This window comes from Meles meles, chromosome 6, assembly GCF_922984935.1.
Source record: "Meles meles chromosome 6, mMelMel3.1 paternal haplotype, whole genome shotgun sequence".
Classification (NCBI taxonomy): Eukaryota; Metazoa; Chordata; class Mammalia; order Carnivora; family Mustelidae; genus Meles; species Meles meles.
In genome coordinates this window covers 135,783,072-135,925,181 of record NC_060071.1, presented here as the reverse complement: position 1 = coordinate 135,925,181, position 142,110 = coordinate 135,783,072, and the positions used below count along the sequence as shown (strand labels likewise).

Here is a 142,110-nt window from a genome sequence, read left to right as displayed (position 1 = left end):
CCTAGCCTATGCCCAGACCCTTCCTCTAGCTCACCATAACCCAGTGGAGACCAGGCTGCCCCACCCACAAGACCACATTGCAGGTCGAGGGAGAGGTACCTGCTTACAGGGAATCCTTTTAACAGGCTTCTCAAAGTGGCCTTTGAGAAGCCTGTGTGCTCCGCAGGGTTGACATCCCACCAAGCTTCCTGTGGACTATTCTCTTTGGATCAAGAGAAGAAAGGAATTCCCTCTCTTTCAGCCAAAGGGATCTTCCCAATTCCTGAGTAAGGATTCAAAAACTCCCATGGATAATGGATTCTAGAAATGTCAGCTTCCTTTGGGAAAAGACTGGTTTCTACCCATGAGATATGACCTCACACTGGTCTTAACAAAACAACTATCCCCAAAGATATAAAAGATACACATATAATAGAAAGGGTTGGGAAAAAGGATGGGAGGGGTCATATCCTTATGGGGGGGGAACAGGTCTACTTTAGCTCATCAATGGATCCCCAGACCTGTTGCCGTGTCTGATGCATAGTACAGGGTTAATAAATATTTGCCTGGTGGATGAAAGAAGACATCCTGTGCTATTTCCGTGAGCAGAAATAAATTCCACACATATTCTCCAAATTCTCCTATTCCTTTTTTTTTTAAGATTTTATTTATTTATTTGACAGACAGAGATCACAAGTAGGCAGAGAGGCAGGCAGAGGGAGAAGGAGAAGCAGGCTCCCTGCTGAGCAGAGATCCCCATGCGGGGCTCGATCCCAGGACCCTGGGATCATGACCTGAGCTGAAGGCAGAGGCTTAACTCACTGAGCCACCCAGGCACCCCCAAATTCTCCTATTTCAAGGGCACCCAGCCAGTTAAGTTGGTAGAGCATGTGACTCTTGATGACAGGGTTGTGAGTTTGAGCCCCACATTGGGCTTAAAAAAAAGAAAAAAAATCTCATATATCCAGACCCTTTTATGATATTAAGCAATGGGGATTTCATCTCTTTTATGTCTGGCTTCAAACACATGCTCCACTCTGTTCTTGGCTCCTGAAACTCATCTACTGCCTTTTCTGGATTACCTCTGCCCATTTAATTTCAAAGTAAATACCCTGCCATAGTGTTTCCAGCTCCAAATTGATTTTAGGTAGAAAAAAGGAAGAAGAAAAAAATACTTATCTATTTTAAAAATACTTATCTATATAAAGTATTTAAAAAAATATTTATCTAGGGGTGCCTGGCATGGCTCGGTGGGTGAAAACCTCTGCGTTCAGCTCAGGTCATGATCCCAGGGATCGAGCCCCGCATCAGGCTTTCTGCTCAGCAGGGAGCCTGCTTCCTTCTCTCTCTGCCTGCCTCTCTGCCTACTTGTGATCTCTGTCTGTCAAATAAATAAAATATTTTTTAAAAAAATGTTTAAAAAATACTTATCCATATAATAGTGGATTACAGATTCTATATCGTCTTTATACACCCCTGCATCCTGTGCGATTATTAAAATTAAAGGGTAGCATTCAGCAATTTGTTCTAATAACAGTAATTTTGTATCAACAACAACTTTCCATGTGTGAATGAAAGTAAATCAATTGCTATCTTTAAGTAAAGGACAAAGGCGAGACTGAGGCGAAGTAAAAGTTCTTCGTGATTGTTCTAAGGAGAGCACCTAAGTTTCAATGTTTTTCAAACCAAAAAAATCTAAAACAAACAAAAAATCAATCTTTAAACCGTGTGTGAGATTTCGTTTAAGCACAGAATAATCTGATAATCAGAAAATAGATGAGATGAGAGCACCATTTGGATGATGAACATCAGATGGCTCTAAGGGGTGCTGTTTTGCTCTTAACATTAAAGAGCTGACAGCTGACTCCTGACTCCACCCATCGCCTTCTAGTCCTTTTCCTCTACAGTCACCCTGCTCACCAGCCTTCCTTCCATTTTTTTTTTTTAATTTTATTTATTTATTTGAGAGAGAGAGAGCATGAGAGGGGAGAAAGTCAGAGGGAGAAGCAGACTCTCCAAGGAGCAGAGAGCCCGATGTGGGACTCAATCCCAGGACTCTGGGATCATGACCTGAGCTGAAGGCAGTCGCTTAACCAACTGAGCCACCCAGGCGCCCCCTTCCTTCCATTCTTGATGCAAAGCGTGCCTGTTCCTGCTGCAGGACCTTTGCACTTGCTGTCCCTCTGCCTACACCTCTTTTCCAAGGCTGGCTCCTTCCTGTCATTCAGGACTCAGTTCCAAGGACATCTCCTCCAGGAGGCCTTCCCATACCATTCTATCTGAAGTATTGTGCCCATTTCCTCCCCATCACTGTGTTTCACTATCCTGCTTTGTTTCCCACAGCACATGTCACTGTCTGCAACATATAATTTATGTGGTTTTTTTTTCTTTCCCTTTTTAACAAATTTCTGCCCTTCACCACTGCATTGTAAGTTCTGAATGCGCGGGGACCCTTTTCTGTCTTGATCACTTCTATACCCCCAGTATCTCTTAGGCACTCGGATGCTTGTTAAATGGATGAAGATGGATAAGTAAGTGAAGGCAGCTGAAAATTTAAAAAAAATATATATATATATATATATATATGTCTAAAGGGAGATAAATAGAATTTAAAAATAGAGAAAACTTGTGTATTTCACGGACTTCTTTCTGGGTAGAAGAGCATGTCCTTCGTTTAAAAAAAATTCCTCTCCAGGGTTCTACAATGTTAAGGTGAGAAAGTAACTAGCGTGGGAAGAAATTTTAAGAGGCACCCAAAATACAAGCATATAGCAGGTCAGGGACACTTCCAGACTAATTACAAATTGAGAAATTTGTTTCAACATCAAATAAAGAATGGATGTACAGGTGACTATAGGTGTAATCATCTTCAAAGAAACAAACAAACCTATGTTTTTCACTCTTGTACTCTTGTTCATCTGAAATTTTAGACCATCACACGTACCCACTTGAGTTCATTGGTACCTAGCAATTGGTAAGCTAAAGCATAAAGCCTGCAATTTAGTCTGCGTTAGCATAGAAGAATAAGGGTTAGCAGTTATCACTGCCATTGTCGATATCAATGTCATTATCATAATCATCATTTACCAAGAATAAGTCCAGACCTGAGGGAAAGCAGTTGGGAATAAAGTGTATTGAATTCTGACGAATGAGTTCAAAGTCCCCAAAGGGAGCTGGCTGGATAGATTTCCTCTTTCTTTGCATGCCAGAGAAAGCGACAGAAGTATGAACTGCTTTAGTTCAAAGCAATTCATTTCAGTGGCTTCACACTCACTCAAGGACTAAACTCCTTGTTGCTTTTCCTTTGCCCGAGGGCAGGAAGGGCTCTTGATCATTGTCCCAGGGAGGCTGCCAGACCTCATGGTCATCAGCTCCTCTTAATTAATAAGCCCTTTCTACATTCCTCACCCTGACAAGGCGCTTAGGTTTGGTTCAATCAGTTGAGGAGGGTAAGAACCCAGAGGGGTCTGATGGATAGTTCCATGAGGAGCCGGCCCCCAGGAAGGAGGACTTGTTAAAGGGTGAGGAGCAAGGGGCAGCCCCTTCAACATTCCCCCGAATGGCCTAGGCCCCAGTTGCTGTCATGTTTACTTCGGGGAACAATGTGTGGTCAGATTACAGAAACAGTGGATTGAATTTCAGGCTTTTTGATCAATTATGCGACTCTCATCACAGCTATAATGATCAAAACTATGATAAATTCATCTAGATTGGAGAAATCGGATTCAATGTAGTAGAGTGGTTCAGAGCATAGACTCAGCTTTGAGTCCTAGCTCCCTGACCTTGGGCAAGTTACTTCACCTCTCTGCACCTCAGTCTTCCCATCAGTAAAAGGGGAATAATTGTATCTACCTCTTGGGATTGCTGCAAGCATGAAAAAAAGTTATGTATTGAGTGCTCGTTACAGTGTAGATATGTTAGCTATTATTTATTATCTCTATAATTAAGGGAGATGGGGGTCAGGGGAGAAAATGTTTACCCTCTGGAGCAAGCATGGGCTTCATTTAATTCAATAAAAAAATTCTGGGTATCTATTATTTATCAGGTGCTGGTTTCAGATGTGATCAAGACACAGCCCTGTACTCACGGAGTTCTTGGCCTAGGAAGGGAGAAAGACATGTAAACACATACATCATAATACATTGTGACAGTGAAAACAGCAGTTGGGATGGTTGCACAGAAGAGGGGGTGATGACCTCTATCTAGGGGAGTCTCTGAGCCGGTGACCTCCAAGCTGGGCTTTGAAGATGGATGGAGTTTGCTAGGTGAGTGCGTGTCAGGTAGAAAAGATTCCCGGAGACAGAGGGCTAGCGCTGTAAAGGCACAAACTCATAAAACAACACACTTGCTTTTGCTGGACTATAAAATGTGGGTGGAGGGGGGAGGAAGAGAGGAAGAGGGATGTAAATTATAGAGCATCGTATAAGTAACTTGATTTCATTTACATTAATATTGCAGCATCAAAGTGGAAGGGGCAGGAGATAGGTCAAGAAGAGGTAACTGTGGCCAGATCACGAAGAGCCTGGTATTCACTTGCTTCAGTTGTGTGTAGGCTGAACGGAGGCAGGGGTGGTGGGAATGGAGAGGGAACAAGAGGTAATTAAGGGGTAGGAGTGCTGGGGCTTAGTGACTGAGTGGATGTGGGAAGTGAGGGAGGAAGAGGATCCAAGTCACTCTCAGGTTCACTGGGCTGACACACGAGGAAGCTGTATGACTGAAGACAGCAAGAAGAGCGATTTGGCGGAATGAGAAGGTAAGGTCTATGTTGTACATGTGGAGTTGGCCGTGCCTGTGAACATTCAGGGGGGATGTGGGCAGTTGGAATCACACGCTAGAGGTTCTACTTGTGAGTTTATAAAGTTTGTCTGGAGGCATGTGGCTGGGATAGAACCTGGAGCCCTAGGGTAGAATATTGATAATGGCTAACCTTTCACGCATGCTTGCTGTGTGCCAGGCTGTGCTGGGCATTTCCCAGGCAATGCCCAATCAGGGACTGTATCTGCTTCGCTCATCATTTTACTTCTCGTAACAGGCACATCCTGGGTACACCGTAATGATTTGGTTCAATGGGGGCTCCTGTTCTGTCCTCACAACAACCCTATGGGGCAGGTAGTATGAGGATCCTCGTTTTACAGGTGAGGAAAATGATCTAGAAAAATTACACTGACCAAGTTCACACACTTGTATGTAGCAGATCTGAGATTTGAAATCAGCTCTTTGTGACCATAAAGTCCGAAGTGTTCAGCCACTTTGTTGGAATGTTAAAATCTGCACCTAAAAATGTACTTACATGACCTACGGTAAGACTCAAACTCCGGGGCGCCTGGGTGGCTCAGTGGGTTAAGCCTCTGCCTTCAGCTCAGGTCATGATCCCAGGATCCTGGGATCAAGCCCCGCATTGGGCTGTCTGCTCAGCAGGGAGCCTGCTTCCTCCTCTCTCTGCCTGCCTTTCTGCCTAGTTGTGATCTCTGTCTGTCAAATAAATAAATAAAATCTTAAAAAAAAAAAAAAAGACTCAAACTCCTTTGAGACTACCACATCCCGAGTGGGTTTCAAAAATCTCAGACCTCCTTTTCTAGCTTCAAAACTCTGACGTCAGAGGACTCCTGTGGAGATCCGCGGGAGGGGCCCACAGCCCATCATTGAGTCTGGAAGGCCGAAGAGGATACAGTGCGACCCTGCCAACACATTATCACCCAGTTAGCAGCTTGAAACAACATGCATGTCTTCTCTCAGTTTCTGTGGACTCACTGCTTTAGCTCGGTCCTGTGTTCAAGGTCTCAAAAAGCCGCACTCCAGGTGTCAGCCGAACTGAGTTTTCAGCCAGATGCGTGAATGGAGAAGAGTCTGCTTCTGAGCCCATTCTTGTTGTCCCAGGCTTTATTTCCTCAGGATTGTATCCCTGAGGCCTGACTTTCTGCCGGCTGTTGGCCAGAGGCCACCGTCAGGTCGAGGAGGCGGCTTCCTCAACATGGCTGCGCACTTCGCCAAGCCTGCCAGGAGAACCTGCTAGTGTGTGCTGGTAAGATGGATATCTATCGCTATAGATCTCCCTTATAAAGCAGGAGACAGAGGTAGATACGTAAATATTGCATGTTATATATCATGGGAGTAACATCCCAACACCTTTGCCATATTCTATTGCTTAGAGGCGAATCTTAGGTCCCACCTGCACTCAAGGGGAGGGATTTACACAAGGGCGTGCACGCCAGGAGGTAGGAATTATTGGGGGTCCCCCCCAGGGTCCGTCATCCACAAAGGGTCACATTACCTGCTCAGAATTCACAAGTAATAATAAATCCAACTAAAGTTGGTCTGCTTTTTTTTTTTTTTTTTTTAAGATTTTATTTATTTGCCAGAGAGAGAAAGAGTACACACAAGCAGGCGGAGAGGCAGGCAGAGGCAGCGAGAGAGGCAGGCTCCCCTGCCGAGCAAGGAGCCCCATGTAGGACTCGATCCCAGGATGCTGGGATCATGACCTGAGCCGAAGGCAGCGGCTTAACCAACTAAGCCACCCAGGCGTCCCTGTCTGCTTTTTTATTAATGCCATGAACTGTCAATTTTAGATGTGGTAAAATACTCCTTCCTGAAAAAGTCTTCTGTTTTAAGGTCTAAACAGTTGCCCGGATTGCTGTTGATTTTTCACAGTGCATACATAAGCTTCATTTTTAAAATTACTTATCCTTTAATACATTGTAATCTACATGGAAGTAAACTCCAAGTTGTACTAACGGTTGGTCCCCAACACATGGAATTAGCCATATGCCTTCATTTAAGAAGAAGTCTGTAATGGTTCAGAGTCATTTGAAATTGTTTTCCATGCAGTGCACATCTCCAGCCCTCTGGTAGTACACTGAACTCTGTTTAAATAGATTTGAAATAAACGAGGACAACAGTGACTGTAGAGACTGAGAAACTGAACTTGAGGTACTTCAGTTCTGTTATTATATATGACTGCGTGGTGTTTTTGTGTTTAAAATTTAATGCTGTGAAGGAAACGATGCAAACGGAGACGTGCGATGTTTTTATTTGGTAAATACACATCGCAGCTAATACAGGAAATACTTAACTGAATATTAACTTTAGAGCGGAAAATTCCCTTACGATTATTTATTGTAAAACTGAAGAACGAATCAAGAAAACAAAACATTACAACATTATATTTTGGTAGTTGCCTAATACTTGGTGAGCTACTGTTTTGCTGCTTAGGAATAAAAATAGCCAGCCCCAGCTTGGCTCACCGTGTGCTGGACTCTTCCAAACACACTCACTCACGCTCACCCCGATCTGTATGAACTCGTTCAAACAATCCTAGCAGGTAAGACCAGCTATTAATCATATCGATAAAATACTCTGGGGGCACAGAAGGACGGTGATCTCCTCCAGATCATCCAACTAGAGCGGCAGAGCTGGAATTTGGACCCGGTCCTGTGGCTCCAATCCCTGAATTCTTAGCCGCTGGGAGAAAAGACAAAGCGAAAGCAACATCCCCAACAACCCTGCAGACCGATGGAAGCCCTTCAAAAAGGACAGGAGGGCTGCTTTCCACTCCAGACCTGGCCCTGCCGGATCCTGGGCGGAGGGAGAGCTGGCTTCCCGAGGGGCTGCTCTCTCGGCGTCCCCTCATCGTCTGCCAGGCCCAGGTTTGTCCTGGCCCTTTCCAGCTTCCGGCCGTTTGCGCCAGGCCAGGTCGCGGGGTCAAGAGCTCGCGAGCCCTCTATTTACTGTTTGGTTTCCATGGTGACACGTAGGCGCCGTCAGCGCCTCCCGTCACAGGCCCCGCAGCGCGGCCCCCACCCGGCGCCGTGACGTCTGCCCGCCGCTTCCGCTCTGCCCATATTTGGCGTAGCCCGCGAGCCGCGGGTGGGGGGGAGGCTGCGAGCCGGACTCCCGCCTCGCCCCGCCCCCTGTTCCCGGCCACGCCCCCGCGGGGTGCTGGCAGGAGCTGTGTGTCACGCGCCCCCCGCCCCCCGCCCCCGTCCCTTCCCGCAGATCCGAGGTGCGGCGAGGGACGGGGGCGTTAGGGACCCCTAGAGAGGGCGTGGGTGATCGGATGAGCGCTGAGGTCTCTAAACATTCCTTGACTCTTTGGGGCTGCAGGCAAGATTTACGGCTGTCTCATCCGTCCCGGCTGGGTGAGCTCGGCTCACGATTTTGTCACTCGGTGCCGGAAATCAGGGAAAACAGCCATCCCCAGCCGAACCCTATTTTATATTTTATAGGCTCGAACTTCAAATTCTCGCCCGTGGCGCGGTGGAAAGCTTTGAAGCCGGAGGTTCTGGGATCAGTGCTGCCCCTTGGGGGATAAGTGACCTTGGGAAGGTCACTTCCCTTTACCCGGCCGGCCGGCTAGAAAGAACTTGTGGGGGTGGGTGGCGTGATCGTGCTGTTGGCAGCAGTCTCAGGTCTGTGAGGGGGTTCGTCCGTCACCTTGGAACTGTCCCCTGTCCCTGTGGCGTCATGGAATGTCAGTGAAGCTCGCCGAGGACCCCTATAATTCCGATCTTGAGAGTAGCCGGAATTGTGTGGCTCTTGGAGCCTCGCTGGGCTGAGGCCCTTAATTAACTCAGTTAACTGATGACCGAATGGATCCCAGGCAAATTACCTTCGGATTTCACCTTCATAAATCCGGATCCCCGCAATTCCTCTTACAGGCGGAAGGAAGAATATTGCGATGATTAATAATCGCGCAGCGGGGTTGCTGAGGTAAAGCGATTTGCAGATGTAAAGGGCAATAAGCATTCCTGGGAGGAACCCAACGAGATTCCAGAAGCCTCGGCTGGAGCCGTGGGTGTCCGCCGCCAGGCCCGGAGGGCGGGGGTGAGGCAGGGTGGGGGTGAGGCGGGCAGTGCCGCAGAGGCCCCAGCTGGGGACTGACTGCGGGCGCGCGGCTGACGCTTCAGGGGTCTCAGCCGCGCGCCCCTCGTCGCGCCGATTCCCCAGTTTCTCTGGCCAGAGGACTGCGTGTTTCCCAGAACATCAGAGCTAGAATGCCCATCGGACATTTGCCCCTACTCCAGCGTTTCCGTTTCACAAATGGGGACACTAAGGCTCAGAGAAGTTGGTTCATCCATCCAACCTTGCACAGCTAGTTGGAGACAGATGAAGACGAGGATTTCTGGCTTCAAACTAGAGTCCTTTCCACCTCACCTCTAACCCCAGTGCTCTTGTGGCTTGGGGACCCTGCTGCTGGGCTCAGATGGTGGGGTGTGCAGTAGAGCTAAACACTGGCTTCGGGCCTCCTAATGGACGCCAGCAGGACACCCACTCCTCCGCACTGCTCACAGCCTGACCCCAGGACCTGCAGCGATGGCCAGGAGGTGTGAACTGCCAAAGCCACAAATATGCCTCCTTACAGGGGTTGGAACGGTTTCTCTTGTCCAGAGAACCCAAGTCGGCTGTCCTGAAACCAGTCCTAGACCAGCAATTGGTCATTCTTCATAGTTACCCAAGCCCTGCATGAAGCTTTTTGCAGCCAAGACAAGAGCAGAAGGCACGTAGCCCGAACCCGTGGGAACCCCTTTTTGCTCACTGGAAGTTCTTTTCACGGCACATAGCGGTTAGATTCTGTAGGGGAATGCCTCTCGAATGTCTCTCTCTTCCCTTTCCGTCCCAACCACTTCCTCTTACATCCCACATCCTATTTCTTCCCTAACTTCTAGACCGAGTACGAAGGCAGCTCAGACTGAGAGGACTGGTGCCCACCGCCGGCCTCAGGGATCCCCACCGGCTGGTGAGAGGTGTCTGGGATCCTTCCCCTCTGATTGTACTCGGAGCTAGAGCGGTAGAAGCAGCAGCTCTGCTCCCTGGTGGACATGGGAGGCACAGCGCCCTTCTCCAACTCCGAAGCCCCACCGTGGTCCTGCAGGAGAGGAAGGAAGCCCTTTTTGTTCCCTCTGATAGAGCAAAATTTGGCACAGGAAAAATAATCCCTTTCTGGTTTAATTCTGAGGGTCTTGTCAGTTTGGATGCAGAAGAGACTTGTTTCTCTTGCCTGGACTCTGCTTTTCCTTCGTGCTATACAAACCCTGCCCCTTTCCCAACCCGTTTCAAGTTCCCCCTGCTTCCTGACAGCTTTTCTGACTCTCCTCGCCTATAGGTCTTCTAAATACAGCGGTGCACAGACCCAGCACACTTACACATGTCTTCAGTGTTGTTTCCTTGAGGGGGGAACCAGGTTTTGTGTTTTCGTGCTCGTAGACTCCATGTTGCACAGCACAGGGCTGGGGACAGAAACTGTCCTCAGTAAGCTCTTGCTGATGAATTGATACATTAATTAATCTCTGAAAACACAAACTCTAAGCCTTTGCTTCGACAGACCTTCCAGAACTGTCAGATCTTTGGGGGACTCTAGATAGTGACCTCACCAAATATCGCCTTGCACAATGAGTAGTTCCACAAAACCAATTTCACAAGAGAACACCACCACCACCCAGAGAGGGATGAGGAAGTTCGAAGTGGACTCAGGGAGAGACTCGGAGGGAGGAAGGTGGTGGTGTGGAAAGGCGGAAAGACAGAATTCGGAGGGAAAGGCCTCTGCTCCTGGGCTCAGAGAGGCAGCCCAGGAGTAGATCAGCCCAGGCCACCTGCTGTGTGGCCTTAGGCAAGCTTACTCCCCTCTCTGGGTATCACTTTCTCTTCTGCAAAAATAAGTATCCATCTCCTAGCAAAAGGAGGAGGATAAATTGAGTTGCTATTTGCCAAGTGCTAGGCACGTAAGTGCTATATGACGGTTTGTAAATGAATTTTCCAGCTCAGGTGTCTTGAAAATGGGATGGGATACTATCTCTACGTTGGTTCCTTTTGCACCAGCCTTCCAGGACAGCACATGAACTTTGGGGACAGGCAGGCCTGAGTTGCCTCTTGTCTCTGTTAGCAGTTGTGTGACTTTGGGCAAATTGCTTTACTTCTTGGGAGCCTCAGTGTTCTCATCTGTGAAATGAGGATGATTGTGTCCACATCAAAAGACTGGTGTGTGCGCTGCACGCTTGGACAGTACGTGGCGTAGAGGAGCTTTATAAACAGAAGTGGTGGTTATTACGGACCCGAGGAGCCATACATGGAGGAGAAGAGGGTCTCCAAAATCCATGACGTTTCGAGAAAGAGTGAGCATGTAGAACAGGAAGGAGGCCAGCTCAGCCCCGGAGCCTGGGGTTTGCGGCGGGCGGGGGAGGCCCTGGGTCTGGGCCATGACTGGATATTACAGGCGCTGAAGAAACCCAGAACGGTTTGACTTGCACATCAGCTCTAGGAACATTTTCTGCCCGAGGCCTGTGCTGAGGGTGTGGACGCGGTGGGGCTAGGTGCCAGCTCTAGGCCCTTCTGCACTCCTTCCCAGGAGAGGGGACGGTAGTAAGACAGGGCGTGGGCAGGGTGGACCTCGGAAACCTGTCGTCGTGGAGCGTGCATGTATGGGAATGGCCCAGAGACATCCTGCCTGGCGACCCGGACTTCCAGGACCGGTGCGGCCCTCCCTCGCAGCAGAACCTGCCCACACAGCTCCTCGACGCTGCCATTCCCAAACCTGTCCCGGGACACCCGGACTGATTGCCAGCAATTCTCCAAGGGCCGTGGGAAGGAGGGTGATGGTAGTCCTGAAGCCAAATTAACCTTACTTCCCTTTAGCTGCAGGTGTGGAAAAGTACTAAATGGGATATGCAAATGCTGTTTGTATTCCTCTAAGTTCTTTTCTTCGAACCGGGGCTGTGGGTGGGGGTGGGGTGGGCTGGTGGGGGGGTGTTGGGTTGGTGGGGGGCAGAAGATGGTTGCAAAATCCCAACTATGGTGGGGTGTTGCAATCCCAGGCACCCTGGGAATCACTCCTATGGTCCTCACGCTGGTCGGGGCTTGTGCCCTGTGACTCCAAGGGACTGTGTGCTCCCCCATGGTGGGGTCTATACTGAGAGAGTCACTGTTCTGGGATCCCAGACACAGTCTGAGACCTGGACAGAGGCACCTTAGGGGCTGTATGGGGATCACATAGGAATCTGTAAGCCCCATTCCACACTCCTATTTCTCGTGCTAGGTTGGCTAGCATCTAGAGCAGAACTCAAAGAAGAAATTATCTGTAAAAAAACAAACAGGACCTATGAAGAGTCACGAAGGTGCCAGCATTGGTTGTCTGTGGGGGAAGAGGGGATGTGTTTTTCTTCTTTTTACTTGTTTGTACATTCTGATTTTTTTTTTTTTTTGGCAAGTACCTATTGCTTTTGTAAGAAGAAGAGATGTTTTTTAAAATGTTCCCAGCAGAGCAATTTTTTTTTTAATAGATAATAAATGGGAAGTTTCAAACACCCTTTGATTTTTTTGTTGTTGTTGCTGTTCCTCTCTTTCCAAAAGAAAGAGATGCTCCTGGTGTGAAACCTTTTGACAATTCAGACAATCAAAATAAAGAAAATTTAAAAAAATCACCTGTAGTCTCATCACAGAGATAATGACTGTCATTACTTTTGATTGTACCTTTCCTGTTCACTTTAGTTTTATAGTTTTAGTTTTTATGAAAATAGGACCATGCTGTAATAATGTGGTGTAATCTGCTTTTTCTACACCAGAGATCATGAACATATTTTTCTACGTGATCGGATTTAATCGCCAGTTACATAGAATTCTGGTTATAAACGTCCAACAATTTAACCAATTCTGCATTGTTGAAATAGAACCTCCGGGCGGTTTCTAAATTTTTTGCTGTTATAGACAAGGCTGCAAATATCTGTGCAGCTCATTTTTTGTGCGCATCCAAGATTATTTCTTTTGGGGATGGGTCGAGGGGGTGCTCCTTCTCAAGGCTTTTAAAATGCAGTTGAGGGGGCCTGGGTGGCTCAGTGGGTTAAAGCCTCTGCCTTCGGCTCAGGTCATGATCCTAGGGTCCTGGGATCGAGCCCGCATTGGGGCTCTCTGCTCAGCAGGGGGCCTGCTTCCTCCTCCCCCCCCCCCCCCCCCGTCTGCCTCTCTGCCTGCTTGTGATCTCTGTCAAATAAATAAATAAATAAATTTTTAAAAAGATTTTATTTATTTGACAGAGATCACAAGCAGGCAGAGAGGCAGGTAGAGAGAGAGGGGGAAGCAGGCTCCCTGCTGAGCAGAGAGCCCCGATGTGGGCTCCATCCCAGGACCCTGGGATCATGACCTGAGCCGAAGGCAGAGGCTTTAACCCACTGAGCCACCCAGGCACCCCATAAATAAATAATCTTAAAAAAAAATTGCAGTTGAGCCTCACATAGTAGACTGCGCAGGCCCCGTGACAAAGGGGAAGGTCATATCGGCTCACCCTGTCTTGATCTGTGTAATTGTAAAAATTCGGCCCTTCAATTTCCTCAGCTATGAAACTGGAACTATAGCAGCTAATTTAGTTAAGACGGTTGCCAGGACTGGTGCTAAAAAAGTGTCCCCACTAGGCTGAACGCTCCACGAGGGTAGAAACACGGTCTGTTTTTTCCTCACGATTGTGTCCCTGATGCCCAGGACATAGGTATTCAGTAAGTATTTACTGAAACAGAGGAAGAAACCAGTTGCTTTGTGACCTGTAAAATGCTTTTATATCCCTCCTGTGGTTTCGGTCTTATCGTGATTGATGCTGGCTGACTGGCTGAAGGAACAGGAGATTTGGGGGCTGGGAGGGATGCCTTAAGCCAGTTCCTCTTCCCTCCTCGTTTCCTTTGAGCAAGTGGGCTTCCCTTTCTCAGACTAGAAACTTGAAATCAGTGCTTCTTTTTTTTTTTTTTAAGATTTTATTTATTTATTTGACAGAAATCACAAGTAGGCAGAGAGGCAGACAGGGTCGGGGGGGGGGCGGGGAAGCAGGCTCCCCGCCGAGCAGAGAGCCCGATGTGGGGCTGGATTCCAGGACCCCGAGATCATGACCTGAGCTGAAGGCAGAGGCTTTAACCCACTGAGCCACCCAGGTGCCCTGAAATCAGTACTTCTTTAACCTGATGTTGTATACCAATCACCTGGGGATCTTCCTACCATGTGAATTGTGATCACGGGGGTCTAGGATCCTCCCTAGGGTTGGGTCCAAGATTCTGCATCTCTGGTAAGCTCCCAGGTCAGGCCCCTGTGGTTGAAGAGCGAGGTTTTCTATTCCGGGCGCCCCTGAGATGCTCACGCTTAAGGTTGAGTCGCTTCGCCCTCTGTCGGCCACTGTCGGGCATTGCAGTCCTTGACTAAGTAGATAAGGAGAGCCCCGCAGGGATTTTGTAAGTTGCACAAAATTCTTGGGGGACAAGATCTTCTGCTAAAAGCAGATGGCACACAGATTCTAAAAGCAGTAGGAAATGTACTCCTAAGAATGCACTCTGGAGGCTCCTGGGTGGCGTGAGCGACTCTTGGTTTCCGCTCAGGTCCTGATCTCACTACTGAGATCAAGCCCCAAGTGGGGCTTGGAGCTCAGCCCGGAGACAACAGAGCCTCTCTCTTCCTCTCCCTCTGTCCCTCCCGCTTGTGCGCGCGCGCTCTCTCTCGAATGAATAAATAAATCCTAGAAAGGAAAAAAAGAAAGCACTCTGTAAAGGATCCTGCGTGTTGAGGCAAAAGGAATGTGCTGAACCTGAAGGATGTTGGGGCCTGGAAGGACCCTGACACTCAGCTAGGGAGCACTTTCCTTTTTTTTTTTTTTTTTTAACCACTGTCCCCCCCCCTTTTTATTTTATTTTATTTTATTTTAATATTTTATTTATTTATTTAACAGAGAGAGAGAGACAGATAGAGAGATCACAAGTAGGCAGAGAGGCAAGCAGAGAGAAGGGGGGAAGCAGGCTCCCCGCTGAGCAGAGAGCCCGATGCGGGGCTCGATTCCAGGACCCTGAGACCATGACCTGAGCTGAAGGCAGAGGCTTTAACCCACTGAGCCACCCAGGCGCCCCCCCCCCTTTTTAAAACAACAGAGGACTTTCTTCATCAGGGCTGCATAATGACTCAGGAGCCTAGGCGCTTGGCCTGTGGGGCTCCTTCCTTTATAAAAATTAATTGAAAATTATATTTTATGATTGTACTGGTATGAAGACAAATATGTTAACACATAGAACGTGTTGTAATTTTTCGATGTAAAAGTTAATTTTTTTCTTCTGATTTTCAAAAGCAACCAAACCATTTCCATGGATTTGTGAAAATATAGTGGGCCTTAGGCACCAAGCCATTTGTGTCAGGTCTGTTCTCTGCGTGGTGCCCGGGTTCTGTGTCTCGACCCACGCGCCCGAGGCTGTAGGAGAGGTCTGGAGGGCCAGACTGCTTTTAACACCGGTGCCCAGACTGGACACGTTAAAGGATTTATACAAAATACCAAGTGTTTACTCTGTGCCAAGTGCTTGAAACATATTGTTCAAGTTTCAGAACAGCCTAGTAGTTGGCAGATCTGGGATTCAAACTCTTTTGATGAAGGAGTGGACCTCCTAGTCTACAAATCCTTCTAAAGCAGCAAGGAGTGGGGCGCCTGGGTGGCTCAGTGGGTTAAGCCTCTGCCTTCGGCTCAGGTCATGATCTCAGGGTCCTGGGATCCAGCCCCGCGTCGGGCTCTCTGCTCAGCATGGAGCCTGCTTCCTCCTCTCACTGCCTGCCTCTCTGCCTACTGTGATCTCTGTCTGTCAAATAAATAAATAAAATCTTAAAAAAAAAGAAAGAAAAGAAAGCAATTCCCTCTTTAAAGCAGCAAGGAGCAAGCAGCTGGCTGGAGAAAGAGCCCCTAGCCAGAAGAGGGCGCTGTTCAGGGGGAACAAGATTTGGTATAAGGAACTGCGGGGCTCTTTCTGCAGGATTTCGAATTGAGAATTTGCATCTTTGGACTTTGCTCTAAACTCTGGGATTTAGATGATCAAATAATTTTAAATTCTTATATTAACTCTTGTATTCTAACTAGGAAAAGTGGGTAAAATGTAGTTTAGTTCCTCTATTTCATGTTCTCTTAATGTTTTAGGCACCTAATACAGATATAATTAATTTTTGGGAGAGCAGAGCTTAAAACAGCAACCAGTTTATTATATCTCATGATTTTTGTGAATTAGGACTTAAGACAGGCGTTGGCCAGGAACTTCTTCTGCTCAATAAGGCAAAGACTGATGTCCTCTGTGTTTTCAGCTGGGAGATGGGCTGGTCTGGAGGGTCGAAAACAGCTTTACTCAAAGGACATAGGTGCAGTTTTCCATTTTGTGTATTTATTTTGTGTCTGTCATCCTCCCTGGTCCAGAAGCTATCAAGGAGCTGGAACTGTGTCTGTTTCTATCACTTCATCGCTAGCGGCCAACACGGTGCCTGGCCAACCGAGGCTTAGTAAATATTTGTTAAATATTTGCTCAATCAATGATGTAATTTTCATAAAGAGTGTCAGGATCCTCAGAAAACAGGCATTGGTAGGAGTCGATGATCGTAGTAGCTCGCTAAATGCCAAGACTAAGCTAAGTACTCTACACCCAGGCTGGTTGTCATAATTCACCCCATTTTATAGAAGAGAGGCTAAGGCTCCTGACTCAGCTTCAAAGGGTAACATCCAAGAAGCCCCTTGTAGATCACGCATCAGAGAATCAGGTAAACGCAAGAGCTCCGGAGGCCAAGCAAATTACCAAAATGGGTTATTTGGGAGAGAAAAACCTGATGAAATGACAAAAGACAAGACAGTCTGTTTTCAGATTGGTCACAAACGATGTTCCAGATTCCTGCTTCTACAGTTATCCAAATAATAAAAGCAAAACCATCCCAAATGTTGAGGTGAAAATTCGCTTGGACGTCTATTGCCACATTCCCCTAAACTGTTCCTCCAAAATCCACATGTTCCTCCTTCTTCCTGGTTTTTAAAATTAATTCATTGCTTTAAAAGATTTTACTTATTTACTTGAGAGAGAGAGAGAAAGAGAGTGAGCGAGCAGGAGACAGCAAGCAGGGGAGCAGCAGGCAGAGGGAGAAGGAGAAACTGACCCCCTGGGCCCAGCAGGGAGCCCCTGCGGCTGGATCCCAGGACCCTGGGATCATGACCTGAGCAGAAGGCAGCCGCTTAATGGACTGAGCCCCCCAGGCGCCCCTGGTATTATTTACTTTCGATGTTAATGCCCAGCTGGGCTGTTCTGTCAACGTGGTGTATCCCCGCTTCTGTTCTATCAAACAACAAGCGGGTCTTCAGTCAGGAGGGTGGCGTCACAGACCCAAGGTGTGTTAGTAAGAGTGTCAGAGGGATCAGAACACTAATGGATTATCTGATGCCTTGGCTTCCAACCGGCTCTGCCTCGCCCGAAAGACACTTCTAGCTCTCGGTACTGCGATGGGGAAATACCCCAGGGCGCCAGGAAATTCCTGTCCGGGCAGGGAGCTGACATCCCTGTCGGTATCCTGGGGAGTCTAAGCCCAGCCCCCGGCAGCCAATCAGCGGCGGAGCTGCCTCAAACGGACTAGCAAAACCAAGCCCAGCAAAAGCAGCTGGAACTTGAACAAACAGATTTGGGTGAGGCTGGGAGGGGAGTCAGGCCTGGCGTCATCCAGGCTCTAGGCCAGGCCGTTGTCATGGTGACAGCCAGCCCGTTTACCAGCGGGCCGCAGAGCCAGTTTTCTGAGGGGGAAGCCGAAAGAGGGGGGCTGGGGTGCCCGAGGGGGCCTGTGCTTCTGCAAGTAATAGAAACCAGGGAGAAGGCGCTCCCAGGGAGTAGTGCCTTCTCACAGGAGCCCCGTGGGGGACTGGGGTGTGGGGGGGTGGGTGTGGGGTGGCGGCAGTGGGCTGGGAGAGGCTGGCCAGCCTGGGAGGGAGGGAAGTGGCCACCGAACGAGCAGAGAGGCCTCTGGAAAGACTGGAAGGCATTCCGGGCAGAAAGGATTTGCAGCTGTGTTAGCTTTCTTGGCAAAACATGAATTGAAGTAGATCACAGAGTTCTTTAAAACACAAACAAAACAAAACAAAACAACAACAACAACAACACACAGGCCAGTGGATGAGAGGGAGTCTTTGGGACTGTCAGGGGTGGACCGTAAAAATGCCTTAGGTCCCTCTCTAGAAGCTTTTTTCCCTTTTCCTTCCCTTCCCTTCCCCTGTCTTCCCTTCCCTTCCTTTCCCTTCCCTCTTCTCCTTTCTTCTCTCCCCTCCCTTCCCCCCCCCTCCTCTTCTCTCTTTTCTTTGCTGATGTCCACAAGTCAAATAATTACTTGGAGAAGAGGAACAAACAGCGTTCAGCGTAAAACAAAACGTTAGAAAACATCTGCTTTGCAGGGCAGGGCCTGCGAAGTGCTGGTGTCCACGAGGGTAGGTTACTTCAGGATACAGAACAGACACCTTCCTGCCCTCAGAGGCTCTCCGATGCGGCTGCTGTGTACAAGTTGTGTCATTAGGTGGCAGAAAGAGAGGCTCCTCTAGGCTCAGCGTTCTGGCCTGTGAACATCTGGATAATTATTAGTCTGACCCTTGACCCCCCCACCCCCACCCCCAAATAGGCATTCTTTCTGACTAATGTGCCATATTAGCAAAATAAATGCAGTGGAGGAAAGAATTGTGGTGCAGCCTCCGGAAAGCTCGCTGCCAAAGAGGCTGCCTCGCCCGTGGATAAACACAGTACGAGTCCTCCTGTGTGAGGTCCCCAGAGCAGTCACATTTGTCGGGACAGAAAGTGGAAAGATGGTTCCCAGGGGCTGGGGAAGGGAAGGAGGGAATTAGTGTCTAATGGGTCCAGAGCTTCAGTTTGGGAAGATGAAAAGGGTTCCTGGAGACGGATGGTGGTGAGAGGACATGAATGTGCTTAACCCCACTCAGCAGTATACTTGACAGTGATTAAAATGGTAAATTCTGGGGCGCCTGGGTGGCTCAGAGGGTTAAAGCCTCTGCTTTCGACTCAGGTCATGATGCCAGAGTCCTGGGATCGAGCCCCGCGTTGGGCTCTCTGCTTAGCGGGGCCCCTGCTTCCACCTCTCTCTCTGCCTGCCTCTCTGCCTACTTGGGATCTCTGTCTGTCAAATGAATAAATAAAATCTTTAAAATAAATAAATAAATAAAATGGTAAATTCTGTGTTATGTAGATTTTACCACAATTTATTTTTATTATTTTTAAAGATTTTTATTTATTTACTTGACAGAGAGTAAAAGCAGGAGCGAGCATAAATACGGGGAGAAGCAGAGAGAGAGGGAGAAGCAGACTCCCCGCCGAGCAGGGAGCCCAATGCGGGGCTGGATCCCAGGATACTGGGATCGTGACCTGAGCCGAAGGCAAACGCTTAGCTGACTGAGCCACCCAGGCGTCCCAGATTTTACCACAGTTTAACGTGTCTCAATTAAAGGCTGCCTTCTTGTTGTAGCAGGAGAAGGTGGCATTTGTTTGATGGCCAACGCCCAGGGCTTGCTAGTTCACCTCTGTGAGCCTGAACTGACGTCTTCCTTCGGCCAGTCATGGGGAATGGACGTGCAAGCACCAACTGAACAGAAAGGCACCGCAAGAACGTGAAATATGGTTAAGATCTTATTTCAAAACTCCTTGTTAAGGCACCCAAATACTGGGGGCAAGTTGAAAGGGGTGGGGTATGGAACGAAGGAAAGGATGATATTTCGCAGTCGCAGGAACTGGAGAAAGCCCAAATACTGTAGAAGAGGAGACGAGAACTTGGGGCTCCTTCTCCGGGACCAGAAGGTAGGACCGACATGGGCTATCACAGCGATTGAAAGTACTTCTCCCTTTTGCTTTGCCTAAATTGAGAAACAAGTTAAGCCCACCCATCAGGAGGAAATGAAACGAAATGAAACAGTGTCAAAACATCATCTCTCAAATTTCACTAAGGGAAATGGTACAGTTACAACATGACACTGGGTCAAAGTTCATGGGATCTGGAGCCCCAATGTGCTGGTGGAACTCAAGTCAGCATCGGTTTCATTAACGGTTAACAATGTAGCCAAAACAGCTTTTTTTTTTTTTTCTGACTTGAAGAAATACTCAAAGAAATTCATTACCACGACCACCACTTGCTCAACACTTCGTGTTAGCGTCTATCAGCAGGTGCCAAGTGCTCGTCTAGACGCGTATCCTCTTTTCATTTCTTATGATGACCATGCAAAGTAAATCTTTGTGGATAACCCCATGAAGGTCATGTTTAGCAGTTTGTTCTTTCTGGTTCTTTGTTTCCTCATCCATAAAATGAGAATAATGTTACAGCCAGAGCACTGTAACAGCTCTCCCCAGTCACACAGTTGGTAAGTAGTATAGTAATGGCAGGATTTGAACTCATGTCTGACTCCAGAGCTGTGCACCAGGACACCACACTACACTGGAGAAGACATTATTGCTGAGAAGCTTCTGAAACGCAATTGGCAATGATTGTTTTGCCCTGGGAGCAATTTGAATGAGCAGTGGGTAAATTGCTTTATAATGACATTGCATGACATCCCATCGACATACCGTGGGAAGAGCGATGAGTACCATGAATGTGTCCTAGCAGGGGTCTGGCTCTAAAGTTGGATGAAACCACCAAGTACAGAGTATGAAAGTGTTTGGCTGAGTTATGTGTGTGTGTGTGTGTGTGTGTGTTGTGTGTGTGTTGTGTGTCTTGTATGTTTTATTCTCTCTGTTGTATGTTGTATGCATTATGGATGTGTTATGTGTATATTACACGTATATGAATGGGTTGTGGAAGTGAAGGAGACTTGCCTGATGACTGATTTCTTCAACACTGAAGACCAGACATCCCAGCAGCCAACACTTGTTTGGTGCTCGCTCTGAGCCAAGCAGTCCTCTCAGTGCTTCCCTTGCAATAACTCATGCATCCTTGCAACAGTCCTGTGCAGTAACTGCTAACAGTATCCTCAGTTTATGAATAAGGAAGTGGAGGCAAAGTAGGATCAATCAACTTGCTCTAGACCACCCAGTAGTAAAAGGTAGAGCTGGGACTGGAATCCTGGGAGATCATCTTCAAATTCTGTGGTCTTTTTCCTTTTTTTTCCTTTCTTTCTTTGTTTTTTAAGATTTTATTTATTTGAGAGAGAGACAGAGACAGAGACAGAGACAGACAGAGATAGCAAGAGCTAGCAGGTGTAGGGAGGAGAAGGAGAAACAGGCTCCTTGCTGAGCAGAGAGCCCGATGCGGGGCTACATCCCAGGACCCTGAGATCATGACCTGAGCCAAAGGCAGAGGTTTAACCCACTGAACCCCCCGGGCACCCCTAACTGGTGCCCCCCCAGATCACCATGTGGAAGATGATAGAATTATCCTCCTTATTCTGTGGGTGAAGAGCCTGTGGACCATGTGAACACATATCGGCTGAGACAGTCAGCATCCTCCAATTAAACATTGGCCGTGGTGAGCCAGCCATTGCTGGCCTTGTAGTGCGTGTGTGATTTCTATCAATTTAATGATTACTAAGATTTGAAAGGGATTGTTATCAAAATCTTACATTTCACACCTGTGAAATCTGTACAGGCAAAATGGTTTCATTGATTTGTTTCCTCTAAAACTATGGACTACCTAGAGATGACCAGTATCTATGGATCAGACATTCTCTGGCGTACGAGGACAGACTGTGATTTATTTGAGATAGGATGGCTTTCTGTCTCTTGTCTTTCTTTAACTGCCTTCCTGGTGACTGTCACTTCGAAGTTGAGTATAACAGAAAAAGGTCTTTGGTAATGCCACTCAAGGTGATGGAGGAGAGCGAGCCTGTTACTATAGCAACACAAAGACAGTGGTTATCCATCCATCCATCCATCCATCCATCCATCCATCCAATGTTTACTGAGCACCGGTTTTAGGTGACAGAAACTCAGGGATGAATGAGATAAAGTAGTTTCTTTTGTGGCAAATCTATTTCAGTGGAGAAAAAAGACATCACACAACTGAATAAATACAAACACAATAGAAGTCTAGACAGAGATAAGGGCTATGAAGAAAATAGGGCATGGAAAGAGGAAAGAGAATGGCACATTTTACATAGTGTGGCCACAGGGGCTTATCTGAGGCTCTACAAAGTGGTTAATTTGTGTAAAGAATTGTCTTAAACATCCCAAGTCTAGACCTCACTCTCAGTGGACTGCTTTCTTCTTGTTCCCCTTCTCCCACAGGATCTGAGGGTAGCCCATGTCCCCAAACCCTCAGCTGCAGAATGGTGGTAGACAAGGGACATTTAGGCACGGGATGAGGGGAAGGTGAAGCTAGTCCCTGGGGAGGAGAGCAAAGAGTTTGAGGGCTTGGGGGTCCATGAGATGCAGGGTGAGTGGTTGTTCACGGATTATCTACTCAAAGTCATTCCTCTTTTCTCCACCTCCTACCAGCACTTATATTTGCCTTCTGAATTTGGGTGGGATGTTAAGGGTGTTCCTGACTGTCCTAACAACCGGCATCATCTCAATCCTTTTACCTCTGTGATCAGTTCAGAATGGGAAGTATGAAGTGTGACCCTTGAGTCTTCTGATGGATATGGAAGTGAAGTTCTCTCCCCTCCTGGTGTAGACACAGATACAGGTAGCCCTGGGTCCATCTTGTGACCTTCATGGAAGCCATCCTGAGGATGAAGCCAACACATGGAAGGGAACGGAGAGCAGAGAAGTGAAGCCAGCCTCCCAGTTGCTCTTGAAACACACAGCACTGGATTTTTCCCTTTGTGAACCTATTCATTCATTCAAAATATTTTGAGTGCTTATTATATGCTAGACATTGTTCTACATGTTTGGGGCAAAAAAAAAAAAAAATCCCTGTCCAGTTTTTGTTAGCTTTTCTTTTCTTAGCATGGGAGGAGTGGTGGGCAGATGATCATCAGAGTCAGTCTGCCTGGGTTTAAATCCTGACTCCACCACTTGGTGGCTGTGTGACACCAGGCACGTTATTAAACCTCTCTGGGCATCAGTTTCTGCACACAAAAAGGATATCATTCTAGTGCCTACCTCATAAGGTTGTTGTGAGGATTAAAGGAGAGAGCGTGAAGGGTGTGGGACAAGACTGGGCATGAGGTATGTGCTGGTGCAGGGCCTCTGATGGGCCACCCAGCCCGCACTTTGGGAATGGAGGACTTATTTCCCCCTGCCACGGGGAGTGCTTTACAAGTACTGCCCCAGGGGAAGATGACCATGTTGGCCTCCTCGTCCTCAGTTCTGGATTGGAAGGGGTGACTTGAACCTCAAGCAGAGCTCTGTGTATGAGCTTGACTGGCCCACACTAAGATTTTTATTTCTTAATGGACTGTACCACTCTCTCCCCTCCAATATTAAGGGTGTAGTACAGGGTTACACTTTTACCTTGTTATTCAATTTCCTGCCATGGCTATTCTGGGAATCTGGCAAGCACTTTTCACATATACAAGCTCGGCTTTTAGGGCTGCGATGGGTGGACCAGTTGGAAAGGGACAGAGGCTCCTGGTTTTATAGTCGCATGAGGCTGGGAGTTTGCTTTCTTGAATCTGGAGAGCAATCGGGACACTGGTATTCACAGGTTGACTCTGCCAAATGAAAACCAGGATTGAGCACATACCCTGCTCCTAGCTTTGCTGGAGGGGGAGCTTGTTTCTGTCCTCTGGCTTTTTAAGCCAAACTGATGGTGACATGGAAAGCAAACTGATTGCTAATGGATTCAGCTGAACCCCACAGCATCATTCAAGGGCCCACCACGGGCAGCAACGGGGTGTGTGTGTGTGTGTGTGTGTGTGTGTGTGTATGAGAGAGAGAGAGAGAGAGAGAGATAAGCCATGTTCCCAAACAACACATTACCTGACACAACGGATTTAGAACCAGACAGACCAATGCCCAAAACCTGAGTCAAGTTCTAGTCCTGTTCCCGAAGAATATGGCTTTATATTCGGGTGACACAAAGCTCTGGGGACCGGGGGTAGGAGACAGCAACTCAGGAAAAGGGAGCTGTCTCGTTTGCCGGGTCATTTATGAATATTCAGTTTTGCTCTGGAAAATGAGAGTAAGTATAGAAGCAAGTAGCTTACGAGATTTTTAAGACACAGAATAAATAGAACATATATGGGTTGAATATAGAGCAGATGAGAACGTGACTTATAGACGAGGAATGAGAAGACCAAGTAAACCTTTAATATTTATAAGGCATGGATCACGTCTTCTCTAGACAGAAGCGACATCACTCCTAAGTTGGCCACTCAGAGGTGACACCCCAAGAAACACAGATAAAAACCCAAGCTGCTCAGCAGATTCTTGGGGGGCTGCAGTGTGAACATGTGTACTGGGCCCCAGTTTTCCCAGCAGAGGCGGTTTGTACGTTTCCTTCAGTCGCTCCCTCCAGCCGCTCCCCTCGGCTTGCCCTCATCGCGGACCTCTGCAGCCACTCCAGTGGGGAGAGAACAAGACGGACAATGTGGTGTGACCTGGGATTCAGGAAGCAGGATCCTTCTACCTGCTGGCCCCGATCCCACGTGCGTTCACCCGTCCTGTCTCTTTGCCTTGCTTCTTTCCAGTGAGTGCTCTAACTGGATGAAATAAAGGCCGCGATTCAAGCGTCTTCGTTTGGCCTGTGAGCCCTTCTGTTCCGTGGCCTCTGATAGAGGCTGCCAGCGGGTAGAGCCAGAAGCTACCATTGCCTCCAGGTCATGGGAGTCGTGGCCCAGGCCTCCTGGAAGCAAAGCCCAAGACATAAATTCTTGTGCAAGTGGTTGATGAGGGGATTCTGCCTGGAGACAAAGTCTGTGAGGGGAGTGAGGAGAACAGGATGGGAGAAGGGAAGAGCTCAGACAAAGACGACGTTCATCTGAGGTATAACCCCAGGCCGGTCCCATGGACAGTATGCAGGTCTGACCTTCCTTGAGGCAGGAGGGCCAGGCTTTTGTACCCGGTGTCAGGGGATGGATGTGCCAGCCTGGCGAAGGAGGGCTGAGTGGGCACCAGCAGCCTCTGCTACAGGTGGTCGGTCTGAACCCCTCTCCCAGGTGGGTTTCAGTGGCAGGGGAGGGAAGAGAGAACTTAGTGGGTTGGGAAAGTCATGGGAGAAAGGACTGGAAAGACGTGGGGCTCGGAAGGGTCTGAAGCCAGAGCAAGAAGTTAACACCGGGTTCCACGGGCGGGCAGCCCTAGGTGTGTTCTTGAGGATATGTGTGATTTGGAGCAAAGTTGAGGAAGGGAGCAGTATGACGATGGCGTGCGTTGGGAGCAAGCTGCTGACAAGGAGGGCAGCTGGGCCTGGTCTGGGCACTACTACAGGGAGCTTCAAGCATCTCTCTCCTCGGCAGCCTTTGGGCAGCTCTGTGCACTCAGAAGCCTACTTAACCAGGGTCTAGTTTTGAAGCCCTCTTCCTGGTCTCAATATTACCTGATTCTCTTAAGAATCAGCCTCATCGGGGCGCCTGGGTGGCTCAGTGGGTTAAAGCCTCTGCCTTCGGCTCAGGTCACGATCTCAGGGGCCTGGGATTGAGCCCCGCATTGGGCTCCTGCTTGCCCCTTTCCCTCTGCCTGCCTCTCTGCCTACTTGTGATCTCTCTCTCTCTGTCAAATAAATAAATAAAATCTTTAAAAAAAAAAGTATGTTAAAAACAACAACAACAACAAAAAAGAATCAGCCTCATCCTGAAGGAAAAGGGACTGGTACCACATCCCCAGGAGGTAGGCCTTCCCAGGCCAGGCTGGGGTGGGCAGGGGTCTGGAGAGAGGCATTGCTGAAGCTTCTCCCTTGGAGAATTCCTCCTCATGGAAAGCTCAGCACCGACCGAGGCTGGCTGCAGAGGGCTGATTAATGCTGGAGCCATACACACTGAGAGGGCTCGAGTAGGGTTACCGGACCTCGAAGTAATACAGAGCTTTTAAGCCTCTGGCTTTTGTCTGAGGCACTGGGAGCACCTGCTCAGCAGTAGGCTGAAGGTTCTTGGCTTCAGACCAAGCCAGCCTCCAACCAGTGATCCTTCCTCCAGGCAGAGGTTTTGACTGTCTATCAAAACTTTAAGGGCAGGGTTTCCTAAACTCTAATGTGCAAAAACACGCCATGGAGTCCTTACTGAAAGCCCAGATTTCTGGGCCTCACAGGAAGAGATTCAGACTCAGCTGGTCTGGGGTGGGGGAGCGGAATTTGCATTCTGAATAAGTCCGCTGGTGCCAGGGACCAGGCTGTGAAAGGGTCCTAACCGGGGAGAGGGAAGACCCAGCGCTGATTTACTCAGGAAACACAGCAGCTCTGGGAAGTAGGTAATATTATTTTCATTATTCTCAGTTTATAGACGGATAAACTTAGGCTCAAAGGATTTAACTACACTTCCCAAACTCTCAGAACTAGTAAATGACAAAGCTAGGATTCTAATCCACTCACGTCCAGTCTATGCTGCTGTCTGAGAGATGGAGAAAGTGTAATAGGGGATCTAGCTGGCTGCATACGTGTGCAGGCTCATCTCCTGACACCCCTCCCAGTGTGAGCCCCTGGGAGCCAAAGCAATAGTACCAGTGAGGAACAAGGTGAGGTTGTGCCGCGGTAACAAATGAGCCATCCCGGGCATGGCCCGCTCACATGACATGGCCATTCAGACCAGCAGGGGGCTCTGTTCATTATAGCCACTCAGGGATCCGGGCTGGGAGAGGCTTTGGGTTGGACATGTGTTTCCATGATGGCAGGGGTAGAGAAAGAGAACACTGGCTCTTGGACCGTGCGTTTCTGTCTGCAAGTGAATGGGTATCACTTCTGCACCCATTTCAGTGTCCAAGAAAGTCCCATCACCTTGCCTGAGTTCATCGGGGTGTGGAAGTGTAAACGAGAACATAGTCCGCCGTACCAACATCCAAGAGCAGGAGACTGACCGCGCCTTCTTTACTCACGTCTTTGCACAGGCTCCTCCGTCTGTCTGTTCCATCGGTCCTGTCCCTGCTTCTCATCAACTCTGTGTCTAATGCTAGACCCTCTGCCACCAGCTCTGGGCAGCCTTTTCTCGTCTGTCCCAGTCTCCAGCCACCCCTCTCCCAACCAGGGCCCTGGGCTGATCTCTATCAGGACACATGCCCCGTTGTACGGCTACAGTCAGTGTGTCTGTCCTCCACCCTCGGGACTCCGGGCTCCTGGGAGATGGGCACGTGCTGTGGTGACAGGCTTTGCAGCTCTAGCCCCTGGGAGGCAGGGGGTGTGCAGGGGCTCGGGGGCGGCAGAGGAGCTCGATGAAGAGCCGGATTCTGGAGCTCGTAGGAGCAGCCCTTCTCCTTTTCCCACAGGAACAGAGAATGTATGGGCTTCAGAAAATGGAGAAGAGGAAGGTAAGGCTTCTGTGACTTCGGGATGAGCCAACTGCGCCCAGGAGAAGGAAAACCCCTGCAGCAGGGGGCTTTTTCCAAAGCCTCATTGCCCCATCATGGAAAGGCTCACCTCAAACCGGGTTAGTCACCGCCCAGAGCTGGCTGTGTCACCATAGGGTGAATTTCAAGACACCCAGAAAAGGACATTCTGCAGCTGGGGGAAAATTCTTTCTGTCCCCGATCTGGGGCCCCTGGGGACCATTAGAGGTCATTGCTAGCCAAGGGGCCAGTGTTAGTGGCCTCCTCAGAGGAGCTTTGCCTGGTCCTATCCCTCTGGGGGCTGGGGAAGGCTATCTGGGTTCAAGAGCAGGGGATCAAGGCCTGCTCAGCAAGGGGTCTGAGCCCGACTCTGATGTGGGGCTCCACAAGGTCTGGGTCACCTGCTGGGCGCCCACACCCGGACTGACCACAGAATCGAATCCCTGAAGTGTCCACCTGCAGCCAAATGGCTCTGAGACTGAGGCGGGCAAAAGGAGAATTCAAGATGACAAGTACTTACAAGGGGATGGGAGTGGGATATAGCGGTCCCAGGGTCAAGCTGTAAGCCCCTTGAAGCCCAAGGACAGATCTCATTATGGTCTTATTCCTAGAACCTGTCCTGACAACGGCCAGCATGGTCCTATATAACGGAGCCCTCTCCTCTCTACTTACCTCTGCTCACCTCTTCTTTTTTTTTTTTCTTAAAGATTTTATTTATTTATTTGACAGACGGAGATCACAAGTAGGCAGAGAGAGAGGAAGGGAAGCAGGCTCCCTGCTGAGCAGAGAGCCTGATGTGGGGCTCGATCCCAAGACCCTGAGATCATGACCTGAGCCGAAGGCAGAGGCTTTAACCCACTGAGCCACCCAGGTGCCTGCTGCTCACCTCTTCTGACCTCATCTCCCCTGACCCTCCTTTCCGCTCCTGGCACACTGATTCGTGGCTTTTCCTGCGTCATGTGTCCTCGTGCCTCATGGCCTTTGCACCTACTGTTCCTGAACTGCTCTTCCCCAGAAATCCCCAGGGCTCGCCCGTCAAGTCGGGTCTCTGTCCACATCTCAGAGAGGCCCCTGTGACCAGTGTGGCCTTCGGTCCAGGTGCCCTGTCTTCTTCACCGGTTTAGCTTTTCTTCCTGGGTCTTCCCGCCCTGAGGGTATGTGCACTTGGTTATTTTCTGCCTCTTCTCTCTCCACTGTAAACTCTACCGAGCAGGATTTTTTTCTTCTGTTCCTGACTTTATCCCTAGGGTCTAGCCCGGCATAAATGATGGACAGTCTCCCCAGAGCAGTGTCTGCTGTCGGACTCAGCCGACCAGAATAAAGGGTTTGTGGTCAGAGAGAACTGCATACCAGTCCAGCACTCAGCTCTCCTGTCTAATCTGGACCTAGGCCATGTTCTTCTTGGGCCTGTCCTCTGAAAACCTGTATATCTTTTCTTATGTCTCTGGGGTTATCTCCCCAGTCCGATGAGAAGTTTCAGCTCTTCCCTAGGGGAGCCTGAAATCTACCACACTTCTGGCAGCGTGCCCAAGAGACACCGCTGGACAGGCTGGGCAGTCCGACTCTGACCCAGGCGACCCCTGAGGCTTGGGGCTCGGGTTGGTTGCCTCACTCAGCCTGGGGGTGGGGTGGGGGTTCTGGCTGACTCCCGGTTGCCTTCCTTTGATTTTACTTTGAAGATGACTCCAACATTCAGAAGCAGAGACATTTCACAAGTCAGAGAACCCGGCCACCGTGGGCCTGCACTCAGGCATGGCGCAGCCCCCGGAACTGAAAAGCGGGCCCTGTTTTCGCTCAGCTCTCCGATTTGCCAAGGTCCTCACCTCTCCTGCAACACCTGCTTTGGGATTGTCTGAAATCAAGCGCACACACGCAGGGTAGCTGCTCTCCTCCCACTAGCCCTGGGACTTGAGCGAGGATCTTAACTTCCCGAGACCCCCTCCTCTGCAAGATGGACTTCCCAACAACCCTCTGCGTCCATGGTGAGGACTGGATGGGAAATTCCTTGGGAAGCAGAAGCACTCGCCCTTCCCCCAGGTCTGGCTCTGCCACTTCCTCTTCTCTCCGCTCCCCTCCCCAGATGCCACCCTTTCTGTCCCTGGCTGCTGCTGTCTAGCTGGTCCAGGTGGGTCTTTGCTTTGCATCTGGATCTGCCTTCCCAGGTGCGGAGAGCTGCAGCCGGCATCCTGCTGCTGCACCTGCACAGTACGGGGTCTCCACTCGGGAAGGTTGTGTATGTCACCGTGAAGGTGTGATGAGAGGCAGGAGCTCTCTGAATCCTAGCGGGGCTTGGCCTCAGAACAACCAAAGTGAGATTTGCGCCGCCAGATGGGCGGTTGCCACGGAAAAGTCCTCCCTTTCCAATCCCAAGGTCTGTGTTCTAGAACCAGGTGTCGCAGCAAGCGCCTGTGAAGTCAGCTGGGTTTGCTCAGCCTTGTAGGAAAAGCCACTTCTTCCCTCCCCGGGGGCTACTAAGCTAGCGCACCTTTTAAAAGGTTTTAAACTTTTATTGCTTCTTTGAAATAAAGTGTTCCTCTCATTCCAAAATGAAATGCATTTTCAAAGGATTGCCCAAGATTTTCTTTATTTTGGTTGCAAAAGTAATTCATCCATGGTTTTTATAGAAAAATTGGGGAAATATATAAAGATGCAGAAGGAAATGAAAGCCTCCTATGATCATTGTTAATATTTTGGTTAATGTCACTCTAGACTATTTTCTGTATACTCCATTCATATATACATATATGTGTGTGTGTGTATGTGTGTGTGTGTGTGTGTATGTGTGTATATGTATATATTACATAGATACATGTATTTCCACATACGATGTCAGATTCTTACTATAAATACTATTTTTTAATACACAGCATAAGGCTTGGAAAACAGTAGGCAATAAATAAATATTGTCACTGCTAATAAATATCATTTATCGAATGCCTACCATATGCCAGGCCTGATGTTTGGTGTTTTATACACACTGTCTCATTTGGTGCTCAGCATGGTCCTATGCTGCAGAAACTGTCTCCCTCATGTTTTAAAGATGAGAAGCTTCAGGCCCAGAGAGATTATGTTACTTGTCAACAGTTACAAAGGTTGTCAGTGAGATGGACAAATTATGTGTTTCTGTATTTTTGTACGAACAACGTGCCCATTTACAGGTTTAAAAGTTTTTCAAAAAGTGATTTAGGAGATGCCTTACTGCCTACTCAGGTGAGAGTTTTCACTGACAATGGTGTAAAAACAGGTTCTGGTCCTGGAGGCAGGAAATCTGGCTCCGCAACTGACTAAATTGTATGATCTGGAGCAAGTAACAGCCACCCTGACCCTCAGTCTCCTCATCCATAAAATGAGATTCATGTGGAAAGAAGGGTTAGCACTGTGCCCGGGATAGAGGGGTGTTTGAAATGATTAACAAAAGTTGATGGCACTTGGAAAACGTGAAGAAACTGGAAAAGCACAGAACACAAAGCTTGCTATTAAAAAGCTCACCCGTGATACTTCATGGAGATATTAATGTGGAACTGGTGGGGGGATATGACCTTGGTCAGTAGAGAGTCCCCATGAGGCTGTGTGTACTTCCAAGGGAGGAATGCTGAGCTGTAAAAAGACTGCTTATCAACTGGTCTTTGAAAAACAGGGAACCTACAGTATCTAAATGTGCCCGGCATTTGTGTCTCTAAAATCTTTGTGGCTCAAATAAAAATCAGTAGCAGGGGAAAATGAAAATGCACAGTTTATCTGAATCTGAACTAGCTTGAATAGTATGGCAATTAAGGAGTCTCCTAATTCTCCCCCTTACCTGTGGCACATTAACTTTTCTTTCACTTAAAAAAAATTTATTTTAAAATTTATCATTTTATTTATTATTATTATTATTATTAAAGGTTTTATTTATTCATTCGACACAGAGGAAGAGAGAGAGGGATCACAAGTAGGCAGAGAGGCAGGCAGAGGAAGAGGGAGAAGCAGGCTCCCCTGCCGAGCAGAGAACCCGAGGTGGGGCTCGATCCCAAGACCCTGGGATCATGACTGGAGCCAAAGACAGACGCTTAACCTACTGAGCCACCCAGACGCCCCCACGTCAACTTTTCTGAACCTCAGTTCTGTCAAGGGTCAATTGGGAGTTGTAATACCTCCCTTCCCCAGGGTAGTGTGGTGATGAAAAACAGTATGTGTGAAGGTGTTAGCTCAAGGTCTTGGTCATAATAAGCAATACCCTTTACGAGGCCATATATATGAGGGCGTCTGGACAGGCTCTGAGATTAGACATGAGTTAGAGCCCTGCTTCTGCCCTTTACCAGCTCTGTCACCTTGGACAAGTTATTGAGCCTTTCGGAGTCCATCTCACGAGGTTTGTAAAGACCAAGTGCTCATGTATGTGCGGTTTGGTGTAGAGCAGGCATCCAGCATCCAATAGCACAGCGAGGCCCTTCTTTCTTTCTCCTGGTCACATGACTCTTCTGCCTTTTTGATCCTCGTAAAGCGTAACCAGACAGCGTAGTGTCTCCCTTGATTATACCCTGCCTTGTACTGTCCTCTCGTTTTCTTTCCCTCACATGCTTCACTCTGTTTTTGTTTTTGTTTTTTCCATGGGGCTCAGACCCTTGAGGGCACCATCTGGGATGTAGACTTCTTTAGTATTCTTTCCAGGGACTCAGGTATGTGCCTGCCCAATAAATCTCTGCTGCCTTGAATTGCATCTGATTGATGGCTCTTTCCCTGCGGATTTCTCAAGGTTTCACCCACACTGAGTCGAAACCCTTGGGAAAAATGGCAGCAGCTGGTCCGGGTTCCCAGAGACCTGAGCTCTTGGCTCTGCTGAGAATGACAAATGGAGGAGCTGAAGGGCCCGAGCGCCACCGCAGGTGTCTGACAGCTAAGGAGAGGGGCCCCCCTGCCACCCCCCTTCTTGGCCCTCCCAGCCACCTGACTCAGGGCCTGTGGCTTTGCGGGACCGCTGTGGCCTTAAATGGCACCAGAGCTCAAGATGCTTCCCTTATTTACATAGCTTCTGTGTTAAAGCCTGGAGCAAGTCCTTCTGTGGTCCCAGTAGGTAAGGGGGAGGGAAAGTTAGACCCCAAAGAAGTGAGGGAGGGACCGAGGAAGGACCTGGTTGTGGGTTCTCAACATTGGTGTTTAGTCTCTCCAGCTGAGTGTAAGCCACTAAAAAGGGGAACTTCTCAGCCTCCCAGCCCCTCAGTTATTTCCAATAGTTTACTACTAGAAGAGGGGCTAAAGGCCCATGAAAACACAGTAGTTGACTTCTAGCGTAGGGCAGCCCTGAGGGGGTCTGGGCTAACTTGTCTATCTATAGTCTTCTGGGAGCACAGCTGCATAATTCACGGCTGTTTATGAGGACTGGGCTGCTTTTTAGAACCCCTTTTGGATGTTTGTTTGATTTTAGGAGTTGCAAAGTCACTCATTCATTCATTTAGCAAATATTTATTAAACTATGGACTAGGTCCTATGTATACCAAGTTTCCTCCTGGGTGACTGTTGGCTCAATATCCTACACGCAGGCTTGTGTCAGGTGCTGGGGGGAGAGCTGTGGCCAAGACAGCATGGGCCCTGGCTTCGCTGACCTCTGCGGGGTGCGGGGTGGGGAACAGGAGGCAAATGAATGTCCAGTTATAACATACGGTGCAACGTGCCATTTCCTAGGGTGGGAAGCGAGTTCTTAGAGTCCTTAGAGTCCTATACCGAGACTTGGAAGTCCAGGAGGAAGGGACAGTTAAGCTAAGCCTGATAGAAAAATAGAAGCTGGCCAGGTGTGGAGGTGAGTGGTAGAGAGCCAGTGTGGAAAGTCCTTATGGGCAAGAGGGCAGAGCACGTGGAAAGAACTGGAGAGGCTGCGGGAGGTGATACTGCAGGACGAGGAAACTTCACCAACTCCAAGTCGCTTAACACAAGGAAAAGTTTATTTCTCACTCAAGCAGAGTCGGATTGGAAAGCGCCTGGGAGTAAGCGCATCACTTCCGCTCTCAACCCATTGGCCAGAACCAGTCACGTGGCCGCACGGACTTGCTGCAGAGCTGGAAGCTAGGAGAGCATGGGTAGTATTTGCTGAAGGAGGCTGCCTGGGCCACACAGAGAAACCCCCTGGGGAAACTGCCTATTGTTTTGAGGGGCGGGACCTACTGTGTGTGTGTGTGTGTGTGTGTGTGTGTGTGTGTGTATCAGGGGTGGGGGCAGGTGGGCAGGGGTGGGGAGGGAAATTGCAGAGAGATAAGCTGAGACCAGTCACTAAGGGTCTTGCAAGACACGTTGCATGATGAGGAATTTGTCCTTCAGGGAGGACAGAAGACTTTTAATAGGGCATTGTAGAATTATATTGGCATTTTGGAAAGATTATCTTAGATCAGGCTTCCTGTGGAGACTGGATGGAGGGAGCATGAGTAGGGGACATTTAGGAAGATTTTTGCATTGACCGGTGAGAGATGATGCCCTCAAGTAAGGAAGGATCTGTGAGGAAGGTGGAGGTGGGCACATTCAACAACTCTGTGGGGCATGGAATCCACAGTGGGGGTGAGGGAGAGGTGGGGTGCAGGGCTAAGCTCAGAAGTGTGGGGTTAGCAACTGGATGGAGAGTGGATCTGCCAAGAATAACAAGAGGGGTAAGTTTGGGGGAAAGACAACTTGTTCAGTTTAGGATTCACTGAATTTTAGGGGTCTAGAGCATCTAAGGGGAGAAGGTCAGGGGGCATTGGGATCTACAGCTATGGCTCTGGTGCTTAGGAGAGTTGGGCTGGTGAGATTAATTTGGGAGTCATGAGTACATAGATGGTACTTGAAGTCATGACGATGCAATGTTGAATAAAAAATCATCTCAGCTCTTGAGATGCCTGGGGGCCAGGCATATAAACAAATATTGGAATTCAAGGTGGATGTATGATACAGAGGCATGTACATGGTTCAGCGGGGGTACAAGGCCTGGGAACATCAGAGCAAGTCTGATGGAAGAGGGGCCAGGGCTGAGTGAGGGGCGGGTGGGTCAGGGAGGGGTGGTTCTCGCGGAAGGAATGGCATGTGCAAAGGCATGGAGATAGAAAAGCAGCACTGCCCAGTCAAGAAAGTCCTTGAGGCATTTTCTAGATTTCAGTGTGCTTGTCTGAGAGAGGAGGCAGCAGTTGCACTTGGAGCCTTTGAGGAAACGGTCGTCGCCAACATATAAGGCAGTGCATGCTCCATGCAGGAGAGCGGATTTACACAGTTGAGGAGTCCATGATAAGGTGACATCATTTATTTTAAAAGATTTTATTTATTTATTTAACAGAGAGAGAGAGAGAGAGAGCAAGCGCACAAGCAGATGGAGCCTCCAGGCAGAGGGAGAGGAAGAAGCAGGCTTCCTGCTGAGTGGGGAGCCCGATGCAGGGCTTGATCCAGGGCTTGATCCTAGGACACTGGGATCACAGCCTGACTCAAAGGCAGACGCTTAACTGACAGAGCCACCTGGGCCCCCCAACGCGACATTTTTTAGAAATTTTGAGCTTTTTTTTTTTTTAAAGATTTCATTTATTTATTTGACAGACAGAGATCACAAGTAGGCAGAGAGGCAGGCAGAGAGAGGAGGGGAAGCAGGCTCCCTGCTGAGCAGAGAGCCCCATGTGGGGCTCGATCCCAGGACCCTGGGATCATGACCTGAGCTGAAGGCAGAGGCTTTAACCCACTGAGCCACCCAGGCGCCTCAGTGGCTCAGTGGGTTAAAGCCTCTGCCTACACCTACCTTCACCTCAGGTCATGATCTCAGGGCCCTGGGATCAAGTCCCACATGGGGCTCTCTGCTCAGTAGGGAGCCTGCTTCCCCCACCCCCCAATCTCTCTGCCTGCTTCTCTCCTTACTTGTGATCTCTGTCAAATAAATAAATAAAATCTTTAAAAATTTTTTGAGCTTTTTTTTAAAACCATAGATGTTTTCATATATATATAAAACCAAAGAAAATAATACAACAAACCCACATGTATTCATCACCCAGCCCCAGTAATTATTTACATTGGACCAATCTTTGTTTATTTACTCATTTCTCTCACTTTGGATCACCAGAGCACTATTTTTGAACTTTCTGTTATGCAGAAAGTTGACGGTGGGATGTAATAACCCCCATGTGCCCATCCGTGACTCCCAGGAAACTTCGGCTGGAGGTCCTTCTCTCCTGTCCATGTTCCCACCAGTCCACTCCTCTCCCATTGCAGCATTTCCTCTGCGAATACTTAAAGAACAAATCTCTCATAGATGAGGACTTAAAAATATAACCGCCTTCTCATGACCACAACCAACAAAATGAACGGTCACTCGTAAGGTGGCGTTTTGGAAACATTGGGGGCAGTGTTTGCCAGAAAATCCTAGGACGGTGCAGAAGTGCATTTCAGGTAGCGATTCTGGGTGTTCCAGAATTCCTTAACAGGATCACCCTGGACAAGCCAGGTGGCGAAGGAACTAGAGGGAATTGAGGCCAGGAGAAGTTGGGGAGAGGGCAGCAAAGGAGCCCTCTCAGCCCTCCTGGGTGTCCCTGGCCAGCAGGAGGCAATCACTCAAAGGAGAGAAAGTAGTGGAAGAAGGAATGCAGCAGGGACCAGAGAGAGCAGGATGTGGGAGGAATGAGGCTGATACCCAGGAAAAAAAGGAAGAGGAGAGTAAAAATAATCAGAATACCCACAGCATGCCAGGTGTCCGTCAGGGGCACTGCATCGGACCCCTCCAGGCTTCCAGGTGGGGCGTTCCTCCAAACCTGCCTGGCCTTTTTCTCCCCCCTTCAGTGAGTCACTGTAGGTGGAGCTAGGGTAGGGGCGGGTATGCAGGTTTGTGTGTGTTGATAAGGAAGGAGGGTTGGGCCGGAGACTGAGGGGCTCCGCAGGGAGGGCGGGCAGCGTTCAGCCCCGGGGTGGCAGAGCGGAGCAGGTGCAGAGCAGAGCAGGTGCAGAGCCAGCGGCGTCTGCGGGATGGCATCCGCCAAAGCGAGGGAGAAGGCCGGCGGTAGAAATGAAGGGGCTGGTCCTCGCGTGGGAGGAGGATCGCGGGGCACCAGTGTCCCCAGTCTTGGGTCTGCGCAGGGCGCCCGTCTGCGCACAGGGGCTGGTTAGAAACCGGTCCCCAGCGCCCCGCAGTCGGTGGAGAGCTGCCTCTCTGGCTGTGGTCGCCTGAACCCCGGCTAGGGGACGGGACCAGCAGGGGGATGACCGTGGGAGGAAGTGGCGGGTCTTGGGGTTTCGGGAAATCGTTGAATCTCAGGGAGAGTGTGGAGCCCCCGGGGTCGGGGCAGGGGCCCGCCCAAGCTCAGGGCGGGGCTGCGGTCCTGCCCGACTTCCTCCCCCTCCCAGCTGGAAACGCCGAGGGTGACATCACCGGTGGAAAGGCCATCTTCGAGGCCCGAGAGCGCCTTCCTCGAGGGCTTTGACAGAACTGGCGATGGGGATGGGCAGCCGGTACCCCGACTGCTCCCAGCGACTCCAAGCCTCCCCCACTCCCCTTACAGAGTCCCTAGATCCTGATGAAGTCCTGGGCCCTGTTCCCGCTCCCCGGGAGAGGGGGAGCTTCCTAGTTCCCTCCAATGCCCGGAGGAGACCAGCAACTCTGTTCCCCTACCAGGGACCCCATTTACTTAATGGCCAGTCTGCCTGTTGCAGTTGCCCTGAGCGCACACGGGTGGGGTGCTTCCTTCTGCGATGGAATGCAAGAGGCCTGCCGGGCCCAGGGAAATCTCTTTTTGCCCTTTCTTACTAGGCAAGGCAGGGGCTGGAGGTGAGCCGCATTGATTAGAACCGGCACAATAGCTGGTGGCCACAGGAAGCCAGGGGACCCTCTCGGGGGGTGTGGTTTCCTATTAGCTCGAGGATGTCGGCGAGCACGCTGCAAAAGGACATGGACCGGGTAAACCAGATCTGAGGACTTGTCTTCAGCGGCAAACAGTAATAAAGAATGGGGAGGGCTCTTCTTACGGGCTGGGTGGGCACCGTCCTTAGTATTGTTCTAATGCATCTCCTGCATGTTCCAAACATGCACAATCCGATCTCACGACATTGTTCCTGATTTTATAGATGAAGATTCTGAGCCACTGAGCCATGGTCACACAGCTTCTGGGGCCAAGGTTCTGTTTTGCCTTTGCGAAGAAGGGGGAGCACGGCACTGCCCTCTTCAGAAGCAAGAACAAGCTGATGTCAGGGATTCTTCCAGAAAAGCCCATTCCGGGGCCATTGCTGAGATCATCCCCCATTCAGCAAATGTCCCAAACTCTGAATGCACTTCTGTGTCTCAGCCCACGGCAAAACTGATGTTCATCGTTATGACATTCAACTACCCAGGAGAGGTTAATTTATGATTTGCCCGCTCTGTTGAATAAGGCAGGGGAACAAGCTTTCCCAAGATCTCTCATCAAATCCAGATTACCTAAGTTAAACGGTTTAATGCATTAACCCCTCTCTGAAAAGCTGGTAACTCCTTCTAGAGGACCCTTAATTTTAATCACTGCCGCTGCTGCTCTTAGGCCGCTGGTGTGCCTTGGCATCTGCCCAGCAGGAACCAGCCGGGTCTCACCATTATTTCCCTGACAAGGACTCTCAGAAGATGGCGGGGATCACGTGGGAGAAGTTCTCTTTCTTCTCCCGGCCTCGATCTGAAATTCCCCAAACGCTTGGGGCCCAGCAAGGCTGGGCGGCAGGCAGTGTCCCCAGCCGTTGCCCTGGCTTCCTGCCCCCTTTACACAAAGCAGTCACTGTTGCAGAAAATGAGGGTCCTGTGACCGACCATTTGGCACTATCCCCTGCCTGGCATTCGCGTGGGAGAAGGAACTTTCTCTCTCCTTGACAATAGATTCTGATCACAAACCAGGCCCCTTTCAGAGAAACAAGCTTCCCGGAGAATGACTTTGCCTAGAGGTAAGAACGGAGTGAGGGAACAGAAGTGGTTTCTTGCAGGAAGCCTGTTAATGTCCCTAAGAAATCAGTCGGCCCCTGGAGGCCTCCGAGAGCTTTCCACCAGCCACCCTCATGGGCGTCCGCCCTAAGCCAGGCCTCTCTCCCTTTACCCTGAGCACCTCCTTGAATTCGTTTCCCATGGTGACATATTTGGTCCCTGGCCACTGTAGTTAGTGGTCTTGCATTCCAGCCCTACCTCTAAATGCAGGTGTAATTATCCTCTTACGGAGAGTATTTCCCTGGGTCACTTCACCTAGAACTTAACATTGATTGATGTACTACAATTAACCAAACTACAGATGTTATTTCGACTCCCATGAATTTCCCCACTCATGTCATTTTTCTGTTTCGGGAGAGTGTATTGTACTATGTCTCCTGTGATCTGTGAAGGTTTCTCTGTTGTTCCTTACTTTTTCACGACCTTGACATTTTCAGGTATTTTATCGGATGTCCCTCAATTTAGGCTTGCCTGGAGTTTTCTGCTGGTTAGACCAGAGCTATGGATTTTCTGAAAGAATACCACAGGGGTGAAGTGCCCTTGCTTTTCACGCGGTATCAGGAAGTGCATGATATGAATATGACTAAATAAGTGGTGAGGTTAACCTTGATCACATGGGTAAGGCGGCTCTGCCAGTTTCCTCCACTGCAAAATGACCATTTTCCCCTTTCTAGACTCTACTGATTGGAAGTGAATCACTAAACCCAGCTCCTACTGCAAGGGAGGGAAATGAAGCTCCGCTCCCCGGAGGAGGGAGAATCTATGTATATAATTGGGAATTCTTCTATAGAGAAGATTTGTCTCATCTCCATAATTTCTTTATTTATTTATTCATTTCTTTGTCTATGTCAGTATGGACTCAGGGATATTTATTTCATTGTTTGAATTATAATGCAATGCTTTTTCAAATTGTTGCACAAGTCGTTCCAGCTTTGGTCATTGGGATCTCTCTCAGGTTGGCTCCTGAGTCTTTTTCATGGCCGCCCCCCTTCTTTTTTTTTTTTTTTTTTTTCATTATCTTACTTTCTGACACTCTGCAGGGCAGCAGGCTCACCTGTCTTTCCCCTGCCTTAAAAATCAGTTCTTTCTCCAGGGAGCCTTGGTTCCATTATCGGAAGATGGTCTTTGGAAACCAAGTTCTGCGCGCTGGGTGTGCTCTTTGCTACTGGGTCCTGGCTCTCTGCCCTCTCTGTGGACACAGCTGAAAGCATCCGTCTGTAGAGTGACCAATGTGCGTGCACGTATCTATATTTCGACACCTGCCTCTAGACATCCTTAAATAAAACGAGTTCACACCTGTATCTCCAACTTGAATCCAACACCACTGGGTTTGTCCTGGCCTTCTGCCTCTCCTCCTTGTCTCTCCTCTGTCTGACAGTGCCAAACCGAGCCCCGTTGTCTACAACATGTACACTTATTTGTTCAACCTTACTCTGCACGTAGTTTCAGAATTGCTAAGCCATATTGCTATGAAAGAAAATTTTAATGAGAATACAGTGGTTTTGAATAGTTCTTTTTGTCTTTAGCTTTTCAGATTCCTGTCGAAACGCTATTTTTCAAAGTTACTTAAGTCAGCTCACTTTTCCCCTCTTCTTGATGGGCGCGTTTTAATATTTTCAGAGCATTTCCACAAGATGCTTCACCTTTGATCATCTCACTATTTCATGAGAGGGGAGAAGAAACCACGACATGCGGAGGAGGAACTGGTTGCCTCAAATGATCATTTGGACCTATGATTATACTTGGGGACTTTGGGCTTTGCTGGACGACACAACCTTTCCTGGAGCTGCTGTTCGCTTGGTGGGTCTGGGCTGCAGGGACCTGGCGACAATGTCTGGTCAAAGGAGGAGGTGAATTATGGCTACGAATCTCTTCCTTGGATAGGCAGAATCATTGACTGTCAGGAGGAAGGAGACTTGGAGATCTCACTGCTCAATTTCCCTTATCGATGGGGAGACTGAGGCCTAGAGAAGCAACGGGACTTTTTCCAGATGAACTAGCTGGTTAGAGCCATAAAGCTGGGGTGGGGGAGGGGATAGGTGTGGGAGATAGGATCCGGGCCAGGACTCTGCATTCCTGTGTTGTGCTCCTCTTGCCACTCTGTGTGGGTTACAGGGCCAGAGGTCACAGGTCTGCAGAAAAAAAGCCCCTTGGAACTTGTTTAGACGGGTGAGAGAATTCATCACCCTTTCCTGAATAGAGAGGTAGATCCGGGAACATTTCTTCATACCTGTGCATTCTGAACTGGGGGGGGCGAGTGGATTAAGAATTGATTGATGCGGAGTTGGTCCCTGCATGTCACACGGTAGTGATCTCATGCAAAACTGGCCACCGGAGGGATCTAGTGAATTCCAGAACTACTTTTTTTTTTTTATCAGTGTCACGTTCTTTCTTTCTTTTTTTTTTTTTAAGATTTTTAAAATGTATTTATTTGACAGAGAGAGATCATAAGTAGGCAGAGAGGCAGGCAGAGAGAGTGAGAGGGAAGCAGGCTCCCCGCAGAGCAGAGAGCCCGATGCGGGGCTCGATCCCAGGACCCTGGGAATCATGACCTGAGCCAAAGGCAGAGGCTTTAACCCACTGAGCCACCCAGGCGCCCCCAGGTCAGGAGGTTATTTTAAGGCCCTTACCTAATTGGAAAGAAAGAATCAAACTTTTTTTTTCTTTACTAACTGCTGATTTCCTAATCTCCAGCCTCATACATGGAACACCATAGGAATTCAATAACTATTTATGGGATGAATGAACTAGGATCACGTGAGGCCTTTCAGGTGAAAGGATTGTTTCATCTCTGAAGCCCTAGATGTAAGGGATTGTTAATGGCATTAGCTAATGCTCTGTGCTTGGGCAAGTTGCTTAACCTGTCTGGACTTCAGTGTCCCAGTTTACACTATAAGATGCTCCCGGCTCATCTTGTATCTGGAATTAAGCTAGATGATCTCTAACATCTCTTTCAGATCTATAATTCTGTAATTTTAGTGTTCACTGTTATTATGAAGAGTATTGTGAGAATTTCCAGATACATTTAAGATATAAAACTATCACAAACCATCATGTGATAGAAGTATCACAAAGCAAGGATGACAAGTTGATTTCTTTCCCTGTGTGAATTCTGGTTGATTGGTAGTGGCTGCCTGAAGTGCAATGTTGAGAAGGACTTTAGGTGTCGGATTATAATGATTGATTAGTGATGTCTGTCATGGGCACAGAATACAAAACTGTAGCAAGCATGCCAAATATCTACCATCTCCAAACTAGATGCCCAAAATAGCAGCTGCCCTAGAATTCCTGAGAACAATGTTATTTTTCTTTGATTTTGCCTGGTAATGTAGACATGCCCTGGGTGAGGCCAGAGCTTTCTGGAAGTAAACCCAGAGCTCTATAGACTTGTAGTAAATCACCCTTCTCCCTTTCATTGCTTCTCTTTTTTATTTATCAGGCAAATAAAGCAAATTAACACAACTGATTAGTTGATGGTTGTGAAGCGAAATCTAGACTCAGAATCTTTCTACCACCCTGAGACTCAAACAGATATATGGCCTCTGTTCTTGAGAAAAATTGAGAATTTGGAATATCATAAAAATTCCACATATAAACATGAACCCATTCATCCAAAAAATATGTGTTGAATACCTGCAGTGTTCACTCAAATGCATGATACTGAAAACCACAGATCATCTTTCCAGAAATAAAGCCTTTCCCTCTTCTCATGTCCACTGACTGGTCATTATGGATCAGTCCATGAGCTTCCTGAAGGTAACCTGTGTTTCCCTCCTTCTATCCTCGTGGTGAGGAAATGCTAAGGTTTGGGTCTAAATCCCAGAATTTCTGAAGGAAATATACCAGTGAGGCTTCTTAAATCTCTCCTTGCCCATGGGGGATGCTACCCAGTGAGAGACCTTCCCAGCCCTCAGGTACCATCCTGTTGCTCCATGTGCTTTTGAAACCCAAAGACACTGTAAACGTGAGGAAGTTCCCATTCCTCCCTGTACCCACAAGGGCGGAGAGGCCTCTGCATCTTGCTTCGGCAGTCACGTGTGCTGACTCCCCTCGTCATCACTTCATGGCTGTCCAGAAATGGGCCTCAGCGAAGGAGTGGTGAAGGCAATCTTGGCCCCTCTTCTCCCTTCCGGGTGGTCTGCCTTTGCCATAGCAACATTGGCTTCTGGTTACCCTCCCTCAGGACTGGTCTTTCTCTACTGTCCAGGCAGTTCCTGAAAAGGCTGCCCTGAGTGACTGATTACTTCAGGGCTTGAAATAGCTTTTTTCCTGTCCCAGATATGACACTGTCACTTCCCCAATAGAGCCATCGCTCCAAGAGGAACAGCACGTCCTTGTAATGAAGCCAAGGGAGGTCACATGACCAGACAGCGGGGGGCCTCCTGAGACCTCATTTCCCCTTGTTGGCCGGGAGTTGTCGACAGAAGCCTGTCTGTGGCAGACCCTGGCAAGCCATCCCCAGCTTGCCCTCTTCTCGGGTTTCAGTCCAGAACAGTTTCTCCGAGGAATTCATGTTAGTGAATGAATGTCTAGGAGGGTGATGGTGAGAATTTCGGGGGAGCATCTTTGATGGCCCCATGTCTGCACGTGGTTCTGCACTAGAAGAATCGAGGAATCCCCATGGCCGCTTACCCTCGCCCCAAGCAGCACCCCTCAAAGGGGCCATAAAGAACGTACAGGCAGCCCATCTTGCTGATTTGGGGAATTCTTGGCCTAGTCTGGAGCCGGTTGGAGTCGAGAGTGTGAAGCAGGGGGAGGAAAGGTTTTCCTTAGGATTCCGGGTCAGATGGGAGAGAAAAGGCATCTAGGAAGGCATCTAGGAAGGATCCCAACCCCAGCGCCAGACTCCTGGACCTCACAGACATGGTCGAGTTTTATTAGGATGTTAGCAGGCACTCCAGGGGGAAAATATGATTTAGGCAGCCATGCAGGAGCGGGGTGAGAGAGCTGAGAAAGATCTTGAAGAGGCCCAAAGAAGGGGAAAATTCGCTGAGTCAGAAGCCAACAAGAGGAACCTGAACCAGAGGAACTAGGTCTGTAGAGGCAGAGACAGCCTCACACTGGGGGAGAGAGGCAGGGTTTTGTCCCCCACCCCCTTTTTTTTTTAACTCTTGAATCTCCAGGGTCATAAAAATCTATAGGACACACAAAGTGATCTTACATTTATTTAGCTAAACCTTCCAGTCCGCAGAAGTCACCTGGGTGAACGGGAGAATCCCCGATCAGACGAGGAAATGCCTCTGGAATGCCAGGAACCTGGGCAGACTTTCCAGGGCCATCTGGTTTTGTTGTTCACCCCCTTCCCTTCTTTCCAAGAGTGAAATAGCAGATAAAACCAGAAGCTCCGGGGATTTTGACCTCTGGAAGAACCGAAGCTGGCTGCCAGCCAGAGGAGGCCATGTAACTTCGATTCATACACGGCTGGTGGGGAGAGCCATGAGGGGCTGCCTTGGTTCGAGTGCACAGTTGCAGACAACAGAGTTCACTGCAGCTACCCTTAAGCAGGAAGGGATTTAGCCGAGGACGTTGGGAAGCTGGCAGAGCAGCTCTCTAACAAGAGCTGGAGGAGAGCAGGCTCCAGGCTGAGCCTCTATAGACACCTCTCAGAGTCATGCTGCTGGATTGGGTTGGTACGGACTTGCTGTCGTCCTTGCCGCCTCCGACCTGGCAAACCCGCTTTTCCTGACACCTGCTGGACCCACAAAATATGTGCCTGCATCCCTCCCGTTCCGAATCAAGGTCTCAAGGGTGTACAGCAAAATGCCAAACTCAAAGCCACGTGTCTGTATCCAGCAGCAAGGGAAGCTGGGAAATGTCTACACACAGGCACACCCCCGCGCGCACACGTAGACACACACAATCAATGTGAATATCCCAAAAACGTGAATAGATTATGCCAAGCCTTTCAAGAAGGAAGGAATGATGGAGACTGGGTGCAAGGGGTCTGTGGCCTGGGCTACTCAGGAAAAGACAGTGTGAAGAAAGTCCCCCACGGTGTGGGTGAAGCGATGGAACCCCCCATGGGCCTCCCTCGGTAGAAGTATGCTCAGTTGGTCTTAGGCAAAATGGAGAATTAAGAAATGCTTGTGTTCTAGATTCTTCACAAAACCAACTGTCATCCCCATTCATTTATTTTTAAGATCCTTCCAAAAAGAGATTTGAATCACCAGGGCATTATTTTGCATACCACAATACTAGTCCATTGTGGGCATTCTGGAAGACACAAAGGGTCAGACACACGGCTGCTGGTCTTCACGGGGAGCCGGACAAACATAGACTCACGTCAACCTTATGGAAGTAGCCAGGTGATTTTTCATCACCAAATGAAACAAAACCACAATGGCAGTCAAGTTGCTCAGAGGAGAGCTGTGGTTTGGGTGGTCAGGATGGCTTTTTGGAGAGGGCAGGACAGGAACTCTGCCTTGGACGATGGGGTAGGATTTAGACAAACAGTCCTGGGGTGTGGGGATGAGGGGAACATTGCTCGGAGTGAGTGTGGTGTATGTATGTCAACACAGCCCATTGGAGGACATGGTCAGTTACAAGCCTAGAAGCAGTGCAGGGGTGGGGAGAGGAATTGTAGGAGATAGAGAAACTCGAACTGGGATCACGCTTTGGAGAATCTTGATCGCCCTGTGTGTTCATCAGGACTACTTTCGTTTCCAGTGATAGAAATCCACTACCCGTGAACTTAAGAGAAAGGCGGTTTATTGTTTCATCTCCTTAAAAAGCCCAAGGCCTGAGTTTGAGACCCAGCTAGATCCAGGTGCTCAGCTGTCCAGGGGACTCAGCTCTGGGTCCATCTTGTTGGTTTCACTTTCCAGCAGGCGTTCTCCATGTGGTCGTTCCTGGCAACTCCAGGCTCACATCATCTCGGTTCAGCCATCTCTTGCTCAATGTTTCTAGCGGGATTCTCAGAATTCTCAGGGCTGAGTCTTGTTGATTGGCTCTCCTGGGTCATGAGCAACCCCTCCCTACGCCCATCTGAACTAGAACTCTGACCAGGGGAATATGAGGTCTCTCACTGACCAGTGAGGTGGCCCGAGAGGGCCCAGGATCCCAGGGAAGGATGGTCGCTGTAGCAGCCGCTGTTGGTACCTCATCCTTATTCCCTCGGCCCTTCCCGTCTTAGTGGACATTGGCTTGATTTCCAGCTAACACCCGCTTCTCTTTGCCTGAGGGCTTTCTGCAACCACTGGAGCCCACCTCCACACATTCAAGACCAGCCAGTGGAGCCAGGGAATGACCAGTTCCTATAAGCTGTCCTCCTCCATCACTGACCGATGGAATTGATGCATACACACTTGGAGTGTCCTCTTTTCCCTTGGGCGGGAAAACTCTGAGGTTCTTGTTCTCCGATGTTTCTCAGAGTTCCCCAGTGGGATTAAGTTCCCGTGGCCCAAAGCAGTCACTCGAATGCTAGTGCGCTCTTTACTGAGCTCTTTCCCTTTCCCGCTTCTTTTTCCTACTTCCCTGCTGGTGCTCCCTGAGATCACCTCCGAAGAAAAGCACTTACCCTGGAATCTGCTCCCCCAGAGTCTGCTCTCACAGGACCCCACACTGAGAACTCCCTCAATGGAAGAGCAGAGGGCTATTGCCAGGTAGAGGGGAATGGACACTGGGTAGGCGGGAACCATGGATGTCAGTTTCCCTTGGTCAAAAGATGGGGCCTCTTTCCTTTCCTTGCCCCTAATTTGTCTACTGCCTCTTAGGGATGGGAAGCCAGGTCCTCGAGGGAAAGGACCCAGCTTGCTCACTGGGGCTGCCCCAGAATCTGGTGCACAGCCGATGCTAAAACGGTTCTTGTACCGAATTGAATTGCAGAGTCCATGAACAGTGATAAAAGAGTTTCCTGAATCCATAACTGGCATGACTTTGTTTTTCCACTAAGATTAAATCAAGTGGAGACCGTGAGCAGTGGACATCGGGAGGAGGGAATCCCAGGAGATGTGTTCAGCACCAGTCACGGTGGTTTGGGCTTGAGGTGGTAAGGGTCTCTGCGTAGACCACGGTGATTAGCACACACGAGGAGCTCAATAAATGTTTGTTGAATGAATGCAGGCCAGCGCTTGTGGAGGGGTCAGTGTCATCAAGCAGATACTCAGGAGCAAGTGGAACAGCTAAGGTTGGGCTGTGTGGTGGGACAGAAGGCTGAAATTCTTTGGGGGATGGGACTTTGTGGGAAGTTAGGTTGCAGACTGAGCACTGTAGGTTGAGAGCCCTTAGTTTCAGATTATTGCTGTGTGTTCCCCAATCCCACTTTCATTCCTCCCGGGTACATAGCTAGACTACATTCCCAGTCCCTCTTGCAAGTAAGTGGGGACATGGGTGAGTTCTGACCGGTAGAATGTGGGTGAGAGCGCCATACACCACCTCGAGGCTTGGCTCCTACAGCGTTCCCTAAGAGCTGCCACTCTGCCTCTTGTCTTTCATTTGCCCGCTGAAGGCTGAGGAGGCAGCGGGGGACTGCGAGGACCTAGAATGTGATGGAGCGTGAAGGGACTTGGGGCCCCGGACTGCTGTGTGGAACGGAGTTCATCACCCTTGGTTTCTCACGGGTCCAGAACGAGAGTGAGAAGTACACCGATACCATGTGAAGCCCCGAGATTGTGGATTGCTACAGAGCGGTCATTTGCTGCCCTAGTACAGAAATAACTCATTAAAAAAAAAAAAAAACAACAAAACTCATTTGAAACTGGGGAGGGAGAGAGTGGAGGCTGGCATCACCAGTGAGGAAAGAGCCCTGGCTGTGATTTTCCTCCCATCAACCGAAAGCAGACAGACATGCCTGCAGACGCAGGGGGTTGGGAGAGAGCTGGTGCATCGGGGAGATTTTGGGACCCCCGCGAAGCATGAAGGCTTTGCGGCGACGACAGGGATATATATCCAAGTGGAAGCTCAGGGGGACGTTGAGAAGAGGCCCGAGATTTCGTTAGCATCTCTCCTCGCAGAAGCGCTCCCTGAATCAGGGGAGGAGTGATTGGCCTGAGGAGGAGCTTGCAAAGGGAGAACAGTATGGGGTCCTGGATGGAGTTGCTGTGACTTTCCAGAGTCAGCAGATGGTGGGAGGAGCTGGTGAAGGTGTGGTCACCACCTTCAGGGAAGGAGATGCCTGTGGAGACTCACAAGCCAAGGGTGGAAGAAGATTTTTGTTTGTTTGTTTTAGAGATTTAATTTATTTATTTGACAGACAGAGATCACAGGTAGGCAGAAAGGCAGGCAGAGAGAGAGGAAAGGAAGTAGGCTCCCTGCTGAGCAGAGGGCCTGATGCGGGGTTCGATCCCACGACCCTGGGATCATGACCTGAGCTGAAGTCAGAGGCTTTAACCCACTGAGCCACCCAGGTGCCCCTGGAAGAAGATTCTAATGAGATTATCCTTCATGTGCTGAAGAGAGCTGGAAAGGGCCTTACTTCTCCATGCACTGAGACCAACTGCGAGGAAGCTCATGGTGCAGGAAGGAGCTAAGAAGAGAAACCAGCCATGGAGCTGAGTGACCTCGCTTCGCCTGGCAGCTGAGCTGGTTGGGGGAGACTCCCCAGGCATCCCTGGGAGAGCTTTGAGCCAGGAGACAGGGAACAGGGAGTTGCTTTTTGTGTCTCAGGTAGGGGCGAGAGAAGGACAAAGGACGGGTAGTGTCAGGTTCCTGTGAGCAGAAAAGGGCCAGGACTCAGCTACATTGGGTACAGCTGCTAATGTGACCTCCTTGGGTACACAGAATCCGCTCAGGTCCTGGAGGCTCCATGACTTACATGTTTCAGCTCCTCTGGTCACGTATATAACACAAAGCAAGCTGTTTCACGGTGCACGAGCCATGTGGGTTTGGGCACATTTGATCTCACTAAGCCTCAGTTTCTTCATCCATTAAATGGGGCTTAAACAATACCACGTTCTCCAGGGAAAATCGGGGAACTCCTCTGGAAAATAGCATGAATAGAATCTTTGTGGCCAAACCAGCCAATCTTGAGGGTCGGTGCCTTTCCAGAAGGGTAAGTGTCTCCGTCTGGGTCCCTGATCTGTTTTCCTGTTCCTCTAGGACTAGGAGGTACTATTAGTGGTCTTTGGATCCCAGCTTCTTGTGTAGGAGCTGGAAAACCTCACACCTCACAGCTGTGGCCACCTTGGTACCAGTGGGGTCAAAAGATCAAGGTCTAGTCCACAGTGAGAGGCAGGGCGGGGCCTGGCGTCTGTAGCAAACATTTTGAGGCCATGATGTGTGCCAGACTCTGGGCCAAGGGCTTTCCTGGATCATCGTATTTCATTATCTCCACGGTTAGTCTGCAGGGGAGGCACCATTCCCAATCTCCACACTGCAGAAGAGAACGTAGGCTCACAGCGATGAAGTAATTTTCCCACTCAAGGACACATATCAGGTGAGTGCCAGGTCAAGAACTTGATCCAAATGGTTTGGCTTTGAGACTTCTAAAGACTGATCGTCCTGGGGGAAACTGAGGCAGCACCTGGGCGATACCGGTTATTGGGGGAGGAACTTCCTCCTCTCCCAACACAGAAGGGATTGCTATGTTGGCTTAAGACATCTGGAAACAATCTTTAATGGGCAGCACTTTAGGGCAATCAATGACACCTTTGCAGCTGGTGAGGGGAGAGCTTCTGGAAAGTTCCTTCAAACTCTACCAAACCCTCTTTCCGGAGAGGGTCGGGTAATGCTAACCCACCGCCTCCTCCCCTCCCCATCTCCTCCCACTCTGGGATCTGGCACAGCTACCAGTTCTGGAGAGGGTCCCACTCCAGACTCAGCTCCCTTACCTCTGGGGGAGCTGGTGGTGATTGCTTGGTGGTCTCCTTCACGGAGGCCCTCCCTGATACTCCAGCTTACATGGAAGCCCTTCATCCCCTCACCCTGCTTTATTTTTTCCCCATGGTACATGCTATGTATTTTCTTATGCATTATCTGCCCCCCTTAATGGAACGGAAGCGCCAGAGGAACAGGATTTTATTTTGATCCGTTGTATCCCTAGTGCCTAGAACAGTATTTGGCACCCAGCAGCTGTTAATAAATATTTGTTGAATGCATGCCTGTTTCCCAAGCGCCGTGCTAAGTTCTGCCCGTGCATTATCTCACTGAATCCTCAAAGGCCTGTGGTTTGCCCACACTGGGCCCCAGAACCAATTTCGGGAGATAGTCAAGTAGATAATGTCCCCTCACACCCTCCCTGTACCCTCCTAGCAGGACCTAGGTGTAAGAAACCCTAAGGCTGGACCAAGCAGGCATCACAGGCTGTGAAATTCACAAGGTTGGGAGTTTGGTGGGATTCCTCCCCGGCTGCTGTGAACCGCACCATCTGATCCCAGCACCTTCACGCCTCTCCTGGTGTGAAAGTCTTGAAGGGCACAGGACAGTCACAGTTCCCAGAACCTTCTTTCCAGAAATTAGCAACAAACCAAAGAGGAGAGAACCATCCGTAATGAATGGGGCAGTGGCGGGGAGGGCGGGGGGACTTCTGTCCCTGCCCTCCTTATTGATCCCGGGGAGGGTGATCTCAGGACATTGGGGTGTGGGTAGAGAGCTGGGGATGGATAAAGGGAAGTTTTTTGGCCTTTTCTTCTCCTGGATTCTTGCTGCTGCCCTCCACGGCCTCAGGCTCAGGGGGAATGAGAGCTTTGGCCTGGCCAGAAGTCACCCCAAGGGGAACTGGAGTAAACTGGCTGTCCCTCAGCTCGTGAGGGCTCCTTTCCTAGGCTGGGCCTTTTCAGAAAACAGGAAATTCCCCTACATCACACCCCAAGAACTGATAGCCTACCCCCAGCCCATTACGATAGAATGTATTTAGGACTTTAGGGGGCCAACGGCAGCCTAGTGCGGCTCACAAGATTTCCGGGATGAATGTTACTGGTTCTGGGAAGACGACGCTGACCTGCCACACAAAGTCGTCCTCTTTCCACTTCCTCCTCGATTCTTTTTTTCTTTTTTAAGATTTTATTTATTTGTCAGAGAACGAGAGAGAGTGAGAGTGAGCACAGGCAGACAGAGTGGCAGGCAGAGACAGAGAGAGAAGCAGGCTCCCCGCCGAGCAGAGAGCCCGATGTGGGACTCGATCCCAGGACGCTGGGATCATGACCTGAGCCGAAGGCAGTCGCTTAACCAACTGAGCCACCCAGGCGTCCCTCGATTCTTTTTTTTTTTTTTTTTGAAGATTTTATTTATTTATTTGACAGACAGAGATCACAAGGAGGCAGAGAGGCAGGCAGAGAGAGAGAGGAGGAGGCAGGCTCCCTGCTGAGCAGAGAGCCCGATGCGGGGCTCGATCCCAGGACCCTGGGATCATGACCTGAGCCGAAGACAGAGGCTTTAACCCACTGAGCCCCCCAGGCGCCCCTTCCTCCTGGATTCTGACTGTAGTAGTCTCCATTTCTGTGGCCTGATCTTCCCCATTCACTCTTTAAAATAAACTTTCTCTCACTCAAAGGCTACTTGCTTTTTGGTGAATTAACGAACATACAACAAATATTTGTGGAAAACTCCTTGGGTGTGAAGCTGTGCCCACAGCAATAGATGAGACAGACAAAACCGTGGTCTTCTGGGGCTTTGTAATCCTGGGCCGAGGCCTTTCTTCAGCCTCTAAGGCAGGCCTAGTTCTGTATTCTTAGTGTGGCCTGGCGTGGCCTGGTGTACGGCAGACACACATCCGTAACCTACTAGCATTGTGAAAACGTAACTCGTCATGCAGAGGAACCCCCACCCCACACCATCCATACCACCTCACACAGCTCCCCTCTCTTCCTGTTTAATCCCAGAGGCTGCATTTAGGTTCCACGGACTCCAGTACTCAGGAGGGCCTTTTTCTGACTGTGTGGCCAACACCGCAGCCGGCACACATTCTCAGAGGCCACCCAGTGCCAGCTGCTCCGAGACGGTGGAAAGCTGGAGGAAAAATCCATCCCCAGCCTCGCTGCCTCGCCCCCCGGGGCTCGCTGTCTGGGTCTCCAGGAGCACAGAGCTGGCAGGTGAGCAGAGGAAGAATCCACACCTTCAGTTTCTCCTGCCGCTGGGTGGACATCACGCCGGGTGGACATCATCATTGCTGTGCGGTTGGGACCAGCTTCCCCGGTTTTCTGCCTTTTGTTATGATACCATCAGCTGTTCCCTCCTAGTTCCAGGGTAGGAACGAACAGCCCTCTGTTCATCCCTGGCAGTACGAAACCCTGTGGGTTTGTGTACACAGGAGACCATCATATATCTGGAGAAGGAGTAAGGTGAGAGGGTGCAGACCTTTGCCTAGGCGGCAAGGGTTCCCTTCTTGCCTAAGAAACTGGTCAGAGGTACCCAGCTTTGGGATGGTGCTCCAGAGCCCGCATGGACACGGTGACAGCCTAATGTGACCCGGGGCTGGTTTAGAGGCAAATTCCTGGGCGTTCAGCATGGAGAACGCTTTGACCTGATCTGGCCTCCCCCTGGCCCTTTCCCAGAGCAGCAGACTGTGTTTCAGAGAGGGTACGTGTGACCCACTTAACCTTGGTCACAGTCAGTGAAAGAGCTGGTCTGGAATTGGGAATGCCTGTCGCTTAATTCACTGCTCTTATACCCCCATTTTATACATAATCCATCAACAGTAATTGAACGTCATACATGCCTGCATTTTCATGATCAAAATTACAAGCAGTATTTTTTGGCTAAGAGGTTTAAATATTTCCCGGAGCCTGAAAAGAGAAAAGAATGTGACTTTCCCCACTGCCTGTATCCCTTCCCTGGAGGCACATGACGACCCCATAGAAACGTCAATACAACAGAACTTGAACCTGGTGTACTGAACAGGGCTTTAACACCTGTTTCAACTCCCACATCTTGGAAATCTTGGGGAGGTATGCATGTCCATCTGTGTGGATGTGTCTGGGCATATGTGTGCATCCTATAAAGGGATTTTTGTCATAGTAATTTTTGTTGCATCGGTATCTGGAGGGGATTTCTGGAAGAACTCGTTCCTTCTAGAAGTGCCCATTTTTGGAAGAATCTGTCCGTCTTTAGATGCTCAGGCATTATTCATTGCCAGTGGTGGTCACTGTTCCCAAGTCTTGCTTTCTGCATATGCGGGCAATCCTGCGTAGAAAGTGCCCAACTTTCTATACCAGAAGTTCAATTATAAAGTGGATATGGGAACTGGGAATACATTTTCTCATTAAAAACAACATTATATATGGCTATGTGGTTTAGTTAATCCTTGAAACTTGTTTAACTTCATATATAGTTGAAATGCTGCCCATTTGGAATTCATGTAAGTCTGACACACTGCCTTTTCACCATCCGTGCTTAAATAGAAAAACTATAAAACCAAATAAGAATTCCTTTTTAATTATCATGAATGCTGGTGGAAGGGGTGAGCAGTTTTATTAGGCATGGAGGCAAATGAATACTTTGAGAATTCCAGATGGGACTTTTAGATATTCTGAGGGCCTTGGGTGTGATGGTCCTGGTTTCTTAGTACGGTTAATTGGGTTGCCAGACTATGGCCTTCTCTTCCTTCTCTAAGGCGTTGTTAGCCCCACTGTTTAAGTTAATCAGCTGTGATTGGGCTTTGCTGACAAATGGAATAAAGTAAAGGAAGAGAGAAAGAGGGAAACATTTCCCCTCTTGAGATCACTAGATAGAGTCAGAAGAAAGTGGGCAAATGAACTGCCTGTGTATGTGAGCGGTGAGACCCCATGTGTGTGGATCTCTTGGTCCTTTTTGGGGGGAAGGGGAGCAGGAGAGAGCTACTGCACAACCCACTCACATGGCTCAAGCCCAAGGGTCAGGGGTAGCCCAGAGCCCCTTACTCTCCTGGTGTCTGATGTGAGTCACCCCAAATCAGCATGTCCGCCCCACTCTGGCAGCCCAATCCCATGCAGTCCCGTGAAAGAAATATCCTGCTAGCCAGTAGGAGGGACCCACATTCTCTGGAATTCTCTGATGCCTTCCTGAGATGCGAACCCAGCCAGAACCCCAGAACAGCTCTGTAGACGGGAAGGCTGGAGCCCTTTGGGACATCTGATCACCCCCATACATTTGGGGAGTGGGGAGAGGATAGGGGAGGGGCTGGATAGAGGGGTTGGAGAGCATCCCAAAGGGAAGATACAGGGTCTGGGGCAAGAGAGAGGGACTTAGAAGATTTCGAGTGGGGCATAGCTCCACTTGTCTAAAGGCAACACTATGAGATGCTCTCCGGAGATGGGCCCAAATAGACTTTGAATGACACAGAAAGAAAAGGGGGAGAAACTGGCATTTCAGGTCCTCCCAGTAAGAGAAGAAAAGGGATGGTGGGATGAGGTGTGATCTGTTCCACGCCGGCAACATTGTCCCTCCCCCCGGCTTGGCTCAAGTTAGAGCAAATAGAATGATGTTTAACTGACATCACGAGTGCTGGTCGGGGAGAAAGCAACCACAAACTCACCGTGCTTGCCAATGCTTGGGTTAGAGAAATAAGTTTTGATGGGGGTGGCCTGCAGGTCATAAAGTCAATCGATGGTTTTCGTTCTTTAAATCTACCCATAAGTCACACCAGCTGTGGATCTGAAGCACGTGCTTTTGGTCTCCAGTGGAAAGGCTTTTAACAAATTCAGGTTTCTTTTTTTTTTTTTTAAAGATTTATTTATTTGACAGAGAGAGATCACAAGCAGGCAGAGAGGCAGGCAGAGAGAGAGGAGGAAGCAGGCTCCCTGCTGAGCAGAGAGCCCGACGTGGGGCTCGATCCCAGGACCCTGAGATCATGACCCGAGCCGAAGGCAGAGGCTCAACCCACTGAGCCACCCAGGCGCCCCACAAATTCAGGTTTCTTAAGAAGCCATCGACCTACATGGAGGGAAGTTTTAAGAGACAAAATTGCAGAGCTCCTTGTCGCATTTATGGTAAGAATGCTGTATTCTTTATAAGGAAGAAATTTCTCTTGGGTCTTTGTTCTAGGAAGAGTTGTTTTTCTCCTAAATACTTGGATTTTATTTAATGGATTCTCGAAATCATATAATGGACCCTGTCTCCTTTTTTATTGCTTATCTTGAAATTTGAAGTGATCTTGAGTGAGTACACAGACCGTCACAACCTGCAGAATTAAAAATCTCACTGCATCTTCATCTTTTCCCCCTTGTTTCCTTCTTTTCTTTTATTTCCTTGTTTATCTATTGTTTTGCCTTCATTACAGTGCATGCATTTTTAAAAACTCATCTTAAACTATTTTGGGAACAAGGTGGTTAACTAAATCCAAAGGTGGCAAAGGGGCGCTAGCTCACACGGTCCATTTGCTGACTGTGGTTGGGTGGCTTGAACAACAGGCTATTCATGAGTACAGGAAATTTGCAAGACTGATGTTAGAAACTCTGGAAGTACCTGCACTATTTATAGTTGCATTTTTAAACAAATTCTTGAATCTGAGCGGTGAATATGTGCCATTCTAACTGGAAAGGTAATTATCAAATTCCTTAGTAGTCATTTGGCCGTAGTATAGAAGTGCCCCTGAACTCGGGGAGCAAGGGACTGGTGACGGCTTTCATCTATGCAGCGCTGTTTTCTTTTTAAGGTTAATTCCATTCAAAGATCAAAGTCCAAATACTTAATCAAAACCACTGATTTTGCAAATCCTCGGCCAATCTTGGACTAGATTTGCAACCACCAAATAGTGAGGAAAGCAAAGCCAAGTGGGACCAGACCCTTAAAAAGCACATTGGGTGTTGAACTATTTTTTTTTTTTCCTAGTTAGCACTCAACACTGAACCTGTTGCTTTTCAAGTTATCTCTCCTGTCAATTGGGAAAAGAACTAAGCTTAAGCTAGAAATGGTTTGAATGGGGCAAGGAAGGATGTTTATCTTCTAAATACAGTTGACCCTTAAACAACACAGGCTCACATACATGTGTTTTGGGTTTTTTTTTCCAGATAAATACAGTACATTACTATAAATGTGTTTTCTCTCCCTTATGATTTTCTTTTTTAAAGATTTTTATTTATTTGATAGAGAGAGACACACAGAGAGAAAGAACACAAGCAGGGGGAGTGGGAGAGGGAGAAGCAGGCTTCCCACTGAGCAGGAGCCTGATGCGGGGCTTGATCCCAGGACCCTGGGATCATGATCTGAGCCAAAGGCAGATGCTTCACAACTGAGCCACCCAGGCGCCCCCTTATGATTTTCTTAATAACATTTTCCTTTTGTCAGCTTCCTTTATCATAAGGATACAGTATATAGTAGGTGTAACATACAAAATAGGTGCAGATCAGCTGTTCATGTTACTAGTAAGGTTTCCAGTCAACAGTTGGCTCTCAGTAATTAAGTTTATACCAAAAAAAAAGTTTATACAAAACTTATACATTGATTTTCCACTGTGTAGGGAATGGTCCCTCTGAACACCCATGTTGTTTGAGGGTCAACTGTATCTTTCTTATTTGAAGTATCCCTTCCATTTCTCCCTGTGTCATCTGGTCCCAGGAAAGAATGGTAAGGACCTACGTGTACACAGGTGGTACAAGTATTGGGTACAGCACAGCGTCCTGGGGGTGGGCAGAACACAGGTGTCGTTTGGGGAAGTGATTCAGTCTTCTTGGGCTTGTTTCCCTACAGGACCAACCAGAGACCAAACTGGGGAGAAGGAAAAGATTGGCCCTCATTCTTTTGGCCTCTTTTCCATGGAGAGTGATTCTGACTCTCACCTGCTTTGAATAGAAGGTGTCAAGGAGATTTTTCTGGTACAAATATTAACAGTGCAGAAAGTTGGCCCTGAGTATGGAGGGGAGTTTGAAAAGGAAAGAATCGAGGTCACTGTGTTCTTAAAGAAAAGACTTTAAAGGGCGCCTGGTGGCTCAGTCTGTTAGGCATCTGCCTTTGGCTCAGGTCATAATCTTGGGGTCTTGGGATCAAGTCCTGCCCTGGTCTCCCTGCTTGGCAGAGAGCCTGTTTCTCCCCCTCCCCCGCGCCCCTGCTTGTGCTCTCTCTCTCTCTCTCAAATGAATAAAATCTTAGGGGAAAAAAAGACTTATTCTCTCTCTCTCTCTCTCTCTTCCCAGGATGCACTGTGGGGGCTCATCCTACAGCTGGGTTTGTAAGATAAGCCATTATAGTCGCCTAGATAGCATCTTGTCAATCAACAAAATTAAACTTTTATTTTTTTTATTTTTTTTTAAGATTTTATTTATTTGACAGACAGAGATCACAAGTAGGCAGAGAGGCAGGCAGAGAGAGAGAGGGAGCAGGGTAGAAGCAGGCTCCCCGCTGAGCAGAGAGCCCGATGCGGGACTCGATCCCAGGACCCTGGGATCATGACCTGAGCCGAAGGCAGCGGCTTAACCCACTGAGCCACCCAGGCGTCCCATTAAACTTTTATTTTAAGGTGGACTTATTTAATTAATTAAATTCAATGTATTAAAGTTTAATGTGAATTTATTCCCACTTCACTTAAGATGGGTAGGAATGGAGTAGGTCCAACTATAAAAAGCAGGGCTTTTCAGGAGGGCAATGAGAGCCTGCCCACATTTGCTCCGAAGCCCACTTGGAAGCTCTGGGCTGCTGTAAGAAAGGTCTTCTGTGAGGATGACTCCTAACCAGAGGTCTCTTTCCTAATTGGGGTCCTGCTCTGGTTAGGTTGGGGTGGAGGGCAGGATGAATGAGAGGTTGGAGGGATGGAACCAAATCCTTCGCTCCCTCATCCCCAAACAGAAATAGGCATCCACAAGACTGGTCGGCCACTGAGAGGTGTTGGGGTCCCAGGCAGAGGGAACGTTCAGCCAACACCTAACACCCAACACATACTTGTTGAGCATCTGTGAGATGTGGGGCACCTGGGATAAGCTGGCATCTTCTTGAGGCCACAGCTTATCCAGATTCCTTCTCTCCTCCCACGGAGGCAGAAACGGGGTGATAGAGATGACGCCATTATGGCAGTGCCTTCTCGTTCAGAGACTTGTCCAGCCCTGCTGAGCATGTGGAGCAGGCCAGTGGGGTTAAGACGTGGGTTTTGGAGTCAGACAAACCAGGGTTCAAATCCCACTTCCGAGACTTGTGAGCTGCATGATGTTGGACAAGTTGTTCGGCCTTTCTGGGCTTCAAGCAAGTTATGGAAATAGTCTGTTAATGGGAATGATACTTACTGAGCACCTTCTGTGGGTAAGGTACCGATGTTCTCTGCCCAAGAACCTTCCAGGCTATGGGAAAGACTGATAGTTGTATTTGTAAGGATAAATCATGGTAAGTGCTCCAAAGGGAACAAGAAGACTCCTGTGAGACCATGTAGCCTCGGCCCTAATCTGGGTCATGTTGGGGAGAGGGCTTTAAGGGAGGGCTCTCTTAAGAACGGCCATTCAAGTTGAGAACAGTGAGATGAAAAGGTTGCTACCAGAACAGTGAGGGAGAGAACGTTCTGGCAGCGTAGAAAGCATCTGTCCCACCACCATCTGTCCCCCCACCATTCTCCCATGAGCAGAAGATGCTCTTCTTAGCTACAAAGAAACTTGCTGAGCCTCTGGGGAAAACCCTGTCACTGCCCAGAGCCTCCCAGAGAGATGATTCTGTGTCTCTAAGCCTCGGTGTCCCACCGCACAGGGTGTGTGGGGCTGGTGGTCCTCAAGTGGCAGCCCCCAGCCTTCCCGGCTGTTTTCATCTCCCTGAGAGCATGTCTCGAGTGAGGCTGGCCTCCCGAGCTGGGCGCCTGCCAGTCAGTCTGGCCAGGGAAGGAACTATTTTGGGAATTTTTATGATGGAACAATATTTTTTTGGTAAACAAATGGAAAGCTGTTAAATAGGGAGGCTCACCCCCCAGCTCCTGGTTCACCTTTCTCCACGTGGAGGTGTCACAGAGGCGGCACTGTCCAGTGGGGAGAGTCCCCAGGGCTGCGCAGCCCATCATTTCTCTAAGGATACACATCTGCAGAACCTGGGAAGCTGCCCCCTCCCCATGCCCTGTCTTGGGCCCCTTGGGGAAAAAAAGGCTTTAGTGCAGTCAGGGAGGGGGTGGGTAGTAGGTACCATGTCTGATTAACCCCGTAAGGCTTGAGGGTGGTCTGGACTCAGCTCTCACAGGGACCTGCGGGACATCTGCCATCCTTTTCTATCCCCTTGACAGGGAGGGCACCAAGGCCCAGAGAGGGAAGGCCCCTTTCCCAAGGCCACAGAGCTCATCAACCGCAAATAAGGCTGGAATCCAGGTACTGGGCTCCTATCCTAGTCCTCTTCTCTTTCTTCGGGAACAACAAGCCAGACCAGCGGTCAAGGAGAGGAGAGAGGGGGCTGTGAGGTTGGTATTTTGCAGGAAGCCTACAAACTCTCCACTCAGAGTCAGTCTTGAATACTAAGTTCCTCAGCACCGACCACCCTCCACCTCACCTGGCAGAGGACCGTCTTTACTTCTGAGGACCTGTCCTTGATCCTGGCCCTGCCCTACCCTGGCTGGGCTTCTCCGGGGGCACTCGCCTCTGATTGGCTGCTGCGGTGGCTGGGACTTTGTGACCCAGGATCCCTCTCACTGGCTGGTGCTGGGACCACCCCTGCCTAAGCATAATTCCTCCAGCAGTTACCTCCCCTCTTGTTCTATCTACAGCTGCCGGGGCTACCTTTTCTCAGACTGGGCTACTGGCATTTTTTTATGTTTGAGTTGAGAAAAGTTAATTACGGTCCCAACTAAAAATAGAACGAGTGTATTACCTTCTCCTTAAGACAGAGCTAAGAGGCCACTTTATTATTATAGGAATGCTAGCTACCTCTTCCTGAGCCTCTATTAGACCCTCATAGACATGTTTTCACTCAGCCAACTAAGGATTATTTGTCCCACTTTACAGATGAAGATACTGAGGGCCAGAGAAGCCCGAGATCACATGACCAATGGGTCCGTAATGGAGCTGGATTCGTTCCAGCTCTGTCTGGCTCGAATCCTATAGCTCTCCCCACCAGGAAGCCTCCAGATATGAGACAAAGGGAATCTGGCCGCGACAGTGGCAGAAACATGCAGTGGAAGGGACTTTGTGTGCAAGCTCCAATAGATTAAATGTTGGGGCTTAAAGGACAAAGAGAACATATCACCCAAGTTTTGGATCTTGTAACGATCAGAGTCTTCCATTTTTGAGCGATGGAAACCCAACTCAATGTAGCTTATAAGAGAACTTACTTGGGGCGCCAGGGTGGCTCAGTGGGTTAAAGCCTCTGCCTTCGGCTCAGGTCACGATCCTGGTGTCCTGGGATCGAGCCCCGCATTGAGCCCCGCATCAGGCTCCCTGCTCAGCAGGGAGACTGCTTCCTCCTCTCTCTGTCTGCCTCTCTGCCTACTTGTGATCTCTGTCTGTCAAATAAATAAATAAAATCTTTAAAAAAAAACAAGAGAGAACTTATCTTTATTTGGGTGCCTGGGAAGTCTGGGGAAACTGGCTTTAGGAATAGCTTGATCCAGGATAGTATTTCTTTATCTCCTTCTCTTGATACCACATGGAGGCATCCCTGGTTGCTAGAGCCCCAGAATCATATTCTGTCAGCAGAAAGGGATAAGTTTTGTTCATAGCTTTAGTGAGAAAATCCCAGAAAGACTCCAGTTAGCTGGCTGAGGTCATGTGCCCATCTCTGAGCCAATCACCCTAGACAGAAGGATAGAGGTTTCTGAGCCTGGAAATGTGTGTCACACGGAATGTGCTGCCCATGGGAAAAGGAGCTTGGGTGGCTGCTGAAGCAGAGGGAAAAGTATGGGAAGACAGGACCAATGGCCATCGTTAGGCTTGGGGGCTGGGAGAATGTCAGCAGCACTGACGATCCGAGGGAAAATTAGGAGGACGGGTTACGCAGGAACAGTTACATTCGCTATAACAATACTCAGCAAGATTTATTCCTTTACAGCATATGCAGCCCTTCGCATGCCTTCTTAGCCCTCATCTAACCCTGACAGGCAGGCAGAACAGGTGTTGTTACGGACCCCATTTTACAGGTGAGGGACAAGTCTGGAGAGAATAAATGACATGCCCATGCCGGCAGCGCCAGATGGAGGACTCCCACTCACTTTCTCTGAACGCCAGTTCGCGAGAGAAGATATGCAGTGTGATGGGCCCGGGGTCCTGAAGGAAGATGCTACTCTCAAGGTGAAAGGAACGCCCGAGCAGGTCACTTTGGGGTCGTGCAGCCGAGTGTGGTCCCCTGCTGGGCGTTAGGAGCCATGTGGGCAGGGACCTTATCTGTCGAGGTCACTGCATTACCTTCGCTTCCAGCCTGTGCTCAGCACGGGAGAGTCACTGAGCACCAAGGGATCCAGTAGGGCCCCACTGAGAGGCTGAGTCTCTGCTGGAAGATGGATAGTGGGGACCTGAGAAACAGATCGAAGACTGAGCCCTGGGAGGGAGTATTCGGATAAAAAAAGAATGGTAGCCTGAAGTGCAGGATGGTCGCCCCAGTGACAGACAACCTTTGCCAAATGTACCTCAAGCCTCGAATCTGGTGGGCAGACCAAGCTGGTCTTACAGGATCTATAGACTCTGAAAATCCCATTGGTTGGGGGCGCCTGGCTGGCTCAGTCCGTTAAGTGTCTGCCTTTGGCTCAGGTCATGCCCCCAGGGTCCTGGGATCGAGTCCAGCTTCGGGTTCCCTGCTCGTCGAGGAGCCTGCTTCTCCGTCTCCCTCTGCTGCTCCCCCATTGCTGTCCTCTCTCACTCTTGCTTTCTCCCAAACAAATAAATAATTAAATAAAATCTTAAAAAATAAAAAATTCTGTCGGTGTAATAGGATGGGGTTGGCCCCAGGTGAGTTATGCCTTCTGGGGCATATCTTTGCTGCACCTGATGGTACTCCTCTTAAGTTAAGTTCAAGTTAAATCCATCAAGCTCCATTTATTGAACACCAACTATATGCCAGGCAGGTGCATGTATTATGCACTGGATGTATGGTGATAAAAGTAAGATAAAATTCTGCCTTTTTAAGTCATTCATTCACTTAACCCTCATTATTTCCCAGGTACTGTGTTAAGCCCTGGGTGTGCAAGATTTGGTGAAATTCTTATTCTCGGCAGGTTGACGCATTATGCCCCATATGATACATATGATATATGTATCATAATACATACAATGTATAAGTGATTTAATCTGCATGTAAAAAAGTGCTTTGGGATTATAGAGATAAAAGTGACTAATTTTGGATCAGGAGATTTAGGGAACTCTTGATAAGATATCTCAGCTAGATTAGCAGAACAAAGGAGAAAGGTAAGTCTGGCAGGCTCTGGGGATGGGTGCTGAGTTGTCTGGGAGGGGAGAGTCTGTGCCCAGGGGCGGATGGTGGGAACCAGAGCATGGGCAGGAGGCCAAGCTTGAAGACCAGTCGCCCTGGTCCCTTGGAAGGGAAACCCTTGCCTGGGAGGTGGGTCCCTGCTATTCACTCATTCGCTGGTTTCCTTCTTGGTTCTCCGGTCAGCGGGATGTAGCAGCATGTCCTGTTTGTGTCCAGCTTTGTTGCTTCTAAATCTGTAAGCTCCCCATGGGCGAGATTTTTCCCAGTTTCCGCTCATTTTTACTTTGCACCGAGCCCCGTTACGGGGTGGATCGTAACCAGGTCCCCCGGCGCTGCTGTGGGCCTGGGGTCTCTCAGCGAGAGCCTGGCCACAAGCTCTGCTCAGTGACTGGGGAGCAAATCCAGGACAACTTTGTGGTGAGCATGACAGAGTCAGCTAATGGCCTCTCCGCACGCTGGCGTAGGGCGAAGCCTCGTCATTACAACGGCTTAGTCAGTACCCAAGTCTGCTTGGTGGAAGGAACTTTGGACAGCTAGTTCTTTGCCTTGCGGTCTGGGACAAGTCACCTTGTCTTTCTTTCTTTCTTTTTTTTTTTTTTAAGATATTTATTTATTTATTTATTTGACAGAGAGAGAGAGAGAGAGAGATCACAAGTAGGCAGAGAGGCAGGCAGAGAGAGAGAGGGAAGCAGGCCCCCTGCTGAGCAGAGAGCCCGATGCGGGACTCGATCCCAGGACCCTGAGATCATGACCTGAGCCGAAGGCAGCAGCTTAACCCACTGAGCCACCCAGGCGCCCCTCACCTTGTCCTTCCAGACCTCTGTTGCCACACCTGTTGGAGGGCATACGAGTAACTCTTTCCTTGCTCCGTGAGAAGCATCGAAGGGGCGGCAGAGGTGGCTGGTTGGAAGAGCGTGGGCACAAGGCAAAGGGGTGTGGGAGCATTTTCAGGGCGAGTGAGTGATGGTCTCTGAGCGTGCTTTATCCCTTAGCCTTTTCCTCCTCTGGAGTTTTTGAGCGGCTCCATTAAACCGCTGGCCCAGCTAATCAGAGCCGCTTGGTGGGGGGGGGGGGGGGGGGGGGTGTGGCTCTGTGTTCACCATCTGCCCAGAATAATTCCTCCAACCTTTAAAGTGCTCAGAGAACACAAAGTTTGTCTTGGCTGTAATGGGCCAGACCTAAGGAAGTGATCTGGGTCAAAAAGCTTTTACACAATTGTAAGTAATGGAACGTACTGAACCTGGCTGAACCTCATTAAAATGCCGTCTCGGGCTGAGTGTTTATGTTTCATGCTCCTGATGTTTGAATGTTTAAATTCACGTGAAGATCATAAGCACCGAGATGAAAGAGCAGGCAGGTTTTGGGCCACTATTTCAAGACGGAGTGTACTTGACGGTGACAGCGGCGTTGACGGAGCACGGGGACCCTGAAGCGCGGGGAGGCCCAGCTCGCACGCGCCCCGAGCTTCCCGCTCTGCAGCCCGGCCGTCAGCACCGCCTGCCTTCCCTCAGGGGTCCCGGGGGCTTGTGCTCGACATACATCTGGTTGATCTATGACACGAGAAGGACAGAGCCTGTGGGATTTGGGAGAGGCCGGCAAAGAGCAGAGTTTAGTGGTTTGTTGGGGAAATTGAATGAAAAAGGGGAAAAAAGGAAGGGTGTCCAGGAAAGAAACAAGACAATGTGTCTGAAAAATTGGAAACAGATTCCTTGACTACCTCACAGCAGGAGAAGCATCAGACAAATTCGGGCCCAGTCACTCATTCCATTCACGAAACAATAGACATATTCGTTGTCTACTGTGCGCCAGGGTCCTGGGTTAGTGGGTTCTGGGACAAAATCCTGGACCTCAGATGATGCAGCTATTTAAAATGATAGTAGGCGCCTGGGTGGCTCAGTGGGTTAAGACTTTGCCTTCAGCTCAGGTCGAGCCCCGCATCAGACTCTCTGCTCAGCAGGGAGCCTGCTTCCTCCTCTCTCTCTCTGCCTGCCTCTCTGCCTGCTTGTGATCTCTCTCTCTGTCAAATAAATAAATAAAATCTTTAAAAAAAATAAAATGATAGTTATGGAACCTAGGTAACAACGTGGAAAGTGCGTACGGTAGGGATTTGGCAGAAAAGGCAAGGGCCAAAATTTATGTACAGCGTGATGACAATTGGCTTAGAAAAACCCAGATACGGAGGAGGAGGAAGTGAGAAGAAAACACGGGGACCAGACAATGATAGTGTTAGGGTCGTGGGGTTATAGGCTCACTGGCCTCTAGTCTCTTTCTGTGCTGTAGTTGTATTCCATTCATAAATATATATATATATATTATTATTATTATTATTTTTAATAAGAAAGGCCCTCACCGGACAAACTGAGCCTCCCACATGAACTGCCTGTCCAGCCAGCCTTCCAGAAGAACTTCACAGCAGACAAACCCATCCTCTTTGCACCAGCCTGGCTGCTGGCATTCTGCAGGTGCTGGGCCCTCCACTTGGAGTCTGGGAGGCGCCCGGATATAGGCCAAAGGTCACCCCGTTCCCCATGACGGCAAACCCAGCAGCTTGCCGGTGGAAATGGAGAGGCCCCCGATCCAGCACAATCCAGGGGCTGGTATTTTCCCTGACTCTCGGGGCCGGGCACTTGTCCATTTGGGGCACGAGATGAAGGAGTTGGCCAAATGCCCACCTTGGGAATGGATGGCCAGGCATCGCATGCCAAGCCCAGGCCAGGCCCTTGCAGCTGTGCCTGCTTCCCCTGGAGAGAGTGAAGGTTCTGTCTGCCCCTCCAAACAGGCCTGTATGGGGCATAACTCTGGGATGTGGCTTTGGAATCAGACAGACCCGAATTTTTAAAAACTTTACAGATATTTAATTGAAGAACTACATGCACATGGGTAGTGAAAGAAAATGGTACAGAAGGGCTGATAGTTAAAACCAGATTTCCATTCCATTCTTTGGATTCAGCCTTGCCTCTCAGAGGCCATGGCTTTTAACTGCTTCGGTTTTGGGTTCAGCCGGTTTACCTTCTGATCTCTAAGGAAGACGCCAATACTGCTGTGTTCCTGGACCCTCTGGGGACATTGTCTGCTGTCTCCCTGCTCTGATAACGCAGAGGTTTCGCTCATGCGTACAGCTGGGGAGACATGGAAAAGCACCCTCCAGACCTTGCAAAACGGACTTGCCTTCCAGCTGTGGGGAGCATGGGCAACAGATGGCCCCCAGTTGCTGACTCCTCACTGGTCAGCGTCAGAGGGCCCGAGAGCCACCTGGCCCCAGGTCACACCCTCTGTGGGGCAGCCTGAGCCCAGCGACTGAGCACATCGAGAGGGAATAAGGCCCTTTCCGCCCAACGTGGGGCTCTCACGGGAAATGCTCGCTCCAGGCCGGCTTGGTTGGGTCTGCATCACAGCTGACTTCTCTCTCTGCCCGATTTTTTCTTTCCCCTTCTTTTCACAGGTGTCCCTCCTAGTAAAGCTCATGCACCCAGGCCCCGTCTCAGCATCTGCTTCCAGGGAACCCACCCCGCCAGTCACCCTTGTCCCTTTCGCAGTTTTTCAGCGTCTATCAATTTGTACCGTGTCAGCCCGATTGAGAAAGCGCTGCATTCCCCCGCATTCCCTCTCCGTGGTGGTTCCAAGCCAGGGTGAGCCAGGAGGGACGTTCGTGGAAAAGTCGGACAGCAGAAACGAAGCAGTAGTCGTTTTTGCTCGCTGAAGTTTGGCGCGGGGCCAGGTGCTGCTGGAGCTGGCAGGGGGCCTCCGCCGGGCGGCTCACCTTGTTGGCCAGCTGCCCAGGGCTCCTCCAGCTCCTTCTCATTCTCCTCCTTCAGCTCCTCCGTGTCCTGGGCCAGGTGCACGGGCGGCTCCCTGCGGGGCCACCTGCTTCCCCAGGAGCTCAGCCACATCACAGAGACCAGAGGCTCAGGGACCGAAGGGGATTTCTGGTGGTCCTTTTGGGCTCCAGCTGGTTCTTCCTTTTCCCTCACTTCCATCTTTTCCTCCCAATTGCCGGTGCTGCTGACCTCAGACCCAACACCAGACACAGAGGCTGGGGGCTCACACATACCCTTTAAGCAGCTCCTAAAACTGCATGAGGTCTATCCCCCTGACAACTTTTTTCTTGAATTCTAACTGATGCAGTCACTATTCCTAGTTCCTCTCTCTTTTTTTTTCTTTTAAGACTTTTTAAAAAAAGATTTTATTTATTTATTTGAGAGTGAGAGAGCATGAGAGTGGGGAGGGTTAGAGGGAGAAGCAGACTCCCCACTGAGCAGGAAGCCCGATATGGGACTCCATCCCAGGACTCCGGGATCATGACCTGAGCCGAAGGCAGTTGCTTAACCAACGGAGCCACCCAGGTCTCCCCTTTTAAGATTTTATTCATTTGCTTGTGTGAGAGACCAAGAGCACAAGCAGGGGGCAGCAGGCTGAAGGAGAAACAGACTCCCCGCTGAGCAGGGAGCCTGATGTGGGATTAGACTCCAGGACGCTGGGATCATGACCTGAGCCAAAGGCAGATGCTTAACCCACTGAGCCACCCAGGCGTCCCCTGAGTTCCTCTCTTGATGACTCTATTTCATCTGCTCTCAGTTGTACCTGACTCCTTATCCCATCAGGTAGGATCCTAGCATCATCGTCTCATCTTCCCCCCCTGCAACGTCTTCTCTCCGTTTATTTTTTTTACTGAATTATAATTGACATACACTATTATATTAGTTTCAGGAATACAAGGTAGTGACTTGAGGTAGTGATTTGATATTTCTACACATTACGAAATGATCCCCAGAAGAGGTCTGGTTATCATCTGTCATGGTGCAGGGTAACTGCAGTGTTATTGACTATATTCCTCAAGCCGTACTTTTCCTTTCTGTGATTTCTTTATTTTATAACTGGAAGTTCATTCTTAATTCTTTTCACCCGTTTCACCCCTCACCCCTAAACCCCCTCCCCTCTGGCAAGCACTAGTTTGTTTTCTGTATTTATGAGTCTACTTTTGTTTTGTTTTGTTTGTTCATTTGTTTGGTTTTTAGATTTCACATAAAGCGAAAGCATATGGCATTTGTCGTTCTCTGTCTGCCTTACTTCTCTTAGTGTAATAGCCTCTAGGTCCACCCGGGTTGTCACGAATGGCAAGATTTCATTCCTTTTTACGGCTAATATTCCTTCTGTAGCAATACCACAGTTACTCTAGCCATACACCTACTGATGGACACTTAGGTTGCTAAGTGCATTTCTAAGTTATTTTTTAATTTCTACATTGTCAAGTGTGGTCACATTATCGCCTTTCCTGAAATCATAGTGAAATTTTCCCTTCTTTGTTTAGAGTCCATTTTAAAAGCTGAAGACCAGGGGAGCCTGGGTGGCTCAGTGGGTTAAGCCGCTGCCTTCGGCTCGGGTCATGATCTCAGGGTCCTGGGATCGAGTCCCGCATCGGGCTCTCTGCTCGGCAGGGAGCCTGCTTCCCTCTCTCTCTCTCTGCCTGCCTCTCTGCCTACTTGTGATCTCTCTCTCTCGCTGTCAAATAAATAAAATCTTTAAAAAAAAAAAAGTTGAAGACCAATGACTAGCAATGGGAGTAGTGCATTTTGTGTGGGTAAACGTCACAGGGTCTGGTGATGGTCTGTGATCGTATTTCTTTCCCTGAATGTCCAAGGGAAGACACCTGCGTCACTCAAAACACAATGTTCTTAGCCCCGAGGCCACAAATAGATGTTTCAGGTGCCACCATTTGCTCAAATCCATCTTACCTCTTTTGTTGTTTCATTTCGGACCATGACTTTCTTGATTAGTGGTTTGCTTTTCCCAGAATTTTTGATTACTTTCTTTTTTTCTGTTTGGGCAAAGAAAACTAAGTCTTTGCCTTCCTGTCCCAAATATTATCTAGCTTTTTACTCATTTTAATGTGTTTCTGGGACTCTATTATATTCTTCTTAAAGGTTTTCTCCGTGGGACCCATTGATTTTATCGGACACCAATTTCTTTCAAGGCAGCTGTCATTCTGCGATTTTTTTTCCCCCATTGGACTCTGGTTAGTTGCACCATTTCTTGCATTTTCGCCTTATCCTTATGTTCCTTTGATGGTCGCTCCAGCTTTGTTGGAGTACATTCTCATTTTTCGAATCCACAGAGAATGCCCTAGAAAGAAATATCAAGTCCTTCCCTGAAGATTCGGCTGTGGAACTCGGACAAGTCCCTAACCAACTTGCGCGTCCGTCTCCTCGACCACAACTCAGGGATTATGTCACCCACGTCATGGAATCGCTGTGAGGATCACATGTGATACCATTGGTCAAGTGCCTGATCTTTGGTGCTGAGCAAATTTTGGTTTATTTCCCTAAGTAAGTAACCTTTAGATCTTACGGTGCTCTCCTTGCCTATGGAAGAAAGTCCAAACTCTTCAGCAAAGCCCAAGGCCCTCCATAATTGAATTCCAATTGACCTTTTCAAATTTATGTTCTATTACTCCCTTCACATACCTTGTGCCCTGCCCAACTCTTCTCCACCACACCTGTGTCTTCTAGCCATCAGTCCTGGACTCTGCTCCCTCTGCCTGGAAAGCTTTTCTGAACTTAGTATCTGTGTATGCAAACCCGTTTTCCTTTTCAAGTGCTCCCTCTGCCATCATCGTCCTTCTCTGATCTCTAGCTATATGCGGTCCCACTCTCTCCTCTGGCTTTTACCCCTATGAGAGTTGTTGTGGTCACATACTTGGCAGGCTGCCTAGGGATGTACCAAACTCTTTCAATTTTTCTCTGCAGCTGGGGCAGCCACAGTCTTGAATGGTCCTCTTTTTTTCAGGCTGGGCAGAATCCAGGATGCCTCTAGGCAACGTTTTCGGAGAGTCAGAAAGTACTGCTTCCTTCCTCTCTCCTGCCAGTGTGGCTTCCCTCCCCCACAAACAGCCCCTCCCCCCCCCCCCCACCCCACGGAAGGCAAACCTTAATTTTAGGGCAGCCACCTTTTTGCTGAGGTCTGATGACTGTAGGAAAGTGCTTTGCCATCAGATACCTCTTCCAGTAGGATTTAGTTAAGGGGACAAAGTGCACATGCCTCTGGGAGGGGCATCACATTAAGTATAATTTAGTGACATTAGCAGTCACTCACACACTCCCGTGTATTAGATGACTCTGGTGTGCCAGGCACTGTGGAGGGCTTGGGCACACAGAGAAAAATACATAATCTCTGCCCACCAAGAAATCACAAGGAGCTTGGTTTAAGATCACTTTCCAACCATGAGGTCTAGCTAACAGCAGGACATTGGAGCATCTGAGGGTGAGTAGAGGGTTGGGTATGAGGGTTGGGATGGTGCAACGGGAGAGTGTGAAGGTCCTGGGGGGGTCTGGATGGAAGAGGATCCACAGAGTAGTGGAGTGCCTGAGACAGATTCTTCTCTATATCACAGCTTAGCCCTAGGAGATGATGCGGGCTGATGGGTCACTGAGTAAGGCAAGAGGTTGGGGAGCGGGTGGAAGGGATGATGATGCAGCCTCTGAGTATAGGGTTCTACCTATCCCATTCATGCTCCAATCTCTCTCCTGACATGGGTAAGGACCCCCTGCCCTGGAGGAGGGCAGCTCTTGTCACAGTACCTGTGAGGGAACCACAGAGAAAGGAAAGTGCCTCGGCTCGCCCGGCTGTGTTCCCAGCCATTTCTGTTCATTTGCAGGATAAGCATGGGAGGCACGGGGCAAGAAGGGTGGTCCAAGCTGGTGCTCGTCCTGGTCCAGACCCAGTCAGTCTGACCTGCACTGATGCACAGGGTGGCCAGCACTGGACGTGCAGAGGCTTGGGACTGTGTGTTTCTGAGCAGACATTGCAGCCTATGAAAGGCTGAATTCCGTCTGGTGGTCACATCCCGCACGGGCTGCCCCGCGGCACACAAAGCTCCTTTTGTAGCCAGTGGGACCGAGGGAAGGGGGAAGCTGAGTTCTTAATGTGACCAACCAACTTCCAGCTTACATCAGTCAATTTCTCCCTGAACTTTTCCAAAACAAAGCTTTGCTAATGCGGAGCTCTGGGAGCTCTGGGAGCTGGCTGAGCCCTGGCAGGGTCAGCGGGCCCAGGTTCTCCTTGCCCTTGGCCAGAGTCAGCGCTGCTGAAAACAACGAGGGCTCAGGTTCTGGGAAACCTGGTGTGCAAGTTGGTTAAGTAACCGCCCACGGGTCATGGGACCAGTAAACCTCTAGCAGAGCTGACTTGAATCCAGATCTGTGAAAGCCTTCTCGTTGGGCTTTTGTGCTCTCTGCCTTATCCCAGAGGAAGGCTCTCCAGGAAGCCCACCTATAATCAAAGACTGCAGGTTCTTGTGGTTGGAAGGGTCCTCAGGGGTAGCCAGTCCAACCCTTTTATTTCATGGGGGGCCGGGCTTTGGGCTTTGGGATCTCTGTTATCTACAGAGATAGTGATTGGGATGGGGCTTGACTCCAGGTCTCCCCACTCCATATCAGAAGATCTTTGCTGACACTACACATGACTTTTCTTCGGGAGACGTGCACGCTTCAAGAGGGCACGAGGCACTTGACTCTAAAGAACCAACAGATGATGGTGGCACCAAGATGAAGTGACCCGCAGGCCAGGGGCGTCCTGGTTCTTGCCACATCATTCTACAGACCACAGTGTGGAATCAGGGAAGTGGTGGGGTAATTCCTGCTGGAGCCCAAAAGTCTTGAGAAGCAGAGGGGAGCCACAGTTGGAAGGCCCAGGCCAAGGGCAGGAGAATACCAGTGTTCCAGCTCAAACGGGCAGGGAAAAAAAGGGGTAAATTCCTCTTTTCTCCACTTTTTGTTCTATTCAGGCCCTCAATGGATTGTGTGATGCCCACCCACACCGGAGAGAGCAATCTCTTTTACCGAATGCACCAATTTCCATGCTAATCTCCTGCAGGCACGCTCTCACAGGTACATCCCGAAATCATGTTTTACCCGCCACCTGCCCAACCCCCCCAGCCTAGTCAGTTGACACAGGTAATTAACTGTCACGATGTCCTTGCTTTGCACCAGGGTCGTAAGTCTGCTTTTCTCCTTCAATTTGAAAAGGAATCAACTACAGCTCCTCATCCCCACGATACCCTCCACACAATCTGAGGGCTTCCCAGTGCTATAAGGCCTGCCTGGTTGGAAGCAATACCATGGAGCTCACTTACGGCACAATTACAGCTGCAAATGGCCATTGGGAAGTCAGACGTCGCCGGTGGTTCTGTGGCTGTGACACAGAGCCTTTAATTGGCTGCAATGTCTGCTCAGAAACACACAGCCCCAAGCCTCTGCACAGGGTTCTACCAGTGCTGGCCGCCCTGGGCAAGGCCTTTAGGCACATTGGATGAGGCCAGATAGCCAAATAGTTTAGAAGATAGTCAATGGAGCCAGATGAAGACCTGGGTTCAAATCTTGGCTCTGCCATGGTTTACAGGCCCTGTGACCTGTGGACTGTTACATAACCAACCTGTCTGCCAGTTTCCCCCTCCGTAAAGTGGGGATAATATTAGGGTTGGTTGAGAAGGTTAAATGAATTCACCCATGAGATGTACCTGGAACACTGGCACATAGTAAATGCTCTATAAGGGGTAGTTGTTATTATTATTACTGGAGGAATAAGTCAACACGATAAACATTGATTACCGGAGTGAGGTTTGTGGATGTCAGGAGCATTGGAAGATACAGAGTTAATAAAAATAAGACACAGGCCCTGCTCTCGATGGGCTTTTGTTCTACAAGAAGATACTGCAAGATACTCATGTGAAAAGGGAGGCATGGCACACAAGTGAGGGGGATAAAGAAACCTGCGTTTGGAGAGGGGGTATTGGATCCCAGAAGGGGAGGAGCAGAGTCAGGCCAGAACCGGAGCTCTCTGAGCTCTCAGAGATGGGAAAATCACCTTGAATAATTTGGGGAAGTTGGAAAGAAAAGTTTTTTTCAGATTAGAGGCCTGATATGTGTGTGTGTGTGTGTGTGTGTGTGTGTGTGTGCACGCACACACACGCATGCGTGCGCATGTGTGTACCCACTCACAAAAAGAAAAGCCAATTTTTTATTTTTTTAAAGAAAAGAGAGAAAGGAACTTTTCCTCCACCTCCCTGTAACCTCATTCCACTAGGCGGCTTCATGAATTCATTAGCACATCAGCTATGGTAACTCCATTTTAGCAAAATCCCAGCTCCCAGGGTGCGTGGGGGAATTCTGAGAAGCCAGCTTTGCCTGTCGGAGAGAGAGGGAGCTGAGCAGAGATTTCCAGGTCAGAGTAGAGCGGGTGCCTTATCCCTCCAGCAGCCAACTGGGGCCCAGCCTCCTGGCACCAGGAAGAGTAGGGCTCAGGGGTCATTCACATGGAAAATGACTTATGCATAGATTTCTAAATCAAGGTTTCTTGAACAATAACTAAGAAAAAGAAAGGAAGACTTCAACCTGATTTAGAATCTCTTCATTTAGTTATTTTGAGCCTGTGTAACAAGACCTCAATTATTTGGAACCCCAGAGGGATACATTGTTCTGAAGGGTTAAAACTTGGGTGCCCAAACTCAAATTTAAATCATTTTGATGGGTTTTAAAAAACGTGCGTGTGTTTTTTCGCTTTGTTTAATAGAGTATCTGGAGCATGACTTGGGGTGCTTACGGTAGAGCTCTGCTGCCCTTATGATCTTGTACAGGATGGCTTGAGGCCAACTCAGCAGGCCCAGATTACTATGTGTTTTGATTTTTACTGGAAAAAAAAACCAAAAACAACAACAACAAAACAAATCCCACCAAATACTGGAATTCTAGATTCAGCTCTGGCATATAAAAAGCTTAGAGGCTGTCATTCCTGTCCTTCTAAGAAGAAAAAACACAAACTGAAAAATCAACAGCTTTTCTCAAACTCTTCAGAGAGTGGGGCTTGCAGAGCATATCAGAACCTTGAAATCTGGAGAGACAGGTGAAGACAGGAGCGCATGGCCGGCACTGGCTTACCTGGAGCAGATGCTCCAGAGTCATAAACTAGTGGGTCCCTCAGAATGGACCCCAGGTCATGTCTTTCAAACTTCCTGATCACCTCCTGTTTTCTTTTCTCATCCTTTGCTGGCTTAGCTATGCTCTGTGCCAAGCTTTATATCTATTCTTACTGTAGGTAAGGTAGTTTAGCAAGTGGGGTGATGGGTTGCAGGGAGCAGCAGACAGACAGGCAGATGGACAAAGCCAGAGGAAATGCTCAAGTCTGGACCTTGGTGAGTAAGTAAGGGCTCAGTTTCTGATCATCTCTCAGCTTTCGATGGTTCAATAGTTTGATATTATCAGTTCGGACAAAGGTGACCAAACCAGGGAAGCACCATTCCATAGAAATATGGTGGAGGCATACATGTAATTTAAAATTTCCTAGAGGCAATATTTTAAAAAGTAAAAAGAATAGATTAACCCAATATATTTAAAATGTTTTCATTTCAACAGATGTGCAATATAAAAATTATTAATGAAATACCCAAAATTCTTTTTTCGGTATGAAGTCAAAATGCAGTGTGGACTTCTCAGTTGGTACTGGCCATGTTTCAAGGGCTCAGTAGCCACATGTTTGGGCCAGCACAGCTCCAGGGGATTGTATGAAGCTGGAGTTAGGTTTGGCTGCTAATGGCAAAAGTGAACTATAAATGTTCAGATGGGCATGAAGGGCTGTGTGATAAGGCTCCTTTCTTGTGGCTTCTGTCTTATATCTTTTTGTCCCACCATGCATGGCTTCCTTCCCAAATTCCTCAACAGTCCAAGATGACTGCTTCAGCTCCAGCCATTGCATCCATATTCTAGCCAGCAGTAAGGGGAAAAGGAAGAAGAAACCCTCTGTTAATGATACTCTAAGAAGTTCCACACATATTACCTTTCCTTCCATATCTTTGACCAGAATTTAGTCGGAGGACTCTACCTAGCTGCAAGGAAATGTGGTCTAGATTTTAAGTAACCATGGGACCAGCTAAAATTTGAGGGTTCTGTGAGTAAGGAAGGAAAAGAGAGCATATATTGAGAATCAACTGGTAGTGTTGGTCTCAGACCAATTCACACGAAAGAAATGCAGATTAGAATGGTAAACCAGAATGCCAATTTATTACGAGTTGATGGGACTGTAATTGCCAGCTAGATGGGAGTGCCTGGGTCAGCTGATTGTTGCAAACTCTTCCCAATAAGATAATCTAAATGGTTGGAAGATTAATGGATCAGGCTGTCATGCCCTGATGGACCCCTTTCCATTTAAGGACATACCACCCTGCCAAGATCCCTGAAACATTCCTCCAGCCATGGGGGAGCCCTCTCTCTCTGGGAAGTTGGACAAACTCCTGCTGAGTTCTGTCCTTTCCTCATCCTAACTTTACACAGCACAACTCTGCTTACATTTGTTACATTTTAGACTTTGAGAGGGCAAGATTTTAAAGACACACTAGCCCCCTGTAGTGGACTTTGGAGATAACGACTGTCTCATCAGCAGCACTCAGTCACTCGAATTTATTGAGCACATATTGTGTGCCTGGTGGTATATTATGCTGAGAGTGAATAAGAACCTGGCTTCTGTTCTTAAGGGGTGATCACTATGTCTAAAGAATTAGGAAGGTGATGATGGGCGGGATTAAAATACAAGTAGGTGTTCACTAAGCAAGAAGAATGAAAAGTCACCCAGGGTAGAAGGGACAGCATGTGCAATGGTTTATAGACATCAAAGAACATGACACATGGGAGCAGGACATGGGTGGGTGGGATTTGAGGGGAGGAGCTGCCGGAGGGATGCTTCTGGGGCCACTGGGATGGTCTCCTCAACATCCATTCCCTCTTGGTAACTACCTGATTTTCCTTTGGGTGTGTACCCCCCTACACTTCCCACACACTTCTGGGGAAGTGGACTCCACCCTATCCCTCGGAGTGAGGTGAATAGTCCCCTGATAGACGGATCAGCAAAATCCCTTCTTGCCTGAGGGTGAGCGCCTGACCCAATTCTAACTCCAGAGCCTGGAGAAGACTTTGCTGGCAGCTTCAGAGAGCCTAATTAGGGATGAGCTCTCTCTGTCTCCTTCTACATGGCCTGGAGTGCAGGTATGATGCCAGGAATTGCTGCAGCCATTTTGTCACCATGAGAGAAGCCTGCCAAAGGATGAAGTGCAGTGCCATGGAGGGCAGAGGGAACATCCCGAGAAACAGGGGCTCTGATGACATTGTTGAGCCATTGAGCCAAAATTACCCTGAAGCCCGTTCTACCCCTAGGGTTTTAGCAGGTATGGGCCACAGTGTGAGAGACCTAGGGGCTTAGCCTTTATCCTGGGGGCCAGAGGTATCCATAGAACATTTTCTTTTTTTAAAGATTTTATTTATTTATTTGACAGACAGGGATCACAAGTAGGCAGAGAGGCAGGTGGCGGGGGGGGAGCAGTTCCCCACTGAGCAGGGAGCCCGACGCGGGGCTCGATCCCAGGACCCTGAGATCATGACCCGAGCCAAAGGCAGAGGTTTAACCCTCTGAGCCACCCAGGTGCCCAAAGAAGATTTTCTTTTCTCTGTTTGTTTCTTTGCTTTTCTCTTTTCTTTCTCCCTTTTTCCCTTCCTTCCTCTTTCCTTCCTTCTTCCCTCCCTTCCTCCCACTCTTCCTTTCTTATTTCCTTCCTCTTTCTTTCTGGCTCTTTCTTTCTTTGACATTGCATGCTTATTAAAGACTTACACTGGCAGGTATTACCCCAAAGAAAATTCTCTTAGTAAGGAATTCTTAAATGGTTCTTGAAAACTTTATTCCATAGAATTATTTATAAGAGGAAAGAAAATCGTGTTTTTGGTACCCTGTTTTGCTTCTTTAACACCTGCACTTGATCATTCCTTTCAGGTGCTAATCTCCTTCTGCTTTGCAGTCTGTTTTCCTTTCTTCCACCTGCCAACCACAGAGGCCTGCGTGTCCCTATGACCATAATTGCACTTCAGTTTCTGGTCCTCCTACAGCCGCTTTGGCTGACTCTTCCCATGGAAGGCTTTCAAGCAGGGTGTGAGCTGACTGATCCATGTGCTTGCATGTTGCCTTGGGGTGCCGGGTGCAGAGCCTGGACCAAGGCCAGAAATGAGGACCTGAGCTGAGACAACAGAAGAGGGTCGAGTTTGAGGGCCATTCCAGGGACAGAAGCCAGGTTGACCGGAGCAGAGGCCGTGAAGACTGGGGTAAGCTTCAGGAAGCCTCGGACTTATCACCTGCCTACACTCTCCTTCCTCCTGCCTCCATCACCGTACCGCGGTGAAATCACCACCACCGCCAGACTCTTCATTCTCCTCTCTTGTAGGCTTCTTGGCCTCTGATTACAGTTCCTTAAGGGCACACCTGTCCTCTTCCCATCATGCCTCGTCATCTTCCCACCTCCGGGTGGGGGCTCACGGTTGGCACTTGGTCCATGCTGAGTTGGATTGAGTCGATAGCATACCGGTTCTTGCTGACCTAGGTGTTAGCTGCGCCCTCCTCCTGCCCCAGGGCTGAGTCATCTCTTTCATAAGTTGCCTTCAAAAGCTGCAGCCACGGTACCCAGCTTCCTTGTTGTTGGCAAGTGTCGGCAGCCCGCATGCCAGAACGCCAGGGAGGCAGCCACTAGGAATGCGCTGGGCCGCAGGAAGTAAGCCAAGTAATCAGGCCTCGTATACATTTACAGGAGGAGTGTGTGCGCGCCCCGGGAGATCTGTACCAACACCCCCTTTCCAGGAAGCAGAGGCCGGGCCTCCTTCCTTTCTCTTTTCTCACCTGTCCTGTCTTGTGGCCAGAAGCACATTCATGGGATTTCCGTGTTTCTAAAATAAATCAATTTCACGAGCATACTCTTTCAAGCTATCCGTTTTGCATCCTGGGAGCCTTAACCCCTTACCATCCCACCGGGCCTCCAATGCTGGGTTTCCACTTCACAAAATGTTAACACTTGAGCTCCTTTCTGGAGATGGATCTCAGGTTTCCTGAGAACTGTCTGCCTCCCACCATCCCTCGCTGTCAATAATTTATCCCATAGAATGTTGACTGTCTTTGGGGATGGTCATGGGCTGTACGGCCTTTGAGGGAACAATACTAACCTTCTACAACTTTGCGGGGCACCCCTCCTTATCCCTTTTTTATGGACCTCTACAGGGTTCTTGAGATGTGCCTTCTTCCTCCAACCCCCAAGTTTTCCTCCTCGTCTCTCCAAGATTCCAGCTCTTTCCCTGGTCGGCCTCGTTATGGAAACTCTCGGTCCTGCTAGCCCGCACTTCTAAGCAGGGCTCTGAAATTCAGCTCTCCTCTGCTCCACTCTTATGTTGTTTTCCCTGTCGCTATGGCAGGGATGAAGACTCCAGCCAGGGAAGGGAGGCCAAGGGAAGAAAGTGAGCAGGGAAAAGCAGGAGGCTGATGGGAGAGAGCCTGATTGGAGAATGTCAGAGCAGGAGGAAGCAGAGAGAAATTGGCCGAGCATGTCAAGGGCAGAAGAGGGATTCCTGTGTTGTTCTATTTTGGTTTTGGTGTTTGAGTTTGGGTTTGTTTCCGGAGATGAGGAGACACACATTTAGTGCTGAATCCTGTCCCTGATGCAGAGTCATAGTTAAAGAAATGGTCTCCCCTGGTCCATAATCTAGAGGTAATCGCCAGTCTCCAGATGAAACTGGAAAAACTCTCAAAATAACTTTTAGCTATTCTTAATTCATGTTATGGACAGGCCTGCTGGGTCAGTGTGAATGTGTGACTCAATACTACCCCAAGACCGGGGCCCTGACCTTCAAAGATTCCCGCCCTGGCCCCTTTGCCTCTCCGGGGTCAGACATCCTCAGGACCAAGGGAGATGTCCAACCAGAGCCAAGGCCCAGGCCCACACCCATCCTGGTCTAGACCTCGCTCCTCGTACTCAGGACCCTAGAATCTCTGCCCACAAGGCCCAAGCCTGCTTCCAGGGCCCGTGTGGGTCTCTTACCAAGGTCCTCCCTTCCAAGGGCGGCTTGTGTACCCAGTAGCCCAGAAGTGGCTGCTTTGGACAGAGGTGGGGCACTTGGACAGAATATGGAAGTGCAGGCTGATGTTAGGAGTATGGATGTGGGCCCGGCCCCTTGCTGAGGGTGGGGAAGAAAGGGGAAGCAAACCATGATCTGGGATGACCTGTCTCTTTGCTCCTACATTCTGGTGTGAGGAGTCTGAGAATTCTATATTCACTCCTGGCCTTGCAGAAGTTGAGGAAGTTATGTTTGTGAGGGTAGAAGGATAAGACGTTTTATTTTATTTATTTAATTTTATTTATTTTTTAAAAGATTTTATTTATTTATTTGACAGAGAGAGATCACAAGTAGGCAGAGAGGCAGACAGAGAGAGAGAGGGAAGCAGGCTCCCTGCCAAGCAGAGAGTCCGATGCGGAACTCGATCCCAGGACCCCGAGATCATGACTGGAGCCGAAGGCAGCAGCCTAACCCACTGAGCCACCCAGGCACCCTATTTATTTTTTTAAAAGAGAGAGTGTGCTTGCATGCACGAGCTGGCAGGGGGTATAGGACAGAGGGAGAGGGAAAGAGAGAATCCAAGCAGACTCTGCACTGAGTGTAGAGCCCGACACAGGGCTTGATCTCACAATCCTGAGATCATGACCTGAGCTGAAATCAAGAGTCAGATGCTTAAAAGACTGAGCCACCCAGGTGGCCCAAGATATATTTTATTTAACAATTGTTTAGCTTGACTAATGCAGTTTAAATATTTATGTATATAGTATATGGGTCTTTATTTGAATTCTTGGCCTGGTCCCACAAGCCTATGGGAAAATTGAAGATTTGCCCAGCATGGATGCTTCTAGTCCCAGCTGTGCCTCCCCAAGTCTTTTTCTCCTTGTCCCATCTTCCTCTAGCAAATGACTGTGTTCAAAGACTCCAGCGCTATGTGACTCAATTACTTGGCTTCCTGTAGCTATAGTAAGGGTGGCGGTAAGAGAGTAATACCATTTTGTGTCTCTGTTTATTATTTCTGGTTGTCTAGCTTTGGAACCCCTTTTCTGTGTTTGGGAAATATCTCTATCCTGTGGACATGTTTGCATGCATGTACACACACACACACACACACACACACACACTTTGATGAGCGTTGGTAGGGAACAGAGCTCACATCCCAGTACAGAGGACAAAAATGCTAGGAACTTGCTATAGCAGATGCCACCAGTCATCTGTGATATCTATTCTCTTCTTTAGTAAGAGAACCCCCAATTTATAGCTGGGGACATGGCTATCTGGATCAAAGACTACATTCTGCTAGATGTGGCCAAATGATTGAGTTTCAATCATTGAAATGGAAGCAAAGTGTGTGATTTCCAGGAAGTGGTTGTAAAGGAAGGGGGTCATTCTTTCTCTTTTCTGATAGCTGAAATATGGACTTGATGGCAGGTGCTCAAGCAGCCACAATGGTCCATATGGAAGCATGCAGAGGCCCTCAAAGGCACTTCAACAGCAATCTTGCACTCTCAGTCTTCCAATTTTTTTATACAGGGTGAAGTAAATTTCTGTTTTGCTTAAACCACAGCTATTTTGAGTTTTCCATTATGTGGTATGGAACCCACGTGTTCACAAATAATGTATTTGTCTTCCCAGCCTCTCTTGCATCTAGGGCACAGCATGTGACCAGGCTCTACCTAAGAAAGGCTCTCTGGCCAAGGCAGCCTCAGCAGGGAGCTTGAGTTCCTAGAACAGTGGTTGTACCCAGTGTCCAGGGCTAGCGGTGTGGGTGAGGCACCCCACCTCAGTGCTTGGTGAGGGCAGCACGTCGTCACTAGGCAGAACTGGCCTATTCTTGGCTGCATGGCTTCAAGCTGGGTCTTCCCGCAAACGATCCAATCTCCTGTTAGTCAATTCCCTTTCTGTTCACATCTGTCAGAGCTGGTCAGTAACCCACAGTCTCAGCCCCTGTCAAAATACTTTTCAGCAGTAAGAGTTCACCAAGAATGTTGGTTTTTGCCATCAAACGAGTTCACTGATGAGTCTGTAATCTGTTAACTCAGACTCGACATGAGGCATGAGTTTCATTTAAAAGTCAGAATTTTCCAACACACTTGTTTCTAAAGATGCTTCTGATGGGGGCAGCATTAAGTTCTTCTGAATATTTGGTGTCTCTTGTCACAAGGATTTGTACCATCTGCTAGTTGAAGCCACGGTATTTTGGGAGGATACCAGCAACCGAAATTAAATATGAATTTAATTAAATTTAATCCAAAATTAAATGAGAAGCATATGCCAAGGGCAGTAGCACTTCACTTATCCAGAAGTGATTTATACAGCAACTTCAATTATTCGGAACAGGAAACAGAAAGGGAGCAAAAACCAACAAAACCCCAAAACTGATGAAGAAACAAACAACCACCTTCAAAACAAAACATAAAAGAGCACTGGCAGCCAAAATAAATGTCCCAGAACTCATCTCTCAGAGTTTATGCATTTACCCAGAGGCAAGCTGTTTAGACCCTCCTTTAGTTTTATTCTCAGTGTAGATACAACTCCAGAGGAAATTCGGGTGAAGGACTCCCCACTCCAGAGCGGATTTGAAAAAGCCCCTTGGGGGAGGGGGGGGCTGCCCGAGGTTGACATTCTGATAGGAATGAGATGTTTGCTAGTTTGTGGGAAAGGCAGAAACAAAGGCAGGAGAGCACAGCAGAGCCTCCCAGCCCCGTGTTATTGTCCATCCACGAGTGGGGCTGTGTGTGCTGTGGTCTGTGTCGCCCCAAATCCATATGCTAACTCCTAGTCCCCGAGGTGATGGTATTAGTAGGTGGGGTCTTTGGGGGTGATTAGGTCATGAGGGTGGAGCCCTCAAAAATGAGACGAGCACCCAGAGAGATTCCTAGACCTGCCACCATGCGAGGCTATAATGAGTCTGCAACACGGATTAGAACCCGCTCCCGACCATGCTGGCACCCTGACCTTGGACCTCCGACCTTCAGAGTGGTGAGAAGTAAGTTTCTGCTTTTATACACCCCCCAGGCTGTAGTATTTTGTTATTGCAGCCCAAAGAGCCCCAGAGCACTATGGGGCCTGCAAAGGGGACCAGTATCAGGTGTCAGTGAAGATATGGACATTGAGTGGTTCCCCACTGCTGGTGGGAGAGTAACCACTTAGGAAACCGGCTTGGTAGCACCTTGTCAAACCCAGCATGTGCAGAATTCTTGATCCAGCCGTTCCCCTCCTGCATACAGATGGTCCCGACTTACAAGAGTTCAACTTACAGAAGTTCGACTTATGGTGGTTTGAAAGCCATATGCATTCTGTAGAAATCGTACTTTGAAAAAAAAAAAAAACAAAAGAAATCGTACTTTGAATTTTGAACTGGGATTTTTTTTCCTGGGCTAGCCTGTGGCACGATACTCTCTCCTGACGCTGGGCAGAGGCAGCCAGCACAGCTCTATAGCAAGCCACACAGTCTCAAGGATAAAAGACCGATACATTAACAATGGTTCAGTTTTTTGACTTTCGGTATACGATTCAAAAAATCACTAAATCTAAGGTTAAGCTATCATGTTGGATAAGTTAGGTGTATTACATGCATTTTTAATTTATGATATTTTCAACTTACGATGATGGGTTTGTCAGCACATAACCCCATTGTAAGTTGAGGAAGATCTATGTGTAGAAAGAAACCTTGCCCATGGTCATGGAAGACATGAGCCAGAAAGTTCATGGCAGCGCTGTCTGAAATAGTATTCCAAATCCCTCAGACACCCACCCAATAGTAGAACAAACAAATGCACTGTGGTATGGCCTGCAATGGAATATTATATATATATATTCTCTCTATATATAATCTCTCTCTATATCCTCTATATAGAGAGAAAATCAGTCAATTACAGCCACACCCAGCAACATGCATGAAACTAAAAAACACAACATTCAACAGAAGAAGCTACTCACAGCAAAATGCACAAGTCAGGTTCAAGTTATATGAAGTTTAAGAACCGGCGAAACAAATTCTACTGTTTGGGGCTATAGAGACATGTGGTAAAACAAAGAAAAGCAAGGACAGGATTAATGTCTGAATTGGTTACCTCTGATATGGAAAGAGGGGGCTGAGCATAGTGTAGTATTATTGTGCTGTAGTGATATTCTTTTTCTTAGCTGGGTGGTGGGTCTACTGGTAGCTACTGGATTTATATTCTTTACACTGTATATGCATGTTTTACTCATATATATGATATATCCCACCAAGGATTTTTTTTTAAAGAAGGAAGAAACAAAAGCAAGAGTCACGTTTTGTCCAATTTTCTCTGTTGAAGATGGCAAGATAGCATTTAAGAACGTTAGAAACATTTCCACCGGTAACACTTAAAAGGAAAAGAGTTTGGGCACCTGGAGGGCTAAGTTTCAGCGATCTGGAAAGTTCATTTATACATGATTGTGGCTCAGCTTCTTCTTTCCATATAATGGAGATTATAAGTAGTGACCTGGAGTCCCATCTGTTTTCCAGGGAATTTCTGAATTGTGCATTGGCTAAAAAAGAAAAGTGAGAGGAGTCTTAGTTGAGGCTCCTTGGAGATGGCACAGAGGACCTTCACCAACCAGCTCCAAGCCTGCATTTTGGCCTCTTTCCTTCCCTCTGGCAGCCTCCCCACGGGCATCAGCTGGAAGCTGGTTCTAAATGCAGACTCTTGGGCCCACCTTAAAGCTACTGAGTCTACTTCAAATGCAGACTGAAGTATGAAAGCACTGCTCAAGCCTAGACCATGACCAGGGACCAGATACCCAGCTTTTTAGACTTCCAGGAAAACCCACCTTTCAAACAGGCCCCAGGTGGACACTCAGTACTGAACTCCATGCTGCAGTAAACAGTGCATAGAAAAACTTGAATGCATGCATTCATTCAATTAATATTAGCATGAAATTGCCATTCTATAGGTCAAAAATCGTTGAATATTGTCAGATTGACATGGTCTGGCTCGGAATATTTACTGAGCCCCTATTATGGGTCAGGCACAATGGGAGTGTTAGGCGCACAGCAGTGGGCCAAGCCAGCCTTGGTGGCTGCCTTTGTAGACCTCACAGTCTACTAAGAGAGACAACCATTAATTTTTTAAAAATCCACACAAATAACATGAAATCAAAACGGTGGCAACTGCTACAAGGTAGAGGTCCCTGGTACATGGATGGCCCGTGAGTTGACATGTTTCGGGCCAGTGGGTGGGGGATTGTGGCCAGAATTAAAATCTCATGGTTGAGGATGGCATGGGTGTGAGGGTTCCAGGCAGAGGGCACAACAGTGCTAAGACCTCCTGTCACTGATTCCAGGAAGACAGGGCTCTGCCCTGAGTGCAGGACCCAGCTGGCCTGGTCTGGATCTCTTCTCTCCCAAAGGACTACCAGAGACATAGCTGAGTTTATCCTCGGCAGCTCCCCACGCTTTCTGCCTTTCCTGCAGCCTCTGTGTTCAAAGAGGCTACCAGGGCTTCTCTCCCCCATGGGAAGGGACTGGCCGACCATGGTTTAATGACCCTGTAGCCAGATCTAGTCCCTTCACATCTGTGGGCCCTGCTTTTGATCTTTCTTGTTTGAATAAACATTGATGGTCTTGGGATACTTCTGTCAATCGTTCCCCGAATGCCCGTGATGAGCTCTCTTGCTGGTAGGACTTTGCATGTGCTGATCCCTCTGCCTAGAACGCCATACAGACAACCTGTTCGTGTCTCTCCATTCCAAACACCCAGCTTACTCCTGGCCATTGGCAACATCTGTGCAGGAAGTCCTCTTTATCCCTTACCCCCAGATCTTGTGCCCCGCAACCCCCCCCGCCCCGCACGTAAGTCAGCTCAAAGACGCTTTAGCGCCAAGTCTCATTTTCCTCCTCCATCCTCCCAGCACCCAGCTCAGGGTGCAACAAATGCTCAATACTTACTTGTTGAATATAAAACATGAAACACTGTATTGAACCAGACACACAGCTGCAGCTGCACACTGTGGGCTGGCCCGCTTGGCTTACTCACCACCATTTCCCCCCACTGTGATGCTTGGAGCTGCAGTGGCCATGTTTTAACCAGGAGAGGAAGGCCAATAGAATCAAAGAGACAATAGTACAGACATTGCCGCACCGCAGAACCAGAACTGGCAGCTACTTAATGTCTGGACTTCTCTTCATTTAAGGAAGGCGAATGTCTATTTAGTCCACTGTTACATAGATTTTTCTGTTATTTGCAGCTAGTAGCATGCCTGAGAAGCTATGTCTCAGTAGCTGCCAGCAGTGGTGTTGGAAGGAGAGAATAGAAAGTCTACTGTTCGGCTTGCCAAAGAAGGAAATTAACATTTCTTGAGCATTGTTACGTCCTAAGTTTTAACCCTAGTTGCTACCTACATATGACATTTAACCTCACAATCCATCCAGGTAGAATTATTCTGCTGTCTCCCAGATGAGGCAACAAAGTCTCAAGACCTGCGTGACTTGCCCCCAGCATGCAGCCAGTGTGGCAGAGCTGGTATGGGGGGTGGTCGGCTTTCTCTGCTCTATCCCACGGCTGCCTGAAGAGAAGGGGGGTGGGCTTTTAGCAGAGTCCGCCAGCTGTTCTTGGGGTGGGCATCCTGGGGGCTTGTCTTAAATCTAGATCTCTCCCCAGTTGACTAGGGTCCCTCTAGCTCAACACCCTTTGTGTCCAGCAGCTACGCTGGCTTCATTAAGGTCAACTCGGTGTAGTTAGAGCAGCGGCGATGGCTTTGTGGGTTGGATGGTCACACATCACCACCATGAGCACTGGCCACTGTCACTTCACTGTCACTGCCAGACACACTCTGCAGTTTAATGGACCAGTCCTGGCCGGGGTGGGGGGTGGTCCCAAGTGAGGTCTGGGGGCAGGGAGGAGAGGGAGAGGAGAGGAGAATCAAAGTGTTTAATTGGCCCTGGGCCGCTATCCCCTGGGGCCTTGATGAGCTAGGGTTAGCTCTCTACCTGATTCCTAGGGCCTTAAAGCTGGTCATTGATTCTGAGAGCACCTTCATCCAGGTCAAGTACAGTCTAATAAGGCTTCGGAAGGGAGCCTGGAGGGCTCCGTGGACAGGCAGCAGCTGGACCACTTGGACTTTCCTGACCTTGGGACCCAGTTGCTGCAGCTGAGAGCCAGGTCCTTCCGAGGTGGGTCTGAGAATGCGGTGTGTGCGCTTGTGTGTTGGGGGGGAGGGGCTCAACCCTACAGGCTGACCTAGCCCTGTGGGTTGTTATGGCAACCTCTGCTTGAGCCAATCTCAGATGGTGTGGTTGTTTCTGAAGGCAAGATAACTTCCTAGCTGACAGCGTTGATTTAGTCTGGACCGAGAGACCCTCTAGATAAAGGGACCACTGCATTTCTGGCTTTGACACCTTGGGCTTCCAGAACTCAACTGTAAGAACCAGTATTTGTATTTTTGGCTTGGCACGGAAGTCCCTTTGAGGACCAGCAGGAATATAACTGCCCCTCCACACTCTGAGTCTGGGCTTGAAGGCAGGCGACAAAGGTCCCCTGATTGGAGGAGGAATGCTTCTGGGACTCCCTTTTGCTGGCGCCCGGCCTCCCTGCTTAGGTACTAGATCCATGCTGAACGCTCTCTTTCCCTGCGTATTTTCCGGGAAATAGGATACAGGTTCTCTTCATAAGGACTAAACAATAGTTTATCCACATGCCGGCCGTTGTGCTAAGCACTCACACGCCTCATTTACCCTCACTACTGCAGCAGAGCATACAGAGGGGAGCCGGCTGCAGAGGAAGGCACTGACGCTCCCTGCTAGGGGAGGCTGAGTGGCTTGCCAGGGGTCATGGAGCCAGGCGGCGGTAGGGACCTGGAATTGAGCCCAGGTTGTCTGACTGTGGAGCCTGTGTTGGAACCGCTAGCACACTCTCTCAGCCTGAGTCCTGTGAGCAGCCCGGAGAGAGACCAGGTGTGTATGTGAGGAGGTGGATGAACAGAACCCCAGGAAATACAAAGGCGACCCAGGTTAGTGGGGCCTTCCCTTTCGCTGCCATTCTGCATTGCATGCCCTGTGGAGAGAATGTGTAAGAGGCACCCCTCCCAGGATTTAATTATCTGGAATAAATATCAACTTGCCTCCTCAGAAGTTCAAATTTGGTTTAAAATAGCAACACAGTGATTTACAGTCTTTTTAGATTTGTAATGCTTCGTTGCTTTTCCTTGTTTCTTTGTTTCTTTTTCTCTCTCTCTTTTTGATTTTGTAAATATCCCTTTGGTAAAAGGACATTTATCTGTGATATGAAATTCAATTAGAAGAAGTTTGCTTTGGGGTGCCTGGGTGGCCCAGTCAGTTAAGCATCTGACTCTTGACTTGGGCTCAGGTCACGATCTCAGAGTTGGGAGATCGAGCTCGGTGCTCAGTGTGGAATCTGCTTGAGATTCTTTCTCTCTCTCCCCCTGCCCCTCCCCGTGCTCATGTGCTTGTACTCTCTCTCTAAAATAAATAAATAAATCTTTTTTAAAAAGGTTTGCTTTGAATTCTTCAATGAAACCCCCTAAGATAACGGAGATGCCTAAAGCTGCTGTTACCTAAAAATGGAGCAGATTACTAGGCGTGTCCCCCCGTGAACATTCATCAAGTTGTACACTTACCATCTGTGACCTTCTATGTTTGTATGCTACACTCCAATAAAAAAAATGCATTTAAAGTATAGAACAATAGAAGAGTGAGGGCCCTCTCTGGATAGTGTGCAAATTAGAATGAGGATCTGGGTATCTATGATCTCAGTTTTTTGATGGTGCTGGTGTTGGAATTCTGGGTCTCGTGTGTACCTCTTAGGGCCCCCTAAGGCTTGCCTTCAAGGTCCACCCTTGTGAAGACTTTTCTCATGGCAGCCCGCTGGGGCCCCGTGTCCCTGCCCTGTAGCTTTCAGGGCCTCCAAACACAGAGTTTGCACGTGCACACACGTGTGCAAGACAGAGAGGCAGGCCAGCAATTCTGGAAGCAGTTAGATTGTTTTTATTTGCAGGGCAGCTCAAGCACATGCTAGCTCTGTGACCCTCAGTGAGCTCCTTAATCTTTCTGAAACAGTTTCCTCATTTGCCGAGTGAGGATGGTAATTGGGCCCACATGAGACAATTGTAGAAAGAAGGATAATATAGTATAATTCACATAAAAGGCTTAGCTCAGGATCTGGTACATAGTCAACACTAATCAAGAATAAGGTATGGAATCAGCATCTCTGGGAGGGAGGCTCAGGCATCCCATTGTTAACAATCTCTAGGTGAGGCTGACACACAGCCAAGTTTAGGATTACACTCTGACCTGGCCTCTGCCCCCACCATGGCTCATGGAAGATCTAGAATGCTAATTCTCTTCTCTCCTTCTCTCCCAGATTAGAGCAGAGGTCTTCCTTTTGGAAAGGGTGCATGGATACCAAAGGAAAGTCATTCCTTCCTTCCTCCTATAAACATCCACTGAATGTGTGCCAAGCACCATGTAGGGGAAGGCTGGACAGACGGTCAGGTGTGACTCCTGTCCTTCAGGGGGCTAAGTAATCACAAAGGAAACTGCCTGACAGCAGGCACTGTGAAGAACACTGAGCCCCTGGGTTCTGTTTCTGGTTTTGCTCCATTTGAGCTTCTCTGGGCTGTCATGTTTACATCTAGAAAAGGAGGGGGATGGATTGGATGATTTTTGAAGTCCTTCAATCCCTGAAATTCTATGAATCCTTAAGTGAGTCCCTAAAAACGCTGTATTCTGAAACTCAACACAAAGGAAATATCAACTCAATTAAAAATGGGCAAAAGACATGAATAGGCACCTCACCAAGGAAGATACACAGATGGTAAATAAGCATATGAAAAGATGTTCCACATCACAGATGAGTACAGATTGCAGATTAAAAAAAAACAATAAGATACCACTACACACCTATTAGGCCAAAATCCAAAACACCGATGACACCAAATGCAGGTGTCATGCAGGACATGGAGCAAAAGGAGCACTCACTCGAAGCCGATGGGAATGCAAAAATGGTACCTCCACTTTGGAAGACAGTTTGTTTCTTGCAAAAGGAAACATAGTCTCACCACACAACCCAGCAACTGTAGTCCTTGGCATTTGCCCAAATGGGTTGGAAAATGATGTCCACACAAAAGCCTGCATGAGAAATGTTTATAGCAGTTTTGTTCCAAAACTTGGATGCAACCAAGATGTCCTTCCATAGGTGAATAGATAAATTGTGGAATATCCAGACAACGGAATATTATTCAGTGTTAAAAAGAAGAGCTAACAAACCATGACACTGGAGGAAATTTAAATGAATTTCGCTAAGTGAAAGAAACCAATCTGAGAAGGCTATATACTATATGATTCCAACTATATGATATTCCGAAAAGTCAAAATTTGGAAGGCAGTAAAAGGATCTTTGGTTGCCAGGAGTGAGCAGAGAAGAAGGTTGAATAAGTGGAACACTGGGAATTTTGAGGGCAGTGAAACTACTCTGGATGATACTATTGGTGGTTATATGTCATTCATTTGTCCGAATTCATAGAATATACAACGCCAAGAGTAAACCTTCATGTAAACTATGGACTTTGCATGATAATGATGTATCACTATAGGTTCATCAATGTAATACATGTTCCTCTCTGGTAGGGGTGTTGGTAATGGGGGAGACTGTCAGGGTGGGGGCAGAGAGTGTAGTTGACCTTGAGCAACCCATGTTGAAACTACATGGGTCCACTTGTACATGGGTTTTTTTTCTTCTTTTCTCTTCTCTTCTCTTCCTTCCTCTCTCTCCCTCCCTCTCTCTTTCTTTCTTTCTTTCTCTCTTTCAAGATTTTATTCATTTATTTGACAGAGAGAGAGTTCAAGCAGAGGGAGTGGCATGGAGCAGGAGAAGCAGGCTCCCACTGAGCAGGACCCTGGGATCATGACTCAAGCCGAAGGCAGATGCCCAACTGACAGAGCCATGCAGGAGTCCCTATACGTGGATGTTTTCCCCAATAAATACAGTACGGTACTGTCAATATATTTTCTCTTCCTTATGACTTTCTTAATAACATTTTCTTTTCTCTAACTTTTATTGTAAGAATACTGTGTATAATACATATATCATATGAAATAGTTGTTAATGTTATCGACTGTTTATGTTATCGATAAGCCTTCCAGTCAATAGTAGGCTATTAGTAGTTAAGTTTTTGGAGAGTCCAAAGTTATACACAGATTTTCAACTGCACAGGGTTTCAGTGCCTCTGACCCCCAAATTGTTAGGGGTCAACTATAAGTGGGAAATCTTTTTACCTTTTTCTCAATTTTGCTGTGAACCTAAAGACCTCAATTTTGCTGTGTTCTAAAAAATAAAGTCTATAAAAAATCAAAACTGGGGCACCTGGGTGGCTCAGTGGGTTAAGCCTCTGTCTTCAGCTCAGGTCATGATCTTAGGGTCATGGGATAGAGCCCCATATTGGGCTCTTTGCTTAGCAGGGAGCCTGCTCCACCCACCCCCGCCTGCCTCTCTGCCTACTTGTGATCTCTCTCTCTGTGTCAAATAAATAAAATCTTCAAAAAAAAAAAAAATCTAAACCAAAAACAAATAAAATGCCAAATAGTGTATGGTTAGGAGCACAGGCTTTGGAGTTCAACTGTTTGAGTTTGAGGCCTGGCTCTGCCTAACTAGCTGTGACCAACAATAAATTAGCTAAACATTCTGTGCCTAGGTTTCCTCATCCATGAGATGGGGATAATAATAGTGCCTGCTTCATGGGTTTTTGCATGTATTAAATGAATTAATAAATCTAAAGCATTTAGCCCAGTGCTTGGCATTTGGTAAGTGCTCGGTCAACATTAGCCACTGTTAAAAAAGTGAACTTTTGAGGGGCGCCTGGGTGGCTCAGTGGGTTAAGCCTCTGCCTTCAGCTCAGGTCATGGTCTCAGGGTCCTGGGATCGAGCCCCATGTCGGGCTCTCTGCTCAGCAGGGAGTCTGCTTTCCCCTCTCTCTCTGCCTGCCTCCCTGCCTGCTTGTGATCTCTCTGTTAAATAAATCTTAAAAAAAAAAAAAAAAAAACTTTCAAAATTAGTATACATCTTCCTCTTTTAAAAAAGGAAAAAAAAAAGTGAACTTTTGAAAGGGCTGATTCCAAACAATTGGTTGTAGCTACCTTTTGACCATAGCAAACCCTTGCACTTAGGATAAACAATCAGTTGCCTGATGGGATAGCTTCTCTCTGCTTTATGTTGGGGTAGAAGATCTTTTTCAGAATCAGAGCTTCCAAGCCCACATGTGTTCTGAGGCCCAGAGGAAATGCCTCTTGATGGGACCAGGCCAATGAACCAGGCAGAAAAAACAGTCATGTATCTATGTCTCATTTGCCCGAGTGACCTGGCAGGTTCCCCAGTTCCCATTCTTTCCTTCACCAACCAAGGATTGTTATGTTTCTGGTGTCACTCTGGAGAAGAAATCTCTGTGTTTCATTAAACTGAGGTTGGTGTTCAAGCTCAAGGTGATCTTACTATCTTTTGGCCATAGCAACCAGCCTTGACCACCATGGGCTGTGAGAGATGAGTTCATCAACCAGTGATGAACTTGGATGTTATGTTGCATACTTAAAGGGCACTTCATATTTATTGGACATTCTCCCAAATACTTCTAATGGGATTATTGTGTTTGGAATTTGTGCACATACACATCAATACAAGTAGTTTGTATTTTGATTTAGGATTTTTGTTTTATTTATATATATATATACATATATATATATATATATATATTTTTTTTTTTGGTGGGCAGCAAAGCAAGTTTATTGAGTGATAATACAAAGCTCCCAAAGAGGGAGGGAATCTGAGAGAGTTGCCCTGGGATTTTTTTTTTTTTAAAGGTTTTAGTTATTTGACAGAGAGATAGAGGGCACAAGTAGGCAGAGCAGAGGGAGAGGGAGAAGCAGGCTCTCCACTGAGCAGGGAGCCCAATATGGGGCTCGATCCCAGGACTCTGGAATCATGACCTGAGCCGAAGGCAGATGCTTAACCAACTGAGCCACCCAGTCACCCTAGGATTTTTTTTTTTAAAGGACAGATTCTTTTTAGTCCCTAAGCATCTTAAATAATACGTATTGCTTATAGATAAAGAATGAGCCAGTTGTTAACGTAATTAAGAAATGTAGGCACTGTAGTTGACCTTGGCCCAAAAGGGTCAAGTGGTCACAGTCTGTAAAGTGAGTGAGTGCCCCCAATAGGCAACTACATGTTCCCCTCCTGAGAAGACTTATTCACGTCACCCACTTTCACTGATCATGATCTCTGTGAAGGAAGACATCCTATAGCGCTGGACGTGAAAGTCTACCGAGCTCACATGAACACTAAGCTACCCCATTTGAACTTCACAGCAGCCTTGTTAGACGTATCTGAGGTTCTCAAAGGCTGAGCCCCACTCAAGCTTTGTCAGTTGCTAAATGACTTAATTTGGACCCAGCTCTTTCGCTTCAAAGCCATACTCAATCTTTTAAGTTTTTTCTTTTTTAAAAGATGTTATTTATTTATTTGACAGAGAGAGAGAGAGTGAGAGAGCACAGCAGGGGGAGCAGCAGAGGGAGAGACAGAAGCAGGTGCCCCGCCGAGCAGGGAGCCCGATGCGGGGCTCCATCCCAGGACCCTGGGATCATGACCTGAGCCGAAGGCAGATGCTTAACCAACTGAGCTAACCAGGCGCCCCTCGATCCTTTAAGTTTTAACACTTTCTCCCTTTGCCCGATGATGTGAACTGGTCGCAGGAGTAGGCATCACTGGTTGCACTTCTAAGAGCTCCCTTCCCTCTCCCCTGGCAGGGGCAGAGCCCCAGTTTATTTTGTTCAGGGGCCTATGCCTCCTCCAAATGACTGAGCCAATCACCATCATCCTGGTGCCCTGGCCAGAGACTCCTCTAGAGGTGGGCACGTGACTCAGTTCGGCCAGTGTGATGTGAGAGGAGGTCTAAGAGGGAAAAGAAACCGTCTTCTTTCTCTGATGGGCAGAACTCTCTATTTCCACTGGACTTGCTTTATTTTGATTCCTACTTTCTGTCATCCTCTTTTGCAGAGCACCTGGCTGACTTCCTCTGAGTCTGGGCCCGTGGGCCTCGGCTCATCTCTGGATGGCTCCCAAGGCTGGGTCTACGGTTTGGTGGCCCTCGGCAGCAGTTGCACCCAGGGCCAGAGGCAGGGAGTCTCAGGGTGCAGCTGTCCAGCCTCGACATACCTGAGTGGCTGGCCCAAGGGGAGACTTGTGGACTCAGGCCCTCCCGTTACTCTCAGACAAGCCCGAGAGCCAAGCCCCCGACCAAACAGGCAGTTCATTCTGACGCTTCAATAGCAGCGGGAGGCAAGGTGACAGGCAGCGACGCCCTCTAGAAGTGAGCATTCTCTGTGAGACCATGATTACTAAGCACTGTGGCTTGGAAAAACCCTTTCTTTGAGTGGCCCTGTCCCAAATAAGAAACCTCCGATAATCAGAAACTAGGTTTTTACACATGGACAGCAACTGCTTCATTCGTAGTACCCTGGCCAGCTTCCCAAATGGGTTTAGTGATCTTCACTGATGGGTAATAGTAACAGCACAGAATGATTGCCCAGAATTTCTATTTTCAGAGCGAGTCTTCCATTGGTTCACTTTATTCCTTTGTCAACCCAATAAAGAAGGTAAGGAAGGAATTACCAACAAGTCATGCGACACTGGGAAATGCCCTTATGAGTACACACCCAACCATCCTCAGACTGTGGGTTAGACACATTATAGGCGGCCTCATTAACCCTCACAGTGACCCTACTTAGTGGGAATTCCTAAGAGTATAACGAACCTCAGAGAAGAGACTAAGTCTTGGAGCTGGGATTCGAATCTAGCCTCTGCTGCCCATGTCACATGACATGTCTGGGTCTCAATTTCCTTAGATGGGAAATAAGGGGTTTATAATATGGACTCTCTAAGGTCAATTTCACTCCAAACTCCATGATTCGATGAATGTTTCCCTCTGCCATAAAAAATGGAATTGAAGTATAGAAATGATCTTTGCCCAGCCCCACATAAGAACCTAGAGGGATAGGAGAGCCCTTCTCAAAACCAGCTCTCTGGGCTCCCTTCTCCTTGTTCAAACAATGAACAGCTGGAGTCGCTCCTGGTATTAGGACTTTGAGATCAACGGATCCAAACTCTAGCTTTCAAAAGCTCCCTTCCTGGGGCATCTCGGTGGAGGATGAGACTCTTGATCTTGGGGTTGTGAGTTTGAGCCCCATGGTGGGTGTGGAGCCTACTTAAAATAAAATAAGATACATTAAAAAAAAAAAAAATCTCCCTTCCTGAGCCCTTACTTGTTTCAAGCACTGTTCCAAGAGATTTCCAGGCAGTAACTCTTTGTATATTTAAATCTTTATAATACCTATCTGAATTGGATATTATCACACTCACCCCATTTTAATAATGACAAAACTGAGCACAGAGAGGTTAAGTAAGTTGCCCAAGGCCACAGAGTTAGTGTGCTTCGAAGACAGGATGCAAATAGGGGCAGTCTGGTTCTGGAGTCTACACTCTTTACCACTAGGCTTTATCGCCTTGCATGATGCATTAACCTTAAAAGACCAGGTAACTAGCTGAAAACCACACCTAAGGCCATGGAGGACAACCTGAGACACCAAGATAGTGTACAAGTTAGAGAGAGTGTTAAGCTTGGGCAATGGAGTCTGAGGAGATCCCCTGGAGCACTGAGTCTTTGACCCATGGGAAGAAGGAGCAAGTCTCCAGGGGCACCTGGGTGGCTCAGCTGGTTAAGCAACTGCCTTTGGCTTAGGTCATGATCCCAGGGTCCTGGGATGGAGCCCTGCGTTGGGTTCCCTGCTCCTTGGGGAGCCTGTTTCTTCCTCTGTCTCTGTCTGTTGCTCCCCCTCCTTGTGCTCTGTCAAATAAATAAAATCTTAAAAAAAAAAAAAAAAAAGCCTCCAAAAAGGGCCCCCTCCCTTTTTTAGTAGGTTCCATACCCAGCTTGGTGTGGATCCTAAGATCAGGACGTGAGCTGAAATCAAGAGCTGGACAGTTAACCAATTGAGCCACCTGGGTACCCCACCAGAAAGGCTTTTTAAAGGACATTCACCCCTGTGCCAGTGAGTAGACTAGGCCTGGGGCACCAAGATGATTTGCATAAGAGTTTCTGACAGGTTGAAGGTTGATTCTGATGGTTTCTCTATCTGTCTCATAACAGCCCTTAATTCTCCTTTGCACACTTGCAATCATTTAATTAGCTAATTATTCATTCACCAAGGAGTTGGGCCAGTCTTGTTCATGGTATTGCTACAGCCCTGCACAGAGAGAAAATCCAGTATTTGTTGAATGAATGAATGAGTGAGTGAAAGTCTGGCCCTGTGGTCTGAAGGGTACTTTGAGCCAGAGCTCTTGGGGAAGGCTCTTGGAGGGGAGGGCACGAAAACAGCAAGTTGGCATTTGAGGAAGTATTTGAAAGGAAAGGCAGGCTTTAAAAAAGAGGAAGGAGAGGATTAGGGAGGCGTATTTAAGAGATACAGAAACACTGGTGGAGGCCAGGGTAGGGAAACATGGGCATAAAACCTGAAAGGGAGCCTGTGAGCCTGGCCAGGGCTACCAAAGAAGCCCTTGTCCAGAGGCCTCCCTCCGCAAGGGGAGGCCTCCCTCAGAGCCTTGTCCTGAGGCCAGCCCAGAGATTTCTCCAGATACAGAAGTGAGCTCTAATTTTAACTGTCTTATCCTCAGTTACCCAAGGATAGCAGATTCCCCCTCGGTTCCTGGTGTGGGAAATTTTTTGGTCCCGGGGTGAGTTTCCTAGAGTCTGGCCTGGGGACTCTCCCAGCCCAGGTAGGTTGCTGGGTGAGTGGGGCTCTTTGGGCCAACTTAGGGCCACACTTAGGAAAACAGGCGTCAAAACCTGGCCTGGACTACCTGGAGTTGGGAGAACTTTCCTAGAAGTGCAAATCCCACCCCTGCCCGCCCCCCCCTCCCCCCAGCCAGCCATACAACAGCCCAGTCACTGGGCCCCCTTGGCTCCTTCCCACACCTCTCCCTACCACACCACCAAATTGTTGAGTGTAAGAGGAAACGCCACCTCCCACAGAAAACCTAGGGGACTTTTTTTCCCTTTGAATAAACATTTGCTGAAATAACTTTTTATTGGTGGTTGTTTTAAAACACATAGCATAAAAAGCGTCCTGAGAATTATTCCCATCAAAACTTTTGTTCGGCTAGATCTGTGTCATCAATGTGGGCCTCAATTTCCTCACCTATAAAATACGGTCCCTTTCTCGTTTAATACCCTACCAGTGTGCCCAGCACCTGTTTGGTGAATTTTTAAGTGCCAAGGGCCCAGACTGCTTTCAGCATTATTGGAGATACAAAAAAGTTATTTGCTATTTCCTAGCCCCTGCTTCTCATTTATTGGACTGCCAAGCGGTGAGCTCAGTATGTGATAGGCGCTATTGGAGTTTTAAAAACAAAAATATAAGGTGTTGTCGCTACCTATAAGGGAACTTCAAGCCCATTGGAATGCAATATATGTATGAAATAGAATAATTTAAAATAACATAGGATTTTTTTAAGGGATAGAATTTTTTTTAAGATTTTATTTATTTATTTGACAGAGAGATAGATCCTAAGTAGGCAGAGAGATGGCAGAAAGAGGGGGGAAGCAGGCTCCCTGCTGAGCAGAGAGCCGGATGCAGGGGGTGGGTTAGCGCTCCATCCCAGGACTCTGAGATCATGACCTGATCTGAGGGCAGAGGCTTAACCCACTGAGCCACCCAGGCATCCCAAGATAGAAGTTTTTTGAATACACTGCAGGGAGCAGTGGGCAGGACAGCAAAGGAGAAGCTGTCTGCTAAAATAGCACATGGTTAATGTTAGCTGGGCAGGGGAGTGCTGCTTAAGTTTAGAAGGGGGGCGATCACTGTGGGTTTGACAGATCTAAGAAGACTCCATAGAGGTAGGGCTTGGGTTGGCTAAGTGATGTTGATGGTGATGGTGATGAGGAATATAGCCACATTTATTGAACTCTCAGCATATGAAAGGCATTGATATAGTGCTTTGTAAGTATCACATTTAATCCTTACATCAACTCTCTAATGTAGGCACCATGATTATCCCCATTTAACAGATGATGGAACTGAGATCCAAATATTTTATCAAGGAATCCGACCAATCCATAGTAATCCCTGTAAAGCAGGCGGGGATTGAGAAGGAAGGAAAGAATGGAGAAGGGTCATCAGTCCCTCTAGAAGCAGTATTAATGTGGGGGCTAGGTGGAAACGTCTTTGTAGCAGAATGTCTACATTTTCAGGCTAAACTCCTTCTTTTAAGAATGGCTTGAGGCTTCTTGGATACACACCCTTAAGGTTATAATGTACCTTTCTGGTCTGAACAAATGCAACTGACTGGGGCGCCTGAGTGGCTCAGTGGTTTAAGCCGCTGCCTTCGGCTCAGGTCATGATCTCAGGGTCCTGGGATCGAGTCCCACGTCTGGCTCTCTGCTCTGAAGGGAGCCTGCTTCCCTCTCACTCTCTCTGCCTGCCTCTCTGCCTACTTGTGATCTCTCTCTGTCAAGTAAATAAATAAAATCTTTAAAAAAAATGCAACTGATTATCTCAAATCTGATTTTCTGTTATATTTGACCATACTGACAACCCATTTTGGCTTCCCGGGCAGTGGGAAGTCCACTCCTGTCACTGAGGGAGAGAGGGGATTTGAGGAACTTTGAGGTTTTGTGATTCTGTGTCTGTGCCTTCCTTTCTTCTCCCTTCTGCAGCACCCTTTGTCTGCTAAGTTCTCTGCTTCCTTTTATTTCTCCAGTTTGCTCACTATTAGCGTCTCCTAAGACTGAATCATAGGCCAGCTTCTGCTTATTCATTAACTCAAAATTTATTAATCACCTATTATTTGAAATTTAATCTTTCTAAAAAGCGTCTTTGGTCCTAAGGAGTTTGGTGATGCTACCTAACAGTCCAGGTGTTAATTTCAGAGAACACCTGTGTATGAAAGACTTAGACAATGCCATCCCCAACATGGGTCTTTTATCTTCTCCCCGGGTGTTTTCAGGACAATTTCAAAAGACAATATTCTGGATGCAGAATGTATCACATTTCCTCTAGATCACTCAGGTCCTCATTCCCCCCATTTTTTATGAATATCATTCATCTTCCTGGGCCCCTAATCTGTCATCCTTTTTAGACAGGGACAATTACCTTCTTTTTGCTTTGCCTCCTCAAATAGAATGGCAAATGGTGTGTGGCTCATAGCAAACATTCAAACAAGGTTGTCTGACTAAATTATTTAAAGGACTAACTGAACCCAGAGCTCTAAGAAGGCAGCTTGGTGCAGTTCTGTGTTTAGTCTAAGATGGTTGAGTGGCATTTGATGGATGAGGCAGGAATAGTAAGCAGATAAAATTCCCCCATGTCAGTTCAGCTGTCCTTTATAAGCTTGACTTTGGGCCATTTTATTCATGTATTCTTCAGGGTTTTTTTGGTGGCAAGTGTCAGAAAATCCAACTTAAATTATCTTCACAAGCAAGAGAAAGGGGAGGTATTGACGCCATCACTGTGAATTCTAAAGACTAATTCAGCATGTTCTTGTGGCATGTTAGGTTCAGGGACTCAAAAGATGACATCACAGCTGTTCTTCTCTTTGTATGTGTTGGCTCTCTTCTCTTTACTTTTCTCTTTTTGTTTTTTTGGGGGGGGGTTGGCTCTCTTTTCTGTGTGTTGATTCTATTCTCAGTTTCTTGTCACATGACAAGAAAAATGGCCACCGAAAGACACAAACTACATTCTCGCATTAGTGTTTTAAAGGAAGGGAGTACCCCTCTTCTTTAACATTCACATATCAAATCTCAGGGAAGACTCTGATTGGCCCTGTTTGGGTCATGTCCCCACCCCTGAGTCAATCATCATAGCTTTGAAAATAGACGACTCTAATTGGCTACCTCTGGTCACACACCCACATTTTGTGGGGGGATAAAAGGGCACCAGGACAGAGATTCCTTCAGGGCCACAGAGAGAGGGAGAGTAGTGGTTCTCCAAAAAAAAAAAAAAAAAAAGGAATGCTGAAGAGAACGACATACATCCACTACACTCTTCTTCCTACTTCCGCCTGGGCCAGAATTTTAACCAGAGAATTTACTATTTCTTCACCTTCCAAAGACTTATTGTGTTAGATTAAAGAGAAAGTATTGAAATGACTGCATTGCTGTGGGTACCAATGTATTATTAAGCCTTTAGACAGGAGAACCTGGGTGGCTCAGTCAGTTAAGCATCTGACTTCAGCTCACATCATGATTTCAGGGTCTTAGGATTGAGCCTTATGTTGGGAGTCTGTTTGTCCCACTGCCCCTCACTCTGCTCATGCTTGTACACTCTCTCTCTCAAATAAAATCTTAAAAAAAAAAAAAACCAAACCTTTAGACATACCTGTTGTTTTATAAAATTCTCATTGGTGGGTATTGGAAGAAAAGCCTTCTCATTCTCAACTCATAAATTTTCTTCTCAAATACTTCAACCTTGAAAAAATATATATATCATATATTTTAATATGATATATTTTATCATGTATATGATATGTTATATATGATAATATATCTTAACAATGTTAATATATGAATGTATATCTTATTATATTTTATCATATATCATATATATATTTTTAACATATCAGATATCTATATCTTTTAAAACTTTAAGCCAAACCACTCCCCCAAATCACTATCCTGTAATTTCTTCTCACACCTGAAGAAAGAGAACAGGACCTTCATTTCTCCTGGTCCCTTCTTGTAGGTGTTTGCTTGAGCAAGGGAAGAGCAGGAGGAAGAAACCATCATGAACAGGTCTCTGTAATTTGCAGAATATATAACAGCGAGTCTCAACTTCTTGTTTGATTTCCTAATACCATTCTGCCCTTCACCAAAGAATTCTTTATGTCATTTTCTTTAAAATTAGCAAATAAAAAAAAACCTGGTTTTTAGAAAATTTGTGATAATTCCATGAATCACCAGGAACACAGAAAAATTAATATTGAAATTGGCTTTGTTTATACCAGGAACTGGGAAATCAAATGCCCCCAGGGGCTCAGCAGGTCTTGTAAATGACCTGGCCGGCTGGGTGGAGACTGGGTCAAACTGAGATTTCTAAGTCCCGTCTCAAGGGGGCATCTTCTAGGGGGATGCAACCCGCTGCTGCCATTAAGGAGTAGGTGTCGCGGCAGATATTAATTATTCACTGATACATGATTCCCTTCTCCTCCATGGTACCTGGGATGACGGAGCTTCCTTATCTCTTTGAGATTAAAAGTGATCATGTGACTTGTTTTGGCTAATGTAACCTAGAGTGACATATTTCGCTCCAGGAGGAAACCTTTAACAGCTGGTGCCTGGCCCTCTCCAACCTCTCTCTCTCTTTCCCTGCCATCGTGGCCACGCATGCACTCGCCAATGTGGCGGTACAATACTGAGCCATCGCCTGTGGAACTTCCTCCCTGGACAATCACCTGAACCCACGGTTGTCTCGGGTGCGTAAAAAATTAAGCCTTTCTTGTTCGAGCTGCTGAGTTTTGGAGGCTGTTGCGTCCTGCAGCATAACCTATGTCATTCTGGCTATTAAATGTTGTCTGACTCATCTTTTTCAAGAGAAGTTAGAAATCTAGATTTTTGTGTGACGTCTTTGATATGTTAAAAAAAAAAAAAAGTAAGGTTGAGACAGCAAAACCAAATCCAGCCTGCCAGTTCACAATCTGGGGCCTACAGGGTTTGATTGGAACAGCTGATGAATGCCTTTTCCAGGGCGCAAGAGTCCTATCGGAACTCAACCGCGCTTACAGTCTGTGTACACACCAGCTCTCTGTGACTGCGGGTACTGGTGGTCGTTAGCGTTCAAGATCTTGCTCCTAATGAGATCGGAGGTGGGGACAAATGAGGAATCCGGTCTTAAACTTTGCGCACCTCACAGGCCATGATATAGGACCAACAAATACTAGTACAAAGACTAGTGGATTGGTTGGTTACTCATACCTGTCACTTTCTTCCTTAGTATTGGAGAAAGAGATCTGGGGAATTCGTTGTTTCACTTTGCCATTTCACTTTTTTCCTGTCTGCGAAGAGCTTGGGAGTCATGGATGTCCATGAAGCTTTCAAATGCAATCGTCTGAATAAGGTAGAGATACAAAACCCAGTGTGTTAGTTGAGACTTCCTTAGTCGCACCGCAGGTCTTCCTGACTTAGAGTGGGGTCCTTCCTTGACTTACATACCAATATGCCCATCATAAGTTGACAATATCTAAAGCCAAAAATGCATTTAATACACCCAACCTGCGAACAGCAGGGCCTAGTCTACCTTAAACATGCTCAAACACTTACATCAGCCTACAGTTGGGCAAATTATCTAACACAAAGCCTATTTAATACTAAAGTATTGGATGGCTCATGTAGTTTGTTGAGCACTGCGCACGGAGAGTGAAAAGCAGAATGGTGGTATAGGTATAGAACGGTGGTCAGTGTACTGGTTGTTTACCCTCGTGATTGCGTGGCTGACCTGGCGTTGCGGCTGGCAGTTACTGCCCGGTTTCAGGAGACAGGATCGAGTACATATCACTGGCCCGAAAAAGATCGAAATTCAAACTATGGTTTTTGATGAATGCATACGGATTTTGCCTTATTTTAACACTGGAAAATCATCTATTGAACCATCATTAAGCTAAGGACTGTCGTAATAGGAAATCTAAATTCAAACTGTCTTAGGTGGGATATAATTTACTGATTCTTATAGCTAAAAACTCCAGAGGGAAGGATGACATCAGCCATGGCTGGCAATGCCCTCTGAGCTTGATGCCTTTCCCTCCCTTGCTTGACTATCCTATACTCTTCTTTGCATTAGCTTCACTCTCAGTGGTCCCCCTCTGGCAGTTTCAGGTCAAGCTTCTGGCAGTTTCTCTTCCCAGGAGATCCTCAAAATCCCTAACCTCCTCAGACCCACTTAGGATATATGACACTCTCTCAGTCAAGCCACTGGTCAGGGCTGGGTGCATTAATCAGGCCTCTTTGAGTAGCAAGCGGTAAGAAAGCTAAATTCAAACTGTCTTAGGCTGGTCTCTTGTCTGTCTTTAAGAGCCAGTGGTTAGCTCCACGCAACAGGGTAGGAAGAGGCAGGCCAACATCTCCATAAATGAGCCAATGTATGGCCTCTCTCTCCAGTTACTTCCAGAGCAATGACTGTGTAGAGATGGGGGGGGGGGGGCAATGTGGCTAGAAGGGAGGGCTTGAAGCTCTGTTTACATGGCATTCTATATACAGCTGAAAAACATCCATATCAAATAACAGAGAAGACTCTAATGGATATTATAGGGAGGTGGAGGGGGCTAGAGACCCCCAGGTTACCCCTCGGTGCCACCCCTGTAGCATATTTAATTTGTGGGGGAAGCAAAGGCCCAGTAGGACTGCCGGTGGCCCAGCCATGTCCAAAGCAGGCCCTGGAGAGGACTCGGTCTAACCACACACGCTAATTATTAGTCCCCACACATAGATCAGTTTAGTTTTTTCAAAGTCCCAGATGAAGACGCATAAAGTAACATTGCGCCTGTTCCATGTTTTCTTCCATATAAATGTCCAGACCTCAGTCTCGTGGGGGAAACATCATAAGGCAGTTTCACAGTACCCAGCTTTGATCTTTCTGCCGTAGTAAAGGTGTAGTTGGCCTTTCTGGGGCTCCAGTCCTGTTCTTCCCCAAGACTATCAGATTACTACTCATTTTCCATTGTATATTCTTTGAGGACCTTACTTTGTTTTTACTGGCTCACTTCAATGTTTTGAGGGAGAGAGCTGATGGGAAGGTGAAAATGGTCAGTCAATGTCATGGGTGCTTGATCTGTCATCCCGTGGTAAGACCAGTCCCCTCATCCAGAAAGATTCCAGCGTCCTGGGAAGTAAGGAGGATAACGCCTGACTGTACTCACACTGACGGCTCCTTCGGTTTTGCTCATCCGCTCCCATCTGTCTCAAGTCTTGTTTCTTTCACTCTGAGCATCTGCGCTCCAAGAAGGCATGAACTTTTTCTTTCACTTCCTTTCTTCTCTGGGTGATGACCTGACATCACTCTGGGAAGGAGGCTGAAGGTTACCGAATATAAACACTGTCACTCCTACTGGCCTAGGCAGAAAGGTAGGCTGGGCATCCAGGGGGTCCGGAGGTAGGAGATGCCAACCAGGGTGCCCAGGCCTTGGGAGCCACATGTGTGCAGGGGGGCTCTGTGTCTCTGTGCCTTTACATACTGGTGCATTTCCTCTGGAGTCGCCATTAACCATTTACCCCTTGAGGAGGATGAAAGGTGGGAGTAAGTTGGCAGCGAAGTCATATTGGGGAAGAAGAGGCCATTTGGGGTCGGCTGAGGGCTGGGTCTGCTCACGGGAGCGTCCCTGAGCCCAGAGAAGCCTGCTGGGGTGGGACAGAAAGCCCAGGGGTCAGCCTGTGGAGCCCTAGGGAAAGCGGTGGGCTCTGGCCACAGCCCCAGAGGCGGGCAGCCCCCTGCAGGGAGCCCCCCGGGGCCGGATGGCGCCCAGGTGGGCCAGTGGGTGGGGGTGATCCGCCGCCCATCCTTCTCCACCGGAAAATAAAAGCTGCTCGCGAGATCCTCCCCTCACTCCCTCAGGCATGCAGAGTCCGAGGATGAAAACGTGCTGAAACCCCCTCACGGTTTTGGGGGAAAAGCGCTAAGGACAGAGGAAGATGGTTCAAAGCAGGCTGCGAGTTCCTCCGGCAGCTCTGGGGCTCATCCCGCCGCGCCTTCTCCCTTCCCGCGCGCGAGGGGCGGCTCGGGTCTCGGGGTGGAAGCGGCCGTGCGCGGGGATGCTCTTACATAACCGCCCGCCGCGTCCTGCTTCCCCGCGGGGTGGGCGCCGGGGGACGCGCGGGAGCCGGGGCAGCCGGGGCCCCTGCGGGGAGAGCAGCGCGGCGCGCGGCGGGAGGAGGGCGCCCGGGGCGGCGGGGGAGGTGAAGGTCAGTGGGTGTGAGGCGCCGGATCCACACCCCCTCCTCCCTGTCCCCTCCTTCCCTTCCTCTCCGTCCCCCTCTGACGTCTGGAGCTGGCAGCTCGGCGGGTTCCGCATTCCCGACCCCTCCCCGCCGCCCAGGGGCCGCTATATAGCCGGGGCTGATGCAACCCGTCCCGCCGCCCGCCACAGCCTGCGGGAGGGACGCTAGGCGGCCGCGACGGGGGGCGCTGGCGGCGGCGGACGCTGCAGCGGCGGCGGGGCTGGCGCCGCGGCGGCTCCCGGGCCGGGACGGGCCTGGGCACCGGGCGGAGCTCGGCGGCCGGGCGGCAGCAGCGCTGCGTGGGCACGGCGCCTGCAGCCGGGCCCCGGCCCCGGGGGCGCCGCCTCCGCCCGCGGCTTGTGCACGGTGGGTGCTAGGGCGCGCGCCGGGGGGCGCCGGGCGGGGCGGGGCGGGAGGGAAGCGCCGGGCGCCGGCACCTGGGACGGCGGCCCCTAAGCGGGCCGAGGCGGGGAGGCTCCCGCAGCCCCGGGCCGCCCCCCGCGACCCCCGCGAGCCTGTCCGGGCGGGGGGCGCTGCAGCCCCGGGGCCCCTCCGGCCCGGCGCCGGGGAGCCGGTGAATGCCTTTTGGTTCCCGCCCAGGGACGGTTGGCTCCGTCGGCTCGCGGGGCAGCCGGGACGCTCCCTCCCGCGCTCTCCTCCCCGGTCCGTTTGCAGGGAGGTGCTCCCCTCGGGCGGCGGGGAACGCGGGTGAGTGGGGAGAAAACTGCCCGGGACGGGGAGACGGGCGGCGGAGGTGGAGGCCGAGAGGCCGGGGAGGTGCAGGGTGCTGGTGGTGGAGGGATGACAGGGACCTGCTGGCAAGTCGTGCCGGCCCCCACCCCCTTCGCTGGGAGGAAGCGCGGCTCTCAGAGGACCTGGAGAAGCGCTGGGGCTCTCAACCCAATGGAGAGGGCTTCTCTCAGGACCATTGCTCCGGGGCTCTGGGCTGGGAACGCGCTGAGGGCGAAGGGGGTGGCCGGGGTCCCCTGTGGGCTCCCCCTGGATCCCAAGCCAGGTTACATAAGGAGGCAAGCCTGCTCATCTAGGTAACCTGCCCCTCCTCTCCTGCCCAGCCCAGTTTAGAAGACTCTCCTCTGCCCCGCCCCTCAAAGGAGGTTGAGGGATTGGGCCATTGGGGCAGGATCGCCGGACCCTGGAGTGGCAGACCCAGGCTTTGCCTGGGTCAGTGGGCGGAGCTGGGAAGATGGGAGGTCTTGGCTCTTCTGCAGGGATGGATGGGCCATCCTTGCGGCTGGAGAGGCTGGTGGAAGAGGAACTCAACTGACCCCTTGGGTCAGCTCCAGTTGCAACGTTGCCGGACCCTTGCTCAGTGTAAGGCTCTCCCTACAGTGTAAGTTCAGGGCATCCGGTTATGACCTGACGACATGTGCTCAGGGCAGATGTGCTCAGGTCTGTCTCTCAAAACAGGCCTTGCAGACTGTGTGGGTGTGCGTACCCCAGTATAAATCTTAGTGGACCCTCCTCGGGGTCTTACTTTGAGGAGCATCTGATCTGAAACTTTGAACCACGATGGGGTGCCTGCTTGTCCTTTAAGCCCTTGCTGCAGGCCGTGTTCCCAGATCATCTCCCTTCCCCCACCCCCACCACCTTCCTCCCCTGAGGGTTTTTAAAAACACCTCCCATTGCTTTCATCTTTCCAGCAAATCTGGCTGCAGCTTGGATGGATGCCTTATCTTCCTTTGCAGGTTTCTAGGGGAGAGTTTAACCAGGTATCAGGTGTGAGCGTGGCTCTAGTTTTATATAAACCTAGGACCGGGGAAGAGAAGCTAGATCTATTCTTGTGCCTCTGGCTGGTGAAGGTTTTGCCTTGTTTAAAACAGGGAGGACAGATTTGTCAAAGACTCTTCTGTTCCTCTTCTTCTTTGGCTTTGGTTCAGAGCTGCCGGCAGCTCCAGAATCTTCCTGAAGAGCTGGGTGCTGTGAGATTTGAAGGGCTGTTGGAAAGCATGGGCGTTGAGGCCTCTGACTTTCCTCCTAGGTTGGTTCCAGCCACTTCCAGGAGATGGGTTGGGAAGTGCTAAGTGTCCCCTAAGGAAGGATTTGGATGAGGATCTCTCTACTCACTCACCGCCTAGCTTTTGCAGCCGCCCAGGTCTGTTGTCTCCCCTACCTGTTTGCGGGCCTGTGGGCATCCTTTCCAACCTACAGAATCCTTGGCAGGATGGGAAGGGCTAGGCTCCCTGGGTCCTGTTTGTCATGGGGCTGCTGGTGTTGCAGTGGACCGCCTCTCACGCCGGGGGTCTCTGTTTGGAGCCGGGCTCTGGAAGAGAGGCCCCCCCCCCCCCGCCCCGTGCAATTCCAGGCTGGCCTGCTCTGTGTTCATTCGGCCCCTGCTCAACCTGAGCAGCCAGAGCCAGGGCTGAGGGCAAGCTCCATTCTTTTCTGCTTTTCTGCTGCAGGGTGCAGTTTGCTTTTTTCCATGTGAATGAATTATGTTTGCAACCGAAATGGGAAGAAGAGAAAAATAGAGTGAGTGTGTATGGGTATGTGTGTGTGCATACCTATATAGATGGGGGGGGCAGCAGGCACATTATTTTTCCATTTTCCTTTAATTAAGGCTCTGTGGAGGTGTGTTTGAAAACAGAGGGTCTCCTATGCCTTTGAGGAGGGTGAGAACACTGTTTTGGCTGCGTCCCGGGCCATATGCAGCGTATGGTGGCCAATGAAACTGGGCCTGGCTCATTCTGTTGCTTGTCTTGGCAGTCGGTTCCGTGGCTTGTGTTACCAGCTCTGGAACTTACGGGCTGCCAAGCTCTGTGTGCCTGTGTGTGTGTGCGCGTGCGCGTGTGTGTGCGTGTGCACTCTTGTGCGTGTGTGTGGTTTGGCCTCTCGAAGCTCAGCAGAGACAAATGCCTTAGCGACCCAAGGTTGGAATTTTCAGTCTGTGTTTCTTTACACTCATAGCTGGCTGTGGGAGGCCCAGCCAGAGCCCACCGTTCTGGGTTTTTTTTTTTTGTATTATTGTTATTTTTTAGTCTGTTTTCGTTTTGTTTTTTTTGTTTTTTTTTTTTTGCCCCTGGGATTCCGTTTGCAGAGCTTGATTTCCAAAGCTTGAGCTGGCCAATGGAATTTTTTTTTTTAAAGGGCCAAGAATTCGTCACGCAGTGCGCACAGGTCTGTGTTAGGGGTCATACTGTGAACTGCCCACACCAGAGATGGGATGAGTGGGGAAGAGAGGAGGGAAAGCTTGTCCAATGGTAGTGCCTTCCCAGCTCTTTGCTGTTTGGGATAAGGATCTTGGCAGAAATGCCTTGATGTGTTTTTATTGAGCACCTACATTAGGCAGTGTTTATAGGCAGGGCCTTATCACAGGCATTTCTCTGGTCTCCGGAGAAGACTCTTTCCTGGGAGGAGAGGTGCCAGTTTCTTCTTCTCTGGCTGGGGTGGACATGCAAGGATCATGCGTGCCGGGGTGTCACACAGATGGCTTCTGATCCCGTCACCCCTCATTCTCTTCTTGGGAGGATGTAAGGACTGACCCCTTCTAAGCAGTGCGGGGATACACTAGATTGAAGGACTCAGAAGATGCTGGCCCGCTGCCTCTGGAGGCCAGTGTGGAAGACCTTGGTGGTGTCTTGTTGCCAGTGATCTATGCAGCTGTGTTCTGGCAGCTGGAGGAAACCTTAGGAGAAACTAAGGCAAAGCATGGGTGCTGGGCCTCGTTTCTGCACCTTTGTTCCCACCGCTGATCGGACATCCTTAAAAAAAAAAAAAAAAGATTTTATTTCTTTATTTGAGAGAGAGGGGGTGGTGAGAGAGACAGAGAGTGCATGAGAGAGCACAAGCAGGGGAGAAAGAGAAGCAGGCTCCCCACTGAGCAGGGAGCCCGACATGCGACTTGATCCCAGAACTCTGGGATCATGACCTGAGCCGACGGCAGACGCTCAACCGACTGAGCCACCCAGGCACCCCTGATCAGGCGTCCTTTGTTTCTCTTCTGCAGTAACGACCTGGATGCAGGGTGGTTTTGCCCCCTTGGGGTTTAGAGCTGGAAAGTGGGACAGCAGAGAGACCTCTGGGGAAGAACCCTGTGCACAGTCGTAGGAAAGGGAGATCAGTGCTAGTGGGAACCGTGCGGAAGGGAGGTCGTGGGGTCGTCCAGCACTGGTGTCCCTCCAGAGGAAGGCCTTCATGGCCACGCTGACATCACGCTCACTAGGTACAGGCGCTGTGCCAGGTACTTTCCAGGTATTAACTAACTTAATTCTCTTCTCAGTCTTACAGGGCAAATAACATTATTGTTCCCACTTTACAGTGGAGGAAAGTTGATGAGGTTAGGGAACTCGCCCAGTGTCTCGCTGCTAGTAAGGGGCAGAGCTTGGATTCCCCTTCAGATGACAGGGCTCCATCATTCCTACTGTTTGCCTGCCTCCCTTTCCTGCCTGCAGAGCTGAGACCCCCACTGGAGACACCGGTGCCCCTGTTCTCGGTCTTAGAGTTTTCTCTGTTCTTCTGCTCCTTGCCTTCTGGATCAGCTGATCTTTTCGAAGCTGATTTACCCACCTCATTTCAGATTCCAGGAGAGAGATCATTCCAGATGATTCCTTAGCTCCAAGAACAGGTTTGCTGTTTAATTCTCTGAAAGTCACCATAGTTAACACTATGTTTTGTCATCACTGGCCTGGCACCTTTCTGTCTGCCACTCCTCACCCCTTCCTGCCCATAGACTTCTGTCCCCCCAACTCCCCACCCCCGTTTTCCTCCTGGGAATCTTCCCAGTCTCTGGCTCCCAAGACCTCCCACCCCCTCACGTTGATTCTCAGTCGCTGGCTACCCACTCTAACCCCACTAGTGTTCCTGGACCCTGACCCATGAGGAGCCTTGCTCCTTGACCTGCCCTCACTCCCCTCTACTTTCTCTTAGTGCTGAGCCTTGTGGCCTCAGGCCTTTTGCACTCTTTACACACCTGTTCCTGGCTCCCGATGCCAGCCCGGTCCAGCTGTTTGCCTAGAGGGAGGCTGGCCTTCTCAAAGAGGCCCAGGAACTTTAGAGCCTCCCTTAAACTTTTAGTTCTATGGATAGAGAGTTCATGATGCAGATCCTGACTTTCTCTTAACCCACCTCCGCCCCAACCTTTAATCTGTCTTCACCATTCTAGATTAAAATGATGGTTATTGGGCACTTTCTCACAAGAATAGCCCTGTACAAGCTTGACCCATTGCAGCAAGACTGTTATTTCATTAAAAATTGTATCTTACGCAGAGGCTTTAACCCACTGAGCCACCCAGGCGCCCCGAGCATGCAATTCTTGATCTCTGGGTGGTGAGTTCAAGCTCCATGTTGGGTGTAGAACTTACTTTAAAAATAAATAAATAAATAAATAAATAAATAAATAAATAAATAAAAATTGTATCTTACAGAGTTAAGTACAGTACACAAGAGAAGAAAATAAGAGGGGAAAACTTGGGTTCCTCTACCTTTCCTTCTTTTGGCTGAAATGATTCTTCATCTTAGTATCTTCCAAGGGGACCCAGTCTGGAACTGAAGTATATTGTGGCTTTTCTTGTGCTTGTACAAGGCAGTGCCCCAAACTGTGTGCCTAAGACCACCCCCACCCCTCGCCCCCAGAAGTCAGAACAGAGAGATACAGATGTTGGATCTCTATTTTAGGTTCTTGCCTCTTGGACCCATCTGGTCCCTATCTTTTCCAAGCGTGCTTTTAGGGAGCTGCATCAAACCTCCCAAAATCTTGGCCTCCAGAGCAGCTTGGGGTCTGCTGTGACCTCCCCCAACGCTTTCCGTCTTATTCGTGCCTTACTTGTCAGTCTCATCTCAGATCTGTGCATTACCCAGTTTTTCTTCATTGGCTAGTTTCCAAGTTGTTCCTGGTCAATGTCCCAAATTGCCCAAACCTTCTTGGATTCTGGGCCTGTCTTTTGAGGTCAAGCCCCATTTGCCAGTTTTGGTCTTCTGCCAACGTACAGAGCTTGCTCTTTATTTATGCATCCCAGTTACTAATGGAGACACGGACGGTGTTTATCTTGCTTGCCGACCTCCTGGGCTCGAAGGGAAGAATCTCCGGGTTCTTCCCCTAAAGCTTTTTAGTGCGTAGCTCTCCTTTTCCTCCTAAATTGTTTCCGTATGGAACAAGCAGCTCGGCAGATGATTTCACCCCTTGTCATCTTTCCTATGTCTTCCTTGAAGTGGGTAAATTCCTCCTGGCTGTTATTGGTTCCCGGCCACTGCCCCCCTCCCCCATTTTTATAGATCCCTAAATCACATCAAATTATTTTATTTTTCAAATCACCAAAGTTGCCTTTCAACCTCGGATCGTGAGCCAGCTCTTTCCAGTTAGTGAGGACCCGGTTATGAAAGGCAGCCGCGGCAGCTTCTCCAGCTTCTGCCACCCGCCCCAGCCCCCCCAACACCCCCCCACACCCCAACCGTTCAGGATGACTTCGCGCTGGTGAATGTCAGCTGTTGCGATTGTCTCCTAGGAATGGCATGTGTTAAGGACTTTGTGGTTTGTATCTGAGCAGTTAGGGGCGCCCTTGTGGGGCGGGGAGGAGGAGCTGTGAGGAAAGAGGGGGATTTTTGCTTCTGGAGAGGAAAACCTGGTGTCTGATCCTCTGAGTGCAGCTTGCCATTGGGATGGGTTCACAGGGGAGCAGGAATGGCAAGAATTTATGGGGCTGCTGCTCCCAGGGGGTGGTTACCCCTCCGAGGGGGTTCCACAGTAGCAAAGAAACCATTATATTTTGGGATCATTTGTTAGCGTCTCATTTAGACCATCTGTATGAAAATAAACAGAAGCTGCGAGCAGAGCCTATCATTCCCGGAATAGAGTGGGGTCTGGCTTCCATCTTTCTGAGATGGTTTAGGCAGGGAAACATACAGAAGCCTCTGGAGTATTTTTCTTGGGGTCTACTGTGGGAACAAATGATCTGGAGGTGGATAACGAGCATCTAAACTCCCAGAGACAAATCCTTATCCCACTCGCTGAATTTTATTCCATCGTGACTTTATTTTTCATCACTTGTTCATTCATTTATTTTTACTTATTTATTAATTTTCCAAGTATTTGTTGGTTACCCTTTCTGTGCCAGAAATGACGCTAGGCCCTGGGGTTCCATGGGGCAGCAACGAGCCATGACTGCTGCTTCACTCTTGAAATCACCCCTGTGCTTGCTGAGTGCCCACACACACCTTTTGCCTGGTAGGAATTTTCCTTTGCAGTACGGGAAGGTTCTGGGGCTTCTGGCCAAGGAGGAGATTTTGCGCTGTATTTTTGGTTTTGCATAGCAGAGGTGTGGTGTCCCCATCCCGTTAGGGGTTTGTATCCAGCTGAAGCACCAGGCACAGAGCATTTCCCTGTCTCCCATTGCCTGTCTGGTTTGACTAGCTCAAGCATCCTTTTTTTCAGCGGGGGGTAGGGGGGTGGTCATAGACTCCTTGTGGCATGAGTTCAGGTCTGGCAGAGGGGATATGGGAAGGTTTTCTTGTCTTCTGGAAAGGAAATGTGAGTTTCCTCTGCCAGCTTGGCTCAGGTAGCCTGAATTCACTCCCCTCTGCCTGCCAGGTGTCCCCATGGCTGGGCCCAGGCATGATTTCGCCACCTAGAAATAAGTCCTTCCATTGGGCCCTTTCTCGTTCTCCCTGGGGGAGGCCCTGGGAAACAGCAGCTCATCCAGTCTGCCCCAGAGCCACCTTCTGGTGCGGAAACCTGCAGGCCTCTCTGCATTGCAGGCCTGGCTCTGGAGGGGGGGCGGGGTGCCTTCAGTCCAGTTCAGGCTTAGGAAAGGTCACAACACCCTGACCCACCACATAGAGATGTCTCAGGGGCCATGTCCACATCTGGGGTTGTTTGGGGGAATTTCCTAAACCTGGATCTGCGTGGAAGGCACAGTAGAGGGTCCTTGGTGCAAGAGAGTGATCCTTTGCTAGGGTCTAGTGTCTCAAAGTCCACGATTAAAAGGTTATTAATATCTGCATATGTATCTCTTGAACTCTAGGTGGGGAAACAAAAAAGGCAGAGTGAGAAAGCTTTGGTTCTAAAATCCAGGGACCGGGAGTCCAGCCCTGGCTTTTCCTCTGTGTGACCTTGGACAAGTCATTTCACCCCTCTGAGCTTTAATTTCCTCATGTGCAAAATGAGGATGTGGTTTAAATAAGCACAGGGCCTCCTCCAGCTCTAAGATGATGACTTGATGTGAATGAGTCTCAGATCCTTTTCTGAAATGGCCCGGGGGACACTGGGTGCTAAGGAGGGATGAGGGGCCGGGTTTGGGAGGCAGAACAGGTGGAGACCAGACCTAGGGCCTGGGGTACCAAGTGTGAACGCGGGTGCCTGGCAGGGAGCTCTGTACAAACGGCTTCATAGGAAGGTGTGCTGGGGTGATGAGGGCGAAATGACAGGTCCATTGTCCACTCACACACACCTTTCTTTAAGGAAAGAGATGTCCAGCGGAAGTCTTTGACTCTTTGTGGTTCAAGGGTGCCAATCCTTCACATGCTTTTCCCTTCAGAGTGCAGAACCTATTGAGAAAGAGACACGGGGTTGGATGGGGAAGCAAATTTCACCTTTAAAGGAGAGCAGAGATGGAGAATATGGTGTGTACTTGTGGTTGAAAGGGGCTCCCTAGTGGGCCTCTGTCCTGCAAAATAGACCTGGCAGCGTGGTTGGGGACAGAGAGTTGTGGGTTACCCCTCTGGGGCCACTCCTGTGGGAGCCAGTGAGCCCAAGACAGCATGGCCATAGGAGAACATGAAATCCGCCCAGCGGGAAAGTGTGGTCCAAGGGATGTCACATCTCCCCTGTCTCAGCAAATACATCCGTCTCCGTGGGAAGAGGCTGATGGAGGTGGAAGGGTAGGACAAAGCTTGCCCAGGATTTCCAGGATAGTCCAGGTTTAGATTTTATGGCCCTATGCAGAGAGGTGGGAAGGGAGAGAAGTTCCCCTTTGCAGGACTGGAATCCTGGAGCAGCTTCGCACTAAAATGTGACTTACAAGGCCGTACACATTGGATATCCATATTCTCAGTGACTCCTGGCTCATAGGTGGTCATCAGTTGTGTGGCTGGCTGGATAGATACAAGCCCTCTAAGGGACCAGATGAGTCTGGCTTTCTTGGCAGACATGCTTTCTTCACTGCTATCTGTGTCTTGAAGTGACCGTTTCTTATCCACAAGCTTCTCCCCGTAGAGAGAAGGAATAAGAGTTCCCTGGTGTTGACCTGTCTGACTTCTGTCTTTCTTGCCTGCAGCTGTCTTCCTTTATATACCTTCTGGGTCTGGCAGAGCCAGAATATGTGTTTGCTTGGAGAATGAAGAGACCAGGAGGACTTTTCTAACCCTGGGCTCCACTGGGCAGGCACACACGGGTGCATTTCATCTTGGCCTCCGTATTATCCCCATAGAAACCAGACGCACACACTCACCAGCGCACTTACCTTGAACTTCGACTTGCTGCATTGCGTATTCAGGGTGTCTTAACAAGTATGCAGAGCGGGGTGTGTGATCTGAGGGGAGGCACCGCACCAGAGCAAAAATAGTTCCTTCTCAAACAGGTGCGCCGGGGCCTGAGATCCCACTGTTGTAACCCGTTTTCTTCAGAGGCAGCCCGGTGTGGTTTAAATTCCAACTACTCCAGTTTTAACGGTGTACAAACTCAAGTGAATTCTCTTCCTAAGCCTCGGCTTCTTCATCTGTGTAATGGGTCTGACCCCATCTCGTGGAGCTCCCGGAAGGATTACCGCAGTGCCGAGCCCATAGCAAATACCGAGTCGGTGTGGCCTATGCTTGGGTTAAGCGTTGCCTTCAGTGCCAAGAATAACTTTGGCGGGAACTAGCTGATCAGAGTTCTCCTCTATCACAGAATGGATGTAAGGGCAGGAGGAGCAGCTGGGCGGAAAAGGGGTTCAGGGGGACATGAGCAAAAGGAAGGAAGAGCCCCCGGCGAGGCATGGGGGCTTAAGCCTGGCTGACGGCGCGTGTCCTGGTCTTCTCCCACCCACTCCAGGCTGGGCTGCCGCTCCTCCTGCTATGATGCCTGGGCAGATTCCAGACCCTTCCGTGACTGCGGGCTCTCTGCCAGGGCTCGGCCCCCTGACCGGACTCCCCAGCTCGGCTCTGACTGCAGAGGAGCTGAAATACGCCGACATCCGCAACATTGGGGCCATGATCGCGCCCTTGCACTTCCTGGAGGTGAAACTGGGCAAGAGGCCCCAACCCGTGAAAAGTGAGGTGAGCAAGCTTGTTCCTCTAAGGGCGCTCCAAAGGTAGACGCCTGGGTTACAGCCCGAGCTCCAGCCCCGCACTCGCTGAGGGACCTGAGCATTGCTGTTCTGCCTCGGGTCTGAGGACCGGTAGAATCTATGTCACCCCGCAGCTCGTTAGAGATGCGGCAGCTCGTTAGAGCTCGTTAGAGCCGTCTCCAGAAACTTCTGCCTCAGAACCCTCATTTTAACAGTCTCTCCCGAGGAATTCACAGACATGTGAAAGTTGGAGAAGGTCTGGCTCGGGCAGGATGCTGAACCGGTGTCTGGTTCTCCCGGAGACTGAGGAAGAGTGATTAATAATAACAGTAATGGATAATAATGTATTGGCGCACTCTCTGGGCTGTTGGGACCATGGGGGAGGTCGTGGGCGCACGCGCATGCTTTGGAAGCCTTACAAGAGAATGCCAGCTGGGGACTACCTTTAAAAATTATGATCGTGAGGCACCTCCCTGCCTCTACCCGTCTTGGCCCCAGGCTGGAGCTGAAGGTAGGCCTTGGGGGACAGTGTGTGGGAAATCTGTTCCCCAGCAGCTGCCGGAGACGGGCATGGCGACAGTCACTCAGTTCCATCTGCTGCGGATGATGTTTGTAGAGGACCCGCAGGTGAAGCGCTGCCTCCTCGGGTCCCTTGAGGCACAGTTCCCATGAGCCTTCTTTGCAGAAGAGCAGCGTTTCCCTGGGGACTGGTGAGAAGCAGATGTCCTCAGCGTGGGTGAACCTCCGCGCAGGGCACGCCCCCAGCCACGTCCCCAGGGGTGGCAGTCCCAAGACCTGCCCCAGGGAGGTTCTTCATAGGCAATGGTGTCCCTGGATGTGGGTCCCTCCTGCCGCCTGGAGCTCAGAGGGCGGGACACTCAGGAGGGAGGGACTCTTGAGTGGGGACGGCGGGGGTCTGGGACTGCATTGGGTTTATTATGCTACTGCTCTGCTCCCCCTGCCTCCCAATCCCCAGGAGTGCCATCAAAACTGCAAAGAGGGGTTGCCGGGCCTTGGTCAGGGGTGGCAAACTGGCCATTTGCGGTCTGGATCTGGCTCTCAGAGGTGTTTGGTTTGGCCTGCACGGTGTTTGAAAAGAAACCTGAACCAACATTTCACCTGAAAATTTGGATTTTAATCTTTGATTACAAACTCGGGAGACCTGGTCACATGGTACCCCACTGTGGCCTGGCAAGAGCTACGTGGGATGGAGAGCTCTACCTCACCTCTTTCCTCCTTCCAGTTTGCCGCAGGCCCCCACCCCTCCTTATTGTCCTTGGTTTTGTGTCCCCTTTTCGTTTTGCTTTTGTTAGCACAAGCTGCCTCCATTTACCTTAACTGCTTGGCTCCCGCTGGAGCAGGAGACACCTGGATGCAGTGCATTGTGGGTGCCCGTCAAAGCCTGTTAAGTAAAAGATGGAAGTTGACGGTAATTACAGTCTTCTGAGTTGATTTTGTAAATCACCGTGCTGTTAATAGCACTTCCTGGCTTTTTTAGTGCTCTGTTTTCTTTATGGAGGGCCCTCGTCTTTGGTCTCTTTGCTATTCCCTTTCCCAGGCTCATCACTTGAAAGCATCCGTTTCTGGGTCGTTCCACAGTATAATTGCCGCTGAAAAGCAGCAGCTGAGCAGTTTCACTGGGGTGCCGAGGCTGTGGGACCAGTGAAGAGCCAGGTGCCTTGGTCCAGGGCTGGCCCAGTGGGGGATTTGCCCCAGGGGCTGAGTTACCACCCCCTTCCCTTTCTGCAGAGGGCACCCGAGGAGCTTTCTTTTTCTTTGGAAAAGGGCTTTATTTGGGTTGGGTATTTTTACATTTCACAGCCTCCCCCAGATTGGTGGCATATGCCTTGTACCTGACAGTGACGCGCTGTCTTCACAGGCCCCCACAAACGCTGTCTTCACAGGCCCCCACAAACGCGCACAGCCAGGCCGTGAAAATAACAAGCCGTTTTTAGGGCGTATTTGCATGTCCCCTCCCTCGCTGTCAGACTGCAGCCCCGTGGGGGCGAAGAGGCAGATGGAGCCCTGCAGACAGCGCTGGCGTGGAGCGAGCTCAGCCCCGCGCTGGGAACTGACCTCCAAATGCTTCCTAGGGCAGACCTAAGATTGGGGGAGGGTTATTCTTGGAGCAACGGAAAAAGTAAAGGAGGTGGGGAGAGAAACTTGCCACGGGAGAACCTTCTGTCCCAACGATTTCTTTGCACATGGCAAACTGCCTTTGGAGGATTCTTCACGTTGGCATTTTAGACTAGTAGAAGTTTCTTGAAGGATAATGAGATACTGGTTCACAACTCTTAAGCATTTAAGTTGCACCGAGCCCTGTGCTAAGTACCGAACGTATGATCTTGCCCATTCCTCATTCCCCTATCCTGGTGATTGGGTGCTTCCTGTTTGAAGGCGGAGGAATTTGAGGTCCAGGGAGGAAGGGATGGAGACACCCAGGATCATACCGCTGGAGAGTGGCAGAGCTGGGGTTGTCTGGGGGCGCTGTCGCAGCTGCTGGGGAGGGGGCCCGGGCTGGGTGCGGTGCTAGGCGCTCTTTGTCAAGAGTGTCATGGAAGGGGTACCTGGGTGGCTCAGTGGGTTAAGCCTCTGCCTTCCGCTGGGGTCATGATCTCAGGGTCTTGGGATCGAGCCCCGCATCGGGCTCTCTGCTCAGCAGGGAGCCTGCTTCCTCCTCTCTGCCTCCCTCTCTGCCTACTTGTGATCTCTTTCTCTCTGTCAAATAAATTTTAAAAATCTTAAAAAAGAATAGAGTGTCATGGAACCCTTAGAAGTGACTGTTACCGTGATGATGGTTTGTGCCCGCATGACAGATGAGGTCAATAAGACTTACAGAGGTCCAATGCCATGCAGCTGGGAAGTCAGCCCTGCAGTCGGACTTTATAGAGCCAGAGTGTTAACCTTAGACTGTGTGGCCTGCCCCCCCCCCCCACCGCCCAACTCCCCACGGCTCTCTACATCCTTAGGCTCTCTACATCCTTACACGTGTCTAATCAGCCCGCTGTCAGGCTGGGGAGGCCAGATGATCCCAGCCCCCGCCATGCTCCATCATTCTGAATGCACAGCCCTGTTAGTGCTGAGCCCTGCACTTCTGGAGCCTCGTCGTCCCCCAGGCCCCAGAGAGAGAGCTGGCCGAGCTGGCCAGCGGGCGGTCCGCCTCGCAGAGGCCAGCGGTCTCTTGGGCCGTGGCCAAACACACGAAGCATTTCGGTAAAGGAACATCGGAGGAATTAAATTAAACGACAGGTCTTGTAAATGATAGAGTGCTTTGTGCTGATGTTGTTATTATTATGTGGTTGACACTTGAATTGTTTTGTGCCGAGAGCTTGGCTGCAGTCCGCTGGTCCAGCAGATAGCGCTAAGCAACTACTATGTGCTTGGCCCTGTGCCAGGCGCTGGGAACTGAACCATAAACAAAGTAAAGGAAGCCCTCTTCTCTTGGAGCTGTATATCAGCGTCGGGGGCACCCAGAAATGCAAATAGGCGAAGTAGTGTGTGATGTAAAAGGTCAGGTAGTGGTCAGTATTGTGAGGACAAATTCAGCCGAGCAAGCACATGGAGAATGGCCAGAAGGCTTGTTTGGATGGCTGGGGATTCTGGAGATGTCATATTCTGGGGGATGGGATTTCTAGAGCCGATGCTTCTCCCTAACCTCTTTGTTCTTGCCTTTCCAACAGTCCTTTTCAAGACAGCTGTGCTCTCTAGCTTTCTCCAGAGTTGTCCTTCTTTGGCATTTCATTCTGTAGCCCCTTCCAGCCGGACTCCTCAGCCAACCAGCCCCTATTGGCCTGAAGATCTTAGCCCTCCCCAGGGCATCTCCAAGTGGGCTGCTGGGCCCACACCGGGCCTGTGTGCCTGGAATGCATTTCCAGCACAGACAGAGGGAGACCAGAAGCCCCGCCCTTGCACACATGAGGGCACACACACACACACACACACACACACACACACTTAACCTGCTAGAAGGGACTCCTCATCCTCTGGTCCACTCTGCAGGGCCCTGGGGGACATTCAAGTTCAACGGGGTTTGGACTGGATGACCTTTTAGGAAAGAGGCTGCAAACCGTCATTCCATGGGCAAGAGTCAGCCTACGGATGAATCTCATTTGGCCCTGACTGTGTGGTTTTCTTTCTTGCTTTTTTTTTTTTTTTTTTTTTAACTGAATGTGTTGTTAGATTTAAAAGCCAGGAAATGTGGACTTTCTGGCTCCTTTAAAACAAACCCAGAATATCTGGTCAGTCCAGGCCTACACCCTCATAAGCACCAAGAAGCTAGAGCTGAGTAGCAAATGCTCACTGTATTAGCACAAGCCTTTAGTTTGCCAAAGTCCCCACTACTCCCTGTTGCCTTCCACACAGCCTGCTTTTGAGTGTGCGTCCTGTGTTTAGGCCCCAAAGACGGGGATGACATCTTACTTTTCCTTTTATTTCCACCACATTGTGCACAGTCTCTTGCATGGATCGTATGTTTGATACGTGCTTGTTGGTTTAAATGTTAATTAACTATGTCAACTTAGTACGTCCCTTAAACTTTCTACCTCTTGATTGCTGTATCTCTCAGTTCTTATCTCCAAGCATTGTCCATTTGTTTTTCTATTCCTAGACTTTAGGGACTTTAGGCAGGAAAGAAAGAAAGAAAGAAAGCCAGCCAGCCAGCCATGAAAATCAAACCAACTGTTTCTAAAACTTAGCTAATCATCAAAACTGCTTGCAAAACTTGCAAAAGATGCAGATTCCCAGGCCTGACCGTCAGCCCATGGACTCAAGCTATGAGAGCAAAGTCCACGGAATCTGTATATTTAGTAGGTTCAGAGAGTCCTCAGCTACACTTGGGGACATTTTACTGTTTATACCTCTCCTCGGGCTCTTCTCATCCTTGTCTGGGGGCATTCCGAGGACTTCACCTTGAAGAATCAGGGTGCGCATTCCCTTCTGGGCTGCCTTTCCAGCACACCTTGCATGTGGTGACAGGGTCCACATCCTTGTCATTCTCAGAGCAGGAGAGACTTGGCCATTTGTAAATTTCACACTGGTCATTTCCCAACTTCTGCCAGGGGCCCCCCCAAAACACTTTGGGGCTTTTCATCATTGCTGAAGTATGAATCTGAGTCTGTGGGCTACTGGGTGGTCTTGGAAGGTGTGCTCAACCTCGGCCACAGGTGGTCATCCCAGCAAACTGTTCGCCTGTGTTTAGCCTGAGGATGTACAGAGTTACCCCAAATCATCTGATGTGCTGGGTAAACGTTGGCGTAAGCACGCTTGTGTTTTTAGTGATTTAAAACATAAAAGCAGCCCACTGACATTTTTTAGCAAGCTTTGCATAATTGGTTTTTAATTTGCAGCTCTTTGAAATAGCATTGGCCTTCTTCCCCCTGACTCAGACACTTTTTCTGTCTCATACTTGTTTGGCAGAGAGATCCAATCTGTCCCTTCTTGGAACAGGAATCTCCCAGCTCATCTTTGAAATCCTGACTTTCCACTTTAGTTCCGTCACTTTGTTAGCACGCTGTCAAGAGCCGTTAGCTTTTTTATTTCCTTTAATAGTTCATTTGAGAGAGAGCGAGCGATCGCTAAAGGCCGCTCTGGATGTCTTAATCATTGGCCCCCGTGTTACCGAGTCCCCTGGGATGCAGGACCCCAAGCCTTCACAAGGGTTCTGATGCTCTTGGTTCACCTCGTCGGTTGGTCACACCTGCTATCGTTCGAGGGCAGTGTCCCTTGGAGAGAGGGTGGTGGGGACATGGCTGCATCTGTGTGTCCTTAGAAATCAGACACCTCTGCAAAGTGCAGGGAGTTCTGTGCTGCCTACTAAGGTAGAGTCTCTGCCTTAAGATAGGGGTAATCTTAGTACTCGCCCCTTGGGGCAGCTCTTATGAGCAAACGAATGAATGCAGTTGGAAGGTCTCACGTAATGCCGGGCCCTCAGTAAGATCCACAACAGACATAAGACAGGAATGTGCTTCACTTTGCCAAGGTGTTAATTATGCAAGTTAGTATTTATTATCGATTCCAACACTGTTCCTTGGGCTTTCCTTTCTTTGAGGGTATTTTGCCCTTGGATGTGGTGAGTGGCCCGAATGTATGGAGGTCCCAGGTGTCACGGGTGCAGGACACCATCCTGGCTTCCTAACCCGAGGGTCTGCTTCTGGAGCCTGGAAAGAGCTCCGGATTTAGGCTCAAGCTTCTGGGTTTGAAGTCTGACTCCTTCGCTCACTCCCTGTATGACCTTGGACAGGTCGGCTGTCTGGTTGATCATCAGTTTCTTCCTCTATAAAAAGAGGAAACTCATACTCACCGAGTTGCATCATGAAGATTAATTGAGGCACAGCGTAAAACGATGACCTTGACTCCAGCACAATCTGATTGTAAATTGCCTCTTCTAGGGGCTGCAGCCCATGTGCAGTGAATCGCATCACACGTTCTGACAGCGTTGGCCTTTGACCTGGATTTCGGGGAAGCAAGCAGACCTTCTTGTGTCTGGTTGTTCATGCAAGTGCCATGCAGCCAGTTTTAGTTACTATCGCAAACTGTAAATGAGAAGGCCCTTTGACCCTCTCTTCTCCTAAGCTGCTTTGTGTGACCTTTATCTTGTTTCCTGTGATGTTAAGGTCATTGCTGGAGTCCCGTGAGCCATCAGTTTTTTTAGCAGCTGTACAAAGTGGCCTCTTCTGTTAAGGCTGGCCATCTTTCTTTGGTGTCCCCAGGTCCACTGGCAGCATGGACTCAGAGTTGGGAAACTGGGTCATCTCGCCGGTGAGCTCCGCTGGCTGAACAACGCTGGAGCCAGCCAAGCTGCTCTCCCTTGTACCACATCCCCAAGACACAAGACCGCTTGGCCTGAGGTTGGAGCTCTGAGACCTGGGACTTACAGGCAGATTTGGGCAGGCTGCGGAGGTGCTGGGAGTCAGGTCATGGGCTTCCTCTGGGTTTAGCAGCCCTTTGAGACTGCGCACATCGTGCCCTATGCTGGGGCTCTGTGTGTTCTGCTTAGCGGCTGTGGCTGCAGTGTTCCCCTTCGCTAAGCACGGTGCCTGTGCGTGTTCTGGATGGCAAGCTCCCACACAGTTTGGCTCCATAACCCTTCTTCCTGCCCCTCCCCACAGCCAGCACCAATAGAAAAACTTGGCTCTTTGGAGGCATTGTAGCAAAGCAGAACTGTTGCATTGGAACAATTGGGCTCTGGAGAGGTTACTAGGCATTTGAACTTCAGTTTCTGCCTATGTATAAATGGGGGAGACAGAGCCCTGTCTCACACCAGATGCAAAAATTAGCTCAAAATGGATCTAAGACTTAATATAAGAGCTAAAACTATAAAACTCTTAGAAGAAAACAGCTGTTAATCTTTGTGAGCTTGGATTAGGCAATGATTTCTTAGGACACCAAACTACAAGCAACAAAATAAAAAATAGGTACATCTGACATCGTCAAAATTAAAAACTTTTGTGCTTCAAGGGACATAAAGTAAAAAGATAGCCCACAGAATGAGAGCAAAGTTTTGCACATTATAGATCTGATAAGGGTCTCGTATATAGAATATGTAAAGAGCTATTACAACTCAATAATAAAAATGGGTGATGCGCATTTCTCCAGAGAAGATACATGAATGGCTAATAAGCACAAGAAAAGATGCTCAACATCATTAGCCATCAAAGAAATCAAAACCACTGAGAGACCACTTCACATCCACTAGGATGACTATACTAAAAAAGAAAAATTGTAACAAATATTAGTGACCCTTTGGAGAAGTTGTAATCCTCATACTCTGCTGGTGGGAACATAAAATGGTGCAACCACTTCAGAAAATAGTTCTCAAAAATTCCACTCCTAGAGAGGCACCCAATAGAAAGAAGCAGATGCCCACGCAAAAACTTGTACATGAATGTTCATAGCGGTATTATTCATAATATCTCAAAAGTGGAGATGACCCAAATGTCCATAAGTGGAAGAACAGATTAAAAAAAATATGATATACCCGTACAGTGGACTATCACTTGGTCATGAAAAGGAATAAAATACGGATACTTGCTACAACATGGATGAACTTGAAAACAGTTACATTTAGTGGAAGAATCCAGTCACAGAGAACCACATGCTGCAGGATTCCATTGGCAGGAAATGTCCAGAATAGGCAAATCCATAGAGACGGCAAGGAGAACCATCCCTGGGGTCTGGGGCTGGGGGAGATGGGAGATGTGGGGAGCGGCTGGTAAGGAGCGTGGGGTTTCTTTTGGAGTTCATGAAAATGCTCTAACATTTATGGTGGTGATAGTCACACAACTTTTTGAGTATACTGAAAGCCATCAAGTTGTGGACTTCAAGAGGGCAAATTGGTGAATTTCATCTCGATAAAGCTGCTTTTAAAATGGGGAAGGATAATATCTATGTCACATAGGTGTGGGGAGGATTCGAAGACATAATCATGTAAATGGCGTGGCATGTATCCGGGTTCCAGAATTCATAGCTGTAGTGATTAAAACCCCCTCTGAAGCCAACAGCGGTGAAAAAACCAGGATCTCGTTAGGGGCATTTTCTTCTCTTTTCCTTTTTATTGCTAGGGGCCATCCAGAAGCAATGAGAGCTATCTGGCAGGATTTTGTATGGAACTTGGGAGGAAATATGGAGTAATCCTGGCTACTCATTAGAGCCCCCTGGGGAATTTTTTAAATATATATATATATTGACATGAATGGAGTCTAGAGACTGAATCAGTTGGTCTGCGTGGAGCCAGCAGGTGGTTGTAGCCTGTGGCCTTTAGTGGAAACCTCTGGTGCGATATAAACCAGCCCAGGTCTTTGAAGGAGTGAAGACATCTGGGTTCAGGATAGAAGGCTCACGTGAGCAATGCACTTTATAGTTTGCAAACTGCTTTTGTAGACATCATCTCTTTTGATCTGTTTAACAACCGTACAGCGGGTGGGTGTTGTTGGTGCCATTCGTTGTGAGAGATTTTAAAGCATAATTTTATTCTGTGCTTTTTTAAAATCAAGATTCACACACACACTCATACCTATTAGTTATCAAATCTAACGCTTTGGGGAGCACCCCGGGGGCGATGCCTGCTGTCAGGTTAATTGACTTTGTGTAGACTTTAGAACAGAGCTTTTCCTGCTACTCCTCTTTAACTGATGAGCGTGCAGGGCAAGCTGATACAGTGTGATTTACCTGTGTCCGTATTCACACACATGCCACTGGTAATTACTGATCTGCGTGAGCAAGGGAACATGAGATGGGAATAATTTGGATCCTGAGGCTGTCAGGAATCCGCAGCTGTTCCCCATAACCTCTGAGCGAAAGGCTTTACATCAATCACAACACACCTTATTGTTCTCACTGAATGACTACAGTAAGTCTGTGATACGATGTGAGCCCCTTAATAAAATACCGCCTGTGTCTGTTTAGTATAGTGTGGTATCATCTGAGCAAGAGACTTCTGCTGCCGAAACCGATCTGAAATCCACTGGCTCACGTTGCCGCTACTCCGAGTGAGGTCTGCAGAGCAGTGGACCAGCATCCGGGAGCACGTTAAAAGTTCTTGGGTCTCACTCCGAGACTACTGAAGCAGCTGTTCTAGAAGGTGGAGTCCAGAAATCTGGGAGGAAACAAGCCTCCGGGACATTCTGATGCTCTCTGCAGGTTTTGTTTTGTTTTTAAGATTTTATTTATTTATTTGAGAAAGAGAGGGAGAGAGAGAGAGAGAGATTGAGAGAACGAGTGGGGGCCAGGGGAGGGGCAGAGGGAGTCTGACATGGGACACTATCCCAGGACCCCAGGATGATGACCTGAGTCGAAGGTGGACGCTTAACCCGCTGAGCCACCCAGGCACCCTCTCTGCAGGTTTAGATGACCCTAGTGTCCCTTCCAGCTCCGACTGACAAGCATTCTCTCTGAGAATGCCTACGAGGGTCTAAGAATACGTTTTTCTCGACAGCGATCTCAAACTGTCTGGAGGGACCTGCACGCCATCAGCTGTCCATTAATGTGTGCGGCACCTGAATTTGTGTGAGGCGGGGCTGCCTTCTGAGTTTGCAGACATTTCCAAACCAGTTATTTCCAGGTATTGAGAACCTCCCCGCTGCCAGCATTCACAGCCTAAGGGATTTCTGAATTAATGAAGCTGCAGAGTTTGTCAGTAGGCCGGCTGCTTTATAGTTTCAGAGGGAAGATCAGATAAGCTGTTCATCACTGTAGCTGGCTGGAGTTCTCAGGGCTTAGGTCTGAGAACCTGGGGCTGGGGGAGCTCTCTGGCTCCACCCGACCCCCACCCCACCTCCACCTGCCTGCGCGCTGCAAAGCCCTTCCTTCCCCATCTCTCAACTTTTATTGCATCCACTTCCTTACATATATCACCCGTGGTGAAACCCCTCCATCCTCCGGGCCAAGGCATCCCTGGCTGTGAATTCATCTGGCCGCGTCACCTGGGTGGGATTTTTATTAGCCAGAGTTCAGTACCCGCAAAATAGAGGTCGCCTGTTCTGCTCAGTGATTTGTCTGTTATCTATGCCTTATGCCTGAAAGAAATTGGCTGAAATCTGTGTTTTAGCTGCACACCCTGCATACAGATGAAACTGAACAGCATTGGTGGAGAATAATTAAGCCAAGGACCTTGATTTTCACCTTCATGATGAAAGACAAATGACTTCCAAGGCTTTAATAGGATGATGGTACTTGAAACGTTCTTCTACTTTGGCCAACTCAGGACTTTGAGAACAGCTCTGCTCATGAAAATTCTTTGCAACAACTGCATTTTCATTTAATTGTAGGTAGTCATTTTGCAGGAGCTCTTGTCTGTGGTTTGGTGTTTTTTTTTTTTTTTTTGGTTTTTGGGTTTTTTTTTTTAACCCCAGTATAATCAAGGCATATTACACTGCTGTTGTGAAAGAATCGGTTTTAACTGTATTATTAACTCTTTTCGAGAAAAAATTGATTTTCCTTGCCAGATATATTCTGCTCCTTACCAGTCTTTTGGGGGTGGGGAGAGGCTTGTCGGGGCCACTGTTTCTCTCCCTTTCTCATCTTTTGAATCGAATGTCAATTGGGCAAGAAAATTGATTGATGACCTCGTGGGAAACGAAACCTCACCAAACCATAAATATGAAACAGGCCTGAAATAGATGTATTTCAACAAAAGCCATCATTCTTCAAATAGCTCTTCTCCAGCAAAAGGTTTTCCTGGCAATCATCAGCTCCTTTCTGTTCACCGCTAGGCTCTCCGTCCCGGCCAAGGTGATTTTTCCTGTGTCTCCTGGCCCCTAGCTCCGTTTTGCAGGACCAGCGTTTGCACTTTTCTCCACAGGACTGTCCACAAATGGGTGTCACCCTGCCCAGCTGGCTTGTTCAGGCTTTGTTCCAAACACAATGCTGTCTTTTCTTAGCAGTGGAAACGGGCTGTTCTCCGCTGCTTTCTGAGAGAATGGCCCTTCCCTATTCTGCTCATAGAAACCAGCCCCAAGCCTCAACAGCTTATTGTTTTCCGGGTTCTCTTAACCCAGGAGAAGGTTCTTACTGAGGACAGGGGGCTGGGAGGGCCAAGGTCAGGGGATGCTTTGTCTTGCCAAGATGTGAGGAGACTGAGAAGTCAGTTCAGTTGGGATTGATCCCCCCACCCTGCCCTAAACGCCTCCCACCCCCACCCCCATCGTGGGCTCTGATGCCCCAACAATGGCAGCAGCTTCAGGTTTTCAGTACAAAAAGAAAGCATTCTCTCCCTCTAGAAGGTGTTTAGGAAGCGGTGGTGCTCGGATTGGTCCTGCCACCGTCTGACTGGGGACGTCTGACCGGGGATGGAGGCAGACTTCCTCCCCTTCTTTGAACTTGAGCTTCCTGGCCTGTGGGTGCCGCAGGGTGCTAGGATCTCTAGGTCTGCTCAGTTCTGGAACCTCAGGATGAGGCTTACTTTACAGCCCCGCCACTCCCCGCCACTTCCTGTGGACACCGAGTGCGCCGAGCGGGTGGACACCGAGTGCGCCGAGCGGGTGCCTACCCACCTGCGCTCGCAGCCAGCAGAGCGGAGTGAGTCATCCTGGCAGGGGGAGGCACTGCCCCTGGCCGCTCTTGCTCACTCAGAGACTCTACCTGGCAGCTGGCTGGGCTGGTTTGATGCTTTGAGTGAGCCCAGCACCCACCAGGTGGGTTTGCTCCTAGGTGGGTGTGTTTGATGTAGCCTGACCGTGGGGGCATCCAGGCTGAAGTGGAGAGGGCACAGAATGGGCGTGAGGAGTCTCGCCCAGGTCGCCAGCTCTGTGGAACAGGCCTCCTTTTAGCAAATATTTAGTGAGCACACCGGGTGGCCACAAACTCAGCAAGCAAGGTGCAGAGCACGCAGAAAGCCAACGAGACACGTGTTGTGCTCTCACAGAACTCCCAGTTTCATGGAGGGGCCAGAAACTAATGACACGACAGGGGCCAGGATAAGCTCAGAGTTCTATGGGAGCCCAGAGCAAAAGGACACCTCCTCAGTCTGGAAGGGATGAGAACCAAGGAGGGCTTCCTGTAGGTGGTGATGCTTGAGCTGAATGTACACAGTGAGAGGAAGCCAAGGAGACAGCAAAGGTATGTGGCCTGCGGAGCATGGGTTATGGAGAGGGTCAGGGCTGCAGCAACATGGAGGGTGGGGGGACAGATGGGCGCTGAGACCAGAGTTCATGAGGCCAAGTCAAAGCCTCCCTTACTGGACACATTAAGGAGCTTGAGCTCTATCCTGAGGGTAATGAGGACCCAAGACCGGTAACTGGATCAGATTTGTATTCTCGGAAGATTCCCCTCCAGTGGCTGGGCTGGAGGATTTGGCTGTGCAGAGTCAGGAGGCCTCCTAGGAGGTCTAGGAGAGAGAGAAAGGGAAGGAAGGCCTGGAAAGTGGCAGTGGGGAAAAGGAGGATTCAGGATGTAGAATGGGACGGCCTGGGAGCCAAAATTGGACATAAAGAGAAGGAGACATGAGTGAGCGGGGAGGCCTGAATGTCTCAGTCCAGTGAGCACGTAGGCCTTGGTGCCAGCCTGGGGCAGAGAGTAGAAGGAAGTAGCTAATCAAGGATAAAGGCTTTGAGGGGCTGAGGGACATGCAGATTGAACACCCAGACTAACAGCTAGATGTTTCGGCCTGATGCCAGAGATCTGGTTGGCATTCGTACACAGATGGTGGTCAAAAGCACAGTGATCCTTGCCTGGTGCACGTGGAGTGAGAAAAGCCACAGGCCAGAGGTGGGACCCTGGGAGACATCAGCCTGAAGGGGACAGGAAGAGGGTCCTGGTCAAGGGACAGAAAAGGAGAGGCCAGAGAAGTAGAAGAGGGACAGACGAGGTCAGCGTTGTGCTTCCAGAGCACAGAGAATTCTAGAAAGAGGGAGTCAGGTGGAGCCAGAAGGCCCCCCGGGCAGGGGGAAGCTGAGCAAGCAGTGTCCTTTGGACTTGTCCGTGAGGACCCAGGCTCTACCCTCGAGTATGAGCCTTGGAGGAATCCACTCCCTTCTCTGGGACTCAGTTTTCTCATCTATAAAATGCAGGGCTTGGCTTAGGGGTTTCCCCTTTCTGGCTCTAAGAGTCTGTGAAGTGACTATTTCTGAAACTTTAAAAGGGAAAAGGTGTCCTTCCCACATCCTCCTCCCTCTCCCCTCAGTCAGACCAACACTGCTCTTGAACGTTGGGTGAGTAAAAAGCCTGGGGACGTCAGAGTTGGCTGCCACCAGCGGGAGCTTTGACTCCAGCCCCCTGTTGGAAGGCAGTGTGACGTTATGGATTCGGAGCCCTGTCTGCTCCTGGCTTGGCAACCTTAGGCTGACACTTCGCCATGTTTCCTCATCTGTGAGATGACGCCCCTAAAATCCCCCTTGCAAAGAAAGGTGTCTGAAGGGGCGCCTGGGTGGCTCAGTGGGCTAAAGCCTCTGCTTTCGGCTCAGGTCATGATCCCAGGGTCCTGGGATCGAGCCCCACATCGGGCTCTCTGCTCCTCAGAGAGCCTGCTTCCTCCTTTCTCTCCCTGCCTGCCTCTCTTGCCTACTTGTAACCTCTGTCTGTCAAATAAATAAATAAAATCTTTAAAAAAAAAAAAAAAGGTGTCTGAAGGTTAGCAAGAAGTAGGCGAACCAGGTACCTGAGGACCCACTCTGCTGGGGTCTGTCCCCTGCTGAGGGTCCTTAAATCAGCTGCCCACACAAGTTCAGCCCTCAAAGTGTTCTTTTCAAGATGGAATTTGTTGCCAACTTTGAAAACTGGAAGATTTTACTTAAAAACTCTTATTTTCAGCAAGCCTTGAAAACTTGAAAGGTCTGTCCACGCTGAGCCCGTGCGGCCGGTGTGGGGCCAGCTGGGGTGTTCCTGTCTGCAGACCCCAGCCCCATCCAGCCCTCCTCCCTCACTAATGGTTCCTTGCTTGGCCCCTGGAGGTGACTTGAGTTTGCAACTCGAGCCTTAGACTGACCATTTGGCTTGAATTTTCTCTTACGGCCCTGCCCAGGATTTCACAGCTGACGTCCAGACTACGGCTGTTGAGAGAGGGGGAGGCTTGCTGGAGAAGACAGGAGAGGAGGGCAGAAGGTTTCCAGCGGCGTGGGCCCTGGAGAGATGCTGATGGGAAGGGGGGCTTGGCCCCTGCGGGGTGGGGGTGGTAGGGTCAGCCAGGGTGTTGGACGGAGGCCCCCGGGGTTTCCTCATTCCTCCCCTGGGGAGGAGGAATTGTGGAGGAGGAGGGTTGTGGGCCTGGCCCTGCTGGCTTGCAGAGGTCTTGCCCCTGAACTGCCCTGCTTTGTATGTGGATGCGTGGCTGGACAGGGGAGTGGCGAGGAACCGCAGCCCGGGCTCAGCGCAGCCGTGTTTATGTGGGGGAATGTCTGGTATGTTTGGTATTTGGGTGTTTACTTCCCAGGGTGCTCGTGGGTCCCTGGTGTTGAAATGTGGCTCCTCCGTGCCGTGTGGCTCCTGTGGTGGTTGGGGGGGGGACCCTAGTGGGCCTGGCCGGGGCTCAATGTGGAGGCTGTAGGGCTGCTCACACACCTCGTGTGCCTTGAGGCACCCCCCAGCCTGCCTCCCTCCACATACCCACCTTGGGTCTCCTGTGCCAGATTCCGCCACATGGGGGGGGGGGTGCCCCAGGCTGGACCAGCACTGCCTCTCTACCTCACCTGGGAAGGCAGGCCCGAGATCTGGCCTGTGGCGGACACTTCCTGTGTCCCAGGCCCTGGACGGGAACTCAGTCCTTGTTTCAAGCTTGGGCTGCAGTGCTCAGTGCTTTCCTTGCACGGGGGAGACGCAGAGGCACAGAGAGGCCAAGTCTGGGCTCACAGAGGCCTCGGAGGCCCTGAAGGCCGGGCTGACCGCCCTGATGCCCTGAGTCTCCACTCAGCCTGCTTCTCTCTGTCCGTGCTATGGTTCCTAGCGCACAACACGGCCTCTCAGACGTCCGGCCCTCTGGCAAGTGCTGGGGGCTCGTTCTGGGTCCCCCACCCCTCCCCGATCCTGCTTGTCGCCTGCCTGACTGCTCTCGCCTTCATTGCTCCGTCCGTGGGAGAGCGGCCATATGTCCAGTGCCCCGGGTTACACAGCGTCACCACTCTTTCTCGTCCTGTCTCTCTGTGGGCCCTGCCAGATATATTTTTGGAAATGCTTATGAAATATCAAAATTCAAAATCAAGTCTGGGCGAAGGTTGCCACCACGTGAAAGCCACATGGTCTGCGAGAGGGGAGTGGAGGGGGGCCCCTCCTCAAAGCCGGTTGGCTTGGACGGGACCCATCCAGCGTTCCTTGTGCAATGAATTGTATTTATTTTAAAAGACCCAAATCAGAAAGAGAACAACATAGTCACGGCCCTCAGAGCCAGAAGCTTTACAGTCCAGTCTCCAGCGGCCGCGTGGAGCTGAAAGGACAGGGGGGCCTTGACAGAGACCACCAGTCCTTCAAAGAGCAGGAGGCGCTCGGGCCCTGAGGCCGAAAGACCTGGATTCCAAGCCGTCCCTGCCCCGCAGGCAGCCTTGATATCTTTGTTTTCTGATCTGTAAAAATGGGGGAGGGTAACAGGACTATCCTAGAAGGTCTGAGACCAATTAGCCTGCTGGGACTTCCAGGCCCAAGGATTTGATGCCTGCTGAGGTGACCCTCCTCTGTTCGCTCCAGTTCTTCTGCATCTCACTTCTGCCATATTCTCAGTGTTCTAGAAGCATGGCTCCTGGGTAGCAGTGATTCCCACACCCTCCCCCCCCATTCCCTAGGGGACACCTTCTGCTCCTCCGTTATCATTTGGCATCACCTGATTTCATAAGGAAGAGACCCTGGTGTCCCAGAGGCAGAAACCTTCTCAAACTCCCTCCAGGCCACAGGAGGAATTTTTCACTGATGTTTCAGGGGTATGCATCAGGGACCCAAGGGGCAGGACCCAAGGGCCCCTCCAGGGGTGGAATCCAGAGGATTCTCTGCATGTGCTTTCTGTCTGTCCTCTCGGCCTGAATGAACCGCCGACCTCTGTTCTTGCCTCTGTGTTCCTCTTTCTAAAGGCTCTGCCTTTTTGTCTCTGTGTTTCTCTCTTTCCTCTCCATCTCTGTCGTCACCTTCTCTGTCTGGAGCTCCCTCTCTCTCTCTCAGGGCCTGGACGGGGTGAGGCAAACAGGATACCCTGCAAGAGGCTGTTGAAGGAGGTGGTCAGTCTCGGGTGCCAGCCCTGCACCTGTGTGAGCTCGAGAATGAGCGCCTCCTTCGCTGTGTGTCTTGGGCACCTCCCTGACCGCACCCGGAGGGGGTGGGGGCTGGCCCTGCTTTCCTCTCTGTCACCCACTCCCTCCTTTTGTCTCCCCGACGCCCCTCTCTGGCTGAGCGTTTGTTTCTGTCCCGACACAGGGTGTTTGGTTTCTGCTCATCTCCGAACATCAGCCGCCTGGTCTTTCTGCTTCCCAGGGCCCGGGGCTGAAGCTGACTGCCCCCCGGCCCAGCAGCCCGATTTCAGATTTCCAGGAGTGAACGCAGCCCAGCTTGGTCAGCCGTTCACACCTCGTCCAGTCAGCCGTGGTCAGGGGCTCACGTCCCCCAGCCCCACAGCAGAGCTCTGAGAACAGCCTCTCTGAGGAGGGACTGCCTGGCAGGAGGACCCTCTCGGCCATGGGTCCCCTAGCCTGTCCCTCCAACAGGAAGTGTGGCACAGGGGCCAACAGGAAGTGTGGCACGAGGTACCCCTCGCTTCTCACCCCAGAACACCGACAGCGTCTGCTGCCTCACCCCCTCCCGGCCAAGTGCCTGAGGGACCCTGGGGCACATCGGAGCAGCGGGAAGTAGCCTTGACCTGCGGGGAGGGAAGGCTGGGAGGAGGCCGTGGCAGCGGCGCAGGGTGGTCTCCCTTCTGGCCCTGGCAGGGGACACAGAGTGCCCATGGGGAAGAGAAGGCTGAGGGCACTGCCCAGCTCCCCTCTTATTTCTGGCAGGACTTCAGCTGCTGTTTTCCAAATGTTCCCGGAGGGCTCTTGCGTAGTGGCAGGAGGATTTGGGGAAGACTCCGTGCAGTGTCAGTGAGGGAAGTGTGGTTGTGGGGCTTCGGGGCCATTTCTGGCCTTATTGGGAGATGTCAGTCGAGGGGGAGCAGGGGTGCAGGAGAAGCCTGGGGGGGTTGGGTTTGGAGGCTCCTGGGGAACCGTGGGACTTTAGCAGGGGTTAAGGTTCAGTGCCCAGCCCAGACTGTGTCCGGGCCTGTTCAGGATTTGTGCAGACCCGCCGTACACATCAGGGGCCTGCCCCGGATCGAGGCTCTGTGGTCCATGTGCTTCTGGGGAAGACAGAACTGAACCCCCAAGCTTTGCTGGCCTCCTGCAGGCAGACCAAAGAGGGCAACCCTGGTGGAAAAGGCTCCTTACTAGCACCGGGGAAAAGCTTATGCAGAGACAAACACCGGCAATAAGTCGCCTTTATAATTCTAGAATCCAAGCCTGTGCCATGTTTCCCTGGCATCTTCTATTTCATTCATTCGACTAACATTTGCTGAGCCCGTATGAAGCGCCGTGTTCTGGCCAGGTGTTGGGGCTGCTCAGGTCCCCCATCCTTTAGCCTAGCGAGGAGGACAAATATGACGGGACGTGAGAGAGACTCTTACAGTGGGTACGCAGTGCTGTGGCAGCACAAAGCCACTAATTCTGTCTGGGGAGTCGAAAGAGCCTTCCTGGGAGAGGTGACATTTGCTCTTGAAGGTTGAGTAAGAGTTCAAGGAGGAAAGGAAGGTCATCTCAGGAGTGCCCAGCTGGCTTGGAGAAGGGGGAGACATTTGGAGAGAGGGTGATGGCTGGAGGGGATGGATGAGGCTGGACAGGGAGGCTGGAGCAGCCCCCCAGGTGGGCATCAGCCTGGCCCAGTTGAGCTCTTAAATGCCCAGCACTGAGCCCCTTCCAATCTGTGGCAGGAGCAACTTCTGTTTGCGTCTGGCTCTGTGCAGGTCTGGGGTGGAGAGCAGGGCCTTGGAGGACAGAGCTTGTGTCTCCTGGGAAGTGGCTTCCCTGCCAGGACCCCAGCTTGCCCCGGCCCCGTGAGCCCCGCACTCTGCCCGGGTTGCACACATCACCCCGGCAGTTTGTGGGCAAACCCTCCCGGCCGAGGGGAGATTGCACGGCCAGCCACTTCCTCCAGTTCCTTCCCTCTGCCTGTCGTCACGGTTACCTCGGCGGTGCTGGGGGTGAGGTTGAGGTTGGGTGGAATCAATTTTGTCCGGGTTTCTATTTTCCCAGATGCAGGTCAGCCAAAGGGGCTGTCACTTCTGGTTCTGTTTCAAGGGAGGCCAAGGGCTGGGAGGTGCTTGGGTGTGGCGGTGTTGACAAGGAGCCTCTCCGGCCAGCCTCCCAGGAGGGGTGGGCGTGGGTCAGGGAAAAGCTCAGAGGTGGTGGAGAAGGAGAAAGGGCTGCCTCACCAGGGCCTGTGCCAATGGCCATGGGTGCTGGTCTCCGGCCAGGCTCTGGGTCCTCAGCTCCTAGGGCATGCCGGGAGTGCACGGAGAGAGGCTGTTTATTTTCCTGGCCTGGAGCCCTGTGGGCTGAGACCTTGTTCCAGGCCTCGGGCTGCCAGATTCACCCCCACTGGCTCGAGAAGTGAGAGAGTTGGCAAGCCCAGAGCAATCCGACGACTTCTCTAGTGGCCTCTGACTCTAGGCTGTCCCCTGCCCAGCTGGTCCCGTGTGTCCTCCAGATCCTCCTGGTAGCTAACAGGCCGCGAGAGGCACCGCCATCAAACTGATCCTGATGGGGCTGTATGGGGCCCGTGGTCAGTCAAGAGCAGGAAGGTCGAAGTCAGAGAAATCCGAGTTGAAATCCCAACTCTGCCATTTCTTAGTTGGATGGCCTTGGGCTTCAGTCCCACCAACTGTAAAATGGGTCAGCAACAGGACCTTCCTCATTGATTGTGAGGTTAGCATGACCTGTGTGGGAAGCATGTAACAAAAAGGCACCGGAGAGCAGCTCTTGTTGTTATTACTAAGGAAACAACAGAACCTGCAACTTCCATTGAAAGTCAGGGTTGGTGGGCTGTGAATTGCTACCTTCCCATTTAATGGGCCCTGTCTTATGCGTAGGGAACTTTCTAATGTGTCTCGGGGGGAGAAGCAAGCCAAGCTGGAGATTTAGGAAGCCCCTCTGCTTGTGTCCAGCGCAGGGCACTCTGGGGAGCCCTGGGATCCTGGGGTACAGGTAGGTGTCAGGGGAGGAGCGTGCAGAAGACAGGAAAAGAATCAGAGCTGGGTGAGGAGACTGGGGAGTCTGTCTGAGAGCACCAGGAGGTAGATGGGAGCCTCTGGAAGGACCAGGAGGGAGGGTAGCCCAGGGAGGTGGAAGTGCGTGGGAGTAAAATGTGAAATCTGTGTTCATGCCCAAGGCATTTTTTAAAGGAAGTGCCTGGGAACCACTGGCCTGGAAAATAGTGCCCAGAAGGCTTGGGCTGGGCAAGAGACCTCTGTGTGAGTAGACTTGCCAGGCTCGGAGCCTCCTGAACTCTGGTAGAACCCGACCGCCCTGCCCTCCAGGGCCACTGACCCCTCCCAGGTTTGCCCACCTGCTCCAGAAGGATCCACTGACCCCTCCCAGGTTTGCCCACCTGCTCCAGAAGGATCCGTGGGCCGGCTGGGAAAGGCTTCCATCCCACCAGCCGGGAAGCTGGCAGGCTGGCAGGCAGGGACGGCTCACTTTCTGCTGAGACGTGAGTTAGGAGGGGGACGGTCCGTCCATCTGTGTGTGTCAGGAGGGACGCTGTCCTCCAGGCCTGCCTCTATGTCTGACCGGCGGCTCTGTGCCCTCACAGCTAGATGAAGAAGAGGAGCGGAGGAAAAGACGCCGGGAGAAGAACAAAGTGGCAGCAGCCCGATGCCGGAACAAGAAGAAGGAGCGGACGGAGTTTCTGCAGCGGGTGAGCGGGGCAGGGGGTTGGGGGAGTGGGTTGGGGCGCCCGTCTCGTTCTTCAGAGTGGGCTCGTCACCGAAGCCTGCGGGATCGAGGTGGACCTGCTGATATCCATCCCCACGGCCGCTACCCCTCGGTTCTTCCCTGCCTCCCTGCCAGTGCCCCTTCCCCAACCCAAGACAACCAGGGCCACCGGCCTCAGATCCCGCCCAGCCAGATCCCCATCAGACCAGAGAAGCTGGGAGGAGCCAAGTCCCCTCTATGAGATCAGACCTGGTGCTGATTGAACCACATGGCCTAGGACGGTGCCTACTCATTTTGAAACCCTGGTGGCTGCCAAAGTCATCTAGGGCGTATGCTAAAGACGTAGGCGACAGCCGCTGAACTAGGAACAGTGTTCCTGGCACCTGGAGAGTCTCCTAGCACCAGAGGGGCACCTGGCACCCTGAGCTGCAGGGGGCTCTTCCAGCCCTGCATCTCATCTGGCTGACCTCAGCTTCTCCTCCCCCCCAGGGGGACCCCCAAGCCTCTGCCCTCAGGGACCTTGGGGTCTGACCCAGCTCTGCATGCGTGAAGACCACCAGAGGGGGTCACCTTCCCCCACCCCCGCCCAGGCCCTCAAAGCAGGTCCTGACCCTTTCACATGGACCGTGCCAAGCAGGGTGTTTGTTCTCCATACCAGCCCCCAGCCCCCAACCAGAGTCCCAGCTCTTAGGCCTTTGCTACGTCTCAAAAATGATAGATGTCAGTGAAGGGACATGACCAGGAACGCTCATCAGTCCAGGCTGGTAGTCTCCAGCGTCCTACTCTGGATCGCTTGTTCATTACCGGGTAATGGTAGTAACACCAGTATCCATGGGTCCGGCTCTGTTCTGTGGGACGCAGCAGGTAGCAGCCGTCGCTAACATTTGTAAAGTGGGGCAGTGTGCCGAGTCCTGCGAGCGGATTATCTCTTCGTTGGCGTAACTGTGTGAGGTCGGTGCCTGCATTATCGTCTCTCTACAGATGGGGAAACTAGGGCACAGTGAGGTCAAGTTACTTGCCCAGGACCCTCAGCAGCTGAAGGGTAGAACTGAGATTCAAGCCTAAGGCTACTTCAAAGCATTTGTTCTTAACACTCTGCTCTGCTAGCTCTAATTCATTCATTCATTCATTCATTCAGCCATGTGTTCATTCTTTTTTTTTTTTTTAAGATTTTTATTTATTTATTTGACAGACAGAGATCACAAGTAGTCAGAGAAGCAGGAAGAGAGAGAGGAGGAAGCAGGCTCCCCGCTGAGCAGAGAGCCCGATGTGGGGCTCAATCCCAGGACCCCAGGATCATGACCTGAGCCGAAGGCAGAGGCTTTAACCCACTGAGCCACCCAGGTGCCCCATCCATGTGTTCATTCTTTCACTCAGTCGTTGATTCATTGACAGACATTTTTAGACGTGTACTAAGTTCCCAGCACTGTGCCAGCTGCCATGGGGGACACATAGGAAGGAGCAGACATAGTCTCTCCTGTGGGAGCTGGAGACAGAAGGCTCACGTGGCCTCGGTTTTCTCCGATGCTGAGGAATATATGGGTTTCTTCTCATGCTTGCAACAAGCAGAGAGAAAATCCAAGGTCACAGGTGTAGACAGCATGGGGCCATGTGTACACCAGTGGGCTGTGAGAATCTGGGGTAGGCCGTTACAGGTCGGAGTTAGACTCCAAGAGCTGGGAGCCTTCTTGGAAGAGATGGTGGACCAACACTGGGCTGGAAGTTTTCAAGAAGCTTCCAAGGCACAGGTTTCCCACAGGCCTGAAGACAGGTGGAGGGTCCCGCACCTCCTTTCCAGCCCTGAGTGCCTGAAGAGCTGGGCGGGGCATAGCAGGGCGTAGAGAAGTCTCGCACCAGATGCCCGCCTTCCAGGGCTCGTCAGCCCGTTAGCAGGCAAGATATGCCAACTGAACACACACTGGTGCAGTGAAGGGCGCGCGCCCGATGAATGCTGCCAGCTGTCCTTCACGTTCCAGGAACATTTGCCGAGCACCTACTGTATGCGGACATCTCACATGCCTCGTTTAATCTTATAACATTCCAGTAAGATAAACATTGGTTATCCCCATTGTAGAGATTGACCTAGAGCTCAGAAGAGGTCACATTACTTTCCCAAAGTCACGCTGCTAGCAAGTGTTGGAGCTGGAATTCATTTATCCCTTTGTTTATCCATCCATCCCTCCATCCCTGCCTCCAGCTCTCCATCCCTCCCTCCTCCCTCCCATTCATGTGTAGCGAGTCCCCGCTTCAGAGCAGACAAGCAGGTAACATCTGCATGGGACAGCAGATGGAAGCGGGGACTGGTCATGCGCGCTGTGTCGGGTACTGGGCAAGCCGGGCGGGCTGATAGAACACGCGGCAAGGTCCTAGCCTAGCCTCCGCTGAGGAAAGACTGCTTATCAAGACATAAACGAGGCACAGCAGCTAACGAGATGGAGGACAGGGAGGGAGGGGCTTAGCAGGAACAGTGCAAGCAAAGGCTAGAGGCAGGAGGTGTTTAAGGATGTGATTACGGAATTGAAAAGCGTGTCAGTGTAGCTACAATGTAGAGTGCAAGGGGGAGGATGGAGGGACAGGCAGCCCCCGGTCCTTGCTATGTAGGATCTCCTCTGTGCTGCGCAGTCTAGGGCAATCCCCCTTTATGCCTCTGGTCCTGGCCTATTTATCAATAGCTCCCGCTTTCACGCTCACAAGTGTCCCCGTTATGATGATGGATTATGTAGTCACAGAGAGCAATGGAAGGTTTCCGTTGGAGAGAGACAGGCCTTGGAAGGATCCCTCCGGCTGCAGTGTGGAACAAGGATTGGGGCAGTGGGAAGGCCAGTTACTTGGCTGTGGAGGTGTCCCTGGTGGCCTCAGGGTCTGGGAGGGAGGTTTGGGCAGGCCTGTCTGGACCCAGCCCAGTCCCGGTCTCCTCCTAGGCTCCTCTCTTCCCTCTGGCCTCGGAAACAGAGTTGGGTGTGAGGTTTAAGACACAGACGCGGATGGCTGTGTTGATAGCCAGTGCCCACAGGCCTGAGGAATTCTCTTGCAATTTATTCATTTATTATTTTTTAAAAGATTTATTTATTATTTGAGAGGGAAGGGGCAGAGGGAGAGAATTCCAAGCAGACACCCCAGGGAGCACAGAGCCCAACATGGGGCTCCATCTCACGACCCTGAAGGAGGTGAGGTAGCCCCCACTCTCCAGCGAGGATTCGGAGCCTCAGAGGGCTGGAAATTTGCTCAAGACCCCACAGCAGCTGAGGCGGGACTTAGAGCCCGGGGCTTCCTCTCCTGCCAGCACGCTGTTCAGGTTGCCGGGCTCAGGGAAATTGAGGTCTGGTTCACAGGGACATAGCTCAAGTGGCAGAGTTGGGATTTTATTCAGACAGGTCTTTTGGGCTTGGGAGGGGCCATACCAGCCTTCTTCCCAATACTTACCAAAAAAGTTGGTAAGCAGAACTCTACTTTAAGTGCATTAGGGTAACTAGTTTTTAAAAGATAAAATCAGAGGGGCACCTGGGTGGCTCAGTGGGTTAAGCCTCTGCCTTCGGCTCAGGTCATGATCTCAGGGTCCTGGGATCAAGCCCTGCATCCCTGCATCAGGCTCTCTGCTCAGCAGGGAGCCTGCTTCCTTCTCTCTCTCTCTGCCTGCCTCTCTGCCTACTTGTGATCTCTGCCTGTCAAATAAAAAATAAAATCTTTGGAGAAAAAAAAAAGATAAAATCAGAGAATCTTAATGCTGAAAGTCCTCTGGGCCAATCATTTTATTTTCTGGGAGGAGATGGAAGCCCCAAGAAGGGAATTGACTTGGCCAAGGCCCCACAGCCAGGATGAAAAGCCAGAACACCCAGCCCCTCACCTGTATCTTTTCTCTGGCCTTGGCTGAGCACAGTGAGTGGAAGAGACAATGTTCATTCGCTTGCACTAATTCTATTCTAAAACAACAAATGGTTTCATTTTCTCTAGGGCAATAAATATCTACCAGGAGGCAAAACGACAAACAAAAACGCAAGCAGAGTTATTGGCTTCGTAATTAACATGTGATGATCCTAGCCCATGTTTCTTAATTAATTAGGAAAACAGATCAGGTAGTTGCTGTTATAAAGCCACAGACAACTTCTACAATCGTGGTTAAAAAAAAAAAAAAAGATTCCTCTGAACTCAGCTTCTACTTTCCCAATAAATAAAGACATAGCACCACCCCATAAAGCAGAAAGAAATAAAACGACAAAGCACTTAGTTGTGTTCTGACAGTCGGCCGGTCAGAGTTTGGGATGTTCCACGATATATTCTAACATTTTAAAACCAACAGAACGCAGTGCCGTTCCAGTGACAAATGAATGTGTGAAGCCACACGCCTGCTTGGGTTTTCAAGCGGCACAGATGTTTGTCCATGACGTCGGTCAGACGTGTGGTCAAGGAGGTGGAGCGGCGTTGCGCGGGTTGCCGTGTGTCTGACACCAGACTTCACACGTCCACTGTTAACATCCACTCGCGCGCAACCCAGCAGCCTCCTTGCCACCCCCAAACCGCAGCTCTGTCCCCCACCGCAGTCCTTGGACCCCTCCCCCAGGCAGCCTCTCTCATTCTCCAGATCCAGTCACCTGGACCTGCCAGGCTTCTCTGAACCGTATCCTCCTCCTCTTCTTCTCCTCCTCTCTCTTTAGAGGCCCTTGCTCAACGCTTAAAGTTGAGCCTCCTCCTTAAGCCTCCCTAACCTTTCAGTTGACAAGTGCTTTTCCTGTGTGAGTTCATTTAATGCCCCACGAGCATCATCTTTTATATTTAAGATAACTGAGACTCAGGATAGTGAGGAAACTTGCTCTAGACTCTGATTCCAAACCCTGAAGCTTTGTCTTATGTGGCTCTAAATCCACCTTCCAGAAGGCTCTCTCCCCTTCCGTCCTAAAGTGACTTATGGTCATAGTGGAAGATCTCTTCTCCTAAACACGTCTTCAGCTTATTTCCTGTGTCTGTGTTTGTGTTCACTCAGGGCTCCCTTCCTGATGTCCCCTCTCCTCCACACCAACCGACCGTTCTTTAAACCTGAGCCAGAACTAGCCATTAGGCCTCTTGGAAGGTCTTCTATGCCCTGCAGCCATGATGGGCCCATAGTAAGCTCTTCCCCGCTGTGTGGGTCCTGGTCCCCCAGACATTCATTTTACCTGCAAGTCCTCACAAATGCGGGTGGGTGTTTGCACAGAGACTCCTAGAGACAGAGTCTCTGAGGACTCAAACTTGGAGCTAAAACCTTGGCTCAGGGGAACCAGATGGTCAGAGGGTTTGCGAGAAGTCCCCCAAGGTCACGAGCTCATGAGACCCAGTGAGCAGGCACCCAAGATTAGCACCTACGTGACCCCAACCGATGGGTCATGGACTCATGGTTTCACGTGGGCTCTCTCCCGGCTCCCAGAGATGACTTCTCTTGGAATTCTGAGAACAGGGGACAGGGCCAGCCTCCCCGCCGTGCTTCATCCTGTTGAACCAAAAACCACCATAGATGGTTTTTAATATTTTCCCCCTGAGCATTTTTTTCCTTTTTCGAGGCTGTTCTCCCCCAGTGTCTGGTCATGAGGCCTGTGCGTCTTGGCCGTCTGAGCTGCCCGGGTTCCCATGCTGTGACTTGAGAGACCAGCACAAGGACAGTTCAGGCAGGCCAGCGAGTGGGAGACAGTCAACAGCCCTGGGATGTGTGTGGCCACCCCCGGAGGGCCCCGAAGATCCCCCAAAGGAGGTTGCTCAGCCTGGCCCCGCCGGGCAGAGGGGCCGGCCCCTGGACCCAAGCTGGCGTCACCCAGCTCAGTTGTCGCACACGCAACCACAACCACAGCTTGTCCTTTGCCTGCTACATGTTGTTCAACCTCAGCTGTGGACATTCTTTCTAGATGGTTCTTCTTGTGGAGCCGCCGTCCTGTGCAGGATGCTTAGTTAGGGGTACCCCCCCAGCCTCTACCCACTCGATGCCAGCAGCAACCCCCTCCCCAGTTGTGACAACCAAAAATGTCCCCAGTCATCGTCCAAATGTCTCCTGGTAGGCAGAACCACTCCTAGTTGAGAACCAGTGGGCGAAAACGTCGCCGGCCCTTGAGTAAATTGCAGCTCTCAAACTGGTTGCCGGTTTTCAGACACAGTCCCACAAACATCATTCAGGAGCTTTCCAGTCTTCACCGTTTTGACCCCCAAGCTTGAATTAGTATATATGCTCATCACCTATCCACAGTCCAAACCGGTGAACACCCCCCAAATCAAATGGCCAGCATGGCTTCTTTTCCTTGGAAAAAGGAACTCCAGCTAAGCTGGAAATTCACTGGGAATCTCACTTGAAGTGTGAAACTTTATTTTGGATCCAGAAGGATGGCAGCTGAGTGCCTCCCAATGGGCAAAACTTCTAGATAACAGAGGATGAAGAAGAGGCTGTTTAAATGATCAGGGCTAATAATCAGGAAACCCATGTTTTAGGAGCAATGACATGACCCCACTGGGCTCGGGGATCCCACAGGCCAAAATATCTCCAACGTACATTTACACATCACACATCTAAGCACTTCGCCACCACACTGCCAACTGTGGGCCACGTCTCACCCCCTCTGGACCCTTCTTGCACCTGCTGTAGTGACCCTGGGCCACTATTCTCTCCCACCCTTTGTTTCTGGGGCAAGGGCCAGGAGGCGGGAGCGTGTTGGCGTATTTGAGTGATAACAAGGAAGTCGCTGTGGCTGGAGTGCACTGAGTGAGGGGAGGGAGGTGGGACCAGAGACGGGCTGGTCCCCAGAATGTAACCTGGGTTCATCTCACATTGACCCCAGCCCGTGTCACCACCGTGACGGGCACTGCTGCAGAAAATCACTTGCCCCAGGGGACCCAATGCTTCCTCCAGGGGGAATGTGACACCAGAAAACAGGCAGAGGCCAGCCGGGGATGCCGTGTACCTCCCCAGGTAGAGCTGGTCCGCAGCGAAAGCTTACAGCCCCGTCTCTGTTCCAGGAATCCGAGCGGCTGGAACTCATGAATGCGGAGCTGAAGACCCAGATCGAGGAGCTGAAGCAGGAGCGACAGCAGCTCATTCTGATGCTGAACCGGCACCGCCCCACCTGCATCGTCCGGACGGACAGCGTCAAGACCCCCGAGTCCGAAGGCAACCCGCTGCTCGAGCAGCTAGAGAAGAAGTGACCATGGGCTGGGAGGAGGAGGAGGAGGACGAGGAGGAGGATTTAGGAAGAGGGGAGAGAACCAGGGCTCCCAGAGGGCCCTCCCTTGCTGCATGACAAACTTGACAACGAGGCTCAGCCCAGCCAGCGCCGGCCGGGCTTTTTTGTTTTTTGTGAAACTCCGATCAGCCACACAAGGGGAAGAATGGGCTGACGAAACCAGAAGGACCAAGCGCTGAGACCAAAGTAGACCCTCGGATGGAGCTGCCTTGCCTGGGGCCCAGCTCGAAGGAGGCAGGACAGAGACCCCTGGCCAGAGAGACACCCCAGTGAATGGCCTGGGGCGCCGCTCTGGCCTCTCCACTGGGTGCCCGCGGAGGGACCTCGGAGCAGCCAGGAAAAGCCATGAGTTGCAAACGAAATGTGGCTGGGCATGGAACTCAGAGACCAACTGCAGCCTGCCTGCCCCCGGCCCTGCCTCCCGACCCTGCTGCGAGGCCACCAGGGTCCAGCATGGATCCCGCTGGGAGCAGCAGCCGGGACGCACCCTCGGCGGCCCTGCCGGAGTTTGCTGCGGGCACGAGGCGCGGGCGCCCTTCCAAAGCACATACTCACCGAATGTTTACAGACTGGCTGTCCTGGCAGGGCTTTCAACTGCACATGTTTTTTTATACTTTCTTTTTTTTTTTTTAATATTTTTTACAAAAGAAAAGATTTTATACAAGCAATATATATATGGATTTCTATAATCACTCGATGTGATATAGTATAAATATGCTACGGTTTGTTTGTTACGAGCAGATATCCAGCAGTTATGGCCATTGTGTGTAACCCTAAGTACTGTAGTCGTCTCTGGGTATTGGGGGTGGCCGGGGCGGGCGTGGGGTGCATTTCCATCCTGGTAAAACCTTCATAGTACTCAGTCCTGTATCGCTCAGTAAACGTTACTCTTACCTACTCAGCTGCCTCTTGTGGTGTCTGCCTAGGGAGTGGGGTGCAAGGCACGCTCGGGGGGGCCTCCCGGTGTGTGGCATCAGGGGATGTTTGGAGCATCTGCTGTAGGCCCTTGGTTTTCACCATGGTCCTCCCAGGTAAGTGTTTCTATGCCCATTTTACAGATGCAGAAGTCGAGACTCGGAGAAGTTCAAGAACTCTGCAGTACTTCCTTAGTTTTTTTCCTCTGCGAGTGTCCCAAGTGCGTGCCCTGTGTGTGCCAGCCGATCTCCAAGGAGCTGAGCAGTCACCATAAAATGACAATTATCTTGTTCTCTGCCAGTGTGGATAGTTGTTATTTACGACCTAGTGCCAATGATTTCCTATCTTCTCTTCTCTAAAGGTGGCTGCAGAGTTTGTGTTCCTCTAGCGACAAATGCTGGGATTCATGATTTCTGGGTTCATTCAGCTCCTGCATGGCCACAGTCATCCGTGTTGAGCTCCTCATCCCCTCCCTGGGCCTCCCCGTGCCTTCCTGCCAGGTGGTCATAAATAAGGCCTCCGCCCAGAGTTGCTGTGAGAATCAACTGTGCAACCCAAAAGAAGGACAAGACCCATTAGCAATCAGATGGGCAGAAACCAGTATGTGTCGGTCAGGATACGAATTAAAGGGAACTTACAGAGGCCACCAGTGGGAAATCGGTGTGACTCCTGTGCAAAGCAATTTGGCAATAACCGGTGATGCTAACCCGAAACGCATCCTTTGACCCAACAATTTCCCTCCTAAGTCTGTGCCCTGGAGGAACTCGAGCACAGGGGCCCGAGGAAATGGACAAGGTGTCACCGAAGCTCTGTTTGTAACAGAGAAACTAGAAACAGCCTAAAGACATGTGAAGAGAAGACCAGATAAACAAATTGCATTTTTATAGAATCAAATATTATTCAGCAGCTAAAAAGAATGAACCAGAGCTACAGGTGTCAATGCGGATAAATCTCAGGAACACAGTGTTGAGCTGGAGAGGACGGCAATTTGCAAGGGTTATATGCCGTCTACCATGTATGCAATCTTCCTGAACGTGTAAACTGATGCTTTACTGTTTACGGGTACACACAGAACTGGATAGTAGAGTTATAAAAAGCATGCACAGGACTGCTCTCAAAATCAAATATCAAAATCAGTAATGGGGAACGCTCCTGGGGGGAGGGGAGAGAGGGGGCCGAGGGCAGCATCTGCAAGCCTGAGGACACTGGGTTTCAACTGTACATGTATATTTCATTTATTTTAAAAAACCGGAATCAAATATAGAACAATGGTAGAATTTGTCAGAGGGGAGTGATATCGTCACGTTGTTCTGTATGCTCGGTATATTTCATAATAAAA

General features: G+C 49.7%; 1 protein-coding gene and 1 non-coding gene across 4 annotated transcripts; both read left to right on the top strand.

Annotated features, from left to right (window-relative positions):
- Positions 1–18,223: 18,223 nt before the first annotated feature.
- LOC123945211 lies at positions 18,224–18,350 on the top strand. Its single transcript, XR_006819114.1, has one exon. It is a non-coding gene; the product is annotated as a small nucleolar RNA SNORA17 (small nucleolar RNA).
- Positions 18,351–102,144: 83,794 nt separating this feature from the next.
- JDP2 (Jun dimerization protein 2) lies at positions 102,145–141,672 on the top strand. Of its 3 annotated transcripts, none has more exons than XM_046009371.1 (5): positions 102,145–102,449; positions 112,063–112,286; positions 119,005–119,142; positions 132,542–132,646; positions 139,633–141,672. In XM_046009371.1, the coding sequence occupies exons 2-5, from the start codon at positions 112,086–112,088 to the stop codon at positions 139,816–139,818; spliced, it is 630 nt and encodes a 209-aa protein (XP_045865327.1). In that variant the 5' UTR covers positions 102,145–102,449; positions 112,063–112,085; the 3' UTR covers positions 139,819–141,672. The 3 variants fall into 3 exon arrangements, with proteins under 3 accessions (XP_045865327.1, XP_045865325.1, XP_045865326.1); XM_046009369.1 differs by lacking the exon at positions 102,145–102,449 and adding an exon at positions 102,619–102,791; XM_046009370.1 differs by lacking the exons at positions 102,145–102,449; positions 119,005–119,142 and adding an exon at positions 102,771–102,791.
- Positions 141,673–142,110: the final 438 nt, after the last annotated feature.

What these genes read in the sequence shown, in the direction of transcription:
- JDP2 (XM_046009369.1), top strand. Translation starts at nt 102,662, where the DNA reads ATGCCTTTTGGTTCCCGCCCAGGGACGGTTGGCTCCGTCGGCTCGCGG. An exon ending in TCGGGCGGCGGGGAACGCGG is followed by an intron (nt 102,792 to 112,062) that starts GTGAGTGGGGAG and finishes CACCCACTCCAG; the next exon opens with GCTGGGCTGCCGCTCCTCCT. An exon ending in ACAAGACCGCTTGGCCTGAG is followed by an intron (nt 119,143 to 132,541) that starts GTTGGAGCTCTG and finishes GTGCCCTCACAG; the next exon opens with CTAGATGAAGAAGAGGAGCG.